The sequence below is a fragment of the Acinonyx jubatus genome, chromosome A2 (genome assembly GCF_027475565.1).
Source record: "Acinonyx jubatus isolate Ajub_Pintada_27869175 chromosome A2, VMU_Ajub_asm_v1.0, whole genome shotgun sequence".
Classification (NCBI taxonomy): Eukaryota; Metazoa; Chordata; class Mammalia; order Carnivora; family Felidae; genus Acinonyx; species Acinonyx jubatus.
In genome coordinates, this window is record NC_069383.1 from 158510825 (window position 1) to 158655003 (window position 144179).

The window sequence follows — 144179 nt, forward strand, 5'->3', positions numbered from 1 at the left end:
AACCCACCAACTGTGAGATCATGACCTGAGCCAAAGTCGGACACTCAACTAACTGACGGAGCCACCCAGGCACCCCTTTGCCTTTTAAGTTAAAAAAATTTTTTTTAATGTTTATTTATTTTTGAGAGAGAGAGGGAAAGAGAAAGAGAGAGAGAGAGAGAGAGAGAAACATGAGCAGGGGAGGGGCAGAGAGAGAGAGACACACACACAGAATCTGAAACAGGCTCCAGGCTCTGAGCTGTCAGCACAGAGCCCGACCTGGGGCTGGAACCCACTAACCTGAGATCATGACCTCAGCAGAAGTGAGATGCTTAACCGACTGAGCCACCCATATATATACATATATATACACACATTTTTAACTTCTATGAATATATAGAAGTTTCTATATGAATATATATATATATATACACTTAAAAAAATTTTTTTTATATTTATTTATTTCTGAGACAGAGACAGAGCATGAGCAGGGGAGGGACAGAGAGAGAGGGAGACACAGAATCAGAAGCAGGCTCCAGGCTCTGAGCTGTCAGCACAGAGCCCGACGCGGAGCTCGAACTCACAAACCGTGAGATCATGACTTGAGCCCTAGTCGGTTGCTCAACTGACTGAGCCACCCAGGCGCCCCATACTTTTTTTTTTTTACAGGGCATAATAAACACCTTTATTACATGACCGAAGATAGGAAGGAGGAAGATTTATTTGCCTTCCCGGGCTTTGATTTTCCTCAGATAGAACTCTAGCTCCTTGCCCTCCAGCACATAGCCATCTGCTTGGCCACACTGGCCTGGTCTTGAAGCGATGCATGCAAGAAGCTTGCCCTGCTGGAACCGCTCCTCCAGAAGACTGCTAATTTGGCATTCTTTTTCCTTTCATCATATTTCTTCTGAATTTTCTTTGATCGTTTTTTGTTTAAAATCTCCTCCTCCTCGGGAGTCAGCTTGGCCCCCTTCTTGTGGCCCAGGGGCAGTGCATAGTGAGACCCGTACCACTGCCGGTACTGTGTGCTATCAATGAGCACGATACGTTTCTTCACCAAGGTCTTGGTGCGGACCAGTTCGTTGTTGGATGCATAGTAGACAATATCCATAATCTTTGTTTGGCGCGTACAACACTCAGAGCCCCAGGAGAAGTTCCCCACGTCCAGCCTCAAGACACCTTACTGCCTCCCCGAATTCGGACTGCAGGTATACGGCGGGGGCCAATCTTAGTGTCGGCAGCAGGACGTCCCAGCTCCTACTTCCGCGTCTCGTGGTAGGGCTTTCTCTTGCCCCTGGTCTTGCGGTGCTTGTGCCAGTTGTCCCGAGAGATGCCCATAGCTCTCGGCGCTGGCTGTGAAAGGGTTAAAGATATTTTTTAATCTTTTAATTTTTTTTTGAGAGAGAGGGAGAGAGAGCATGCATAAGCTGGGGGGGGGGGGAGAGAGAGAGAGAGAGAGAGAGAGAGAGAGAGAGAGAGAGAGAGAGAGAGAGAATCTCAAGCATGCTCCAGGCCCAGGGTGGCATAGAGCCCTATGTGGGGCTTGATCCTGTGACTGGGAGATCATGACCTAAGCCGAAACCAAGAGTCGGATGCCTAACTGACTGAGCCACCCAGGTGCCCCAATTTTTGCATATTTTTGATGAAATCTATTGATTATTTTTCCGCAATTAAAGTGCTAAGTTTTAATATAACACACCCCTGCTCTAGAGTGAGTGCACATGAGCACACGCTCCCATACAAGTTTCGTGTTTTGCTTTAACGTGTGTCTGCTTTTGTTTCACCTTTTTTTTAAATCTATGTAGCCCACCTGCTCTTCCCTGTTCTTGGATGAGTCCACTTGGCAGATGGTATTTGAAAGAGGGAGGCATAGGATCTTCATTAATTAGAAGTACTTGATGGTGTTCAAAAGAGCTACCAGGCCTGCTGTGTTTATAATGATCAGCGTTCCACCTCCGATGGCTCTCCCAGTTTAATATTGATAAGCAATAGCCATAGAAGACAGACAGACCACAGTGATGGTAAGGACAGAATCTCACATTTATCAAGTGTCCACAGAATGTCACAAGAATCACAGTAGAAACATTACGTGCATCATCTCATTTACTTCACTCACCAGGCTTATGGTATAGGGAACACTTACCACTTCCATTGTAGGGGTGTACTATCTGCAGCTATGAGAGATTAACTTTCTCAGGGTCACACAGAGAGTAAGTTGGTAGACCAAATTTCTATTCTAGCAAGTCTGACTCAGATCCTATGTTCTAAACCACAGCTGTATGCTGTCTTTTGGGAGAGTTGTATATCAAAAGTAAAAAGGAATAGGTTGATTTTAAAAAGCTATCATTTATCGACCAAAAAACTATCATTTATTTACTGCACCCGAGCCCTTTGAATCCTCAAAGAAGTTAATATCCATAACCACATATTTAGAATGAAAAATAATAAGACAATAGTTATGTCACATTGATATGAAGCATAAAATTAAGGCTATTTGACTTGAGAATACACATTAAGTAACTAGTATACAGGTCTTTGAATAGTGGAGATTATCAAAGAAAGACATTCAATGTCTTCAGTTATTTTGAATGGTCATAGAAGAAATTGGTTTATGTACATGGCTTCAAATAGAATTAGACCAGTGAATAGGAGATAAAAAGAGATGTCTGCTAAATTTTTAAAAGGATACCTAAGAACATTTAGATTGAAAATGAGCTACCATTTGACTGAGCGAATCTTACCTTTGGAAGAACTAATGGAGGGTGAAGGATGTCCACCTAAAGGTGGTATTAGAAGGGCGCCTGGGTGGCTCAGTCGGTTACTGACTGAGTCGGCATTTGACTTTGGCTCAGGTCATGATCTCAGTTCATGAGTTCAAGCTCTGCGTTGGGCTCTGTGCTGACAGCTCAGAGCCTGGAGCCTGCTTCGGATTCTGTGTCTCCCTCTCACTTTGCCCCTCCCCTGCTCATGCTCTCTTTCTCCTTCAAAAATAAATAAACATTAAAAAATTTTTAAAGATGGTATTATAAAGGTAATGACTGACTGATGTCCCAGTTGGCTAGGCACTAAATATTTCTTTTCACTCCTTCTCTAGGAGACACATCAGACACATGGAAGCAGGAAACCATACCAGAGTATCAGAATTCTTCCTCTGGGGCCTCTCAGATGACCCAGAACTGCAGCCCCTCCTCTTTGGCTTGTTTCTGTTCATGTACCTAGTCACTGTGCTAGGAAACCTCATCATCCTGGCCATCCTCTCTGACTCCAACCTCCACACCCCCATGTACTTCTTCCTCTCTAACCTGTCCTCTGTTGACATCTGTTTCATTTCCACCACTGTCCCGAAGATGCTGGTAAACATCCAGGCACAGAGCAAAGACATCTCCTACCCTGGATGCCTCACTCAGCTGTATTTTTTTATGATTTTTGCTGGAATGGATGGTTTCCTCCTGACCGTGATGGCCTATGACCGGTTTGTGGCCATCTGCCACCCCCTGCACTACACAATCATTATGAACCCACGACTCTGTGGCCTGCTGGTTCTGGTGTGTTGGCTCATCATTTTCTGGGTCTCCCTGATTAATGTCCTACTGGTGAGGCGGCTGACCTTCTGTACAGGTACGGAAATTCCACATTTCTTCTGTGAAATGGTTCAGATTCTCCAGGTAGCCTGCTCTGACACTCGTATCAATAATATCTTCTTGTATGTGTCGACTGCCATACTGGGTGTGTTTCCTCTGACTGGGATCTTCTTTTCCTACTCTCTGATCGTCTCCTCTTTAATGAGAATGTCCTCTGCAGCAGGAAAATATAAAGCATTTTCAACCTGTGGCTCACATCTCTCTGTGGTCTCCTTGTACTATGGGGCAAGCTTGGGGCTCTATCTCAGTCCTGCTGGGATCCATTCTTCCCAGAGAATCCCAATTGCCTCAGTGATGTACACTGTGGTCACCCCCATGCTGAACCCCTTCATCTACAGCCTCAGGAACAAGGATGTGAAGGGGGCCCTGAGAAGACTCCATAGTCGTGGAGCCCTTTGTCCATGATGGGCCAAACCAAGTAGACACTGTGAGCTCCAAAAGGCAAATAATTGTGCATATAAATCTCTTGGTTTTCTTCCTCCCCTAAAAGACATACCTCACTTCTTCTGTTCTCAAAGTCCCCATGACTTTGCCTTCATTTGGTTTTGGTTTTGTATTAGTTTCTCCTCAATAATCTCTTCAGTAATTCCTTTTTTCGTTTGTCTTCCCTGTTTGCAGCCCATAACATTCTATCTTTGGTTAGCTTTCCTACAGTCATTCCTGAGATTTTTAATACTTGATGTGAAGCACTTATAGCAAGTGCCTGCATGGTTTCCTCCCAAAACTGTCTTCTCAAATGCTGACATCCTTCACCTTAATTTGGTTGTAAGTTTGTTTCTCCCTGGAGGAAACAGAATGGAAACCATACAATAGTCATAACCAAAGTGCTTGCCATATCAAGACTGTGCTTGTTGATCTACATCTGTAAATTTATGTATTTGATATTTACTTAAGATATTTTCCCTCTTTTTCAAAAAGATTGAGATTGGGATGGATCCCAACATGGAAACCTGAATATGATCCCATGCTCCTAAGTTTGCTATCTTAGTGTTCCTGAAAACACTGATGCGGATTTTCAACTTTAAGAGTAGGGATCTTGGGGCGCCTGGGTGGCGCAGTCAGTTAAGCGTCCAACTTCAGCCAGGTCATGATCTCGCGGTCCGGGAGTTCAAGCCCTGCGTCAGGCTCTGGGCTGATGGCTCAGAGCCTGGAGCCTGTTTCCGATTCTGTGTCTCCCTCTCTCTCTGCCCCTCCCCCATTCATGCTCTGTCTCTCTCTATCCCAAAAATAAATAAACGTTGAAAAAAAAATAAGAGTAGGGATCTTGATTTGAAACCTCATTTGTTCAGGTTTGTAGGCAACATATTGCATAGGATATCACTGAGATATTGCCTCATATTGGTCTTTCTTCTGCCTTCTTTCCTTCCTTTCTTCTTGTTCTCTGCCCATTTCATGTTCTATTGGACCTTTATTTCCCCATTATTGTGGTTTTAAGATATGCCCCCAAGATCCTAAAACATGTAATAATGATTACAATAGACTAAGACTATTCTGGGGGGAGAGTATTCATAGTAGGTATTATCAGGAGTTGTAGTTACACACTTGTGAATTGTATTCAGAACTCATTCACTTGTTAAAAAGAATTTTGATAGAAATGAGTCTGCAGTGAAGAATGGAGTAGTAGAAGATACCAGCATTTCTCCTTCGTTCCCCGGGATCCTTTTACTTTCTCCACCGCATAACAATGTTATGACTGCCAATGTTCAGCAACAGGTGCATGAGGGTAGAAGTAACAGGGAAGTATGCCCCAGCATGGACAGATCTTGATGGAGAAGTGTGAGGCATACCATCTTCTTTACTCCTTAGCTGTGATAATTCTCATATTTCCATTTTGTGCCAATTTCCAGTACTTTCCCACAGGATGAAAACTCTGCTCACTTGTTGTGGGAGCTGACTTACGGTATGCTTTATTGGATATATTTTGTTCCCTGTATCACTTCTCCTGTCTCTAACCCATGTCCTTGTTCCTTACTTCTCCCAGTAAAGCACTTGCACATGAATCATTGGCTCAGTGTCTGTTTCTGAGGACCCCTAATGAAGTCAGGTGGTGAAGACTGTGAAGGGAATTAAAACAATATCATAGCTGGAATTTTTGGTTTTGGGACAAAACCAAACTGAACAAAAAACAAGTATTGGAGATATATCTATACCTATATCGATATCAATATATATACATACATATATAGTTAGATCTTGAAATTACTGGAAAAAATAATAATTTTTCAATAATATTGGGGTGGCTTCAATTCACTTTGATTCCATTAAGTTTCTAGCAGTGTGTAATTATTGTCTAATTTGTAATTTGTCCCTACAAATTGAGGAGGGGACCAAAGAGGTAAACATGATTGTAATACGGAGTGGTGAGATAATAATGTTGGTGTATAAAAGAACCTATTGAAAAGAAAGGTTAAAGGTTTTCAAGTCATCTTGAGTAATTCCAGAGAAAATATTTAAAAATTTATTTCATGAGGGGTGCCTGGGTGGCTCAGTAGGTTAAGCGTCCAACTTTGGCAAAAGTCATGATCTCATGGCTCATGAGTTCAAGTCCCACGTTAGGCTCTGTGCTGAACATCCTGGGGCCTGGAGTCTGCTTCGGATTCTCTCTCTCTCTCTCTCTCTCTCTCTCTCTCTCCCCCTCCCACCTTGTGCTCTGTCTCTCAAAAAATGAATAAATGTTAAAAAACTTTTTTAATTTATTTAATGAAATTGAGGTATAATTTGCATACCATTAAATTCACCCATTCAAAATGTAAATTCAATAATTTTAGTAAACAGAGAGTTATGCAACCATCACCACAATGCAGTTTTAGAACATTTCTAACACTCCAAAATGTTCCCTTGTCTCCATTTGCAGTTAATGTCCACTCCCACCTAGTCCTAGGCAATGCCTTATCTGCTTCCTGTCTCTATAAACCGGCCTTTTCTAGATATTTTATGTAAATGGAATCATATAATATGTGGTCTTTTGATTCTGGCTTCTTTCACTTGGCGTAACGATTTTTGAGGGTTATCTATGTAGAAAACACATATCAGCATTTTGTTTCTTATGTTTGCAGAATAATACATGTATAAATAAATGTAGCCCTATTTATCCAGAGTTGGTAGACACTTGGATATTCCAGTTTGGGGTTATGATGGGTGAACTTTTGCATGTGTGTCTCTGTGTTGACACGTGTTTTCATTTCTTTGGGGTAGACAACTCATGGTGTAATTATTGAGTCACATGGTAAATTTGCATTTCATTTGTAAGAATCTGCTAAACTGCTTTTTCAAAGTGGCTTCGCTACTTTGCATTCCCCCAAGAAATGAGTGATGATCCACATTTTCCACATCATCACCAACACTTGGGATTCACCAAAAACTTCTTGTGGGAGAATACACTGAGCACTGAGCACCAAATGATCACTAGAAGCTTAACTGGAAGATGGGTTGGGTAGGAAGTAGAGAGGAGAGTGGGAACTAGAGGAGAAAGGAACCACATACACATTAACATGGAGAAATTCAAGACCAAGGTGTTTCAGGAGGGTATATGGAACTGATGACTGCGTTATTGGAAACAAGTCTAGATATGTAGATGGAGGACAGACTATTGAGAGTCTACTTTGATATATTAAGGATTTGAAAGCAATGGAGCACTGGCGCCACGCGTAAACACAGGTGTAGCATGAGGACCTTAGGATTACTCTGAGTGGGAGAAAGTGGAGGCAGAGGGGACAGTTAGGAGATGGTTGAAGTGGTCAAAGGGAGAGATGATGAATGATGAGGCTGTGACCTAGCCAGTGGCAATAAAGTGGGCAGATTTTGGAAGAGAGGTGTATTAATTTCCTCTTGAAGCTGTAACACCTTGCCATTAAGCTGAGTGGCTTAAAATGACACACATTTATTATTTTATGTTTCTGGAGGTCAGAAGTCTAAAATGCATCAGCAGGGCTGCTTTCTCTCTGGAGGTGCTTGAGAAAGTTTGTTCCCTTGCCTTTTCTAAATTCTAGAGACCCCCCCCCCATTTGTGGGAGTTTCAGCAAAATCCCAGAAGAGCCTGAGAATGCAAAGGGGCATTTTGAAAAAGTAGACCTGTGCCCGGGTGGTCAGCTCACTGACCGTGGTCCCAGGTACACACCTGGAAACAGCCATAACCCCATGTGGACTTGGCTACAGCCCCATTTGGCCATGGCACCAGCAAAATCCCTCAGGCCCTGGAAGGAGACACATCCACTCATGCCTCAGGTAGCAGGCCTGCTGACCTCACTCTGAGAGGCAGACCTTGAACAGCCAGCCTATGACCCAGCTCTAGTCTCTCTCAGCTGTGGTCTTCCCATAGAGGAATCCAGAAGGATTGGTGTCCATCTGTGTCCCTGTAGATTTTGAAGCAGCCCACAACCCAGGTCCAGACTCTGAGACATGATGTAGGAAGAATCATGCCCACAGAGGGACCGAGGGGGAGCCCCATCCATCAGTGCCCACTGAAGCAGGCCTACAGGATTCGGTCATGGATGTGGAACCTAAGGCAGCTCTATGACATGGCTGCAGCTCCTCTGAGCTGCGTTGTGGAGCTATTCACACATGGCTAGTGAGAGAGCCATACCTTTCCACACAACTGGGAAAATAGCCAAGCTAATGAGGGACCATAAGGCAAGCTGAGGGTCAAGCACAAGCTAGCACAACACTCCCCCCCACCCCACCAAACCCTGCCCTCCCCCCATCCCGAGGTGGGATGTGCGTGATATTCCACAGGCACTCCTGGCTGCCCAAGAACAAAGGAAAGGAAAGAAGACAAATGGTTAACTGATACAGATCACAGTCAAACAGGACAGGAATCTCCATTAGTTTACAAATGTCTTAGTAAGTTACAAGAAAAAGGCAATCTTATCAATAGCCTCATCTCCAGAAACCTGTGTACTCAGTTTCCTAGAGCCCTGATATCACCCTCCCCTCCAAAGTGATAGGGGGAGCAAAGGCAAGAAGGAGATGACAGGTAAAATTAAATTTCTTTCTAACCAGCCGCCCAGTAACAAATGCTTGAGGCAAATACAGAGTATAACAGTTCTCCAGCAACTTCCTACTGTCTTAATGTTAATGCATTACTAGAGGGAAAACAACCTTAGCTTGACAATACCAAGACCCCTGGCATCTTGTGAGTCCTCTTTAACACGTAAAAGTCCTTCAGGAGGCCCTCCTTTTGCCTTTACCTCCCCCAACTCCACAGTATATAACCTGCCACTCTTCACAACCCCAGTGCAGCTCTTTCTGCCTATGGATCCTGTCCCTGTGCTTTAATAAAACCACTTTTTTTTGCACCAAGATGTCTCAAGAATTCTTTCTCAAAATAGGCTCTGGACCCCCCCACCACTCCAAAACCCCACCACTGCCACCTGTGGACCCTGAAGACCCTGTGCCAGCCCTGACCAAGGTCCTGGAGGCAGTCGTGTCTTCCCAGGACCCAGATAAGGTCCTTTTCCCTATTAATAGGATTTCCAACCACAGGTCCTTCTACAGATCCAGGAGCTGTGGTATCACATGGCTCCAACCCCACTCAACAATGATCCCAGAGGCAAAGCCACCATCCCTGAAACCCAGCAGAAGATCTTTATCTAGTGAAAGCAGCCTCTAAATTAGATGGAAAGAAGTGTTTGCTCTTTCAAACGCACAGACCCTAATACTAATCCCACCTGTCTGCATACACTACCAGCTGACCTGTGAAGAAGGCCAAGCTGAACACCTACTGCGTAACATACAACAAATATTACCTAACATTATATATTTACCATGACATATTAAAACATATAAAGCTACCATAATCAAGAGTGCGTAACGCACATACATAAATATATTAATATATTACTAGTACACAAGAGTTCTTGAAACCAATGTGTCCGACTTCTGGCTCAGGTCATGATTGCACAGTTTGTGAGTTCGAGCCTCGCGTTGGACTCCATGCTGACAGCTAGAGCCTGGAGCCTGCTTCAGATTCTCTCTCTCTCTCTCTCTCTCTCTCTCTCTCTGCCCCTCCCCCATTCATGCTCTGTCTTTCTCTCTCTAAAATAAATAAACATTAAAAAAATTATAATAATTGTTTTTTAAATAAGGATGGAATTCTAGGGGCGCCTTGGTGGCTCAGTCAGTTGAGCGTCCGACTTCGGCTCAGGTCATGATCTCACGGTCCGTGAGTTCGAGCCCCGCGTCGGGCTCTGTGCTGACAGCTCTGAGCCTGGAGGCTGCTTCTGATTCTGTGTCTCCCTCTCTCTCTGCTCCTTCCCCACTCATGCTCTGTCTCTCTCTCTCTCTCCTTCAAAAATAAATAAAAACATTAAAAAAAAATTTAAAAAAAAGGATGGAATTCCAATTCAGTATGCCAAACGGTTTATCGATAAGTCGTCCTAAAACAATTAGCCATGTTCTCTGGAGGAAAAAAATGTGACTGGATCCACTATCACACACTACATGTCAAAATAAATTCCATTCAGATTAGAGATTTAAATGCCGTTAAATATGTTTAAGAAGAAAATTATAAAATCTGAATAAAATCTACCGTTTGAAGAGACTTTTTAAATCCAAGCAGGAAATGCAGATAGTCTTGTAAAAACTGCAGAATTGCGGGTGGATTCAATGGAATTTTTTCTGGCCATTGTTTTGGTGTCTGTTGCATGAGACAACCAAACTTATTTTGACACCAAAAATGATGATTCTCATAGAGGGACATCAAATGACTTCCTAAAATTTACAGATGGAATCAAGGCCAGAAAGAAAAACCATTACTACCTGGCTCCCAGTCCTCTACTTAGAATTCTAGACCACACTGCCTTTCCCACAAAAAAAATCTGCTGACACTGAAATTTGTGAAGAGTGTGTGACTCACCTTGTTGTAGGTCGTGTGAGGATGTCCCTGGAAGGGGACGGCCCTCTCCGCCGGAAGAAACTGAAGGGCAACCAATCACCGAGCGCCAGCACAACCCAACGGAAAGCCCCGAGCAGCTCGCCAGAACGAACTGAAGGTCAACCAATTACCGAGCAACAGCACAACCTGGCGCGAAAGAAAGACCCACCCGAACCTAAACCCGGAACTGCTGCAGCTGAAAAACCCTACCCCACCATACCCGGGGCGACTTCCCTGACTCCTCTCACTCCTTGAGTCACGGAACCTCGCCCGGAACCTTAGTTCCCAATAAAGCCTTAAGCTGCAAAAATTCTTTTTGACTCTAACTCCTATCTTTACCCCGCCCAACGCCTGACACTAACAGGTCGTGATCACTTATGAACTTCGGACAGCAAAAACAGGATCAAAACAAGTTTATTACGGCCGGGCCAGACAGGGAAATACAACAGGTCCCGAAAGTCTGGCCCCGAACAAGCTTTGGGAATGTCTCATAAAGGCTGTATCGACCACTCGGGTTGCAAAGGGTGGCAGTTTGAAAGGGCGGGCACCAATCACACAGTGTTGTAGGTCTTTAAAATATGAGGCGGGCACCAATCACACAGTCCTGAAGAATTTTAAAATATAACTTGTTGACTCTAGCTAGTTGAATGCTGAATCATGTTGTTTACAGTATTAGTCTTCTATCCAGTTCGAACAGAATGCGGTACCTGAGAATGGAGAAGGGTGATTACGCCAAGCAGGTTTACAGAAGCTCAAACAAGCAGTTAAGAGGGAGTTTTATCTCTCAGTAACTCAGCAAATGTGGTTTTAAGCAGAACTAATATTTTGGCAACAGGAGCAGCACTTCTATGAAAGCCCAAAACAAACACTGGTTCAGCATCTCACACTCTGTGGTCCTTCTAAGCTTACATAGGTCATAGTTTACTCTTGGGCTACAGGAGGCTAGCTATGTTTGCCCTTTACAACCTGAATCAGTCAACCAACAAACTCAAGAGCAGAGTCCTATAGAAATTCACACTGCTGAAGATGTTCCAATTGCTGCAGAAGTGCATGCAATTTCTGAAGATTATGATATAGAGACAGAAAACAATTCCTTGATAGTCTCCACAACCAAACTGAAGGGGAGACTCCAGCTAAGCTTTCCAAAATTCTTGGCAAGAGCCAAGCTTTGAATGTGATGGCCCAGCAGAAGTAGCCTTTACTGAGAGCTAATAGCAGTGGCATCTAGAAATGTGAACTTTGTGAGTTCAACAGTAATGAGGGACCATAAGGCAAGCTGAGGGCAAAGTACAGGCTAACAGCACCTCCCCGTCCCCCCCACCACACCCCCCCAGCCAGGTGGGATATGTGTGATGGTCCTCAGACACTCCTGGCTGCCTAAGAGCAAAGGAAAAGGACAGAAAACAAATGGTTAAACTGACAGGGGTCTCCTTCAGTTTACAGATAACTTGGTAAACTGCAAGAAAAAGGCAATCTTATCCATAGCCTAATCTCCAGAAACCTATAGACTCTGTTTCCTGGAGCCCTAATATCACCCTCATCAAGATGTAAGGGGGGTTTAAGTGGTTGCCATGGTGATGTGGGAAACTAAGGCAAATGAAAAATCAAATTCCCGGGGCACCTGGGTGGCTCAGTCGGTTGAGCATCTGACTTCAGCTCAGGTCATGATCTTGCAGTTCGTGAGTTTGAGCCCCACATCAGGCTCTGTGCTGACAGCTCAGAGCCTGGAGCCTGCTTCGGATTCTGTGTCTCCCTCTCTCTACCCCTTCCCCACTCATGCTCTGTCTCTCAAAGATGAATAAACGTTAAAAAAAATTTAAAAAAATTAAATTCCCTTATGGCCAACAGCCCACTGACAAGTCCTTGAAACAGGCAGAGTGACCTCCCTCTAGGAGCTCAGCTGCCTTGATGATGACACTTTGCTAGGGGCAAAAGGGTATCTTGGCTTAACATTATCCTGTCTGCCCCACCCCAACCAGGATCCTGTGAGTCTCTGTAAACACATAAAAATTCCTTTGCAAACTTCCTTTTTCTTTAACCCCCGAGTATATATTGGCAATTATACTCCAAGCATATGGCCCCTGATATACATCTGAAGGCTCTCATGGCTGAGGTTTTACTAACAGTAATAAATGATGTTTTCCTAACAACAGCCAGCCCCTCAAGATCCTGGAAACCTTGCTTCCAAGATACCTTAGAGACTTTCTCTATCCCTGACCCCCTCCCAACCTGAGGATATATAATGAGTTACCCATCACGACCCCAGTACAGCTCTTCATGCCCATGGGTCTTGTGCCTGTGCATTAATAAAATCACTGTTTTGCACCAAAGACATCTTCCAGAAGTCTTTCTTGACTGTCGGCTCCGAACCCCACCATTACTCCCCAAACCCTATCAGCAAATATTTTTCTGATTTAAATCAGCATATGATCCTGAAGCATAAGCATACTGATTCAGATGTGTGTCAAGCATGCAAGGACAGTTTCTCTACCAACGTGCTTCTGATCGAACACGCAAACTGCATGAAGACGAGCCCTACATTTATAGATACTGTGACTATAAAACAGTGATTTTTGAGAATCTCAGCCAGCACACTGCAGACACCCATTTTATTGACCACCTTTATTGGTGTGAGCTGCACAATGTACAGTTCTACTCATGCAGTGACCTCGACCTACATTTCCAGGAGCACAGCTGTGATGAATGGTACTTGTGTCAGTTTCGTGAGCATGAAACAGTCGACCCAGAAGACTTCCACACCCATGTGGTAAGTGGACATAACTAAAGAGTTAATCATAAATATAACCACGGAGAAGATGGACAGCTACAGCCTCTTCAGCAAAATTACCTCTGACAAATGTAAAAACTTCTTTGTATGTCAAGTATGTGGTTTTCGGAGGAGACTTCTTGCAAATGTTAACAGGTGTTGCTACAGAGATACTTAAATTTCTCCTCATGCTTGTGATGACTGGGAAAGGCTTTTCAAGGATGCTAGAATATTGCAAACAGTTGAATTCACATTTATCTGAAGGGGTTAATTTATGTCAATATGGTGAATATTCGACAAGACAAACTGAAGAACTTAATATTCATCTAGATTTCAAGCACTAAGCTGACTTACCTTATAAATGTAGTGACTGCTTCATGGGGTTTAGGAAGTGAGAGAGAATTAAGAAGTCACCTTCAAGTCCATGAGACAACTTAATTACTTTCTTTAACTTCCATAATGTTAATGTAAAATAATAAATTTGAGTTTTATGGGGATGTTTAAAAAAACAAATGTTTGTACAGTAAAAGATGAAACATTAGGGGTGCCTGGGTGGCTCAGTTGGATAAGCATCTGACTCGATTTTGGCTCAGGTCATGATCACACGGTCCTGAGATCAAGCCCCTCATTTGGGCTCCAAACTGGACATGGAGCCTGCTTAAGATGATCTCTCTCTCCCTCTGACCCTCCTCCGCGCTCTCTCTCTCAAATAAAAGATGAAACTTTAACATAGCAACCGAGATGACCAGTTCTATAGATACACAAAACACATTTGATGATGGACATGAAAACGATGTTTCTCTTTTTATTGAAGAATAATTGACATACAATACTGGATTAGTTGCAGGCATACACATAACGCTTTGATATACATACACACCATGAAAGGGTCACCACAGTAAGTGTAGTTAGCATTTGTCAACATACAAAGGTGTTACAGTGTTACATTGACCATATTCCAAATATGGGTACGCTATATCTCTTGTCTTCATTATTTTATTTATAACTCAGACTGTATCTCTTAATCCCCTTCACCCATTTCCTCCATTCCCTCCCATTCCCCTCCACTAAGTCTTGAATAGATGTGACACTCAGTCCTGCACAAAGGCCATCCAATGAAAACCACAGCAAACGTGATTAGGGGAGCAACTTTATAACCATGCCTGAAGAGAAGAATGCCTGGTATCAGTGCGATCTCACAAAAACAGATATGCATATTTGACACAGAAAAAGGAAAGATTTACAGGAACTGTCATAACAATGAAAGCAAGGCGTCAACGACTAGACTTCAGCGTCGTGTCCAACGTAAATGACAATGAGGAAATCAAGGCCTAGAGATGGGATGGACTGAATGCGGTAGACAGACTATGTGATGGACTGTCGGGCTTAACGATAAGGGACGTGCAGGGAGGCCGGCAGGAAACCATTTACTGCCCAGGCTGTGGGGTGAACCCATTGGCGCCCTGCGGGGAACTGGCCTCGCCCCCCGCCCGCCCCCGCCCGTAGCCGCGCCCCCATACCTGGTTCCTGCCCCAGCCGTGTCCTCCGGGCGGGATCCAGGCCTCAGGCCCAGCGCGAAGCCCACGCTCGAGGGAAGCCCAGTTCCGCCGTCTGATGTGGAAGTCCCGCCCCTCGATTCCCGGCAGGAAGCGGAAGTGGCGTCACGCGCTCGCCGGGGTCTCCGGCAGCTTCTTGGCGCAGCGTTGAGCCCGTTGGGCTGGTAGCGATCGGACGTGGGCCGGCCGTGGTGGGGAAGGCGTGAAGGGAGGCAGGACGTGGGAGTCCAAGGCCGGTTTTAGTCGGGGTCGGCGGTGGTCCTGCTTAACGGCCGGGCCGCGCGGCTCGCATCCGCCTAGACCGCCCGACAGGCCGCTGAGGCCGGCGGTTCTGGCGCGGAGCCGCTGTGGTCCTGCTGGGAGGGCGCGTGCGCGGGGTGTTCGTGGCCACTGTGCTCGCCTGTCCTGCAGTGTGCAAGCGGCCTTTGTGACTTTTGTCCCAAAGGAAAAGAGTTTCTGCTGCTGGGAGTGGCCCAGACTCCGCCGCGTTACTCGCAGCCTCAGGGACCCGGCCGGTGAGCGTTCTGGAAAGTTGGTTCAGCGGGGCCTGTGTTTCCTTTCGGGGGGGAAGAGGCAGTTTTATCTGAGAATGTGGCTTTGTCTGCGCTCGTCTTTTCTTCGGGACACACTGTCTTAGGCAGGTGATAAGCTTTTTCGGATGTGTGTAGTGTGCATGTTTCAGTACCTAATTATACACACGTGCTCCACTGGTCTTTGTACTAGAGAAACAGTTTTCACGTCGCTTTTCCTGAGACCCTCCTGAGCCTATCCATTCCCACCAAGTTGCAAGCCAGGGACTTCGGGAGAAAAGAATGGAGGCGTGAATACTCCATTTTCAGAATAACTGGATTTCCCATTAACAGGGCATTTGGACTGTTTTCCATTTAGTGGAAAGACATTTTTCTTTCATAACATCTTAAACCTGAAGGAAATGTAAGCAACTACTGCTATGAATGTGCGTTCAGGTAGGTTCACCCATTTTTGCATTTTGCGTGGTTGCTCTCTCTAGATAAATGTATTTTTCAGTGGACTGTTTGAGAGTAAATAGGAAATAAATTGTAGATGATGCTTGACCTTCAAATACTTAGTAACGCATCTCCTAAATATAAGGACATTGTGCTACTAAAACCATAATACATTGATTCCACCCAAGAAAATGAAAAATGTTATCTAATATCTGCTCTGTAAAAACTAAAGTTTTTCACATTGTTTCAAAATACGTTTTTGGATGTTTCGGGATCTAGGATACAATCAAGGTTTATATGACAAGTTTTTATGTCTCTAAGTCTCTTTAAAGCTAGAGCAGGGGGGTGCCTGGGTGGTTCAGTGGGTTAAGCCTCAGACTCTTGATTTCAACTCAGCTCATGAGATCCAGCCCTTTGTTGGGCTGACAGCATGGAGCCTGCTGGGATTCTCTCTCCCCGTCTGTCTGCCCCTCCCCGGCTGGCGCGTGTGTTCTCTCTTGAAATAAATAAATATTAAAAAAAAAATAAAGCTAGATCAGAGCCATTTTTTCTTCATAATACTGACTTGGAAGAGTCACATGTTCTTTGAAAACTTGTACTTAATGCTATTTGTGATTTTATTTCCATGGTGTGTTTAAATGTTTTCTTTATTTCTTGGAATTTTAGAAAGTGGTAATTGGGTTCAGTATAGAGTTAGTAGACTTTTTGTCTGAAAGGACAGAGGTAGTACATAGCAGGGGTGCAAGAGCAGCTGGCTCTGGGGTTCTAAAATCCCAGGTTCTAAAACAGACCGGGTTCTGTTACTGGCTGCTTACAAAATCAGAGAAGGGAGTATCGTTGAAACACCACAGGAATGTACGTCAGTAAGGCCCATGCCACGAAAATCAGCTACCTAAAGACTAAATTGTAATGTTACCCTGTAATAATTTGTATATTAATCAAAACAGGAAGGACATAGGAGAAGTGAAAGGCTAGTGTGTGTGTGTGTGTGTGTGTGTGTATAGTGTATAGTGTATAGTATACAGTATATATAAATAAACACATGCACATAAATAAACAAATACAACAAGCATAGACAAAACATGTCAACCCAGTATATTTTAGGTTTAGTTTAGGTTTCTGGAATTGGCCTTGAGGTGATTGTCCATCGTTCACTTCTTCAAGGCTAATCCCCTACTTCCAGGCCTTGGGTACGTTGGGTGTTGGCATTAGTCTTTGCAGTTCCCCCAGCAGTGTTTGTATTATTTCTGGATGATTATGTCCAGTGGTGGGGTATTCCAGGATCCTCCTTTTAGATTTTCCTGCCATAATGGTTCTTACGCTACGGGTCAGAGATCAGGGAATTCTGCCAGTTGCCAAGAATGTCTGTATTGCAATTACACATTTAGACGCTGGTGAAAGAAAACCACAGAGTGGTAGCTTGCTGCAGCTGGGTTTAATCTGAGTTCATTGGAGTTAAGACTTTTTAAAAAGTTATCTACCACCAGCCTCCACTTTGACTTGGTGGTGTGCCACAGTGATATATTGGATCCTTAGTACTTAGTGTCATCTTAGAGGTGGTGTGGAATAGTATTTTCTTTTCCCCCGTGTATAGTCATTCTCATGAATGCTTATATGAAGGATCTGTATGAAGATTTTTAGTATGGATTGTGGTGATGGTGCAAAATCCTTTGCTGAAGGGGTTCTAAGTTTGTTCGTCTATGTCTGGAAGTTGGGTAGTGGGCTGTGATTTTCCACTGGGGTGAGTCAAGTCAGAGTTTTGGTTATTAGAGACTTATTCTTACAGACATCAAGTAAAATTCTAGTACACAGGTTGGCATACTGTGGACCCTGGGTCAAATCTGGCCCTCCAGCTATTTTTGTACGTAGAGCTTTATACAAACTTAAATGTATTCATTGGTTCTTTGAAACCACAATGACAGAGTTAAATATAGCACAGGGACTATTTGGCCTGCGTTGCCTAAAATGTACTGTATGGATCTTCAGAGGAAGTTTGTTGACCTCTGCTATACTAGGCTGCCTGTCTGTTTCGTTGCAAGGGACTAATTAGTTTCTGATTAGTTAGCCACCACTAAAGATCTCTGCAGGACAAAGCATTCTGATTTCCTGTTTCATTCTCACTGGTCTTGACAGTTCATGTGCCCACTTTGTCTTTGGTAATTAAGTGTTGCCTACTTGACTTCTGCTACTCTGGGTCCTCATCATTCCTACTGAAATCAGGGAGTCCATCTCAGTGATGGTATATCACCTACAATCATACCTGAAGTATAGAGGAGAATAACCACTTAGGCTTCAAGGGTGAAGGTGCTCCACTTACCCGTTTCTCAATAAAGTTGTGGAAAGAGTGTTCTGTTCCCTCAAGATGGGATGGGGAATGGGGGCTGTGTATCACACATGATAAATCCGTTGCAACATTCCTATCTCCCTAGGATTTGCTCCTTCACATTTTGTTGTGGAGTTCTGCTGGTATGTGAACTCTTTCTGCTGGTATGTGGGTCACCAATGAGTCTGTGGTGCCATCTAAGCTGTTAGAGCTTTCCCCAGATCCATGAGCTAGAATGTATTAAACCCAGACTGTCTAAAAAGCGCACCCATGTCAATGAATTTGGCCCAGTTTATTTGTTGTATTTCAGCCTTCTAGCTTTGGCATGCTTACAACTGTTTCTCCCATAGGGTACCCAGATTTCTTCTCCATATTACTGGAGTTGGAACTATTTTGTTGTGCAAGCTATTTTATCTTGCACTGTGTTGTATTCCTGTTACTGTGGATAGTGAACTGAACTACTTATGTCACCAGGGGCATAGCACGTAGTTTGGGTGGGTCTTGAGGAGGAGCATTTGCTTCCAAGACTTCTAACCCAAGTGAGATTTTTCCTCAATATTTTTAAGCAGAGGAAGGGTCATTTCAGAAACGAAAGGGCAGGATAATTCCCTAATATGGGAGAGTCAGTGTCTTATGGATTCAAGATTGTGAGCTTCCTGTTGGTCCAACTAGATGTCCCCATTCCAGTGTTCAAGTACTCATTCCTCTCTCATCAGTGCCCTAATTTTCACACGAACAACTAGTTGAGACAGCCATTCTAATTGTGGTGTTACTTTTACCTGTGCAATTAAATTTCATGTTTGATTTTCAACAGTGTGAGTTCCGTGGCCACAAGAAATGTGCTTTTTAAGAGCTGTCTTGAAGCTTTCTGGTTCTCAGACCTTGAGTTGAGCTTGTCGTAGTAAATCTGAGCATGTCATTTGGTGTGCAAGTCCAGCCATAAGAATCCTTGTACTCATCACTAGTGAGGTAGCAGCCAAACATAGCATTTACTTGGACTCCCAAGCAAGTGCTTTTGTTTGCCTGTCTTCACAATGAGCTACAGGTGATAGCTTGATTTTCATAACGCAGCTGAATGTCTTTCCCATTGTCAGGGAGCTTAGCTCCTGGCTCCAGAACAAAGACTTGATGAAATCACACACTTGATGAATCTCCACATCTTATCTCTACCAGTGTACCTCCTGCAGTCACTGTCCGTCTCAATTTTGTATAAGTCTGGGTGTATGATCAGGAGACAAAAATCTCTCCTTGATTTCTAGATCTACATGGGAAGAGTTTACAAAGATGTAAAGAGCACTCTATCCTAGAATTGAACAGAATAATAAGGTAAGATTTGTAGGGGTGCCTTCTCCCCAAGACTGAGTCACATCTTATTTGTGAAGGTATCATTGCAGTCCATTGCTTGTGAATAAGTTGGCTGGGTTTCCTGGGGCAGAGGTGGTCAGCAGGCATTGGGCAAGCATTTGGAATGCAGACAAGCCAGGTATCCACAGGAAATAAGTGTTCAATTTGCAGACATTCCTGGCTGGTGGGTAAGTGCTCAGAAGACTGAGATCCCCATACACTTGTATTTCTAGAATAATTAACTGCATTTCCCAACACTTGGGATATATACTTTGTTAGAGACTGTTCTTTAAGTGTAATCTAGATGGAGACACATTAAGTGATGTAAAGTAGCTTAGTAGGTCTTGGTCAACAATCACTGGGTGCCCTCAATGAGCCAGGCCCCGTGACATGTACTGGAAAATAATGTTCTTCAAGCAGATGTAATGCTACCCTTAATATGCAAAGAGCTCTCCAAAAGAATGGAGATGCTGACAGGGGATGCTCCTGTCAGACAGCTTTTTGGGGAGATGAATATATTCTGTATTTTCCTTGTACTGCTCATTACACGAGTAAACATAAGTGTCAGAGCTCATCCTCAGAATACTTAAGATCTACGCATTTCATTGCATAGCACTTATATCTCAGTTAAAAAGAAAAACCAAAAGGAAAAATGTACAGGTGTGGCACGAAAGTAAACACATTTGGGTCTGTTCAGCCCAAAGGACTTCAGTTTGAGACCCCTGGCAGTAAGTGCAATCTGTACGAAGCATTTGAGATGCAGTGTTTGTGGCAGCATGTAATTTCAGGGTTCTGGTCTTTTCATGGATAGAATGAAGTATCTTGGGTTGTGAGGGTTATTTTGGTGTATGGTAATGAAACTGGAACTTCCAGTGTTTGTCATCACTTGGATAGCATTCTGTAGATCAGCATTTGGGCTGCTGTTCTGTGTTTAATTTATTAAAAAATTACTAATTTTTAACGTAGGAGTTATCCTTTGAACTGTATCAGATTAAAAGATAAAGTGAGTAGGAAGCCTTGTTAAGAAAGGAATAAAGGGGCGCCTGTGTGGCTCAGTCAGTTAAGCGTCCAACTTCGGCTCAGGTCGTGATCTCACAGTCTGTGAGTTTGAGCCCCGCGTCAGGCTCTGTGCTGACAGCTCAGTGCCTGGAGTCTTCTTCGGATTCTGTGTCTCCCTCTCTCTCTGCCCCTCCCCTGCTCATGCTCTGTCTCTCTCTGTCTCAAAAATAAGTAAAAACATTTTTAAAAAGTTAAAAAAAAAAGGAATAAAAATGACATAAAAACTTGGTGAAAAACAGAAGTGATAATAGGAAAAAGGAGGTTCTCCAGGAAGACTTCTAAATAGACCAGTGTGAAGCTGTCTGATTTGGCATTGCTCCTTTGCCGGGGTGAGAGGAAGTCCATAAACCTTAACTGAACTGAGCCTCAATTAGGATCCACTGAGGCTGTTGAATACTTGTAATGTCTTCTGAGTTTTATAAAACCTTTCCACCATTATTTTTCTTATCTTTTTGGGTTATTTAGAATAGCTTATGGTTACTTGCCTTGTTTGTCCTTACCTTGCCCAAAAGAAATCCAAAATATTCGTGTATACATTTGTGTTTGTATATAGGATACTCGATTTTCTCACCTGTTTGAATTTTTGCAACAATGATTGGATGAATCCATTTATAATTGAGTATGTTGTCTCTTTGGAATGTTGGGCCATTAAGCCCTGGGACATTTGCTGTATATATCACTGTTTTCTACGTAGTGCCTAGCACAAGACCACAATTTCTTAATTATTTGTGGAAAGAATGAAGGAATAAGCCTATTATGATAACTTAAAAGGAGGTTCAGGGCTCCAAGCCACTCTAAGCTCCATCAAATGAAGCCCAAGGGTGTTAACCAAATAGAACACTTCATTTTTATCCTCTGTGTACTATCCAGCAGTATTCTAGGCCAGTGCTGTCCAATGGAAATACAAATGTGTAGGTCATGTATATGAACAAAGCTTTCCTATACCTGTAATAAAAAAAAAAAAAGGAGATACACTTTATCCCATCTATTCAAAATATTTCAGCATGTAACCCATATAAAAATTGATTTTAAATTATTTTCGTCATACCAAGTAGTGAGAATTCATTGGACATAAAATTTTTGTGACATGTACTTGATATGTGTTTGAATCGTGTAATAAATACAGTGGAGAAAGTAGATGTAAGTTTACCCAACCATATTTAAGTTCTCTAATAAGTGAATCTGCAAATGAGTTTTACATTTAAAATATAAAAATAAATAAAACTTAAAATCCTGTTTTACTGACTGCCTATCAAATACTCAATAGCATATGTAGCTGCTGGCTACCAAAATGGACAATGCAAGTCTAAAATGATGTCTGATTATTATTTGGGAATAAGAACCTCAGGAGATCAAACATTAGAGACAAGCCTATCTACATTAAATTGTGGATCTCTTTTTTACTAATTGGAAGGTGTTGGACAAATGATTAGTGTTCTATCTCTCTAATTTTATCAGCTATTAAGTAGGGCTAATGATACCTATTGTAGAGAATTGTTATGATAATCAAGTGAGCTGATATACATAGAGCTCCTAGTGAGAAAATGTGTCACATATCCTCAGGAAATTGTAATCGATGTTATTGACTTTCATACCATAGATTATACCATTTTTAGTGAATCTCACATATATCATCTGCAGAGAGAGAGGTAATGTATGATGTTTGATTGATGGATTAGTAATGCTTGCTGATTAATGATTGATGTGGAAAAACTCCAATTAACCCTGTGTCAAGAGTAATGAAAATTGCCATATTTACTTAGATTCTTAAGTTGCACTGAAGTGATCTTGGCATCAGATTTCGCATCAGGCAGATTTCACCATCAGTGTCCCAGGATGGCAGCCATTGATTTGACCCATGGTAAGTCATTGTTGATTCTCATTTTCAGAGGATTCTTAAATGTAACCCCTATACAGTATAGGGTCCAGGGATCTGGGCCTAAGCAGTTAGGCTGCTGGTTCATTAGAACTAAAATTTGCCAGAGAATGCTGTTCTCTAAGTCAGCTTCCTGGTGTGTGTGCTTTGGGAGTTGGTGCTGCATAATCCCATTGATGAGTTCTGTTATCTTGGGCAAATAATCAGATTTCCCAGGGATTGGGTTTCCATACCTGTAAAATAAGACTGTGGCCCCTTTCTACATGGGCAGTGTGTCTGGCACATTCTTTTTGTGGCTTCAGGTGTGGCTGGGCTACTCTGGTATTTTATGGCAATAGTGTGTATTTGCATGAGATTTCTTGAGTGTGTAGGGATATATGGGACTCTCAGAATAGGATGGAATGACTTTCAGGTGGGTGATTCTGGGAGCTATGCTTGTGTTGCATTCTAAGAACCTAAGTGTTATTTTTTCCCTGAGATCTTTCTAGAGATCATTTTCCCCTTCATGAGGAAAACACAGAGGCAGAAAGGATGGTGGCTGTCTGGCTGAAAAATTATCATCAGGTAAGAAATAATCACATCAATCAACAGAATGCCGTATTTACATCTACCAGGTGGACACATTCCTTCTAGGCACATCTATGTCCTGAGCTTCCTAAAGCAAATAAAGCCCCATGCAAGGACTGAGTCCCGAATTGAAGCTTCCCTGGAAGTGGAAATTCATTGAAAAGGGATTACAGTGAAAAATAGTCTCAGTATTTCAGTAATCAATCCTGAAGCTCAAGGATTTCAAGTGCAGGCTTCCGCCTTGTTGTGTGCTCTGACATGGTAAGATGTAAGTGTCCTTTTCTTAAAGAATTCAGTCATTTTATGCTGTTTATCGAGAATCTGTAGCGTGCTCAGAAGTCTATTGCAATAGAGGGAAATAAGAAGAGAGCTCCTACTCTGGTTATGCTGAGATAAACTCATGTTTAAAATGTGACATTAAAACCATATGAGTGGAGAGGAGCAGTGAGTGAGTCTAGATCGAGAGAAGAGTACCTAGGACCACAGAACCATGAGATGATAATGAGAAATCTCCTAACCCTGCATCGGTATTGAGTCTCCCATCCTGAAAAAACGTGTTCCTTTGGGGTTTTTTGGTGAACGTTGGTGGGGATGTTTCTTAGGCCAACCCCGGTGTGATGATTTAGATTTCAGTGACCTTTGACGACGTGGCATTGGACTTCACCCAGGAGGAGTGGATATTACTGGACCTCTCTCAGAGAAACCTATACAGAAACGTGATGCTAGAGAACTATCAGAACCTGGTCACAGTAGGTAAGTAAGGCTGCCACCATTCCTGATATGGATCATGTACTTAATGTGTTTCCAGGCTTGGTGATACCTAATCTGAAACAGAATTGGAAATAGGAGATGCATAGTCCCTGCACTAATGGGCTGTAATCTGCAGTGGGTATTCTGGAAATGTGGCCGTAGGGCCCACAGTAACACCATCGCTCTGCTAAGAATTTATATTCTCAGACTCCATTTTTGACATTCTGAATTATAAAGCTGGGGTTGTTGCCCCATCTTCTATGTTCAGTAAGCTATCCTGACGATTGTGATGTGCTCCAATGTTTGAGACCACTGCTCTAGTGATTTCCCCATCAGAAAAGGAAGATCTCCTTTCCTTACCTCCTTTATTTCCTTTGTTTTTTTTTTTTTTATGTTTATTTATTTATTTTGAGAGAGAGAGTAGGGGGAGGGAAGAGAGAAAGGTAGGGAAAAAATTAGGGGGGTGGGGGGGACAGGGAGAGAATCCTAGGCTTTGACAGTGCAGAGCCTGATGGAGGGCTCGAACTCACAAACCACGAGACTGATTTGACCTGAGGCAAAGTCGGATGCTTAATCGACTGAGCCACCCAGGTGCCCCTTCTTTATTTCCTATTTGAATAAATGTCTTATGCTTTTTAAATATATATGTACGTTTGTTTTGGCTTTCAGGGGTCAGAGATAATGATTTTTTGTCACAGAAAGGGAGCATTTGCCTTTTTGGTCCTTTGGAATAATTTCACTGCTTTCATTAGAAATAAGAGTTTTAGGGGCATCCGGGTGACTCAGTTGGTTAAATGTCCAACTCTTGATTTTGGCTCAGGTTGTGATCTCATGGTTCGTGAGTTCAAGCCCCACATCCAGCTCTGTGCTGACGGTGCAGAACCTGCTTGGGATTCATTCTCTCTCTTCCTCTCCCTCTCCCTCTGCTCCCCTCCCCTGCTTGTGCTCTCTCTGTCTCTCAAAGTAAATAAGAAACCATTAAAAAAAAAAGAAATATAGTTTTGGATTCATCAGAAGCCTTGTGATCTCTTGCGTGAGTCTCTCCTATTAATGTACCTTTTCCTGTGGACAGAATATCAACTGTCAAAACCTAAGCTGATCGCTTGGTTGGAACAACAAGAGCTAAGGGCAGTGGAGCAGGGTATTTTGCAAGGTGAGTGTGGTGACAGACATCACTGGTGAATGAGAAGCATGTCACTGGTCAATCTGAGGTATGACATCTTTGCAACTTTAATGTGTAACATTTTTAAGATACATTTTGTCTCAGGGCTGAAGCCATTCGTCTTTGATGTTTTGGGATACCTTCAACTTCCATCAGTCTTCTATTGAAAATTTCTGTGATGTCACAAATGACCTGGTTCTTCTACAGGTTTATCTTTGGCGTGTCCTTGTTGTCCACATGTTTTTCATGTGTCTACTTGATAATATTATGTTACCTGGATAATATTTTGATAGTTTCACATCATATTTGGTTTTCAGAAAGTTGTTTTTTAGTAAGCCACTAAAGTGTGTTCCCACACACTTTTCGTTGTATTTTTCCCATGAACAAACTGATGCAGTCTTTTTTCTTTCTCATTTCACTAATTTTAAAATGAAAATAAAACTGAGTCTTCTTTTAAGATTGTTTAGCCTATGGTTTATTTCTACAGATGTTTGAATCTGTGTCTTTGTTTTACTTCAGAATGGGAGACAGGACTTCAGACTAAAGGGTCAAAATCTCACCAGGATTTTTTTGGAGGAAAAACAGCCAGTGAAATACAAAAAGTAAGACTGATTTGAGATATTTCTTTTCTTTTTTTTTTTTTTAAGTTTATTTATTTATTTTAAGGGAGAGAAAGAGAGCGAGCGGGGGAGGGACAGAGAGAAGGGGAGAGAAAGGGAATCCCAGGCAGGCTGCACACTGTCAGCCTGAGTCAGGGCTTGAACCCACAAACCATGAGATCATGACCTGAGCTGAAATCTGATGCTTAACTGACTGAGCCACCCAGACACCCCTTTTTATGATATTTCTTCTATTCCGCATTCAAAAAAGATTGGTAGTTCTGTTATAAAAACTCAGTGCAGTTTGGAGATATTTGAGACAAATGGCATTGACCAAAGACAAAGCAGTCAGAGATACTCTGAATATGATGATTTAGGGTTTATAATCTAAATCTGTTTTGAAAATTGTTGATTCCTCGATACCACAAGTACACATTCCCCAAGATATAACTTGTCATTGAGTCTTTAAACATTTTCATGAAATTTTACTAGAAGGGTGCCTGGGTGGCTCGGTCGGTTATTAAGCGTCCAGCTTCAGCTCAGGACATGATCTCACGGTTCATGGGTTTGAGCCCTGCGTTGGGCTCTGTGCTGACAGCTCAGAGCGTGGAGCCTGCTTCAGATTCTGTGTCTCCCTCTCTCTGTGCCCCTCCCCTGATTGCACTCTGTCTCTCAAAAATAATAAACATTAAAAAAAAAGTTAGGGGCTCCTGGGTGGCTCAGTCAGTTGAGCGTCCAACTTCAGCTCAGGTCATGATCTTCTGGTTCGTGGGTTTGAGCCCCAAGTTGGGCTCTGTGCTGACAGCTCAGAGCTTGGAGCTTGCTTCAGATTCTGTGTCTCCCTCTCTCTGTGCCCCTCCCCTGCTCACACTCGTGTGCGTGCTCTCAAAAAAAATAAATACATAAACAGATAAATAAATCAATTTTTACTGGAATGATCACGAGAGTAGAATAATGGCATCAGTTTTTGGCAGAGGAATTCCCTGGTTTAACCTGAAAGAAATCAACAGGAACTGTATTTATGTAATAAAAGTGGTAAGAGTCCTTATCATGTTTTTAGCATTATAAGGTTGAAACTTACCATCAGTCTGAAAACGCTGTCATCATCTTTCATCCCTTCATCAACAGGAGAGGACCCACCATGGAGTAGAACTCTCTGACTGTCAGCAAAGTGGGAAAGACTTGAGGAAGCACTTCAACATTAAGACACACGTGAGAACTCAAAATAGAGAGAACGCTTTTGAGTGTAACCCGTATCACAATGGCTTCCTTACTCCGCAAAAGAAAAACTCTACTAGAGAGAAGCTTTCTGAGTTGAATCGGTGTGGTAAAATCTTGCGCCTGACTCCACCTATCATGTATGAGAGAACCAGCCTGGCAGGGAAGTCTTTGGAATGCAGCGACTGTGGGAAAACATTCATTAATCATTCCCATTTTCAGGCGCACATGAGGATTCACGCTGGAGGAGATTTTGATGAATGGAAGCCGTTTATAAGAGCTTCAGTCTTCTCAGCAGGCCATACTGAACATGTGCAGACACACACTCAAGAACCCCATGAATGTAAACAATGTGGGAAATCTTATGCAGATTCCAAGTGCCTCAATAATCACATCATTCGACTTCACACTGGAATAAAACCCTTTGAATGTAGTGAGTGTAGGAAAGCCTTCGCTACATCCTCCCGTCTTTATGTGCATTTGAGACTTCACACCGGAGAGAAACCCTATCGATGTAAAGAATGTGGGAAACACTTCCAGTGGCCCTCGCTCCTTCGTAAACACGTTCGAACTCACAGTGGTGAGAAGCCCTATAAATGTAAGGAATGTGGAAAAGCCGTCAGTCGTTCATCAGTTCTTAATGAACATTTGAGAATTCACACTGGAGAGAAGCCGTATAAATGTAAGGAATGTGGGAAACGTTTCACTTGGCTCTCGGTCCTTCGTAAACATGTTCAAACTCACAGTGGTGAGAAGCCCTATAAATGTAAGGAATGCGGGAAAGCCCTCAGTAGTTCCTCAATTCTTAATGAACATTTGAGAATTCACACTGGAGAGAAGCCGTATAAATGTCAGCAATGTGGGAAAGCCTTCACTAATTCCTCACGACTTAGTGTACATTTGAGAACTCACACTGGAGAGAAACCCTATCAATGTAAGGAATGTGGGAAAGCTTTCGTTTGGCCCTCAGTCCTTAAAAAACATTTACGAACTCACGGTGGAGAGAAGCCCTATGAATGTGGTGAATGTGAGAAAGCCCTTGGTAGTTCCTCGTATCTTCATGAACACTTGAGACCTCACACTGGAGACAGACCCTTTCAATGTGGTGAATGTGGGGAAGCCTTTAGGACTTTCTCCTATTTTCATAGCCATTTGAGAAATCACTCTAGAGAGTAACCCTGTGAATGTAAGCACTGTGGGCAAGCTTTCACTGCTGCTTTCATCTGGATTCAACACTTAAGAATCCACACTGGAGAGAAGCCCTGTTGATGTAAGGAATGTGGGAAAGACCTCACTTGGTCCTCCAGCCTTCACAAGCGTATACAGACTCACAGTAGAGGGAAGCCCTGTGAGTGTACGGGATGTGAGAAAGCCTACACCACTTCCACAACTGCAAATACACATTTGAAGTCCCACTGGAGAGAAGCCTTTTGAGTGTACACACGAAGGGGAGGCGTTCACCGTTTGCTCAAGCTGAACTCCATGCGTAAAAACTGATACCGCAGAGCAACCCCTTAGACATAAAGGAGTGCGAGAAAGCCTTCACGTCATGGTCACAACGTAACACCTAAAAAATGCACCATAGATTATGTACAGAATAATTGTGACCAAATTTGTTACCCAGTTGATTTCAAAAACATGACCACCACACTGGGGGAAAACTGTATGAATATGAGGAATGTGGAAAAGTCTCTAGGTGTCCCACTGAATACATGAAAAAACTCACTAATTAGATGCCCCGTGAAGTTAAGCAATGTGGGAAGGCAACCAGTCTCCTACAGAGCACGCTGGAGGAACACAGTGAAGTGGTTAAATGTAAGAGACGTGGAACTCAGCTTATAGGATGGGTTTATATATCTGTTATGAACATGTGCCACTCTGCCCTGACCATTTTGGGGAAGGGTCTGGCTTCCTGCCCCTGAGAGTTTGCTGGTCTAGTTTCTACACCTTGGTTGCAGCCTGGTCCCAAGTGAGACTACCACCGTTAGACTTAATGCTGTTCAAGCCACCCGGGTTGTCTGGTCGCGTGGACCTTGTCTAATACTGTGAAGACGATGAACATTTGAAGTAGTTAGTTCACTGCTCAGAGAGTCCACCGATGGTGCCTCATGGAGGTGAAGGTGTGGGGGTGGTATATGTCTCTAAATTTCCTGAAAATGCTCTTGGTTCTGTCTCACACCTGATCTTTCTGGGTCAGAAAAGACTTTAGAAATGGTGAGGGTTATACACCCAGATTTCATAGCTCTGCAAAGAGAGCTACACACCCAGTACTGGGTTAGAAAATACTTTCAATCTCAGTGTGCGGAGAGATTGGGAACAGAGCTCCTAGATCACCACAACCCGGAAGAAACCAATTATGTTTGCCTGTGTTTAGAAATAGCTGCAGCTGGCACGTGACTTGCTGGTTAGTTTCTCATCCTTTCATATGTGGGAGATAGAGAACCCTGTGAATATGGCAAGTCCTGATAATCTGAAGTACTTGCTGCCACCACTGGCAGTTCTTCAAATTGACCTTTGGATAGAGACGCAGAATCCACCAGAACCTTGTTTCCGTACTGAGTTGACACATTCATACACTCGTGACCCTTGAGCAGCCTTTAGTTTTGTTGTGGGTGGCCTTGGAGGCCACAGCAGCTTAATGTCATGTTCGTTTGGGTTTAAACCAGTGGAGTACACGCCGAGTCAAATGTAGTGATGATCCTGATCAGAAGTGACCTGGGCACATTTGTCTTAGGTTTATGTTTGGAGGAGGTTGGGATATGAAGTGATTCTCTTGGGTGTAGGTGGGGGTGTAGGCTTCACTGCTTCGTGTGGGTTGCAGTGTAGAATACGCCGGCCTTCGGTGGCATCATTGGATTATTGCAAAACCTACCTGTCCTCGTTCCAACGATCTGATACCCTCATCAGTAACATCTGTGTTTGTCAATAACCACGCTTGCCGACTTTTTGTCTCATTAGGATCCTCTTTTCGTAGTCTGATTGTCTCTTCCTTAATAGGAATGTCTTCTAGATGGGGAAATGTAAAGCACTTTCCACCTGGTGGGTCTCACTGCTGTGACCTCCTTTTCCTATGGGAGAAGCCTGGCAGTGTAGTTCAGTTCTGCTGGAACCATTCTTCCCAGAGAAGCTTGATTGCCTCAGTGATGTACACTGTGGTACCCCCCATGCTGGACCCCTTCATCTACAGCCTGAGGAAAAGGATGTGATGGGGGCCCTGGGAAGTCTTCACCTAAGAGAGATGGGCCCTGATGGGCCACTGGTCTCAGAACCGAGAGGATATTGTGGGCCCCAAATGCAAATGTTGTGGATTTAAATCTTGTGGTTATTTTTCTCTTGTAATAGAAACTTCATTTCCTCTGTTCCCAGAGCACCCATGACGTGCTTGTATTTGTCTTTGTCTTTGTTTCTCAACAACCTCTTTAGTAGTTCCTTTGTTACCTCCCTTCCCTAATTACAGTTCCAAAATTCTTTGGTCAGATTTCCTGTAGCCATTCCTGACATGGCCAACATTAGATGTGAAACACTTCCATCAAGTGCTGGCCTGCTTTCCTCAACTGCCCTCTCAAATGTTGATACTCTTCAAGTGCATTTATTTGGGTGCATTATTCACATGAAGAAGGGGCATGAAAAGGCTACTACAGTTGTAATTAAAGTCCTTGCCATGTCAAAACTGTTCATCCTGTTTTACATGTATAATTTCATGCAATTATGATGTTTCTTACAGAGATGTTCTCATTTACCCCATTTCCCACAAATAGCTTGTGATTGCAATGGATCCTACCATAGAAACAAGGGATGTGATTTTCAACTTCCAGTGTAGGAACGTGATTTGAGTGGTAGTTTGCTTAGGAGTTTCTATGTAGTATGTTGCACAGAAGTCTGAGCTACTGCCTCATTCTTTGCCTTCTGTCGTCCTCCTATCAATCCCTCTTTTCTTATCCATGTTTAATTGCACCTTTATTTTCCATCATTGCTACCTTAAGATATGCCCCAGGACCTCAGGTGGAAACTCCTTTTCTCATTGCATGATTGGCAGCTGGTGGAGGGAAAGAAGAATGAAAAATGAGTGTTTGATGGGTAGAGGTTCCCTTTGGGAATATGAAACCATCTGGAAACAGCGGTAATGGTTGCACAAAACAAAAACAGAAAAAAAAAACCCAATGTATTTGATGTGAACAGAATAGAATTGTACACCTAAGTGTTTAAAATAGTGAATTTTGTTACAGATATTTAAACACAATAAAAAAGTAACAAGAAGAAAAGACTGAGATTCCTTTCTGATAATATCTTTAATTCTGTAATAAGGTAATAGGCAGTTGCTGGGATTTTTTAGAGAAATCTTTTTTTTTTTTAATTAAAAAAGATTTTTTTAAATGTTTATTTTTGAGAGAGAGAGACACAGAGACAGAGCACAAGTTGAGGAGGGGCAGAGAGAGGGAGACACAGAATCCAAAGCACATTCCAGGCTCCAAGCTGTCAGTACAGAGTCCGACACAGGGCTCAAATGCATAAACTACGAGATCGTGACCTGAGCCAAAGTCGGATACTTAACTGACTAAGCCACCCAGGTGCCCCTCGAGAAATCTTTTTTTTTTTTTTTTCCAACATTTATTTATTTTTGGGACAGAGAGAGACAGAGCATGAACGGGGGAGGGGCAGAGAGAGAGGGAGACACAGAATCGGAAACAGGCTCCAGGCTCTGAGCCATCAGCCCAGAGCCTGATGCGGGGCTCGAACTCACGGACCGTGAGATCGTGACCTGGCCGAAGTCGGTCGCTTAACTGACTGCGCCACCCAGGCGCCCCGGAGAAATCTTTTAATACTAGCCCTGAACAGTCTAGAACAGAATCTCAAAAATTCAATATTGACATTCTGGTCTGTTTAATAATTTCTTGTGAGGGCTGCCCTGTGTAGTGTAGACTTTTAAAAGATCCCTGTTGTCTACCCACTAGGTGCCAACACATACGTGTGACAACTAAAAATGAGGACTAGACATTGCCTTTGCATAGGGGGCCAAACCAGCCTGACAACCGCTGGAGAAAAATTCTATGGGTGCTAGAGTCGATAGTGTTAGCTTTTACACTGATGGCAATAAGAGGAAGAAAATTGTGGGGAGGATAAAACATCAGTTTAATCTTGGAAAGGGTAAGTTGAGGAGCCTACAGAACACCTCACTGGTAACAGAATATCAGAGGTCAGATTTACTCGTGTGTCCATTGGTCTGTACTGATGCAGGTATAAATCAAGGACATACTTCTCCAGTTTGAGAGCCTGCTTCTCTCCTCTCCTGCAACACACATACTCACCACCAAATGCAGCAAGGACTGAAAAGTGACCAAATACATTTTGGATACTACTGGCTTAGCCATCTTTTGCTTTGATCTAGTTACGTAATAAGTTAACTTAAGATTTCCTTAAGATTAATGCACTGAAATTCCTGGGACCACAAGATGGCAGAATATGTGGTCCCCACTTGGATCCCCCCACAGCAACAATAGTCAGCCTTCCATGAACAAAAGTGCTTTGTGGAAGTTTTGGAATCCAGGTAGGAGACTACAAAACCCGAGTAGAGTCCACAAACTAGGAGGGTCATTTTGAGAAGGGACACCTATGGCCAGATGGCTGGCTCACTGGCTGTGGTTCCAGCTACACATGTGGAAACAGCCATGTCGTCATGTGGACTTCACTACAGCCCCATTTGGCCTTGTCACCAGCACCATCACTCAGGCCCTGGAAGGAAACACACCCAGCCATGCCTCTCAGGTAACAGGCCTGCTGACCTCACTCTGAGATGCAGACCTTGAGCAAGCCAGCCGGTGACCCACCTGAAGCCTCTCTTTAAAAAAAAAAATTTTTTTTGATGCTTATTTATTTTTGAGAGAGAGAGAGAGAGAGAGACAGAGCACGAGCAGGGGAGGAGCAGAGAGAGAGGGAGACACAGAATCCGAAGCAGGCTCCAGGCTCCAGGCTCCAAGCTGTCAGCACAGAGCCCGACTCGGGGCTTGAACTCACAAACCATGAGATCATGACCGAAGCCGGAAGCTCAACCAACTGAGCCACCCAGGCGCCCCCCACCTGAAGCCTCTCTTAGCTGTGGTCTTCCCCACAGAGGAATCCAGAAGGACATGTGTCCATCTGTGAGCCTGGAGGCAGGCCTACTAACCTTGGTCTGACTGCAGATCTTAAAGCAGCCCACAACCCAGCTCCCGGCACCAGGCCACGATATAGGAGGAGTCCTGCCCATCCTGGGACCCTGGGGGAGACTGGCCCATCAGTGCCCCCTGAGGCAGGCCTGCAGAACCTGGTCATGGCTGTGGGCCCTAAGTAGCCTTGTGAATTGGCTCCAGGCCCTCTCAGCTGTGGTCTGGGGCCATTTGTGCCTGCCTAGTCGCACAACTAGAAATGCTACCACCATCTTTGGACCCTGAAGAGCGTGCTTGTCTTGGTGTTGGCCAAGGTCTTGGAGGGACGACCTTTGACCAGGGTCCAAAAAAGGATGATGGCCCTGACAACGGGACAGTATAGCACAGACTCCAATGCAGACCCAGTAGCAGCCATGTGACTGGTGTCAACCCCACTTGATTATGATTCTGGAGGTAGAACCCATCAGTCCAGGGACCCATACAAGACAGTTTTTACATATGAAACAGTCTATACACTCTTAAAGAGATGTTTGCTCTTTCAGTTATGGAGACACAAATGGCAAGCCCCGTTGCCTGCAGATAGAGCCAACAGACCATTAAGTAGCCTACACGGAGCTGAGAGATGAAGGACTTTCTATAACTATGTGACCCTAGAACGACTGCAAGAGTGATTGATTACTCAAATGTGCAGATCTAACACAAAGAGGCAATGATCCCAAGAATTAGGTAAACATGTTACCACCAATGCAATTAACCCCAAGCTGAACACCTACAGCGGTAAATGCAACAAACATTACCAACCTTTATATATATACCACTAAATATTAAGACTTATATACCATTCAAAACAGTGTGATATGAGCATAAGTAAATGCAATACGAGTGAAGGAGTGTCCAGAGACCAATACAGGAATTCACTGTTTAATCAAGTTGGAATTTCAAATCTATAGGTCAAGAATAGCTTGTAAGTGGTACTGAATCCATCATCTTTTCTAGGGAAAAGAACTACTGGATCCAGTACCCTACCCCACATGTAAAACATATCCTATGAGGATTAAAGACTTTGGTGTTTTGGAGCACCTAGGTGGCTCAGTCAGTTAAGCGTCCGACTTCGGCTCAGGTCATGATCTGGAGGTTCATGAGTTTGAGCTCCTTGTCGGGCTCTGTGCTGACAGCTCAGAGCCTGGTTTGGATTCTGTGTCTCCCTCTCTCTCTGCTCCTCCCCTGCTCATGCTCTCTCTCTCAAAAATAAACATTAAAAATTTTTAATAAAAAAAAAAAGTTTGGTGTTTTTATTTTTTATTTATCTTTTAGTGTTTTTAAATAGATTCTATTTAAGAAGTAAATTACAAAATCTGTATATAATTGAGATTTTTAAGGCAAGTTAGGAAATCCATATATAATTTTTAAAAAATATTTATTTTTTGGGAATGCAAGCTGGTGCAGCTACTCTGGAAAACAGTCTGGAGGTTCCTCAAAAAATTAAAAATAGAACTACCCTATAACTCAGCAATTGCACTACTAGGTATTTATCCAAGGGATACAGGTATGCTGTTTCGAAGGGACACACGCACCCCAATGTTTATAGCAGCAGTATCAACAATAGCCAAAGTATGGAAAGAGCCCAAGTGTCCATCGATGGATGAATGGATAAAGAAGATGTGGTATATATATATACAATGGAGTATTACTCGGCAATCAAAAAGAATGAAATCTTGCCATTTGCAACTACGTGGATGGAACTGGAGGGGATTATGCTAAGCGAAATTAGAGAAAGACAAATGTATGACTTCACTCATATGAGGACTTGAAGGCACAGAACAGATGAACATAAGGGAAGGGAAACAAAAATAATATAAAAACAGGGAGGGGGGCAAAACATAAGAGACTCAAATATGGAGAACAAGCTGAGGGTTACTGGAGCAGTTGTGGAAGGGGGGATGGGCTAAATGGGTAAGGGGCATTAAGGAATCTACTCCTGATATCATTTTTGCACTATATGCTAACTAATTTAGATGTAAATTAAAAAAAATAAAACTAATAAAAAATATTTATTTTCGGGAGAGTGCAAATGGGGGCAGGGTGGCAGAGAGAGGGGGACAGAGGTTCTAAAGCAGGCTCTGTGCTGAGAGGCTGACAGCAGGCTGACAGCCCGATGCAGGGCTCAAACTCACAAACCATGAGATCATGACCCGAGCCAAAGTCGGGTGTTCAACCGACTGAGCCATCCAGGCACCCTCATATACAATTTTTTTTTATTTTTTTAAGTTTATTTTTTAATTTATTTTGAGAGAGAGAGTGTGGAAGGGGCAGAGAGAGATGGAGAGAGAGAATCCCGAGCAGGCTCTGCACCATCAGCACAGAGTCTGATGTGGGGCTTGAACTCACGAACTGTGAGATCATGACCTGAGCCGAAACTGAGTCAGACACTTAACCGACTGAGCCACCCAGGCTCCCCCCTCATATATAAATTTTAAAAGCACTTTTTTGGGGGCACCTGGGTGGCTCAGTCGGTTAAGCGTCCAACTCTTGGTTTCAGCTCAAGTCAGGATCTCATGGTTCCTTGAGTTCGAGACCCACCTCCAGCTCTGTGCTGACAATGCAGAGCCTGCTTGGGATGCTCTGTCTCTCTCCCTCTCTCTCTGCTCCCCCCTGCCCTTGTTCTCTCTTGCTCTCAAAATAAACATTAAAAAAACAACATTCAATGATATTTAAGAAAAATTAAAATAAAACACTTCTTTGCCTATATAAAATTTAATGATTTATGCAATAAACATGAAACATTAATGTAGCAAAATAGGTATCAATTCAATAGATGGGTACAAAACATTTAATGATTCACATGAACAAGTCTGGATGAAATATGTTTTAAATCAGTATTTCAAAAGATCTTTTATTAACTGTACAAAGATAACCCACTCAAAATCACAGCAAATATAACTTTAGAACCATTCCTGAATAAGGGAAGAATGCCCAGTGTTAGTGGTTTTTCACAAAGCAAGAACAAAAATATACATGTGAACAAAATATGAAAGATTTATAAAATTGTCATTACATTGAAAACACAAGGAATCAATGATTAGAGTTTACCATTACGTCCAGTGTAACCAAAAACAAATAAGGGGAGGGGCGCCTCAGCTCAGGTCATGATCCCAAGGGTTGTGAGATGAAGCCGCCCCCCCCCCCCCCCCCCCCCCCCGTCAAACCTGCGTAGGATTCTCTCTCCCCTTTCCCCTCTCCCTGACTCGAGAACTCTCTTGGTCAAAAACAAAAAACAAACCAGACTTCTTAGCTATATAAAAATTAAAAGTTTCTACAGTTATTAATGAAACATTAACTTAACAAGAGACATATCAATTCAATGTATGCATAAAGCACGTTGCATGATGTACATGGACATTTCTTTCACTTTTTATTGATGAACAACTGACATACAATACTGGATTACCTTCAGGCGTCCACGTAGCAATTTGATATATATATCCTATACAATGCACACATCCTAAAATAGTCACCACAGTAAGTCTAGTTACCATCTGTCACCAAAGTTGTTACAATGTTGGATTGGCTTATATTCCCTATTGTGAACATTATATTCAGTGTTCCAGTTATTTTACAACCGGAAGACTGTACATCTTAATCCCCTTCACTTATTTCCTCCATTCCCTCCCACTCCCCTCCACTAAGTCTTGAGTAGATGTACTCTAGTCCTGTTTAAAGAGATCTTTACTAACTGCACAAAGGCCATCCAATGAAAACGACAGCAAACGTGATTAGGGGAGCAACTTTATAACCATGCCTGAAGAGAGGAATACCTGGTATCAGTGCGATCTCACAAAAACAGATATACATATTTGACACAGAAAAAGGAACGATTTACAGGAGCTGTCATAACAATGAAAGCAAGGCATCAACGACTAGACTTTAGCGTCGTGTCCAACGTAAACGACAATGAGAGGAAATCAAGGCCTAGAGACGGGATAGACTGCGGCAGACAGACTATGTGACGGACTCTCGGGCTTAACGACAAGGACAACGACCGTAGAGTCTCCAGGATGTGCAGGGAGGCCGGCAGGAAACCATTTACTGCGCAGGCTGTGGGGTTGAGCCCAGTGGCGCCCTGTCACCGCCCCAGGGAGCTGGGCTCCGCCCCCCACCCCCGGCTCGGTCCCCACCCCGCCCCGCGCAGGGTCCCGCCCCCCGCCCGTAGCCGCGCCCCCATACCTGGTTCCTGCCCCAGCCTTGTCCTCCGGGCGGGATCCAGGCCTCAGGCCCAGCGCGAAGCCCACGCCCGAGGGAAGCCCAGTTCCGCCGTCTGAGGTGGAAGCCCCGCCCCCCGGTTCCCGGCAGGAAGCGGAAGTGGTGTCACGCGCTCGCCGGACTTTCTTCGCCTGCTGCTTCGCGCAGTATTGAGCACGTTGAGCTGCTGGTGGTTGGACGTGGGCCCGCTGTGGTAGGGAAGGCGTGAAGGGAGGCAGGACGTGGGAGTCCAAGGCCGGTTTTAGTCGGGGTCGGCGATGGTCCTGCTTAACGGCCGGGCCGCGCGGCTCGCATCCGCCTAGACCGCCCGACAGGCCGCTGAGGCCGGCGGTTCTGGCGCGGAGCCGCTGTGGTCCTGCTGGGAGGGCGCGTGCGCGGGGTGTTCGTGGCCACTGTGCTCGCCTGTCCTGCAGTGTGCAAGCGGCCTTTGTGACTTTTGTCCCAAAGGAAAAGAGTTTCTGCTGCTGGGAGTGGCCCAGACTCCGCCGCGTTACTCGCAGCCTCAGGGACCCGGCCGGTGAGCGTTCTGGAAAGTTGGTTCAGCGGGGCCTGTGTTTTCCTTTCGGTGGGGAAGGGAAGAGGCTGTTTTATCTGAGAATGTGGCTTTGCGCTCGTCTTTTCTTCGGGACACACTGTCTTAGGCAGGTGATATGCTTTCTCGGCTGTGTGTAGTGTGCATGTTTCAGTACCTAGTTATACGCACGTGCTCCACTGGTCTTTGTACTAAAGAGAAACCGTTTTCACGTCGCTTTTCCTGAGACCCTCCTGAGCCTGTCCATTCCCACCAAGTTGCAAGCCAGGGACTTCGGGAGAAAAGAATGGAGGCGTGAATACTCCATTTTCAGAATAACTGGATTTCCCATTAACAGGGCATTTGGACTAAGTTTTTTCCTGACATTTTTTGCGTAAAATCTTAAACCTAAAGGAAATGTAAGCAACTGTTGCTATGAATGTGCACCGAAGCAGATTCACCCATTTGCGCATTTTGCGTGGTTGCGCTCTTTGGATAAAGAAATGTATTTTTTAGCGGATTGTTTGCGAGTAAATAGGAAATAAATTGTAGACATGATACATGACCTTTAAATACTCGGTAATGCATGTTTTAAGGATGAGGTTTTACTACTGAAATCATAATACAGTGATTCAGCCACGAAAATTAAAAATGTTATGCAATATGTACTGTATAAAAAGTAAAATTTTCCACTTTACCTCAGAATATGTTTTGGATCTCGGATGTATTCAAGGTTTATATATGACAATTGTTTGTCTCTTAGGTTCTTCTAACCTGCGGCAGAGCCATTGTTTCTTCATGATACTGACTTGGAAGCCTCACACGCTCTTTGCGAAACTCAGAGTTTCTGAGATTCCTGATGTTTCCGTGCTGTCTTTATTTAATTTTTTTAAATGTTTTTTTTTTGAGAAAGAGACAGAATGTGAGCGGGGGAGGGGCAGAGAGAGAGAGGGGAAGACATAGAATCTGAAGCAGGCTCCAGGCCCTGCGCTCTCAGCACAAGAGCTCCACCCAGGGTTCAGATCCTGACCTGAGCGGAAGTCCGACGCTTGGAGCCACCCCAGGCGCCCCTATTTATTTATTTTAAATGTTTGTTTATTTTGGGGAGAGGGAGCCTGAGTGGGGAAGGGGCAGTGAGAGAGAGGGACGGAGATTCCCAAGCGGGCTCTGAGCTGACAGCAGAGAGCCCACTGTGGGGCTCAAACTCACAAACAGTGAGACCATGACTTGAGCTGAAGTCTGCCTTTTTATTTTTTTAATTTATTTTTATTTTTAATTTTTTTAATTTTCCATAGAGTGGGCGCGAGTGGGGTAGGTCCAGAGAGATAGGGGAACAGAGGTCCAAAGCGGGCTCCCTGCTGACAGTAGAGAGCCTGATACAGGGCTGGAACTCAGAAACTGGAATCATGACCTGAGCTGACGTCGGACGCTGAACGGACTAAGCCACTCAACACCCCTGTCCTCCCAAATCCCTGCTTAACCCACTGAGTCACCCCAGGTGCCTTGCATGCTGTCTTTATTTTCTGTAATTTCATACACTGATAAGTGAGTCCAGTAACCAGGCTTGCCAACTTTTTGTCTGAAAAGGCCCAGGTAGTAATGTAGCTAAAGTGCTGAAAATACAGGTTCATATAAGAAAAATGCCAGGTAAAGGTTAGTGAGTAACTGCAGGTGGGCTGTGAAGATCAGGTCCATTACTGTCTTGGAGTCCATCATGCAGGGTCTTGTGGCTCAGGCAGTACTTCTTGCCGAAGGGGGAAGTTTAGGTTTCCATCAGGGGATCGTTTGCCCACATGGTCTTTTGTCTGAGTTCAGAGAGAACCTGGAAAGAAGACCCTAATCAGTTAGAAAGTTTGAGGTTAAAGTGGAGGTGGCTGAAGTCCTCTTGCATTGAGTACATTCTGCTTTGCTGGCCATCCGGCCTGGAATTCTTCAGCTCTGCCTTTGTAGTTGCACAAGCAACCATACCCCTTACTAAACAAATGTGTGTGGTTTTGTCTAGTAAAACTTCATTTGCACAGTAAAAAAAATTTTTTTTTAAAAAAGGGGGGGCGCCTGGGTTGCTCAGTCTGTTGAGTGTCTGACTTCGCTCAGGTCATGATGTCACAGCTTGTGAGTTCGAGCCCCACGTCGGGCTCTGTGCTGACAGCTCGGAGCCTGGAGTCTGCTTGGGATTTTGTGTCTCCCTCTCCCTCTGCCCTAACCCACTCGCGTTTTGTCTCTGTCTCTCTAAAAAATAAATAAACATTAAAAAAACAAAACTTCATTTGCAGAAACAGGCCTGTCAGTTCTAGTTTCTGAACTTCAGTTTCAGAGGCTTCAAAATCTGTCACAAACTATTTTGTGGGTGATGTGTACCTAATTATATTGTGTAAGGAGTTTTAAATGTACATCAAGTGTCATTTGATCTCCATCACAGTCCATTTGTAAAGTACTCCTCAAATTTAGTCACAGTCTCATGAAAATATTTTACCTAAAAACTAATGTTACCTTGTAATAGCTTGTATAGTAATCAAAATGGGAAGGATGTAGCAGAAGTGAAAGCCTAGTTTATGCAAATAAATACATGGACATAAACAGATACAAGCATAGACAAAATATGTCAACCCAGTACAGTTTAGGTTTAGTTTAGGTTTCTGGAATTGGTCTCGAGGTGATTGTAGATGTCCATGGTTTATTTCTTCAAAGCCAATCCTCTATTTCCCAGTCCTTGGGCAAACTGGATGTTGGTGTTAGTCTTTGCAGTTCCCTCAGCAGTGTCGGTATTATTCCTGGATGATTATGTCCAGTGGTGGGGAGTTCCAGGATCCTCCTTTTAACTTTTCCTACTATAATGGCCCTTACCCTATGTGTCAGAGATAAGGGAATTCTGCCAGTTGGCAAGAATGTCTATATTGCAGATACATTTAGATGCTATAGCTGGGTTTAATCTGAGTTCATTGGACTTTTTATTTATTTTTATTAAAAAAATTTTTTTTTACTGTTTATTTTTGAGAAGGAGGGGAGACACAGAATCCGAAGCAGGCCCTAGGCTCTGAACTGTCAGCATACAGCCTGATGTGGGGCTTGAACCCACAGACTGAGATACCTGAGCCGAAGTTGGACACTTAACCGACTGAGCCACCCAGGCGCCCCTGGAGTTAAGACTTTTTAAAAAACTACTATGCTACGGGTGCAGAGCCCTACTTGGGGCTTGAACCCACAAAACTGTGAGATCATGACCTGAGCTTCTAAAAGCAAGAATCAGATGCTTAACCATCCAGGTACCCCACTCCTTGATTTGTTGATATACATTGGAAGAGTAACAGAGATACAAACAACTCACAGACCCTACAGGTGATGGAGAGTAATAGGGAAGTTCACATTTGTACAGGGCCCTTCACCCCAAGACTGGGTCAGACCTTATTGTCAGTGATATCATTGCAGTCAACTGTTTGTAAAGAAGTTTGCTGGGTTGCCTGGGGCAGAGGTAGTTGGCACAATGGGCAAGCATTTGAAAACCTCTGGATTACAGTCAAGCCATGACTGGTGAGCAGATGAGTGGAGGGAACCATGGGTGACAACAGGTATAAGAAACAGCACCCGAGTATCCACATTAGGGGTTCTGTGGGGAAGAAGTTTACAGACATGCCCTAGCTGGTGGGTGAGTGCTCAGAAGCATGAGACCCCACACTCATATTAGAGTACTTAACTACATCTCCTGAAACCTGGGATATGTATTTTGTCAGGGACTGTTATTTCAATGTAATCTAGGTAGATGTACTGTGTTTTTTATAAATTAAAAAAATTTTTTTATTAAATGAGCCTCCACACCTACCTTGGGGCTTGAGCTCATGACCCTGTGATCCGGAGTTGTGTGCCCTGTTGACTGAGCCAGCCAGGCGCTCCTAGTTAGATGTGCTTTGAGTGACGTAGGGACTCTGTGGTCTTGGTCTGTCAGTCAGCAATCACTTGGTGCCCTCACTGAGCCAGGGCCTATGTCACATATTGGAAAATAAAGGGCATCTTTGATACCCAAAGAGCTCTCCAAAAGAAAATGGATCTCCATGTCAGACAACATTGTCATAAATCATTACTACACATAGAGTTCTTTATGGTAGGTGATTCAATATCTCTAATGTGATTCAATTTCAAAATTTGTACCCAATAATATTGTTGCACAAGGTATAAACCAATGCTTGACAGAAACATAAGAAGAAGTGGACAAGTCCAAAATTCACTGGGAGATTTAAGAATGTTTTTCCCTTATTTGTAAACGTTTTACAAACTGAGTAACCTATCTAGGAACTGATAGAAAATGAAAGAAATCAGAAACAGATTGTCTGGAATTAGGGTGAGGGAGTGAACTAGAAGGCTGAAGAGGGCTTTTCAGGGAGACGAGTATGTTGTCTGTGTTTTTAGAAGTTCAATATGCTGTCCATTCTCTATTTTTAAGACTGTGATAAGGTGAGTAACTATAGTTGTTAGAGCTCATCCAGAAAATACTTAAGATCTACACTTTTGATTGCATAGCACTTACATCTCCATCAGAAAAGGAAACAAAACCAAATGGAAAAATGTTTGTGCACATGCCACAAAAGTAAACACATTCGTGGGCTTATTCAGCCCAAAGGCCCCATTTTGAGACCCCTAGGAGTAAGTGCAATCTATACTAGCATTTGAGATGCAGTGTTTGTAACAGCTTGTTATTTTCAGGGTTCTGGTCTTTTCACCTGTAGAATAAGAATTCTTGGAAAAAAAGATTTTTGGGTCATGAGGGTTAATTTCATTTATGGTAAAGAAACTGGAACTTCTAGTGTTTACCATCATTTGGATTCAGTTTTGTAGATCAGCATTTGGGCTGCTGTTCTGTGTTTAATTTATTGAAAAGTCATTAATTTTTGTAAGTTCATTTATTTATCACGTGCACACGTGTGGGAGGGGTAGAGAGAGAGAGTGGGGGAGAGACCATCCCAAGGAGGCTCCACAGTGTCAGCGTGGAGCCTGATGGCGTCTCGAGCCAATGAACTGTGAGATCATGACCTGAGCTGAAATCAAGAGTAGGATCCTTAACTGACTGAGCTACCCTGGTGCTCCAAAAGTCATTAGTCTTTAACATAGGAGTTATCGTTTGATCTGTATCAGGTTAAAAGATATTAAAGTGAGAAGGAAGCCTTATGATTTTTTTTAATGTTTTATTTTTGAGAGAGACAGAGAGAGCATAAGTAGGGGAGGGGCAGAGAGAGAGGGAGACATAGAATCTGAAGTAGGCTCCAGCTAATAGCTCAGAGCCTGACGCAGGGCTCGAACTCAAGAGCTGTGAGATCATGATCTGAGCTGAAGTCGGATACTTAGCCGACTGAGCCACCCAGGCAAGAAGGAAGCCTTATTAACAATGGAGTAAATATAAAAACCTGGTGAGAAATGATAATACAAAAAGAAGGTTTTCTGGGAAGACTCATAAAATAGACCAGTGTGAAACACAGACTGATTTGGCATTGCTCCTTTGCCAGGGTAAGGGGAAGTGGGCAAACCTTAACTGAACTAAGCCTCAGTCAAGACCCATTGAAGCTGCTGAATACTTGAAATGTCTTCTGAGTCTTTAAAATCCTTCCATCATTATTTTTCATATATTTTTGGGTCCTGTTTAGAACAGCCTATGGTTTTTTTCTTTTTCTGTCTTTACCTTGCCCAAGAAGCAATCCAAAATATTCATGTATACCTTTGTGCTTGTATATAGGATAGTCTTTGTTTTCTCACCTATTTGAGTTTTTCCTCCATAAGCTCTGATGAATGGATGTATCCATTAATAATTGAGTATCTTGTCCCTTAGGAATGTTGGGTCATTAAATCCTGGGACATTTTTTGTATATTTCACTGTTTTCTACTTAGTGCCTAGCACAGGACCACAATTATCTTAATTGTTTGTGGAAAGAATGAAAGAATAAACCTATTATGATAACTTCAAAAAGGAGGTTCAGGGCTCCAAGCCACTGTAAGCTCCATCAACCAAAGCTCAAGGTATTAACTAAATAAAACACTTCATTTTTCTCTTCTGTATAATGTCCAGCAGTATTCTAGGCTAATGCTAGCCAATGGACATATGACCTGCAGGCCATGTATATGATTAAAGCTTTTCTGTACATGAAATAAACAAAAAGAGATCATACGTAATAATGTACTTTATCCCATCTATTCCAAATATTTCAGCATGTAACCCATATAAGAATTGAAGTTTTTTTTTTTAATTTTTTAAATTTTCTTCAATTTTTTTTTTTTAATGTTTATTCATTTTTGAGAGACAGACAGCACCAGCTGGGGAGGGGCAGAGAGGGAGACACAGAATCTGAAGCAGACTCCAGGCTCTGAGCTGTTGGCACAGAGCCTGCTGCAGGGCTCGAACCCACAAGTAGTGAGATCGTGACCTGAGCTGAAGTTGGACACTGAACTGACTGAGCCACTCAGGCACCGCTAAAATGGAAGTATCTTAAATTCTTTAAGTCATAGTAAAATTTCAAAATTCACTGGACATAAAATTTTCATGACATGTACTTCGTATGTGCATGTAATAAATACAGTTGAGAATGTAGATGTATTTAAGTTTACCTAAACAAAATTTAAAATCCTGTTTTACTAACTGCATATCAGGTACTCAATAGCGTATGTGACTGGTGGCTACTAAACTGGACAGTGCAGGTCTAGATTGACAACTGATCATATTTGTGAATAAGAACCTCAGATCACACATTTGAGACAAGCCTATCTGCATTCAATTCTGGATTTCTTTTTCCTAATTGGAGGGTGGTGGACCAATGATTAGTGTTCTATGAATTTAGCTTTATCAGCTATTAAGTAGGGCTAGTGATATCTATTGAAATGGGTTGTTATGCTAATTAAGTGAGCTGGTATACATAAAGTTAGACAGATATCTGTCACATACTGATTTGCAGTGAATGGTAATTGATATTAGTGACTTTCATGCCATAGATTATACCATTTTCAGTAATTTCCCACATACCACCTTCAGAGAGACAGCTAATGTGTGATGTTTGATGATGGATTGGCAATGCTTGCTGATTAATGATTGGTATGAAAAGGACTGGGGGTATCCCAATGTCAAGAATAATGAAGATTGTCATATTCACCTAGATTCATAAGTTGTACTGAAGTGATCAAATTTCCCAGTAGGTAGACTTCACCGTCACTCTCCCAGGATGGCAACCATTGACTTGACCCATGGTAAGTCATTATTGATTCTCATTTCCAGAGAATTCTAAAGGTCATCCCCACACAACCTGGAGTCCAACAACGTGATCCTAAATTAGTCATACTGCTGTTCTTTTAGAAAGAGCTGAAATATGCCAGAGAATGCTATTATCTAAGTCAGCTTCCTCGTGTGTGTGTTGGGAATTGGTGGTACATAATCTCATTGATGAGTTTTATTATTTTGGGCAAATAAAGAACCAAATGTTTTAGGGGTTAAGTTTCCATACCTGTAAAATAAGACCATGACCTCTTTCCTCATGGGTAGCATGTCTAGCAAGTCCCTTTTCTGGCTCCAGGTGAGGCAGGGCTATTGTATTTTATGGCAGTAGTGTGTGTTTCTGTGAGATTTCTCATGCAGGGATATATGGGGATCTTAAATTAGGATGGAATGATTTTCAGGTGGGTGAGTCTGGGAACTAGGGTCAATTCTGTATTCTGAAGTATCCTTTCCTTTCCCCAAGATCTTCTTTCTAGGAATCCTTTCTCCCATCCTGAGGAAAACACAGAGGTAGAAGGGATGGTGGCTGTCAGGCCGAAAAATTATAATCAGGTAATAAAAAAGCATATCAGTCAACAGAAAGCCATATTTACATCCACCAGGTGAACACATTGTTTCTAGGCACACCTGTGTCCTGAGCTTCCTAAAGCAAATAAACTCCAGACAAGGACTGAGTCCCCAGATGAATTTCCTCTGGAAGTAGAAACTCTCCTATCAAAAAGGGATTACCCTGAAAAAATTCTGGTATTTCGGTAATCAATCCGGAAGCTCATGGATTCCAAATGCAGGCTTCCGCCTTGCTGTGAGCTCTGACATGACAGTATAAGTGTCCTTTTCTCAAAGAATTCAGTTATTCTGTGCTGTTTATGAAGGATCTGTAGCATGCTCAGGAGTGTGTTATAGTAGAGGAAACTGTGAAGACCTACTACTGTGGTTAAGCTGACATAAGGTCTTGTTTATTTTTTAATTTTTTATTAAAAAAAATTTTTTTTAACGTTTTATTTATTTTTGAGACAGAGAGAGACAAAGCATGAACGGGGGAGGGTCAGAGAGAGGGAGACACAGAATCTGAAACAGGCTCCAGGCTCTGAGCCGTCACCACAGAGCCCGACGCGGGGCTCGAACTCACGGACCGCGAGATCATGACCTGAGCTGAAGTCATCCGCTTAACCCACTGAGCCACCCAGGCGCCCCATAAGGTCTTGTTTAAAAGGTGACATTAAGGGGCGCCTGGGTGGCTCAGTCGGTTAAGCGGCTGACTTGGGCTCAGGTCATGATCTCGCGGTCCGTGAGTTCGGGCCCCGCGTCGGGCTCTGTGGTGACGGCTCAGAGCCTGGAGCCTGTTTCAGATTCTGTGTCTCCCTCTCTCTGACCCTCCCCCGTTCATGCTTTGTCTCTCTCTGTCTCAAAAATAAACGTTAAAAGAAAATTTTAAAAAAACTAAAAATAATAAAAAAATAAAAAAAATAAAAGGTGACATTAAAACCATATGAGTGGAGAGGAGCAGTGAGTGAGTCTAGATTGAGAGAAGAGTACCTAGGACCACAGAACCATGGGAGGATAATGAGAAACCTCATAACCCTGCATCGGTATTGAGTCTCCTGTCCTCATTCTCCCATGAATGTTGGCAGAGATGTTTCTTGTCTCAAGCCAATCCCGGTGTGATGGTTTAGATTGCAGTGACCTTTGACGACGCAGTAACCTTTGACGACGTGGCATTGGACTTCACCCAGGAGGAGTGGATATTACTGGACCTTGCTCAGAGAAACCTATACAGAAACGTGATGCTGGAGAACTACCAGAACCTGGTCACAGTAGGTAAGGCTGCCAGCATTCCTTGTAACATCTTTAGGAACAAATTTGTACTATGTATTTTTGGTGTTCCAGCCTTGGTGATGCCTAATCTGAAACATAATTGGAAATAAGAGATGCATAGTCCCTGCACTAATGGGTTGTAATCTTTAATGGGTTTTCCATGAATGTGGCATTAGGGCCAACAGTAACTAACACTATCATTGTTAGGAATGTACGTTGTCAGACCCCGAGTTTTGTTTTTAACATATATTTTTTTAATGTTTATTTATTTTTGAGAGAGAGACACAGCACAAGCTGGGGAGGGGCAGAGAGAGGGACACACAGAATTGGAAGCAGGCTCCAGACTCCGAGCTGTTAGCACAGAACCTGACGTGGGGCTCGAACTCATAGACCACAAGATCATGACCTGAGCTGAAGTTTGGACGCTTAACTGACTGAACCACCCAGACGCCCCAAATCAGACCCTACTTTTGACATTCTGAATTATAAAGCTGGTGCTGTTGCCCTGTCTTCTATGTTCAATAAGCCATCCTGATGATTGTGACACACTCCAGCATTTGAGTACTATAGCTTTAGTGCTTTCCCCATCAAAAGGAAGGTCTCCTTTCCTCACCTCCTTTATTTGCTGTTTGGATAAATGTCTATGTGCCCTGTAAATGTGTACATACCTTTGGGTTAGGCTTTCAGAGTCAGAGATAAGTAATCTTTTGATTTGCTTTTCTAGTCCTTTTGAAATGATTTTACTGTTTTCATCAGAAGCTTTGTCATTTCTTACACAGTCCTCTTCTATTAATGTACCTTTCCCCCTGGACAGGATATCAACAGTCAAAACCCAGCCTAGTAGCTAGGTTGGAACAAGAAGAGTTGAGGACAGTGGAGAAAGGAGTTTTCCCAGGTGAGTGTTGTGACAGATATCGCTGGTGAATGAGAAGAATGTCACTAGTCAGTCTGAAATATGGCATACTCGCAATGTGTAAAATTTAAGATTCATTTTGTCTCATAGTGCTGAAACCATTTGTCTCTGATGTTTTTGCGTATCTTTAACTTCCTTCCCTCTTTTACTTAAGCTTTCTATGATGTCACAAAGTGACCTGTTTCTTCTTTAAGATATCATTTTGGTAAACTTAGTTGTCCAGAGGTTTCCTACTTTTCTACCTTGATAATAGTCTGTTTTTGCTCACTATATTTAATTTTCCAAAAATTATTTTTTAGCAGACCACCAAAGTTTGACCATCTGCACTTAGTGCCAAATTTTCCCATAGACAAACTGCCGAAATCTTTTTTCTTTATTGTTTTATCAACACTTTTTTTAAATGTTTATTTATTTTGAGAGAGAGAGAATCCCAAGCAGGCTCCACCTGTTGGCATGGAGCCTGACATGGGGCTCAATCTCAAAACCGTGAGATCATGACCTGAGCCAAAATCAAGAATCAGATGCTAAACTGACTGATCTACCCATGTGCCCCCTTTTTCACAGTTTTTAATATGAAAGTAAAGAAAACTGAGTCTTATCTTTTTTTTAATTGTTTAACCTATCATTTGTTTCTGCAAATGCTTACATTTGTTTTACTTTAGAATGGCAAACTCAACATCAAAGCAAAGAGTCACCATCTCTCCAGGATTTGGGGGAAGGAAAAACAGCCAGAGAAATTAAAAAAGTAAGGTTGAGTTGTGATATCTCCTATTTTTCCACATTAAAAAAAAGATTGGTAGTTTTGTTTTAAAATCAGTGCAAGTAGGAGGTATTTGAGACAAGTGGTATTCATCCAAGAGAAAGCAATTCAGAGATACTCGATTATGATTTGGGAGGATAATCCAAACCTGTCTTGGAAGTTGTTGCTTCCTAGATACCACAAGTACAAGTTTCCGCATATATAAGATTGAGTCTAAACATTTTCCTGCAATTTTAATGGAATGTTTCTAAGAGCAGAGTAGATGGCATCGGTTTTTGTCAGAGGAATTCCCTCATTTAACTTGAAGGCAGTCAGCAGGAGCTGTGTTTATGTAATGAAAATGGGAAGAATCATCATGTTTTTAGCTTTATAAGTGTGAAATCTGTAATGAATCTGAAAATCCGATCATCAACTTTCATCTGTTTATCAACAGGAAAGGATCCACCAGGGAGCAGAGCTCTCTGAGTATGAGCAAAGTGGGAAAATCTTAAGCCAACACTTACTCCTTAAGACACACATGAGAACGGAAAATAGAGAGAACACTTTTGAGCATACTCAGTATGCCAACAGCTTCCGTCCTCTGCAAAAGGAAAGCTCTACGAGAGAGAAGCTTTCTGAATTGAGTCAGGGTGGTAAAGTCTTCCACCTGACTCCACACAGCATGTATGAGAGAACCAGTCTGGCAGAGAAGCCTTCTGAAAATAGTGGCTGTGGGATGACGTTCATTAGTCATTCCCACTTTCAGACACAGGGGAGAAGTCACGGTGGAGGAGACCTCGATGAATGGATGCTTCCATTTCCAGGGATCTCAGTTCCCTCAGCAGGTCACCCTGTGTATATGCAAAGGCACACGGTTAGAGACCCCTATGAATGTAGGGAGTGTGGGAAGTGTTACGCAAATGTGAAACGTCTCAATAAACACATCAGTCGATTTCACGCTGGAATAAAACCGTTTGTATGTAGCGAATGTGGAAAATCTTTCTACACTTCCTCACACCTTTATATACATTTTATGATTCACACTGGAGAGAAGCCCTATGAATGTAAAGAATGCGGGAAACACTTCCAGTGGCCCTCAATGCTTCGTAATCATGTTCAAACTCACACTGGTGAGAAGCCTTATAAATGTATGATATGTGGGAAAGCCCTCAGTAGTTCCTCATATCTTAATCATCATTTGAGAATTCATACTGGAGAGAAGCCCTTTGAATGTCAGGAATGTGGGAAATGCTTTGCTTGGATTTCAGGCTTTCGTAGACATGTTCAAACTCACAGTGGTGAGAAGCCCTATAAATGTAAGGAATGCGGGAAAGCCCTCAGTAGTTCCTCAATTCTTAAAGCACATTTGAGAATTCACACTGGAGAGAGGCCATATAAATGCAAGGAATGTGGGAAAGCCTTCATTAACTCCTCACGACTTAATGAACATTTGAGAATCCACACTGGAGAGAAACCCTATGAATGCAAGGAATGTGGGAAATCCTTCCACCTTTCTTCAAGCTTAGTTGGACATTTAACAGTTCACACTGGAGCAAAACCCTATCAATGTAAGGAATGTGGAAAAGCTTTTGCTTGGCCCTCATTCCTTAAAAAACATTTACGAACTCACAATGGATAGAAGACCTAGGAAGTGGTGAACGTGGGAAATTCCATTTGAGAACTCACACTAGAGCGAAGCCCTGTGAGTGTATGGAATGTGGGAAAGCCTACACCACTTCCACATCTGTAAATACACATTTGAAGTCCCACTGGAGACAAGTCCTTTGAATGTACACACTGACTGAAGGCCTTCACTGTTTCCTCAAGCCTAACTCAACCTGTAAAAATTGACCCCAGAGAGAAACTGTGAATGTAAAGAATGTGATAAAGCCTTCACATTGTCGTCATGACTTACTAAAACGCCTAAAAATGCACAATGGATAGAAGACTTACATACATGATAAACGTGGGAAAGCCTCAGTTTTTCCAGTTCATTTCAAAAACACGAAAGAAGCCACATTGGAGGGATACCGACTGAATATGAGAAATGTGGGAAAGTCTACAGGTGTCCCATTGAATACATGGAAGAACTCCTTAACTAGATCTTGTATGAAGTTAGCAATGTTGGAAAGCAATCAGGACACCCTACAACCCACGCTGGAACAACAGTGAAGTTGTTCAATGTGTAAGAGACGTGTGGAACTCCGCTAATAGGGTGGTTTTGTAGACCTGTGAACATGTGCCGCTCTACCCCCACTATTTTTGGGAATATTTTGGGTTTCTTTATTCAGCTGTCTGTGCTATGCTAGTTGAGTTTCTACACCAGGTTGCAGTCTAGACCCATGTGAGACTAGCAGTTTTAGATTTAATGCTATTCAAACCACCTGGGTTCTCTAGTTGTATGGACCTTGTCTAATACTGTGAAGATGGTGACCACTTGAATTAGTTCACTGCTCATGGAATCCATCTGTATTCCCTCCTGCTGGCCAAGGTGGGTGACATATGTCTCTAAATTTTCTGGAAATGCTCTTGTCCCTCTCACACTTGATCCCTTTGGGTCAGGAAAGATTTTAGGAATGGTGTGGGTATACATCCTAATTTCATGGTCCTAGAAGGAGAGCAAGACTCCCAGTAGTAGGGAAGGAAATATTGTGTTAATTTTTGGTAGCTTCCCAGTGAGAGGCTGGGAATGGAGAATGTTCTTTGTTCTTACATCACCACATCCTGGAAGAACAATTATGTCATTTGTGTGTGTGTTCAGGAACAACTGCATCTGGCATGTGACTTGGTTAGTTTCTCATCCTTTTGTATGCTATGAAACACAAAACCATGTGATTATGGCAGGTCCTGGTATCCTGATGTACTTGATGCATCACTGGCAGTTCTTGAAAGTGGTCTTTGGATAGAGACACAGACCATCACAACCTAGTTTCAATTTTGTGTGAACACATTCATTACACCTGTGACACTCGAGTAGCCTTTGGTTATGTTGTGGGTGGCCGTGGAGGCTGCAGCTGCTTAATGTCACTTCCTGTGGGGCTTAATGAAACCAGTGTAGAACATTCCGGATCAAGCTTAATGATAAATCCTGATCAGAAGTGACCTGGGCACATTTGTGGTATGTTTGTGTTTGGATGAGATTGGGTTACAGTGTGATTCTCTTGGGTATGGGTGTGGTCTTCACTGCTTTGAGTGGGTTGTGGCATATGATACATTGGCCTTCCTTAGGTGACATCATTAGTCATCTCAAAGCCTACATGTCTTACCTAACAGAACTTGTTCACAGTCAAATGAGACTAAGTCCTTGACTTCACGGTAGAGGTCAGTACTGCAGGTTGGCCTTATCTAACTACTTGGACTAGTAGTAACAGCGTTATTAAGTGCTGCCTGAGATAAGTCAAACAGGTGAGCTCTGAATCTCTGGTATTAGTGGATAACAAAGTTATATATGAAGTGGAAAAAGTGCCAGAAGTCTGTTTATTTTTCATGTTTTCTTAATGAAAAGTTCTTAGTTTTGTGAGTCAGATTTATAATTTTCTCATGTATCCAGATATTTTGTTGTACCTTGTTTATATATATTCTGCGATCTCATATTTTTGTATTTATGTAACCCATCTGAAGTACTTTAGTGTATGGTATGACTCTATGTCTGATTGTCTCTCTTGCTTAGATATCAAAGTTACCTGGACCATTTACTGAAAAGATAATCTTTCTTTTTGTCTCTATAGTGCCACTTCTGTCATTGCTTAGATTTCCATATATTTGTGTGTTTCTAAGTATGATTAATTGATTTTCCAATGTTGAACCAATCTTGTAATTATAGAAAAAACTCAATTTGGATATAATGAATTCTGTGTTTAGCCTGAATTATTTTATTTACTGGCAATTTGAGACGTCTTTTGGTATTTATTTTTGGGTAATAATGGGGTGTAGTAGTCTTTGTCATTGCTCGAAACTTTTTTTTTTCCTTAAGTAATCTCTATGCCAAACTAGGGCTCAAACTCAAGACCCTGAGAGTGAGTTGAATGCTCTACCCACTGAGCAAGCCAGTCAACCCTGAAATTTTTAATGAAAATTGGCCTATTCTTTAGTAAGTGCATATACTTACTTTATGAATCTCTAAGTCATTTTTGCAGATTAGAGTTAGAATATTTTGTGCACTGGACTTTCAACCCATAAGCAATGTCTCCCCCTATATTTGCATGCAAAGACATTTAGTGTATTCTAATCTTAAAAAAAATTTTTTTTGTATTTTTTTGGTCTACATTTCTCTGAAAATCAGTGGTGTTGATCATCTTTTCCTGTGTTGGCCATCTGCCTTTTTTGGAAAAATGTACAGTTGGGGTCCTCTGCTTATTCTTTAATTGGATTTTTTTGATGTTTGTGATTTCTTTTTTTTTTTCTTTTGTTTAAGGATTTTATTTTTAAGTAATCTCTACACCCTACATCGGACTTGAACTCACGACCCTGATATCAAGAGTTGTAATTTCCACTGAGTGAGTCAGCCAGGGGCCCCTAATTGTGTATTTTCTTTGTGTATTTGGGTATTAGTCTATTAACAGATATGTCCTTTGCAATTATCTTCTCCCATTCACTATGTTGTGTTTTTTTGTTTGTTTCCTTTGCTGATCAATAGCTTTCATTTGGGGGTAGTCATCTAGGGATTTTCTTTGTTGTGAGATTCTTTATTACAGGTTCAATCTCCTTGCTCATTATAGGTTTGTAACAGAATTCTTTTTTCCCTTTATTCTTTTTCTATTTTGTCATTTAGTATTGGTAGGTTTTGTGATTTTGGGAATTTTTCCATTTCATCTAGATTATCAGATTTATTGGCATATAGTCTCTCCCAATCCCTTTTCCCCCTTGGAGAATCACAGTAATGCCCCCACTTTCATTTCTGGTTTTAGTAATTTAAGTCTTTTTTTCTTTTTCTATTACTATGTAAATGTTGATTACATTGATCTTTTCAAAAGACTTTTTGTTCCATTGATAGTTTGTATTTTTTCCTCCCGTCTATTCTTTAGTTTTTATTGACTTCCTAATGCTACCTATGTTTTCTCCTTTTCCTGTGGGAGAAGGCTTGTGTTCGACCTCAGTTCTGGTCGATCCATTCTTCCTATAGAAGCTGAATTGCCTCAGTAATGTAGTGTGTTCACCTCCATGCTGAACCCTGAGGAAGAGTGTACAGCCTGAGGAAGAGTGTACAGCCTGAGGAAGAGTGATGTGATTGGGGTGCTTGGTAGGTTTCTCAGCCAAGGAGCCCCTGTCTGTGATGGGCCACTGGCCTTTGAACCAAGAGGACACCAAGAGATGCAAATGCAATTGTTAAGAATTTAAATCTTCTGGTTATTTTTTCCTCTGAAAAGATACATTTCCTCTGTTCCCAAAGCAGCTATGATTTGCTTATAGTTGTCACTGCATTTGTTTTTCCTCAATAACCTTTTCAGTAATTCCTTTGTTCCTTTTCGTCCCTATTTGTAGCACTAAAATTCTGTGCTTGGTCCAATTTTGTATAGCCATTCCTTAGATCTCTAACATTAGATGTGAAGCACATACATCAAGCACTAGCATGGTTTCCTCAAAAATCATCCTCTCTTGGGGCACCTGACTGGTTCAGTCAGTGGTGCATGCGACTCTTGATCTGAGGGTTTTAAGTTCAAGCCCCAGTTGGGTGTGGAGATCACATAAAAAATAAATCTTAAAAAAATTCTGTCAGCCGTTGATCCTTCCTTCACCTTTTCCCCTTAAAATAATGCAAGGGAAAGTTTATTACAGTCAAATAACATGCTTTTCATATCAAGACTGTTGTTTTACACATATAATTTTATGTAATCCTGACATTTCTTAGAGGTATTTTCTGATTTACCCCTTTTTTTAAAGATCCTAATTGGAATGGCCTTTATCCTGGAAATGTGACACTCTCCTAATTGATTATCATACTTTTCCTGGAAACAGTGACATGATTTGAAACTTTCAGTGTAGGAATCTAGATTTAAATGGTAGTTTGCTGAGGTGTTTCTATGTAGTATATGTTACATAGGGTAAGTCTGAGATATTGCCTCACTCTTTCCCTTCTAGCCTCCTTTTTTCATTCCCTTTTATTGTCCTTGTTTTATCACACCTATATTTTCTTTTTTTTTTTAAGTTTATCTTTGAGAGCGAGAGCTTGTGCATGTGTGAGGGGGGAGGGGCAGAGAGAGAGAGAGAGAGAGGGAGAGATAGAGAATTCCAAGCAGGATCTTCACTGTTAGTGCAGAGCTCAATGTGGGGTGCTCAAACTCATGAGTTGTGAGATCATGACCTGAGTCGAAATGAAGAGTTGGATGCATAACAACCGAACCACCCCGGCGCCCCACACCTTCATTTTCCATCACTGTGGTCTTAAGATACACCTGAAGACCTCAGATACAAACTACTTTTATCAGTGTATGACTGGCAATGGGTGGAGGGAGAGAGGAATGAAAAATGAGCATTTAGTGGGTAGAGTTTCAATTTGGGAATATGAAAATGTTTGGGAATGGAGAGTGATAATGGTTGCACAAAATCAATATGCTTCATGCCAAATCAATAGAACTGTACCCCAGAAAGTATTTAAATGTTAAATTTTGTTATGCCTATTTAACCACAATAACAAAGAAAGTGAAATGGCACAAAGTAATGGAGAAAGACCATGAGACTCCTTTCAGATAATATCTTTAATTCCCTTGTAAGAGAATACTGAATTGTTGAGTGTTTTAGTCAGCAGTTTGTACTGGGATACTGAAATCACAATATTGTGGTCTATTTAATAATTTGTTGTTAAGGGGTTTTCCTGTGTGTTGTAGTTTTTTAAGTGCTCCCTCTCATCCACCCACTAGGTGCCAGCACGGAGTTGTAACTAGAAATGTCTCAAGGAATTGCCAGTTGTCACGTAGGGGTCAAAATCAGCCTGAGAACCACTGGAGGAAATCAATTCCATGGTGTTAGCTTTCAGAGTGATGAGAATAACAGGAAGAACGACATGTTGTTGGAGGATAAAACATGAGTAATTTTGGAAATGGTGAGTTGAGGTGACAGTACCTCAAGAGTTCAGTTGTATTGGTCTGGTGTTCGTCAGTCTACACTGGTGGCAGTATAATCAAGTACATACTTCTGTAGGTTAAGAGCCTACTTCCCTCCCACCCCCTAAAACACAGACATACATACAACACTGTATTCAGCAAGGGCTATGAAACTTCAGTAATCACATTTTGAATACTACTGGACTTGCCAGCTTTTGCTTTGATATATTTACGTGCTAAATTAATGTAAGTAGATTTCCTTAAGTTGAGTACATTGTAATCACAGTGACATCAGCCAGACGGCAAAATATGAGGTAGTTCTCCACTTGTATTCTCTGATAGGAACAATAATTCGGCAGGCTTCCATGAACAAAAGTGCCTTTGTTGGATTTTGGGATCCATGTAAGAGACTGTAAAACCTCAGTAGAGCCCAAGAACAAGGAGGGCCATTTTGAGAAGGCAACCTATGCCTTGGTGGCAGGATTGTTGACTGTGGTCCCAGTTAGACCCAGAAAAAGCCATGTTCCTATGTGGATTTAGCTACCGCCCCATATGGCCTTGACAGCAGCATTATCCCTCAGGCTCCAGTAAGAGTCACGTCCACCCATGCCTCCAGTAACAGGCCTGCTGACTTCACTCTGAGATGCAGCCCTTGAACAGCCAGCCTGTGACTCAGCTGTTGTCTTTCCCATGTAGTAATCAAGAAAGACTTGTGTCCATCTGTGTTCCTAGAGGCAGGCCTACTAACCTTGGTCTGACTGCAGATATTGAAGCAGCCCATAACCCAGCTCCAGACACTCTGGCTGTGATCTAGAAGGAATCATCCTCACCTAGGGACCTGGGTGGAGACTTCATCCATCAGTGCCCACTGAGGGAGGCCTGCAGAACTTGGTCATGGATATGGACCCTAAGGCAGCTCTGTGACATGGCTACAGCCTCTCTCAGCTGCATTGTGGGGCCATTAATGCATATTTAGCGAGAGAGCCATACATTTCCACCTGGAAAAATAGCCCTGCCATATGTGAACCCTGAAGAGATACCTTGTCTTAGTGTCAGCTGTACTGGCCAAGGTCTTGAAGTGATGTCCTTTCCTGGCCAGGGACCAGACAGGGTCGATTCACCTGGTAACAGGATTGTGTACCACAGACTCCAGTACAGACCCAGCAGCAGCCATGTGACCTGGTCTCAAACCCACTTGACTATGATTCTACAGGCAAAACCATCCGTCCGGGGACCTATCACAAGACAGTTTTATCTATGAAAGCAGTCTATATGCTCTGAACTATACAGTTGCCTGTAGGCAAGACCAGCAGACCATTAAATAGCTTAAGCTGAGCTGACAGGTGAAGGACTATCTGTCCTGATGTGACCCTGTAAAGAATGGAAGAGTGATTACTCAAATGTGCAGATAAAATGCAAAAAGGCAATGATGACAGGAATTAGGTAATACCACCACAGGAAGTACCCCAAGCTGAGCATCATAACAGTAAATGCAGCAAATTTTACCAACCTTTATATATTTGCCACTAAATATTAACACATTTATAATAGAACTGCATCAAAACACATACATACTGTCAAAACTATATTGTATATGCCAGTCAAAACAGTATATTAGCATAAGCAAATATATTATTAGCACAGAAGTATCTAGAGCCTAAAATAGGAATTTCTTGTTTAATAAAGTTGGTATTTCAAATTCAAAAAATTTGAATTTGAAGCAGGTCAAGAACAGTTTATAAGTGGTACTGTATCATTGTCCATTGTTTCTGGGGGAGAAGTGACTGGATCCAGTCCCACACCCCACATGTTAAACTATATTCCTAAAGAGTTAGGATTAAAGAGTTCAATGTTTTTCGGGCACCTGGGTGACTTAGTTAAGCATCTCTTGATTTCATCTCAGATCATGATCTCACAGTTCATGAAACTGAGACCCCACACAGGGCTCAGCACCGACAACACAGAGCCTGCTTGATTCTCTCCCCCTTTCTGCCGCTGCCCCACTTGCACTCTCTCAAATAAATTTTTTAAAAATAGAGTTCAGTGGTTTTAAACAATACATTTAAGATGAAAATCATAAAATCTGTATATAACCAAGTTTGAATAGACTCTTAAAGGCAAGATAGTAAAGCCAGATATTCTCAAAAACGCTCTTTGCCCACATAAAAATTCAATGTTTTGTGCCGTTAAATGTGAATCTCTAACATAACAAAATAGATAATTCAGTTGATGCAGTTATGTTTAAAAATGGACATGTGTAACTAAATCAGTGTTTTAGAAGATTTTTATTAACTCTACAAAGACAATCTACTCAAAATCAATGCAAACATGATTAATGGAGTAACTTTAGAACCATTCCTGAATAAGGGAAGAATGCCCAGTGTCAGTACTTTTTCACAAAACAAGTACAAAAATAGGTATGTGAACAAAAATATGAAAGATTTATAAAATGTCATTACATTGAAAGCACAAGGAATCCATGATTCGAGTTGACCATTGTGTCCAATGTTAAATAAAACGAAAGAAGGGGAAATAAAGGCCTAAATACAAGGTTGATGGAATAGGGGCAATACACTGGTTTTATTTTTATTTTTAACTTTTTTTTTTAACGTTTATTTATTTTTGAGACAGAGACAGAGCATGAATGGGGGAGGGTCAGAGAGAGGGAGACACAGAATCTCAAACAGGCTCCAGGCTCCGAGCTGTCAGCACAGAGACACGGGGCTTGAACTCACGGACCGCGAGATCATGACCTGAGCCGAAGTCGGACACCTAACCGACCGAGCCAGCCAGGCACCCCATCTGGTTTTAAAATTAGGGGGAGATAAATACTGAAAAAAATGAGATGCTAGACATAAGTCCTTTATTTACTAGTAACTACATGATATTATGGACTAATGTTCCAAATGAAAGAAAAGGATTTAAAGTGTGATTTAAAACAGAACTCTACATATAGTATGCATAAAAGTAGACTAATAAAAGGCTAGAGGAAGATTAACAAGTTGAGAAGCAAGCTGATGTAACTGCACTATAGCACTTAAACAACTTCCGTGAATAGGTAGGAGCGTATGGCCCCAAGTCCCTCTTCTCACCCATATCATGAGGAAACCTCTTGAGGCAGAAATTTCATGACTGCATTGCAGACACTCATGTCTTCACGCACAGCCTGGCCACCATTGTTCTCCCTCCCTGAAAAGCCATGATTATATTAACATGTCATTCCCATTGCCAAAATTCTTGAACGTGTGATATGATTATTCCTTTCTTCCAAGGCCTTAAGTTAGCCTGTCACTATCTCATTGATGTTGGCAGAGAAGCTGAGACATTGACGTCAGAGACAAAGGCCGTAACTCAATCATGGTCTAGCCAGCAGCACAAGCATCAGCATGTCTGAATTGGCTCCCTTTGTCCCCACGTCTGTCTAGGGTTACAGAGGGCCTACATGGATGTTTCCGTACACCCTGGTTGCTAAAGGAAAGGAATACTGAGCTTGTAGAATCTAGCTTATTTGAAGCAGTAAGCAAGCCTGCTCTTTGTCTCAATGGGAGAGATGATCTCATCGTTCAAGTTTCTTCACTGCAAAGGTACATTTAACAAATTGCCTAGGGAGAGTGTTGAGGGACTTGCCTTCTTCCCAGGTATAAAAGTGATGGAGGGCAAGAGAGAAAGGTACACAGGTAATTCCCATTCAGGATTGACTGAAGCTTGATTTGGATGATCATTACAATGGTCTGATTAAGCCTCAAGAAAAGTGTCACCAAGCAGCTGCAGCCCTGATGGCCACCCATGATGTAACCCAGTGTTGCTGGGGATGAATTTGTATCACTAAGGCTGAAACGAATTTGTGTCTGTCCCTTTCCACACCCAACGTTCACACTTAGGAACTGTCAGGGATGGCATCAAGCACAGGAGATTGTCAAGACCAGCTATATTCACACCATTTTTCTGTTTTCACAGCACACGGATAGAATGACAAGCCCAGAGTCAGACCCCCGCTGTGACACCTGTTGCTTGAGCTACATAGATGATATGGTTGCTTTGCCAGATTGTGGTACTGGATAAAGGGGTGGAAGAGCACATTCATTATTCTCACCCTCCTGCTGCACAGCTTGAATAGAAGAGTGTATGGGTCTCCCCAGTTGGTAGGGCGGTGTTCCCAGGGCATGTGTTCATGGTGTCTCACATCACTAGGTGTAATCTCACCTTTTTGCCACTCGTCCTATGCTTCATCCTGAGATTTCATGGGATAGGATCAGGTGAGAGAGGGACACAAGGTCATCCTTCCAAAACTGACAGACACGGTTTACATCCCCTACCCTGGCCAGTGTGAACAGTGTAGATGGACTCCATGAGCACTTTCAATGGTGATGTAGTCCCTGTGTTAGCAATGTCCGATCATGCCAGTCAAGTAAGAGCATTCAGGTGGTAGAAGACAAAGTGTGAATTGTGTAGGCCCGCTTTGGGGCAGGATGCAACCTGGAAGGCGCAGCAACTAGACTGGTCTAGCCATCAGGGCAAGGATACATCATGCCCGCCAAGAAAAGGTCAGGATACAATGATAAATTTTAAAACAGACCTACACAACCACCCACAGGAGATAAAAGGTCTGAATCAGGCTGAGCCTGATGTGGCTTGAACCCACGTACCTTGAGACCATGACCTGAGCTGAAGTCGGACACTTAACCAAATGGGCCACCCAGGTGCCCATTACTGTTTTTAAAACCATAAGCACTTGAAGACTAACATTATGTTTGGTAGACCTGACAGTTATTTAGTACATAAGATTTAAAGTTGCCTTTCTTGGGAAGGGAGGGATTGCTCGTAGCCACATAAAACCCCTGCCTAGTTTTTTTTTTCCTTTTGGACTCTTCATTTTTCCCCATTTTTTTTTTTATTTTTAATGTTTATTTATTTTTGAGAGACAGAGTGTGAGTGGGGGAGGGACACCCAGAATCTGAAGCAGGCTCCAGGCTCTGAGCTGTCCGCACAGAGCCTGATGTGGGACTTGAACTCATGAACCGCAAGATCATGACCTGAGCTGAGTAGGCGCTTAACTGACTAAGCCACCCAGGTGCCCCTCCTTTTTTTTTTCTTTAGGTATTTACCTATAAACTCTCGATGGTCCTGAGTGGCCCTTTGCTATGAGCGGTGGTCTCCTTTTCTAGATGGTCCCTTTCAACCTCAGAGGGACTGGAGTCTATCTCCAAGACAGCAACACAGGGAATTCCCAATTTTATAATAGTTTGACTTTCAAGAAGATGCTCTTACATATTGATAGGCAGTGGCACTCAAGGGAGCCCACGCACACTGACCAGGAGATTTACAAACCGGTTTGAGTTGAGAAACCTCCTGAGGTTTCTTAGGAAACCTCATGGATAAAATCGGTAAGATCCCTCATAGTCCGCCAGGTAGGCAGGGGAACACATCATGACAGAAGCGAAGCAAGAACAACAGAGACATATGTGAGGGCCACTGCTGTCTTTGGCAGAGAAGGCTGCTGAGGACCTCCTGATCTCTTTGTCCCCCATGGGGGATGTAGTGGATGAGGAGACTCCCCCACCCCCCACCTTGGGGTTGCAAGGAACACCACCACATAGTATGGAGGAGAGGTAAGTTGTTTCTGGTTGTCCTTACGAGTTGGTAGGGAGAAAATGTTACCGACTAGGTCTACAGTTTGCATTTATACCAGCGAATCATAACATTTATTATTAGGGAAGACAGATGGGCCCTATAGAAGAACAAAAGGGCAATTTACCAGAAATATAGGATGACAACATTTGTATGCATCTAGTTACAGTGCCTCAAAATAAAAGAGACAGAGTTAAAAAAAAACAACATTACTATCCACAGTGATAGTGACGCATTTTAACATACCTCTCTCAATAAAGGACAAAGAAGGTTTGTAATGACACAAATTTTAAAAACACAGTAAGATTCATCCAACAGATGCACTGACAGTCAATTATACCAAATAATTACAGAAGAGGTGGTGTTTCCAACCACACTTAAAGGATTCATAAAACTTGACTACACATGAAATGTATTAGTTAGGGGCACCTGGGAGGCTCAGTCGGTTAAGTGTCCGACTTTGGCTCAGGTCATGATCTCGTAGTTCATGATCTCATGGGTTCAAGCCCCACACTGGGCTCTGTGCTGACAGCTCATAGCCTGGAACCTGCTTCAGATGATGTGTCTCCCTCTCTCTCTTCCCCTCCCTGCTCACACTCTGTCTCTGTCTCTCTCTCTCAAAATGAAATACACCTTAAGAAAAATTGAAATTTATTAGTTAACTGAAATCCATTTTAACAGAATCTTCCCTCCAGAGTGGTTTAAACCAGTTAGGAATTTATTTTTTCTTGTGTTACAGGAAGTCCAGAAATAGGCAATCCAGGGTTAGTACAGACAAATAATACTGTATATATCCCTGACATATCATCAGTAGCCTCTGACTGTCATCCTCTTGGTCTATCTTCTAGGAAAGAAGAAGAGACAGAATAGAGGGCAAATGGTAGAGAGAAAATTCCAGATGAGACATTCCCATTTCCATGAGCTTTTCTAGAACCCACAAGCAGTGACCTCTATTTCTCACAGGCCAGAACTATGGGCTTATGGGCAAAGTGGCGAAGAAGTTGGGAGATGAATCCTTAAAAAACTGTCCACACTGCCAACTTGAGTACAATTATATAGTTTGTTACTTTAGGAAAAGAAGGGTGGGATAGATCTGGGGATAGCAACTCATTGTATCTGACACATTAGCCCACACAGAAAGTCTCCAACAATTTTCTGTTTGAATCTACGTCATACAGAATCTGTATCATGAAGACCATGCATTTTGTGTATAATGCAATTAAGTTAGAAATCTATCAAAAATAACATATGCATGGAGTCTTCACATTAAAAAATACATTTCTAAATAAACTATAGGTCCAAGACATCTTGATGAGGACTGGAAAACATTTAGTAGTAAATTATGGTGAAAACATTATTTATCAACACTTCCGTGACGTAGATTAAGGGGACTATAGAGCACCCTATAACCTTTAATACTTAACAGTTAACATGGTGTTGCTCTTTTAGGATGAAACACTCGCTGATAAAGACAATCACAGACCCATAACATTTGTAAGATTGGTCCCAGGAAGTCAGGAATTGTGCCTGGAGGCTTTCTACATTGGTCACAACAGGGCTGCTCTCCAGTGTGACTTCTACAATGAGGAATGAAGTGTCAAGGATCAGTAAAGGCTTTCCTGTAGTTATTTCATTCATACTTTCGGCCCAGTGTGTATTCGCTTGTGCATTATAAGGTTAGTGCTGGTGCTGAATGCTTTTCCACACTGAGTACATTTATAGGGCTTCTCTCCTGTGTGAGTTCTCACATGCACCCTCAGGCAAGAGGAATTCCTAAAGGCCTTCCCACATTCTTTACACTCATAGGTTTTCTCTCCAGTGTGAGTTCTCTTGTGCACAATGAGGTAAGAGCCCGTGCTGAAGGATTTTCCACACTGACTACACTCGTAAGGTTTCTCTCCAGTGTGAGATCGTGTATGTTTCTTAAGGGATGACTGATCAATGAAGGCCTTCCCACAGTCACTGCATTCGTAGGGTTTCTCTCCGGTGTGGGTTCTCATGTGCTTCTGAAGGGATGAAGGAACAGTGAAAGCCTTGCCACATTCCTTACAGTCATAGGGTTTCTCTCCAGTGTGAGTCCTTCTGTGCACGTTAAGATGGGAGCTCTGGCTGAAGGACTTTCCGCAGTGATTACACTCATAAGGTTTCTCTCCAGTGTGAGATCTCACATGTTTTTTAAGGGAAGACTGAAAAATGAAGGCTTTCCCACAGTCACTGCATTCATAAGGCTTCTCTCCAGTGTGAGGTCTCACACATTTCTGAAGGGACAAGGGGCCAGCGAACACTTTCCCACGCTCATTACGTTCTGAGCTTTCCTCCACAGTACACAGTTTTTGGTGGGTGCTAAGCAAAGCTCTTTCTCTATAATCACTGCATTCACAGAGCTTCTCTCCAGTAGGTATCTGGTCATATACTGGAAAGGAAGAGTGTATGCTGAGGGACAAAAGACACTGGTTACACTCGTGAGGTTTCTCTCCTGTGACAGTCCTTAAGTGTTTCCTAAGGGAGGACTCTTCATTGAAAGCTTTGCCACAATCCTTAAACTCAAAGGTCTTCTCTCCACTGTGAGTACTTACATGACTCCTAGGAACTGAGGGGTGGCCAAGGTCTTTCCCATTATCCTTATATTTGTGGCATTTCTCTCCCTTGCAATGTCTTGTACACATCAAGTGACAGTTCTTTCTGAAGAATTTTCCACAATGATCAAATTCCAAGGGTTTCTTGCTGGGTTGAGTTGGTACCTGCTGAACAAGGAGTAAGTAAGTAAAGATTTCCTCACTTTCTTTACATTCATGGGAATTCTCTTCCAAGTGGATTTGGCCGTACACAGGAAACACACGATTACGACTGACATTTTTACTATTTTTCAGTGCATGTACGTGAATTTTTTTTGCTCTATTCTTTCAAGTTGTATCAGCTCCAACCCAGGACTCCATCATCCCTAATAAAGGACATCCTAAATACGGCGTTTTGCCAATAATGAGTAAAGACTGAATTAATTATGTATTAAATACTTCACAATGGAATCATATTTAAATAAATGTTTACTTTTTGGCATTCTCTGTGAAACAGCAAATGTTGAGCCAAGTTTAGAGATTCCTCTAATTTTATGAGATTCAGGAATACTTTCCCAAGACAGCTTTATGGTGAGTGAATGCCACCTGCCTCACTGTCTCTCCTCATTTGGAAGCTAGTGCTTTAACTCCATGACATTCACAGACTTCTCCTCCTGTAAAAGACCAGGAATCATTCCTAGTGAATCTTACCGTCTTTATGTCATTGCAAGTTTTTTCTCTAGGAACATTCTGTACAGGAAATGCGTCTTTTGATTTCAGTTGAATATCCAAGCCTGAAATTGAAAATTTTTATAACTATTGGGATAAAAAAATAGGGATAACAGAAGAAAGGACACAGGCGCCCCATGGATGTGTTTTCAATAACACTAAATATAGAGAGGAAATGTGAAACATAAGATGTAACCCATGACCAGAGAAATTATTCTAGGAACGTGGCTCTTTGAGAAGATGCCATTGATAGGAATGAGCAATGGAATGGGAAGTGTTTTACTTAGAAAGGATTCTGGAGGTTTGAGACAATAGGAGAGTGTATTATCTGGAAAGCAAAGTAGGGAGAATGGCACAAAAAGTATGCAAAGAAAAGTAAAATTTACAGAGGAATTAAAACAGTATTTTTCTCAGGGCGCCTGGGTGGCTTAGTTGGTTGACTGTCTGACTGGTACAGGTCATGATCTCACGGTTCATGAGTTTGAGCCCCGAAGCCCTGCTTTGGATCCTCTCTCTCCTTCTCTCTCTGGCCCTCCCCTGCTTATGCTCTCTCAAAAAGAAATATTAAAAAAAAGAAGAAAAAAAACCCAGTTTTTTTTCCTCTGAGACCACACGAAGATATGAATGAGGGGAGAGATGGTCAAGGAGGGAAAGTTCAAATAATGGCCTCAGTGTTGTCAACATAAATCGACACTCCTAAAAGGACCATCCCACATCAGCTATGGCTGCTCCACACAATGACTCCCTTCTGCCTGGGACTCACCTACACAGGCACCTTGGAGCATTCCTCTCTCCTCTGTGCTCAGTGCTTCCTGCCCCACCTCAGTGATCAGACTGTGCTTGCAGAGAGGGTACCCTGCTCGTAGAGAAAGACACGTGAGGTGGGAGGACTGTGAAGGAGACAAGAAGTCTGTCCACAAAAGTGGTTCCAATACTTTGATACTAAAGGATTCTGAAGCCAGGCAAGTACCACTTCAGGAGTGACAAAGGAATCAGATCCAAACTTTTCCACAAGGTCCCCCAAACAAACACCTACATAACGCCCTGTCCACATGGAACAGACCCTTGACATCCAAACCCAAGAACAAATACACACTGCAATTACCTAAATGTTGTAATAATACTGAAAATGAAATCAATGCATTTTTACTGGAAGCCACGAGATTCCCACAAGAGCAGGGGCCACTCATTTCGTGTTGACTGTGTATTGCCGTTCTTTTCACAAAACCCAGAACACAGTGTGTGATGAAGGACTACCTGCTGCATGAAGAAATGGAAAAATGAAGGAAGGAGGCCAGTCTCACCTACAGAGGCCAGGTTCCTGTAGTTCTCCAGCATCACGTCTCTGTATAGGATTTTCTGAGTGGGGTCCAGAAGTGCCCACTCCTCCTGGGAGAAATCCACCGCCACTTCCTCAAAGGTCACTGAATCCTGAAACATTGCACACATTCAGGCTCAGCCAAGGCCCATTTCTAACTATGTAGCAAAAGAATGGTGGGGGAGGCTGCCAGGACCAGGGAAGGAGACCAGCGCACTGCTTGGGAAGTGCAGTTGTGCTCTGAAGGCCTCCTGTTATCCACCCCAAGGCTCAGTTCTTGGAACTCTCCTCTTTTGCTCTCCTTGCCTGGACCACCTCATCCAGACTCAAGCTTTTAGCAGCTTTTCTAACACATAGTTGACCTGATATTTCCACCCAGTAGGTTGTGAGGACCCTTCCAGTCTTAGTCAAGATCCAGTACAGACTGACCATACTGCAGGACGAGACAAATACTTGGAAAATGAATGAATGATTTTCCTAGTGAAAAATCTCTTTTCCTTCATAAGCACCCTGCAGAATATGGAACGAATACTCAACCTGGAGGAATGTCTGGAAAAAAACAAAAAATTTACAACTGTTGTAGTAATAGAAGCCTTTCCAAAGGCATTCTTTCTCTCGTTCTGAGACACCCAAAGAACTGGGAAAGCCTGAGGCCAGCCCGCTGGAAGCTGTGGGTTGTGGGCAAGACACGTATCCTTTGGAAACAGCATTTTTTTCTTTGAAACAGAATAATTTCCTATATACCTGTGACCAGGTGGTCAGCAATCCTGCAGCCATTCTTCCTCTTGTGTGTCTCCCTCGTCACCAGACAGGGTTCTGAGCAAGCCGACCTAGAGAAGACAGAAGCCTCGAAAGTCTAGGCTTGACAGATATTCAACGCTTACAACCTAGAAGCTTCCTCATACTAGCTTCAGAGGGACCACACACCCACACACACAGTACAGTTCACCTTAAGATTTTATCTCCCTATCCAAGAACAACTAGGAATTAGAAATCTAATATGTTCTTTTTCTTTTTAAACTTTTTTCTGGGCCAAACTCCTAAAAATGTCTAGGGCCAACAGGCATTGCAAGGAGCAATGAGCCCCCACTAGTTCCAGAATGCCTCTAAATGTCACTTGCCCATGAAAGAAACCAAGGCTCATTTGAGAAATAGCTGAGTCCAGTGCAGAACGTGAAGTGTTCAAGGTGAGTCTGGAACATCTTTTTTAAGTTATTTTTTTTAATGTTTATTTATCTATTTGAGAGAGAGAGGGAGAGACAGAGTGTGAATGGGGAAGGGGCAGAGAGAGAGACAAAGAATCTGAAGCAGGCTCCAGGCTCTGAGCTGTCAGCATGGAGCCTGATGCAGGGCTCGAACTCACAAACTGCGAGATCATGACCTGAGCTGAAGTCGGACGCTTAACCGACTAAGCCACCCAGCTGCCCCAAGTCTGGAATATCTTATAGCAGAAAGTAAGAATCCCAGCAAAGGCTAATGGAGTTGTGTCAAAAATACACAGGAGAAAACTTAAAGGAGCTCTCCTTGGCTTAAGATGGAATAATTTAGGGGCCCCCGGCTGGCTCAGTCAGAAGAGCGTGTGACTCTTGATCTCAGGGTTGTGAGTTTGAGCCCCATGCTGGGTGTAGAGATTACTCAAAAAAATAAAATCTTAAAAAAGAAAAGAACAATTTAATAAATAATGACTGCAGTCAATTGAAATCATCAAATGTAAAACAAAATCATGAGTTCATAATGATATTTAAAAAAAACCTTAATGGTCAGTATTGGAGAAGGCCAGGATATCAAGTCATAATTCTGAAAATTCATGAGAGGCAAGAATCAAGCATGTGTCTCTCTCTCCTTTATGAACAATAGTTTACGACTGCTAAGTTGCTGTGATGGGGAAGAGTTCTTCTTTATACAAGAATTGTACACACTTTATAAGCTTTGTTTATTATAAAGAAAATGCTAGAGTCAGAAAGTCACCTTTTGCAACCAATAGTAAATTAATGAATCTAAGCAATAACAATCAGTGGTTACTCAATTATTAGGGGAAAAGAGAATGGGGATGTTTACTTATAGTTTTCAATTTTGAAAATATGTTAAAACTAAAAGGAAGAAAGATCTGTGTGAATATGATAGACTTCCACAGATTCTTTGCCATTAAAATTTGTCTTCTCTCCCCCCCACCCTGCCCCGATTTCCTCTGTGCTTCAGCAAGAATGTTATTGAGAAGAATCTATTCGAGAAGAAATATCAGATTCCATGACCCTTTTCTCCTACATACTTCAGAGTGGCCCAGGAACTTGGACATTCTCTAACATAACCGCAGTGATCAAAATCAGGAACATTTAAACATGGATTTAATATTATACACTCTCCATGCAGAATATCACTAACTGGTCCAGTAATATCCTTTATAGCAATACATTTTTTTTGTTGTTCAGTTTATTTAACGTTTATTCATTTTTGAGAGACAGAGAGAGACAGAGTGCAAGCAGGGGTAGGGCAGAGACAGAGAAGGAGACACAGAATCCAAAGCCGGCTTCAGGCTCTGAGCTGTCAGCACAAAGCCCAACGTGGGGCTTGAACTCACGAACCGTGAGCTCATGACCGGAGCCTAGGCCGGACGCTTAATTGATAGCCACCCAGGTGCTCCAGCAATCACCTTTTTAAAAGTGTATTTATTTACTGGGGGGAGGGGCACAGAGAGAGAGAGGGCGACAGAGAATCCAAAGAAATCAAGAGTTGGCCGCTCAACTGACTGAGCCAGCTGGGTGCCCCTCCAGCAATCACTTTTTAAATTTCCCATACGGCATCATGCCCTCAAACCATGGTTCTTTATGCTTCTTTAATCGGGACCCATCCCTCAGCCTTTCTTCATCTTTCAAGATACAAAGAGTCCAGATCTGATGTTTGATGGATTCCACCTCAGTTTTGGCTTTTCTGATGTTTTCTCATGATTAGATTCAGGAAGTTCAGTTTTGTTTTTTGTTGTTTTTTTTAATTTTTGATGTTTATTTATTTTTGAGAGAGACAGAAACAGAATGTGAGTGGGTTGGGGCAGAGAGAGAGGGAGACATGGAATCTGAAACAGGCTCCAGGCTCTGAGCTGTCAGCACAGAGCCTGACGCGGGTCTCGAACTCATGAGCTGTGAGATCATGACCTGAGCTGAAGTCGGACGCTCAACCAACTGAGCCACCCAGGTGCCCCAGGAAGTTCAGTTTTGGATGAAGGACTACCTGACTGATGAGTGTCCTCCTCAGCATGCCACCTTAGGAAGCCTTAGGTGCCAGTCTGTCTCATTATAGGTGAGAACTATGGTCAGTTGGTTAAGGTGGCATGCCACAGGTTTTTCTATGAAGTTACCATTTTCTCCTTTTGTAATTAATGAGGAGTCTTATTAACTAGGGGGATAATTGGAGACTGTATAGATGAGCTGGGAGCCTTTATCAAGGAAGGATCAAGCTGACACTGGAACCACGTGATAAATCTTAACATCACAAAGACGATGTCTGGATAGCAGGTAAGTTCTGATATGATGTAAAAAGAAACAGCACCACCTATAAAGTACTTTTGCCAAAAAACAAAACAAAACAAAACAAAAAAAATCCCTGACAAATCCTTTCATCTAATTAGCCGTTTACAGAAGAAAGAGTCTGAGGGGACATGTTAACATCATGAAGATATAAGATGATATCACAAAGATACAAGCAGCCAAACCCAGTTTGGGGGACAGACAGGAAGGACTTGTAACAGCTCACAGAAGCATGTGGACCTTCCATCTCGATTCCAATAACACCAACTGCAGAAACACACTTTGAGACATTCCGAGGGAACTGAACACAGACTGGGTATTAAATGATACTGGCAAAGAGAAAAGCAGCCCCTGACATCCAGGAGCAGCCCTGGGACCATCAGCGAGGCCTGTGTGTTCTCCTATTGAACATGAACGACGTCACATAACAGCAACAGCAGACACGGCCACTCTGACCACGGCATATGAAGACACAACAGGGCTGTTCTGTAGTCATGTCTGAACACAGAACATTATCTAGGCCTCAGAAATGACTCAGCGTCCCCCCTTTCTGGCCAAAATGAACAACACTGCTTCCTTATCAATTACAGCTTCACCCTGATTTATTTTCCCTCCTTCTTGGTAAGCTTTACTAATAAATTCGATGGCAGAATTGCCCTCACTTCCTGACATCTAATCCGGAACCCTGCACCAAGAGCACCTGCCACGAGCTCACACCCTGGAGGTCTAGCACCCTTAGACTGAGAGGTCCCCCGGTGCACAATGCTGTGCATTCTGCCTTGCTGCAAGGAGTGATAGACCCAACCTGTGCAACTACTTGTAGCCAAAGACCACTGAAAATATCAAGAAATGTTCATTTAGGGAGTGTGATAACGATATTGTGACAATGCTAAAAACTTCTGTTAAACATTTATTTTTATTAATGGATTGCCTCCTTAGTCTCTTGATCTGTAACAGCTCTCCCTTCCTCGTTTAGCCCCAAACCGGGTTAGGTAGTTATATCTTCATGCTGTCCTTTCCTTTTACTTTATTATTATTATTTAAAATTTTTAAAGTTCATTTATTTATTTGGAGAGAGAGAGAGGCAGAAAGAAGCAGAGAGAGAGGGAGTCAGCACTCCCTGCATTGTCAGCACAGAGCCTGACGCAGGGCTTGAAGTCATCAACTGTGAGGTCATGACCTAAACTGAAACCAAGAGTTGGATGCTTAACCAACTACGCCACCCAGGTGCCCCATTATTATTATTATTTCTTTAATGTTTATTTATTTTGAGAGACAGAGACAGCGAGCAAGGGAACATGAGCAGGGGAGGGTCAGAGAGAGGGAGAGAGAAAATCCCAAGCAGGCTCAGGGCTGTCGGGACAGGTCCCGATGCAGGGATTGATCCCACCAACCGTGAGATCATGACCTGAGTTGAAAAGAAGAGCTGGATGCTTAATCAACTAAGCCACCCAGGCGCCCTACATGTCCTTTTCTCTTATTAGAGAGACAACTCAAATTATGGGTAAAATGATATGATGTCTGATATTTGTTCTAACAGGAAAATAAAACTCCGTAATAATATACAAAGGGAGGAACAGACATTATAAGAATGGCAAGCAGTGGTAATCACTGAAGCTGGGTGATGAGTACAGGGAGATTTTATCATAGCACTCTTGACTCCTGAGTATGTTTGAAAGTCCATAATTAAAACTTTTAAGGAAAAGAAAAAAAAAACTTCCATGCAGAAAGGGACATTGAGGATGTGCACCTGTCTAGACCCTGGCATCAGATTCAGTAGCAAAAGCAAATCTTAGGTTTTAGTCCAAATTCATTCTTCGTGTAGTCCAGAAAACACCAAGAATAATTTCATTTCGAGGGCGCCTGGGTGGCTCAGTCAGTTAAGCATCCGACTTCAGCTCAGGTCATGATCTCACAGTTTGTGAGTTTGAGCCCTGTGTCGGGCTTTGTGCTGACAGGGTGGAGCCTGGAGCCCAGAGCTTGCTTTGAGTTCTGTGTTTCCCTCTCTCTCTCTCTGCCCCTCTCTGCTCGTATTCTCTCTCTCTCTCTCTGTCTCAAAAATAAACATTAAACAATTTTTTTAAAAAGCATAATTTCATTTCAAGAGGGTCCTAGGTGGCATTGCCACACTAATTGCAATTAGTATGAGCAAATGGACTTATCTCTGGAAAACTCAACTTCAAGCCACGCCTCAAAAAATTCCCTCACATAAAGTTCTAAGTAAATTGAGAAAGCCACACTTTAAAATGTTATAAATGCAAATACACAATGTACCATGAAAGAAAAGCAGCCAAAAACACAGCAGGAAGTAAAGGCAAAAAATACTACTTCAGATATTCAACTTTTTAGACAGGGAATATAAAAAACTGTTAAATTAAGAGAAACTCAGATGAATATGGAGTAAGATGCTATAAAGATGGTCAAGCAATTTAAGAAAGCTAATATAACTTCTGGAAAGGAAAAATATACTCATGAAGTCAGAAAGAAACTCAATGCAAAGTTCTAACCAGATTAGAACTTTGTTAGCACCGTTTGATAAGAAACTAGCTACAAATTTCCTAGTATTAGTAAATGACACTAACCTTTAGATTCTGAAAGCACAATAAATCCCAAGCTGGATGAATAAAAAGAAATCCACACCTAGATTCATTGTAAATTTTTTCTTCTTCGGTGTTTAATTTTTTGCCCACCATCTTAAGAGCAGCCAGGGGAAAACAAAAATCATCCAAAAAGGAAAAACAAGCGACGACCCAGTTCTGACAGCAATAATGGATGTCACACAAGAGCAGAACAGTACCCTCACTGTGCCAAGAAAAAATAACCATCAACTTAGAATCCTAAATCCAGTTAAAACATCTCCGTTAGTTTAAGAGCGAATTTATGACATCAAGCCTGAATCTAGTCAAGCTTCTAGACTAGCTACTTTTAACAGGAAATATAGGGATCAACAAGTTAAACACAAAGACACGATATCAGCCAAATATATAATGGAGAACATTTTAAGGACAAATGACTTAGTATCTCCACTAAGTCAATGGAATTAAAAAGAAAATAAAAAGGAGAAAGGAGAGGGGGATGAATAAAAACCAAAGTGATATATACTTCAAAAACAATATGGGGGGGAAGAGTTAAGATGGTGGAGAAGTAGGGGAATCCGGGGCTTTCCTTGTCCCTCAATCACACTTGTATTCAGGTCAGATCAATTGGAACACCCAGGAAATCAATCTGCAGACTGGCAGAAGGATCTCCACAGCTGGAGGGAGACAGTATGGCAGGTGTGAGGTGCATGGAAGTGAAATGGGGGAGAGGAAAAATTGGTGCGGTGGAGGGAGGAAACGCTTTCCCTGGAGAGACAAAATAGAGAAAGAGAGAGGGGCTAAGAGAGTGCAGGAAAACCTCTGTGGACCACAGACTGGGGAGCAAGTACTGACAGTCACAGGTTTTTTTTTTTTTTGGCAGTGTTTGGAGCTCACATTCTGAGGTTTTGGAAGTGTGCAACTTTCTTCAGAGTGGAGCTGTGGTGCGTGCTCCTAGGGAGAGGGAGCTGGCCCCCAGAGTGCACAGCATGGGGTAGTGATTTTGGGGCACAGTGGAAAAAACATTTCCTTTCCTGGCATACTTGTAGCATGCTTATCCTCAAGGACAAAAGACCCTGCAGGCGGCAGCAAAAGGCCTTTCTTGCAGGGGACAGGGGCACACCCTGAGGAAATTTAACCTTTGCTGATTTTAATTAATTATTATTTATTATTTTTAAAATGTTTATTTATTTTTAAGAGAGAGAGAGAGAGAGAGGGATGGAGAGAGAGAGGGAGACAGAATCCAAAGCAGGCTCCAGGCTCTGAGCTGTCAGCACAGAGCCTGATGCGGGGCTTGAACTCAGGAACGGCAAGATCATGACCTAGGCCGAAGTCAGTCACTCAACCGACTCAGCCACCCAGATGCCCCTAACCTTTGCTGATTTTAGTGGTGCTACATCATAGATTCTATGCACTGTGCAGGCAGCAGACATGGTACTATTATTCAGGGACAAAGGACTTCAGGCAGAGCGTGGAGAGGTTCTACACCAGAAGAGGGGAGTGGATCCGTGTGGTGCTGGGTCCTTTAAGACTTCGAGTTCTGAATGCCAGTCACACCAAAGAAAAAAAGCAGGAGAGCTGTGGCGCAGGGCAAGCTGACTGCCCTTGCTATTCTGTGAGGGCTGCCTGAACAGCGGAGGCTGTGAGATCCTCTGTTCAGGGATGAGATTGGGGTGGCGCCATTTACCCCCAACACCAGCAGGGTGGGGCTTCGGAGGGCAGGAAAGCGGCCCCCAGTGGAGGTGGGCCCTGCTTACACCAAACTCCATCCCCCTGGGCCCAGCAACTGCTTATTTACTGGGCCAAGACTGACACTGAGCCAACGCAGTGGGACTCGCCTACATCAGACCAGCATGGCCAGCACCCTGCATGCACCAAGTGTACTGATAATCAAGTGCTTCAAAATGACACCTGCAGTTCTGGTGTAAATAGGACCAGGCTTACTTTTTTTCTTTTCTTTCTTTTTTTTTAATGTTTATTTTTGAGAGAGAGAGAGAGAGGCAGAGTGTGTGAGTGGGGGACGGGCAGAGAGACACACACACACACAGAATTCTTTTTAACGTTTGTTTGTTTGTTTATTTACTTATTTTTTGAGACAGAGACAGAGCTTGAACAGGGGAGGGTCAGAGAGAGAGAGGGAGACACAGAATCTGAAACAGGCTCCAGGCTGAGCTGTCAGCACAGAGCCCGATGCGGGGCTCGAACTCACGAGTGTGAGATCATGACCTGAGCCAAAGTCAGACGCTCAACCTACTGAGCCACCCAGGAGGCCCTGGGCTTACTTTTTTTCTTTCTTCTTTTTTTTTCTTTTGGAATCAGGCTCAGGGTTTCTTGTTTGTTTGTTTCATTTCCTTTTCTTTCTTTTTTGGATCAGGCTTGAATTTTGATTTTCTTTCTCCCCTCCTCCCCTCCCCTTTTTCTTTGGAATCAGTCTTACTTGTTTTTGATTCTCTATTTGTTTTTCTTTATTCCCTTTCCTTTTCTCTTGTTGGGATCAGGCTTTCCTCCCCCCCACCCTCCCCGCTTATTCTAACAAAGAATCAAAGCATACCTAGGTAAAGGTCCAAACACTCCCCACTCCAAGCAAGGAGGAGCTCTGCGGAGGAGGACCAATGGGAAAGAGCAGCCAAAATGCAACAACAGAGTGCACACAGCATATACCAGAAACACTTCCTGAAGTGTCAGGCCCTGGGCAGTGTATGACCCCTTTCTAATACAGCATTATTCTCAGGTGCAGGATATATAACAAGCTTTCAAAACACACAAAAGACAGAAACTTAGCAAAAATGACAAGAAGGAGGAATTTTCCCCAAAAGAAAGGTCAAAAGAAACCCCAGCAAGGGACTTGCTATCTGAACAGAAATTTAGAACAACAGTCATGGAGACAACTAGCTGGGCCTGAAAAAAGCACCGAAGACACCAGAGAATTCCTTGCTTCAAGGATCAAAGACCTACAAACTAAAGTCAGGTTGAAATAAAAAAAAATGCTATAACTGAGATGCAAAACCAACTGGATACAGTCGTAACAAGGACTGAAAAAGCAGAGGAGAGAATATATGATATAGGAGATAAAAATGGAAAATAATAAAGCTGAAGAGGGAAAGAAAGCTGTTAGATCGTGAAGGTAGGCTTAGGGAACTTAGTGATTCTATAAAATGGAACAATATCCGTATCACAGAAGTCCCAGAACAGCAGGAAGAGGGGGCAGAAGTTTAATTTGAACAAATTATAACTGAGAACTTCCCTAATCTGGGGAAGGACATAGGCATTCAAGTCCAAGAGGCACAGAGAACTCCCCTCAAAATCAAAAACAAGTCAACACCATGACATATCATAGTGAAACTTACAAAATACAAAGATAAAATGAGAATTCTGAAAGCAGCTAGGGACAAAAAGTCCTTAACCTAGAAGGGTAGACACATAAGCTTAGCAGAAGACTTGTCCACAGAAACTTGGCAGGCCAGAAGGGAGTGGCAGGGAATATTCAATGTGCTGATAGGAAAAATATGCAACCAAGAATCCTTTATGACAGTAAGGCTGTCATTCAGAATAGAAGGAGAGATAAAGAATTTTCCCAAACAAAGGCTAAAGGAGTTTGTGACCACTAAATCAGTAAGAAATTTTAAGGGGGACTCTCTGAGTGGAAGGAAAAAAAAAAAAAAAGACCAAAGCGAAAAAGCTACAAAGGACCAGAGAACATCACCAAAACCACCAACTCTGCAAGCAACACAATGGCACTAAATTCATATCTTTCAATAATCACTTTGAATGTAATGGACTAAATGCTCCAATCAAAAGACACATGGGGTGCCTGGGTGGCTCAGTCGGTTGAGCGTCCGACTTCAGCTCAGGTCACGATCTCGCGGTCCGTGAGTTCGAGCCCCACGTCGGGCTCTGGGCTGATGGCTCAGAGCCTGGAGCCTGCTTCCGATTCTGTGTCTCCCTCTCTCTCTGCCCCTCCCCCGTTCATGCTCTGTCTCTCTCTGTCTCAAAAATAAATAAATGTTAAAAAAAAAAAATTTCAAAAGACACGTGTATCAGAATGGATTTTAAAAAATCCATCTATTTGCTGCCTACAAGAGACTCAGTTTAGACCTAAAGACACCTGCAGATTGAAAGTGAGGGGATGGAGAACCATCTATCATGCTAATGGATGTCAAAGGAAAGCCAGAGTAGCCATACTTACATCAGACAAACTAGATTCTAAAACAAAGACTATAACAAGAGATGAAGAAGGGCATTATATCATAACTAAGGGGTCTATTCGTCAAGAAGATCTAAAACTGTAAATATTTATGCCCCCAAAGTGGGAGAAACCACATATATAAATCAATTGATCACAAACATGAAGAAACTAGTTGATAATAATACAATAATAGTAAGGGACTTCAACACCCCACTTACAACAATGGACAGATCATCTAAGCAGAAAATCAACAAGGAAACTGGCTTTGGATGACACACAGGGCTGGAGAGACTTCATAGATATATTCATAACATTTCATCCTAAAACAGCAGAATACACATTTTTCTCGAGTGCACATGAAACATTCTCCAGAATAGATCACATACTGGATCACAAGTCAGTCCTAAACAGGTACAAAAAGATTGAGATCATACCATTCATATTATTAGATCACAATACTATGAACTTGAAGTCAACCACAAGAAAAAATTTTGAAAGCCCTCAAATACATGGAGGTTCAATAACATCTTACTAAAGAGTGAATGGGTTAACCAGGAAATTCAAGAATAAAAGTACATGGAAACCAATGAAAATGAAAACACGACAATCCAAACCCTTTGGAATGCAGCAAATACAATCCTAAGAAGAAAGTATATTGCAATTCAGGCCTATCTCAAGAAGTGAGAAAGGTCCCAAATATACAATCTAACCTTACACCTGAAGGAGCTAGAAAAAGAACAGCAAATAAAGCCTAAAGCCAGCAGGAGGGAAATTATAAGGATTAGAGCAGAAATAAATAATATAGAAATAGGAAAACGAGATCAACAAAACTGGTTGTTGGTTGGTTCTTTCAAAGAATTGACAAAATCGGGGTACTCAGTCAGTTAAGTGGCGGACCTCGGCTCAGGTCATGATCTCATGGTTTGTGAGTTCAAGCCCCGGGTCCGGCTCTGTGCTGACAGCTCAGAGCCTGGAGCCTGCTTCAGATTCTGTGTCTCCCTCTCTCTCTCTCTGCCTCTCCCCTGCTCGTACTCTCTGTCTCTCTTTCAAAAATAAATAAACATTAAAAAAAATTTAGGGGCACCTAGGTGGCTCAGCCGGTTAAATGTCCAACTTCTGCTCAGGTCATGATCTCACATTTCGTGAGTTCAAGTCCCATATTGGGCTCTGTGCTGACAGCTCAGAGCCTGGAGCCTGCTTCGAATTCTGTGTCTCCCTCTCTCTCTCTGCCCTTCCCTCGCTCATGCTCTGTCTCTCTCTCCTTCAAAAATAAATTAAAAAAATTTTTTTAATTTAAAAATTAAAAAAAAAAAGAATTAACAAAATTGATAAACTCCTAGCCAGACTTCTCAAAATGAGAAAGGACCCAAATTGACAAAATCAGAAGTGAAAGAGGAGAGATCACAAACAACACCACAGAAATACAAACAATTATAAGAGAACACTATGAAAAATTATATGCCAACAAACTGGGCAATCTGGAAGAAATGGACAAATTCCGAGAAACATACAAACTATCAAAACTGAAACAGGAAGAAACAGAAAATTTGAACAGGCCCATAACCAGAAAATAAATGAATTAGTTATCTAAAATCTCCCAACAAACAAGAGTCCTGGGCCAGATGGCTTCCCAGGGGAATTCTATCAGACATTTAAAGCAGAGTTAATACCTATTCTTAAACGGTTCCAAAAACAGAAATGGAAAGAAAGCTTCCAAATTCATTCTATGAAACCAGCATTATCTTGATTCCAAAACCAGACTTAGACCCCACTGAAAAGGAGAATTACAGGCCAATATCCCTGATGATCCTGGGTGCAAAAATTCTTGACAAGATACTAGCAAAATAAATTCAACAGTACATTAAATTAATTATCCACACCATGATCAAGTGGGGTTTATTCCTGGGCTGCAGGACTGATTCAGTATTTGCAAGTCAATCAAAGTGATACACCACATTAATAAAAGAAAGGATAAGAAACATATGATTCTCTCAATAGATGCAGAAAAAGCATTTGACAAAATACAACATCCTTTCTTGATAAAAACCCTCAAGAGAGTAGGGATAGAAGGAACATACCTTAAGATCATAAAGGCAATATATGAAAGACCCACAGTTAATATCATCCTGAATGGGGAAAAACTGAGAGCTTTCCCTCTAAGGTCAGGAACACGACAGGGATATCCACTTTCACCACTGTTGTTCAATATAGTACTGGAAGTCCTAGCCTCAGCAATCAGACAACAAAAAGAAATAAAAGGCATCTAATTGGCAGCCAAGAAGTCAAACTTTCACTCTGCAGATGACATGATACTCTACATGGGAAGCTCGAAAGACTCCACCAAAAGACTGCAAGAGCTGATACATTAATGCACTAAAGTCGCAGACTATAAAATCAGTCTACAGAAATCACCTGCATTTCTATACACCAATAATAGAGCAGCAGAAAGAGAAATCAAGGAATTGATCCCATTTACAATTACATCAAAAACCAAAAGATACTTGGGAATAAACCTAACCAAAGAGGTACAAGAGCTGTATGCTGAAAACTATAGAAAGCTTATGAAAGAAACTGAAGGAAACACAAAGAAATGAAAAAAAAAAAAATTCCATGCTCATGGATTAGAATAACAAATATTGTTAAAATCCCAATACTACCCAAAGCAATCTACACACTCAATGCAATCCCTATCAAAATAACACCAGGATTCTTCACAGAGCTAGAACAAACAATTCTAAAATTTGTACGGAACCACAAAAGACCCCAAATAGCCAAGTAATGATGAAAAAGAAAACCAAAGCTGGAGGCATCATAATTCTGGTCTTCAAGCTGTATTATAAAGCTATAATTATCAAGACAGTATAGTAGTAGCACAAAATGAGACACAGAGATCAAGAACAGAATACAGAACCCAGAAATGGACCCAGAAATGTATGCCCAACTAATCTTTGACAAAGCAGGAAAGAAATATCTAATGGAAAAAAGACAGTCTCTTCAGCAAATGGTGCTGGGAAAACTGGACTGAGACATGCAGAAGAATGAAACTGGACCACGCTCTTACATCATACACAAAAATAAATTCAAAATGGATGAAAGACCTAAATATGAGACAGGAAACCATCAAAATCCTAGGGAGAACATAGGCAGCAACCTCTTTGACTTCAGCTACAGCAACTTCTCACTAGACACGTCTCAGGAGGCAAGGGAAACAAAAGTAAAAATGAACTATTGGGATCTCATCAAGACAAAAAACTTTTGCACAGGGAAAGAAACAATCAACAAAACTAAAAGGCAACCGATGGAACAGAAGAAAATATTTGCAAATGACAAATTGGATAAAGGGTTAGTATCCAAAGTGTATAAAGAATTTAAGAAATTCAACACCCAGAAAACAAATAATCCAGTGAAGAAATGAGCGGAAGACATAAACAGACACTTTTCCAATGAAGAATCCAGATGCTACAACAGACACATGAAGAGATGTTCAACATCAGTCATCATCAGGGAAACACAAATCAAAACCACAATGAGATATCACCTCATACCTGTCAGAATGGCTAAAATTAACAACTCAAGGAGCAACAGATGTTGGAAAGGATTCGGAGAAAGTGGAATCCTTTTGCACTGTTGGTGGGAATGCAAACTGGTGCAGTCACTCTGGAGAACAGTATGGAGGTTCCTCAAAAGATTAAAAATAGAACTACCCTATTGAATTGACCCAGCAATTGCGCTACTAGGTATTTATCCAAGGGATACAGCTATGCTGTTTCGAAGGGGCACATGCACCCCAGTGTTTATACCAGCACTATCAACAATAGCGAAAGGATGGAAAGAGTCCAAATGTCCATCGATGGGTGAATGGATAAAGAAGATGTGGTATCTGTATACAGTGGAATATTACTTAGCAGTCAAAAAAATTTGAAGTCTTTCCATTTACAACAACATAGATGGAACTAGAGTATAATGCTAAGTGAAATCAGTCAGTCAGAGAAAGACAAATATATAATTTCCCTCATATATGGAATTTAAGAAACACAACACATGAACATAGGGGAAAAGGAAGGAAAAAGAAGATAAAAAGAGAGAGGGAAGCAAACCATAAGAGACTCTTAACTACAGAGAACAAACTGAGGGTTCCTGAGGGGAGGTTGGGGATGGCTAATTGGGTGACGGGCATTAAGGAGGGCACTTATGTAAACGTAAGTGATGAATCTACCCCTGAAACCAATACTACACTATATGTTAAGTAACTTGAATTTAAATGAAAAAATGTGGTGGCCCTGATACCATCCTGATTTGAATAAACCGACTGTAAAAAGATATTCTGGATACAATCAGGGAACTTTGGAGTTTGCCAGATGAGAAAACAGATGCATAGTACTGATGAAAGGACATGATTTCTGAAATTTGCTTTAAAAAAAAAATTTAAAATCTCCAGAAATAAGAAAAAGCAGGTGGACAGGTTACCAGCACTGTCCAACATGATTACCTGCCCTAATACAGTAGCCACCAGTCACATACGGCTTTGAGCCCTTGAAATGAGGCTCGTGCGATTTAAGTAATTGATATTTTAACTTAAATAGCCAAAGGGGTGCCCTGCTGGGTCTGTCGGTGGAGCGTGTGACTCTTGATCTTGGGGTTGCAAGTTTGAGCCCCACATTAGGTGTAGAGATTACTCAAAAATAAAATCTCAAAAAAATTAAATAGCCACATGTGTATAGTGTATTATACAGTCAGGTCAAGATGATCCGAGATTGGTAAAATATTGGTAATTGTCACAGGTGAGTGTTGATGACTGGAGGATGCACTATACTATTTTTGTGTGTGCTTCAAAATTCCCATATGAAAAGCTTAAAAATGTAAAAGAAGGTAAAATAAAGGCATTTTAAAAATGTTTATTTACTTGAGAGAGAGACAGAGAGCGAAAGAGCGAGAGAGTGAGAGAATCCCAAGCAGGCTCCACACTGTTAGCAGGGCTCAAACTCACGAAACATGAAATCATGACCTGAGAAGAAATCAAGAGTTGGGCGCTTCACCGACTGAACCACCCAGGCGCCCCAAAGACATTTTTAAGTAAAGACTTGAGAGAGTTTACCCATCAAAAGATCATCACTAAAGTAAATTCTCAGTATCCCATGAAATTGAAATTTGTATACCTAATATGTTAAAGAAGTAGAATGAACAAAAATCAAATGGGTAAAACTAAATGGACCTTGATCATATAAAATGGTAATGATAATATCTAACTTGTGAGATGGGATAGCAGGCTAGAATCCTAATACTGAATAATAAAAATACATAAACTGGGAGGGAGGTGATTGTAGTTGTATGTTCCTTGTATTTTTCCAGGAGGGAATAAAGACGTTAATTAGCCTTATGATTCAACAACTGCAGTACTATGTATTTACCCAAAGGATACAAAATACAGATTTGAAGGGATACATGCACCTCAATGTTTATAACAGCATTATCTACAATAATCAAATTGTGGAAAGAGCCCAAATGTCCATCATAATGGAATACTACTCAGCCATAAAAATGAATGAAATCTTGTCATTTGCAATGACGTGGATAGAGCTAGTATGTATTATGCTAAGTGAAGTAAGTCAGAGAAAGACAAATATCATATGATTTCACTCCTATGTGGATTTTAAGAAACAGATGGACATATGGGAGGGGGGAAAAAGAAAAAAAGAGGGAGGTAAACAAACCATAATAGACTCTTAAATACAGAGAATAAACTGAGGGTTAATGGAGGGAGGTGGATGGGGATGGACTAGACAGGGGATGGGTATTAAGGAGGGTAGTTGTTGTATTGAGCACTGCGTGTTGTATGTAGCTGAGGAATCACTGAATTCTACTCCTGAAACAAATACGCACTGTATGTTAACTAACTAGAATTAAAAGGAAAAATAATAAAACGTTGATTAGCTTTTGACTTTATGCCTGATAAGATAGCTAAGGTGACCACTGAAGGAATGGACTCAGTTGGTTTTAACTCACTGTCGATAAGAAAGAAAGGAATGAGAAAGAAAAAGTCAATTATTCTAAAAGCAAGACAGCTAAGTGGGGAAAAGAAACAAAAAGCAGCAGGTAAAATAAAGAGCACAATGCAAGATGGCAGAAAATATTGATATCAATAGTCACAATGAATGTACCGGTAAATGGTCACTCTACAATTTAAAAGCAAAGACTGACATGTTAGAGAGTAAGATCAATTCCAGCTCTATGCTCTTCCATGAGAAGCATTAACAACCAAAATAACACAGTAGAGCTGAATCTAAAAAATAAAAATGATATACCAGGCAAATAAAACCATAACTGATCCCACACATTTTATTTATTTTTAAATGCTTATTTTGAGAGGGAGGGAGGGAGGGAGAGAGAGCGAGCACGCACAAGGGCATGTATGCATGGGAGTGGGAAGTGGGTAGAGAGAATCCCAAGTAGGCTCCGAGCTCATTTTGGGGCCCGAAGCGGGGCTTGATCTCACAAACCGTGAGATCATGATGTGAGCTGAAATCAAGAGCCAGATGCTTAACTAACTGAGTCATCCAGGCACCCTCACATATTTTTAAACAAAAGGCATTACAAAAGGCAACTATGTTAGCATATAAGGTTCAATTCACTAGGAAGATACAAAAATTCTGAAGTTGTGTACACTCATAGCCTCATGAAAGCTAACAGAATTAAAGGAGAAATAGACAAATCACCATCAGCATGAGAGACTTTAACAAACTACTGTCAGCTATGCAGAAATCAGAGGGGAAAAAAGAGGATATATAAAGAATTGAATAGTAAAATGAACAAGCTTCACCTAAAACACAGACACTTCACTCAATAAATGAAGAATACATGTATTTTTTTCCAAGCACATGTGGAGTTTTTCAAAAACTAGCTCTCTTCCTATACTATACATCTAGTCTTAAGGCTTTCAAAGAATTTATACACAGATACACTCCTTGACCAAAATGAAATTAAGTTATATAACAAAAGACAACTATAATGTTGAGCCACAGGACACTACCATTTCTTTAGGTCAAAAAATGGTGGAAAGTTGGCAGTTTCATATGGTTCAATCTAAAAGAAAAAAGCCATACATTTGGAGTTTAGAGACCATCACTTTTATGAATAACTAATGAATAAAATATATAATTAATAAATTAAATTGGAAGTTAGAATATACATAACACTATGGCTATTGATCAGTTCTAAGTACCAAAACTTGTAAGTAAGCTGCAGCTAATGTAGGCCTTAGGGGAAAAAAGTAAACTTCATATACTTATATTAGAGAAAAAATGAAGTTAAAAATCAATCTAAGTTCCCAGTTGAAGATTTTAGAGAAAAAAAATCCCCAAATAAATGAACTAGAAAACAAAAAATAGAGATTGACCAAGCAAAAAAAATAGCCTGGTTCTTTGAAATTGATAAAACAGGAAAAAGTTATGCAAGATTATTCAAGAAGGGAGGAGGCTCAAAGAAAATTAAGAAAAAAACAACCAGAATTACAGATGCTGCAGAGATTAAAAATGTAAGATACTATGATTAACTTTATGTTGATCAAGGTCAAAAACTCAAGGAAACAGATCAGTTTCTGGAGAAATAACACTTACAAAAAATGACTACAGAAATAAACAAACCGAGTAGTCCTAAAGTTACAAAAAATGAACTAGATGGTGATGGTCGCATCACAATGTGAATGTGATTAACACCCCTGAATTGTACGTTTAAAAATAGTTACAATGGCACATTTTATGTGACATATATATTTATCAATAAAAAAAAAAGCTGGGGTGCCTGGATGGCTCAGTTGATTAAATGACTGACTCTTGATTTCGGCTCAGGTCACAATCTCATGGTTCATGAAATCAAGCCCTGATTCAGGCTCTGTGCTGACAATGCAGAGCCTGCTTAGGATTCTCTCTCTCTCTCTCTCTCTCTCTCTCTCTCTCTCTGCCCCTCTCCCACTGGTGCACATATGTACTCTCTCGTTCTCTCTCTCAAAATTAAAAAAAAAAAAAAATGCAGAAAACCCCAAAATACTCTGGAGCTGTTGACCTTCTCAGAGAGATTCCAGGTCTCCTCAGCCCCAATTACTGCCAGGATAGATTCCTTTCACAAAACAAAACAAAAACAAAACAAAACAAAAATAAAGAACTAGGTGTTTAAATTTCCCCACAAAGAAAGCACCAGACATGGGTTGTATAAGTCAGTTCTGCCATTCAAAGAAGAGAGAAAAATCCAAACTGACTCAAAATTTTCCAGGGATTAGACAAACTTATAAAGACTTTGGTTACTTAAACTATACTTCAGTGTGTTTGCCACATATTTGTGTATTACTAAACATTAGTAGAAATAATAATTTATTGAATTTATAAGGAAGCGTTACATATTTGGAAGGTTTTATTTATGAATTTTGCCATCATGCAAAACTCCAGAATTGTGTATGGTCCAAAACATCATGTTTACATTCTGATTATTCTAATACCTTACACAATTAGCACAGGGGAGAAATGAGGAGATGGATGTGCCACTTTTATAACAAGTTTACAAAATGGTTTGACTTATGAAAGGGATTACCTTGTTTAAGGGTATAAAGGGAAGAAGAAAGTTCTTTGTGACTGGTAGAATATTGACATCAGATGTGACACAGCCACGATAAGAAACAAAATAACAGGCAAGTCTCATTAATAAACACAAATATAAATAACCTAAAGTTCAAACCAAATGCATCCGTAAATGAGGACATTAATACATCAGAACCAAGCCGAGTTTATCCAGGAATACCACAGAGGCTTATTAGAGAATCAATTAATATAGGAGCGCCTGAATGCTTAGTCAGTTAAGGGTCTCACTTTTGATTTCAGCTCAGGTCATACCCTCACAATTTGTGAGCCCAGCATGGAGCTCTGTGCTGACAATGTGGAGCCTGCTTGAGATTCTCTCTCTCTCTCTGTCTCTCTCTCTCTGACCCTCCCCTGGCCACACTCTCTCAAAATAAACTTAAAAAAGAAAATCAATTATTAAAATTTATTTTATTAATATATCAAAGGATAAAACAGTGTGATCATCTCAATGACACAGTAAAAGTGTTTTTTAATACTCAACATCTCACATAACCAACCAAAAATAATCTTAACCAACTCTATTAAAAAACACAACTCAAGTAAAAAAAAAATGGGCAAAAGATCTGAATGCAAATTTGTCTGAAGAAAATACAAATGGCCATTAAGCATATATGAAAACATGCCTATCATTAGCCACTACAGAAATGCAAATCAAAACCACAAAGAAATGGGGCACCTGTGTGGCTCAGTAGTTAAGTGGCAGACTTCAGTTCAGGTCATGATCTCATGGTTCATGATCTCTTGGTGAGTTCAGAACCCACACTGGGCTCTCTGCTGCCAGTGCAAAGACTGCTCAGGATCCTGTCTCCTCACCGCCCCCCTGGTCTCTCTCAAAAATAAACATTTAAAAATAAATATATTTCTAAAAAGTTAAAAAAAAAAAGACACAAGTGAATGCCACTTGAGACCCATTTTGATAGTTATAAAAGGACAAATAACAATTAGTGATGATATGGAAAAATCAGAACTCATACTTGCTAATGGGTTAAGTATAGTGGTATAAGCCACTTTAGAAAACAGTCTGCAGTTTTTCAAAACATTAAATATACAGTTATCATATGAACCAGCCATTCTACTTCCAGTTATATATTCAAGAGAAATGAAAAGTCCACACAGACACTTATACATGAATGTTCACAGGAGCATTATTTATAATATCCAAAAAGTGGAAATAACCCAAATGTGCATCAAATGATGAGTAGATAAAATGTGATATAGCCATATAATGGAATATTACTTAGCCACAAAAAGAAATTAAATACTGATATAAACTACAACATAGATGAACCTTGAAAACATTATGGTACGTGTAAGAAGACAGGGGCAAAAGACCACATATTGTGTGATTCCATTTATATGAAATATCCAGAATGGACAAATCTATAAAGTCAAAAAAAGATTAGTGGCCACCTGAGTCTGGAAGGGAGGGAGGAATGGAGAGTGAATTCTAATGGGTTTGCTTTTTTGGGGAGTAACACAGAAGTACTAAGTTAAATTCTGATGCTTGCATAATTACTAAAATCCACTGACTTGTATATTTTTAATGGATGAGTTCCATGCGAATTACATGTCAATTAATCTATTATAAAAAACAATCTTAGTAAACACAGAAAAGAAGAAATAGAAAGGAATGTCTTTAACCAGAAAATGTTACCAAAAATGTAGAGCAAGCATCTTACTATTAAGGCCTTTACTTTGAGACATGGAATAAGACCAAGGTGACTCCTGCAATCAGGTTTGGAAGTCTTGGCCAGTGTCTTGTAACGGGGAGGGCTGGGAAGAGATTTGGGGGTGGGATGGGGAGACAAGGATAGGGAGACATTACAGCTTGGAAGATTACAGAGGAAAAATACACCTGCCACTATTCATAGATGATAGGACCATTATGTAAACATTTAAAAGAATCTACAGGTAGGGGCGCCTGGGTGGCTCAGTTGGTTAAGCCACCGACTTCGGCTCTGGTCATGATCTCGCAAGTTTGTGAGTTCTCGCAGCTTGTGAGTTCGAGCCCGGCCTCTGGCTCTGTGCTGACAGCTCAGGGCCTGCAGCCTACTTCAGAGTCTATGCCTACCCCTCCTCTGCTCCCGCTCTGTCTCTCTGTGTCTCAAGAATAAATGAACGTTAAAAAAAATTTTTTTTAAATCAAAAGAATCTACAAATGAATTATTTGAAAACCAAAAGAGGTCTGCAGCTTGTTGGATACAAAATAAACACACTGAAGGTTCAAAACAGAACAAGCCCCACCGACCGGGCGGTTGGCAAGATCTAAGAATATTGCACACGACCCTGGTCCAGAAATGGGAAGAAACATGCACAAGTCCATAGAGGGAACAACTCAATTGTCCATAGGGGACTACAGTGCATCCGCATAATAACAACTCTAAGCCGACGTGGCTTCGAGTGAACTGATGAGTATTTCAGGATGATGTTAACGCAGGAAAGTGAGTTACAGGAAAGGCCATTTTCTTGTGGAAAAGCAAACTCGGGAGAGAATTTTAAAGAGGTGTACAGGGCATAATTTTAAGACCTTGCTGACCCTCCTGAGCGCATCTCCTGATCGCATCTCCTGATCTGCCTCCTCCCGGGGCCCGACGTCCCGGGTGGCCGGAACGCGAGGACCCACGCATGAAGAGGGTCTGGACCCTGAGACAAAAGGCCGGGACGGCTGGAGGCCCTCGGCGTGGACACGCGCGAAACCGTCGGGAGGTGCCGCGGTCCAGGAGCGGCTGGCGCTGGGAACCGTGCCCTTGACCCCTCCCCAACCCCACACAACTCTCTTGGACTCGCTGACACCTGGGCTACAGCTGGAAGGCTGCCAAGGAATGAAAAACGTGTCCTCAGCTTCCGCAGTAACACCGGAAGAACACCGCCCCGGCCGCTTTTCCGCTTCCGGTCTCCAGCTGCCCTGCCCTGGGGCCCTGCAATAGGCGGACGCACTGGGTGGGGGGTGGCAGGGCTGGGGGGCGTGGTCGAAGCAGAAGCTGTGGGGTAGGCCGAATGCAGGAAAGCAGCTTTTGACTTAAAAAGAGGACACTTGAAGGCAACTTGAAGAGTGGAGCAACTTGCTCTTGATCACAGAGATAAAACAAGAACTCGAACCTTCTTTGACGCCATACGATCTCCCCAAGAGGAAAAAGTAGGAGTGCCCCAAGACTTTGAAAAAGGGATTTAGCAGCTGCAAAGGAAAATGAGTCTAAACCTCATTTCTAAACCACTATGGAGTTTCTTATGAGGCCACTGCCCCTATCTTCCTAACCAAAATAAATCCCCACTGAAGTCAAAAGTCCCCATCAAGGTCAGAGACCTTTTTGTCTAGATTCAATCTGAACAATTATACAGTGGTATTTTAAAACAAAAAGCAAAAATTAAAAACCAAAAAGGTGGGGGGCGGGGGCGCCTGGATGGCTCAGTTGGTTAAGCCTTGGGCTCTTGATTTTGGCCCAGGTCATGTTCGTGAGATCAAGCCCCACCTCGGACTCTGCATTAACACCATGAAGCCTGCTTGGAATGCGGTCTCCATCGCTCTCCGCCTCCCCCCCACTTCTCAAAAATAAACATTTAAAAGCATGTATCTTAAAACTAGACTTAAAATAACGCTGTAAACTTTGGGTCTCAATCAGTGCTTTACAACCCCAAGAAATGGTATTTTATCAGGGGTGCGAGGACTGAGGATTGATTTAAATCTGCACAATCAGAGACTATGATCCAAAAGTGAAAATCCCGGGGCACTGGGTGGCTCACTTGGTTGAGCATCTTCAGCTGAGGTCATGATCTCGGGGTTCATGAATTCAAACCCCACATAGGGTTCACTGTAGTCAGGCCCATTTCAGATCCTCTGTCACCCACTTTCTGGCCCTCTCATGCTTGTGCTCTTTCAAAAATAATAAACACTTAAAAGTAAAAAAATCCCAATCTGGTGGTAGAGAAAAGGATACATTTTTAAGGTGCTTTGGGGTTATTACTACATTTAGACACTCCAAACTCAGGATTTATAAAAACCTCCATAGCCCCTTGTTGAGCCTTTTCTTGACACCCCCATGAATAAAACATCTGCCTGGACACAGAAGGATTTAAGAATAATTAAGAGGACTATTGTTAATATTATTTAATGGTGGTACCTAGAAGTGGAGATCTGTGGTTAAAAGAAATCTCAATACCTCCTGGTGGGCTGTGCTTCTCGGGCAGACCAGCTCCAGAAAATACCTGCCAGTAAACTGAAGGCCCTTTAAGTGCCAGGGACTCTATTACTAATATTAAGTTTACAGATCAGAACCATGTTTTTAAAATGGCAAGTTTTCTGGAGCCTGGCAGGCTCAGTCTGTGGAGCATGTGACTCAATCTCAAAGTTGTAAAGTCAAGCACCTCGGTGGGTATAGAGATTATTTAAACTTCAAAAGTTTTTAAATCTTTTAAAAAATGGAAAATTTTCAACCTACATTCCACCCCCCCCCCCCAAAAAAAAAAAAGATTTTGAAGAGGCTAGGTTCTTTTCTTCACTACATAATGAGCATAGTGAGACACGGTACTGTTAGGTGAACTATGAGGATGCTCACACACATTTACTGATCACTGATTCTTGGCTTTGTTCTGTGGACAGAATATTTTGTGACAGAAGTAAAGAATATTTTGTGACAGAAGTAAAATGCCCTAGCCCTCATGAGCTACCCGCCAACACACAGCTTTGGCCAATAACTCTATCCTGACCATCTGTGTTTATGCACTGCACTGGAAACCCAGGACCTCTCATTTCTAGAGGTCGTGACAAAGGTGCACCTGCAGATGCAGAGGTCAGGCTGTTTATTCATAAAAATACAGCTAGATAAGAGTTCACTAATGAAATCGGATTCCTTGATTTAACTTTTTCTGAAGGGGGGCGGGGAGGAAGGAAATTCCAGAGAACCAAATGGTGCAGAAATTCAGACAGTTAAATGTCTCTTCTCACTGCCTGCTCTGCTCCCTTCTGCTACAGTGGACAATCCTGGACCCTCACCTCCATGTTCTTCTACTCAAAAGACTACCAAGGGCTGACCCCACCTCCCATGGATGCAAACATTTGGGGCAGGGGAGTGGGTGTGGGTGTTGCACCGATTTTTATGTCAAAGGTAAGTGAAGGGAACCCACACAAGATGCCTTCAAAGTGCCAAGCAGAACCTGGGGACATGAATGGGGTTGGCATAAAACTACTGCACCAGATGTGAATTTCCCATTTGTATGAATCTCATTTGAGAACTAATGACATAGGCTTCTCTTACTGGGAACCTTATGGGCTTTGACAGTCCAGTTAGGTTTGGGGTAAGCAGTGTAGAAATGCTGGAGATTTCCTCACAAGCATTTGTAAAAGTCATGTTAGAATAACTACATTTATACCAACCCACCATAGGCTCCTACAAATCCAGGAACACTTTGCCATGCATTTGCCTAGAATCTTTGATCTCTTAAAAAAAAAAAAAAAAAAAAAAAAAAAGACCTCAAACTGAAAACAAGCCTTCAATCTCAATGGGTAACTCTTCTTTGATTAGAAACCTCTGTATTTCCAATCTGTGTATTATTACTGACCAAATTTTCAGATCAAAAAAAAAAAAATTTCTACTTTAGAATTTTCTTAAAAAAATTTTTTTTTCAACGTTTATTTATTTTTGAGAGAGACAGAATGCGATTGGGTTAGAGGCAGAGAGAGAGGGAGACACAGAATCTGAAGCAGACTCCAAGCTCTGAGCTGTCAGCACAGAGCCCGACGTGGGGCTCGAACTCACGAGCTGTGAGATCATGTCCTGAAGTCGGACGCTCAACTGAGCCACCCAGGCGCCCCAGAATTTTCATTTAAAAAACAAAAATACCTCAGTGGCTCAGTCGGTTAAGCATCCAACTTTGGCTCAGGTCATGATCTTGCAGTTCCTGGGTTCGAGCCCTGCATTGGGCTCTCTGCTGTCAGTGCTGCCCTCCCCTGCTCTCTCTCTCAAATAAATAAACAAACATTAAAAAAAAAAAAAGTCCCTCTCACCACTAATACCAAGATCATTGTACCACATATGGGGTAAGAACGGAGACGTATTTCAATACAAATTTCCAGAAACTAAACCTGAGGGATTTCAGGATTCCAAAACTAAAACTTCTGGCTTCATTAAATGCTCATGTATACTTTAAAATTATCTACCTTCCCTTGTCAAATGCTATGTTTTTTTTATAATAGACACATGTACTCTTGATGACAGTAACAAATTTTTCATTTTCTTGAGATTCCTGAAAATCAGCACATATAACTGGGATAACCTGAAATTAAATCATCTGTACTGTTACTAGTGCCAAAACAAAGGAGAAAATATACATCCCTTTTATTTCTCCTGGAGTTTTTGTGGCTCTAAATCTGAACAACTACTAAGAAGCAAAAAGGTCAGTCTTGTTCTGATATGATTTTACTCTGACTTAATAGGTCTCTGCGACCAACCACTGGGGGGAGTTTTCAGGTTTATCTTGGGATCTAGTGAGTAAGTGGCTTAATAATAATAATAATAATAATGATATTATTTAATAATAATAAAATCATGTCCTTAATTATTGTCATACTCATATTCTGAAATATTTGATGTCTAACAAGACTGTATAGGGACGTGTGGGTGGCTCAGTTGGTTGAGGGTCCGACTCTTGGTTTAGGCTCAGGTCATGATCTCACAGTTTCATAGAGATGGAGACCCACATCGGGCTCTGTGCTGACAGAGGGGAGCCTGCTTGGGATTCTCTCCTCCTTGCTCTCTGCCTCTCCCCCACTCACATTGTCTCTCTCTCTCAAAATAAATAAACTTAGAAAAACAACAAAAAGACTGTACATGATGTGAAATCAAATGGATGAAATTTGCTGTGTAATTTCCACAGTAAGAGAGGGGAAATAAACGGGAGGAGTAAAATAGGGAGATAAAAATTATTAAAACTATTAAAAAAACTCATAAAAATTATTCATTCACAGCTGCAAAACCACGGGCTTGTCTTCATTCCTGTCAAGACCCAGCCTACGACTGTCTACTGTCCTAACTATTCACTTTCGTCAAAATGCATGTTTCACATTCTTTACAATCAGTTGTTGGCCACATCTTGAAAGCAAGGGCAGATTCAGTTCTGCTGGCAGTTCTGGGTCAGCTGCAACATCAACAACGGGTTTCTGTGTGGAGATACCTGCGTTCTAATTGTGAGTTCTCTGCCCAGAGGAACACAATAATTCTGAAAATCTGTCCACTTGTAATACAGAACCTGGAGGAACACAATTTGGCTATTGTTAATTCTGGATGGGGCCACAAAGCCTGGAGTCAGTGACTAGGGTTCCTGTTAGCTCTAAAAACTGCATGGTTTAAAGTGAAACACTGAACTAGAGTCCAACAGAAATGATAGAGGATACTTCATGTCATATAAATCACATAAAACCGAATAAGAACAGAGGCTCCCTCAGAGAGCTGTGATGAAGTGACTCAATCCATGGAAAGCTTTCAGGGCATACAGTAAGTGCAAAATAACTGTGAGCTCTCACCAGCCCTTTTAAGTCAAGGCTGTTAGAAATCTGTTTCTGTGGCATTTAGTAACAAAAGCATCTGACGTATTAATGACCTCATTTAACAAACGGAAATGGGACTTAGGAGAGGCTAAGGAAGTACCCCAAACACACAGCTCAAAAGCAACAAGGGAGAGGACCCACACTCCGGCTCTAGTCAGGCTCCAGACTGAGCCTGTAACACACATACTCTACCTGGGCAAAAAGAAAGCCAATTTCTGAAGCACACTGGAACCCTGGGATTTTCCCAGTTAATAGTTTAGACCACTGAAGAGACTAACAATGAAGAAGAGAGTTAAGGCTGTTATAGTTATTTCTGCAGTATAACAAACCACTCCAAACATGATCATACATAAGAGCGGTTCTCAAAATGTGGTTGCCAGCCTGCTGAGGGACCCCAGACACTTTCAGTCTGTGAGGCCAAGACTATTGTTAAAATAGTTCTATTATTTACCTTTTCATCGTGTTGACATTTGTATTGATGATATAAAAGCAATGGTGGGTAAAAGTGCTGGCACCTTAGCAGAAATCAAGGCAGTGGCGGCAAGTGCCACATTGTATTCCTTATTGCCACATATTCATGAGAAATAAAAAATCCAGTTTTCCTTAAAAATGTCCTTGAGGCAACAGAAAATTTAGAAAATCTATACCTGGGACCATGATGTTGGCTGTTTCTTAACATTTACAAACCTTTCTGCTATGATCAATAATTGTATTAGTGTATGATGCTTGATGCTGGATAATAAAATAGGCCAACATTTGAAAAATATGCATAACGTAGTGAACTATTTCCCATATGACTAACACATGATGGCACAAGGTCGCACATGGGTAAAATATCAATTCAAAATATGAGAAAAATCAATGGACTTTAATGTAACAGAATAGGAAGAATTCACTGACAGAACTTCATACTTCACAGTGCAACTAATCTTTAAGAAACACATTAGTTGAGTTCTGGTGAAGTATCAAATATCCAAAATTATCTGAAAATACTTCTTTTTTCCAATTATATAGCTCACTGAAACCGAATTTTCTATATATACTTCATCCGAAACAACTTATGGGAAAAAACTGAATTCAGAAGCAGGTACGAGACTCCAGTTGTCATTAAGCTAGGCAAAATGATTTATAAAATTTTTTTGTAAAACTTGTCACTCATCTGGTAAGGAAGAAAAAATACTTAAAGACACCTGTTAAAGATGGTAAAGTGGACTTTTTTCAGCCATTAAGACAGGTATAGGGACCACTGCAACAAGACTTTGCAGTGAGGGGGAAGGGGAGTGATTGGGCTTAAGTCTGAATACAGCATGGGTAAGTTGGAACTTACAGCCAAGGAACAGGATATACAGGTCAGTGGGTGGAAAATTATTGAGAAAAGATCAGGGGTAAGGGGGATTCTGGCTGAACTGACCTAACAGAATCTTTGCTGAAGACAGGCCAGGGTGATTAGAAACCACCTGAAGGATGGTGGAGGATGAGGAACCCAACTAGGTATCAAGAATGCTCATTAATGGAGAATGGGAAACTCTTGCTGAGTTAGCATGGTTCTTGCTATAATTGGATTTTACAAGGAAGTGCACAGATGGACCCAGGAGAAGGTTCAGGACCCTCACTGAAGTTTGGACAAGAAGAGACTCTCACTTCTCACATTTGTTATCATTTTGAAAAAGTTATTCATAAATGTTAGGTACACTATGAAATTAGTTACAAAAATTTAAAACATGTCTTATTTTCTAATATGTCAAATACTCATAGATACAATGCCCATAAAATGAAGATGCTCAATTTTAGAGTATAAAGGAGTCCTGAAGTCAAAAAGTTTGAAAAGTGCTGGTGTGGAACCACCACCATTCTGTTATTTTCACAGATCATAGGTCAGGAATTTGGACAAGATGCAGTGGGAATGAATGAATGGCTTGTCTCTGCCCTACAATGACCAGGGCCTTCCTTACCTGGGAAGACTCACACAGCTCAAGCCAAGGGCTGGAGTCATCTGGGGACTCATACATGCATCTGGTGCCTTCCCTGAAATGGCTAGAAGGCTGAGAGCAGCTGGACTGCTGAGAGAAGCATCTCCATGTAGCCCCTCCATGTTACAGCATAACTCCTTCTTGTTTCCAAGGGAAGAATACTAACTGGGAGTATCCCAAAAGAGAACATGCGAAGATAACCAGGAGGGAATTGCATGGCCCCTTATGGCCTAGACTGGGAAATTATATGGCATCATTTATATTGTACTCCTCTAGGTAAAAGTCAAGGGAAGGCAACAATGTCAAAGAATTTGTGGGCCATGTTTTAAAACCATCAATCTGCCACAAATTTTTTATGTACCTCCACACATACAATAGTCATTGCCTATTAAAACCATGCCAAAATCTTGTGCCTATAGTATCAGACTCAAGTTCTATGTCCAGAACCTTAACGTCCAAGTCAGGGCCAATCTGGAAAAGGCTATTTTAAAAGGTTTGGCTTGAGTATGTTATTCTCAGTTTGAAGATTTGTGAAGTAAAGAGACAAGCTATTTACTCCCCACACACGCAACATATAATTGTGAGAGAAAGAAAGGATAATCAGAAGAGATATTCATATTAAGAAATGGGTGGGAGGCACCTGGCTAACTCAGTTGGAAGAGCACATGACTCTTGATCTTGGGGTCGGGAGTTTGAGCCCCACTAGGTGAAGAGAAGACTGAAAAAAATAATAAACTTAAAAAAAATAATAAAATGCTGGCTGCTTATCATAGAAAGAAAGGGGGTGGGTCGGTGGGAAGAATGGAAGACCCACTGCAGCCAATGGTCCATAGCAATTCTGAAGGTCAAACAGGAACATCTTGCCTATTCCTTAAGGGGCACTACTGAGCCACAGGAATGATTGATTCTTTGCGGAGTTCTGCTACCTGAATCATAGTTGCTTTCCCGTAGGACCATATTTTTAACTGAGTAGTTTTAGAGACCTATTTCATCTTGCTCCCTGCCCACAGTTTGGGGGTTCAAGATCTCTATTCACTTTAAGACTTTTTTTTTAAAACAAGTTTTAGGTTCAGTGAAACTGGGCAAGGTACACAGATTTCCCATATACCCCTGCCCCCACACATGCATAACCTCTACCATTACTAACATCTCATACCTGAGTGGTTAATTTGTTACAACTGATGAGCCAACATTGACATGTCATAACCAGGCACAGTCCCCTGGGGTTCACTTTTGGTGTGCATTCTATGGTTTCGACAAATATAGAATGACATATTCACCACTATAGCATCATACAAGGTATTTTCACTGCCTTCAAAGGTGCTTTGCCCATTCATACCCCCAGCCACCTCCCTCCACTCTTGACAACCAATGATCTCCAAGTTTGCCTTTTCCAGGATGTCATAGAGTTGGAATCATAAAGGATATAACCTTTCCAGATTGGCTTCTTTCATTTAGTAATGTGTATGAAAGGTGCGTCCAGGTCTTTACAAATCCTGATAGTTCATTCCTTTCAAATGCTGGATATTCCATTGTCTGGATGCACCAGTTTGTTATTTACCTACTGAAGATATTCATTTGCCTACTGAAGTTTGGGCAATTAGGAATAGAACTGCTATAAACATCCATGACCAAACAAAACAAAAAAACCCAACACCATGCATGTGCTGGTTTCTGAACAGACAAGTTTTCAACTTCTGTGGAGAAATACCAAGGACCCTAGATACTGGATCATTTGGTAAGAGTATGTTTAGTTTTATAAGAAACCACCAAACTATTCCAAACTGGCTGTACGATTTTGTATTCCCACCAGCAAAGCATTTGGCTCTGTTAGTGTTCCAGATTTTGGCCATTCTCACAGACGTGTCGTGGGATCTCCTTTTAACTTGTATTTTTCTGGTGACATATGGTGTGGAGCCTCTTTTCATAAATGCTTATTTGCCATCTGTACATCTTCTGTGGAGAAGTGTCTGTTAAGGTCTTTGACCAATTATTAATAGGCTATTTTCTCACTGTTGTTTTAATATTCTTTGTGTACTTTGGATAACAGTCCTTTACCCAAATACGTCTTTTGCAAATATTTTCTCCCAACCTGTGCGTCTTCTCACTTGCTTGACAATGTCTTTCACAGAGCATATTAAATTTTAATAAAGTCCAGTTTATCAATTATTTTTTATGGATCATGCCTTTGGTGTTTTATTTATTTATTTATTTTGGTGTTATATTTTAAAAGGATTGCCACACCCAAGGACATCCAGGTTTTCTCCTATGTTATCTTCTAGGAGTTCATAGTTTTGTGTTTTCTACTTAGGTCTATAATGCATCTTGAATTAATCTTTATAAATATAGACTGTAAAGATTCATGGTTTTGCATGTGGATTTCTGGTTGTTCCAGCACCATATGTTGGAAAGAATTATCTTTACTCCATTCCACTGCCTTTGCTCCTCTGTCAGAGATCAGTTGACTATTTATGTGGCCTATTTGAGCTCTCTGTTCTGTTCCATTGATCTATTCTTTTATCAATACCACAGTTTTAATTAATGTAGATTTATAGTAAATCTAGTTTTTTAATCTTAAGTAATCTCTACACCCAACGTGGGGCTCAAACTCATGACCCCAAGATCACATTCTTCTTAGTGAGGCAGCCAGCTGCCCCAAGGTTTATAGTAAGTCTTGAAGGCAGGCAGTTTCAGTCCTCCAACTTTGTTCTTCTCTTTCAATGCTGTGTTAGCTATTCTGGGTCTTTTGCTTTTTCATATAAACATCAGAATCAGCTTGTCAATACCCACAAAATAAGTTGCTGGAATTTTGTCTGGATTGAACCCATTAGTGAGATTGGGAAGAACTAACACCTTGACAATTACTGAGTATATCCATGAACATTAAATATCTCTCCATTCATTCAGTTCTTTGATTTTGTTCATCAGAATTTTGCAGTATTCCTCTAGATCTAGAGAGATCTAGTACATATTTTGTTGTGTGAACAGTATTGTGTTTGCAATTTCAAATTCTATTTGTTCATTGTTAGTGTACAGGAAAACAACTGATGGTTTCATGGATATGTGCATGCATTAAAACTTAAACTGTACACTTAAAATATGTGCAATCTGTTGCATGGCAATTATACCTCAATAAACCTGTTAAGAAAACCAAACTTAATAATAACCAAAGACTCTAACAAGAAAAAAGATATTGAACACACACTTCATCAACAATAAATGGATGATAAGTACATGAAAAGATGTTCAACATCATTAGTCTTTAAAACTGTGGGTCTACTTTGAAAAAAAGACACACACACAGAAAGGCAACTCATTTAAATAAAAATGCTTTTCTTGGTTTTCTTTTCAAGTATCAATTTTCTTATATGCAGTAAGTGAAAATTTGTACTCTATACTTTACCAAAATTTTTATACTTTTAGATTTTGTTTAAAAACCCTTTGTAGCAAAGGCTTTTCATTTTAAAAACCCTTTTAGGATTTCAATTTTTATAAAAATATATGTAAAAGTATTGCTTTTACATTCATAATCTAACATGACTTACTACATGTAAAATAAAATTAACAAAGCCTTTTTCCACATTCCCTACATTTATAATTTACCATTCCTGTCCAGTGTGAGTTGTGTTTCCTAATAACAAAGATCAAAGACATTCCTATATCTCTTTCAGTCATAGGATCTCTTCAAATCCTATGTGTGCTTTCAAATGTGTGCACACATTTTCAAACCAAATGTGTGCTTTCATATTTCCCCCAAATGAAGGATAAAACTAAAAAACAAAAAACAAAACAAAAAAACAAAACAAAAAAAAACCCCTACCCTTCTTACATTTATAAGATTTTTCACAACTGTGAAATCATAGCTGAACAGTAAAATACAAGACAGAGCTAAAGGCTTCCTACATTCCTCATAATAAGGTTACCTTTATAATGAATTAGTACAAGTTAAAAAGAGAAAGTATTTAAGGCTTTCCCACATTCTCTGCAAGCATAAGCTTCTCTCAAGTGTGAATTCTTATGCGTTTAGTAAGGCATGAAGTACTAAACGTTTCCCCACATTCCTCATCTATATATGGCTTTTCCCCACTGTGAGTTCTTAAATGTCAAATAAGATATGTGGGTTGAGTAAAGGCTTTCCCACATTCCTTACATTCAAAAGGTCGTTCACCAGTGTGAGTTCTCACATGTACTGTAAGGCCTGATGAAATAGTGAAGACTCTCCCACATTTTTTACATTCATATGGCTTCTCTCCAGTATGTGTTCTTTCATGTTGACTAACGTATGAGGAGTATCTAAGTGATTTCCCACATTCCTCACATTCAAAATGTCTTTCTACACTGTGAATTTTTAAATGCTGAATAAGAAAGGAGGATCAAATAAAGGCTTTCCCACACTGCTTACAATCATAGGGTTTCATTTCAGGGTGAGTTTGCATGGGATTTTCAAAGCAAGATGAGTTACTAAAGGCTTTCTTTCCCACATTCCTTACATTGATAAGGCTTCTCACCAGTGTGAGTTCTTATATGTACAGTAAAGTGTGATGACCTAACAAACGCTTCTCCACATTCCTCACATTGATAAGGCTTCTCTCCAGTGTAAGTTCCTCTGTGTTTAAGACCTGAAGAATCAGTGAAGGTTTTCTCACATTTACTACACTTGTGGTTTTTCTCCGGTGTGATTTCGCATGTGAGTATTCAGTTCTGATAAACAAGTAAACTCTTTACTACACTCTTTGCAAACATAATGTTACTCTCTAGTATAAAATTGTACATGTTTAGCAAGATCTAGGGAACAAGAAAAAGCTTTGTCAAATTTCTTACATTCCACAGGCATTAATTCACTTTGAGTTCTTAAATGTTGAATAAGATATGAAGATCAACTAAAGGTTTTCCCACATTCTTTAGATTTATAGGACATTTTTTCTATTGCGAATCTGCACATGTACAAAAAGGCTTGTAGAATGATAAATAGCTTTCCCACATTTCTTAAAGGCATATGGCCTCTCTCCACTACGAATTCTTACATATTCTCTAAGGTGTGAGGAAGAAGGAATTCCTTTCTGACAGTGCATTTATAAGGTTTCTTTGGAGTACAAGGTTTCTTGTGAACCAGATGTGCATTTTGGCTTAAGGTGTTTCACACTGATTACAGTTAGGAGGGTTCTCTCCATTATCAGTTTTGTTGTATGGATAAAGGCAGAGTTCTTTGTAAAGGCTTTTACACACTGATCACACAAGTTTTCTTTCTATTGTGAGCTCTCTTGTAAGTCTTAAAGCAGCAGTGTTCACTCAAGGTTTCTTCCCAATGGTTAAACAATTCCTCTCCAATGTGTTTCTCTCCTGTTGATGAACAGATTGGTGAGGTCTTATAAAAGTTTTCCAGCTTTATTACATTCAGAGATCCTCTCCTCTGCCTTGAATTGTTATGCTATAGAGGAAACCAATCAGTATGACTAAAGTTTTTTGTTTTCTCTTCCATTTTCACTGTATGCAACACATGGTTCCAGACCTAAGTGCTTTCAAGCAGAATGAAGAGACCATTCTGCTAAAAAGTTCTTTTGTAGTCTTTTTTTTTCCTTTTGTAGTCTTTACTTTCACAGGGATTCTTATAGCATTTAGCTGATAACTGATCAAGATGAAATTACTTTTCAAAAACTTTATCTGAATTCTATATATGAAATATTGAGCTAACAATGTATGAATGTATTTTGGGGAGTGTTTAAAGTACTTGTCAAATTCATAATGCTCAGAGACTCTATGAGAAACAGTTTAATTTAGGATGAATAACACTAGTCCCAAGTGGCTATTATGGTTTTGTGCTGCTTTTCTATCTTATGGAATTTCCAAACTTCCACTGTTGTGGAAGGCAAGGAATTACACACTGTGAATTTTACCATTTCTACCCATTGGGTGTTTTCCCCTGCAAAATATTCTGCTGAAGTGCTGACCATTTGGTATTAAGACAAATCTCCCAATCTGAAATAAGATTAAAAAAAAAAATTAAGGTCTTGGAGGAATAAATGATGGAAAGAAGTTGTTAAAAGTAAAGACCAATGCCTATTTATTTTCAAAGACTGACTTAATATAGATTACAAAATAAAAAAGACATGAACACATAGAGATTGAAAAGTCTGACTATATTAAGAGTTTGGCAATGAAAAAGGGTGCTGGTCAAACTGGTAGGTGACTCTCTAAGAAATGATTCTATACATGTCGAGACTGATGGTGAACAGAGAGCAACATAACCAGGAAAACAAAGTTGAAAGAAAATGAATGAAGAACTAAATGCAGAATTTAAAGAAGAAATAGACCTACTGTCAGGTCAAAAGGAAGTTTCAGAAAGTAGATGAAAAGTTAAAGAGAAGTCTGAAGGACCCAAGGAACCTCAGAAACCAAAGGCACCAGCATTCTCAGGAAAAATCCATCTTCAAAAGCTTCCTGTTTAACATTTCCAAATGGACTGCAGCTCTCATGGATTCCTGCTGTTTTTCATAAAGAATCACATCTCCCTTTTCCCTTACTTTGCAGAACTTCTCCCACTATCCTCAGCTTTCCTTCTTGTTCCACCTGAAAGATCAGAACAGGTCTGCATAGCTAGCACCTGGCTCTCAGAAGAAGACACTTGATGTAAGAAGAACATGCAAGGGATGACAAATAGTTCCACAAACCAGGATCAAGATTCTGCTCTGCAGGGACACCAGATACGGTCAGGTAGAACTTGAGAAACAAAATGTTTGTGCTAACTTTATCAAACCAATAAACGTTCTTTTTTTTTTCAAACCAATAAACTTCCAAATGAAACTAAAATACAAGCACACACTTCCTCATTGCTCACCAAAAAAGGTGCCAATCTTTCCCCTAAAACCCAGGCTCAAACTTGTATACAAGTTTTTTAAGTCCTAAGCCTTTCAATCCATACAGACAATAAGGCCAGTACAATGAACAGATCTTCGTTTTCAAGAGGAAGTCACTTCAAGGTAAGGTCAGTGAGAGCAGAAACAACATCTGCTCTTTTTACCACTGCATTGCCAGTAGTCAGCACAGACACTAGGACACAGTTAAGCAAGGGGCGCCTGGCTGGCTGAGTCGGTACAGCATGCAACCCTTGATCTCAGGGTCTTGAGTTTAAGCCCCACAATGGGCATGGAGCCTACCTTTAAAAAAAAAAAAAAAAGGAAAGATTTCTTCCAGAAAAAGCTAAATGAAGAAATGGTACCAGCCTTACCTACTGCAACCAGATTCCTGTGGTTCTCCAGCATCACATCTCTGTACAGGTTTCTCTGAGTTGGATCCAGCAAAGTCCACTCCTCCTGGGTGAATTCCACAGCCACATCCTCAAGGATCACCAGATCCTAAACCATCACAAACATTCTGGCATCAAGCAACTGCCATCTAAACCAATGTTCACTGGAGAAAGAGAATGGGAGACCCAAAGCTTAGACAGGTTTCCATGTTCTCCCATCATCTCTTCCAGGGCTTGATGGTCCTCATGCCCATTCTCCTCTCTACCTGGACATATTCACTGGTGAGCTCATCCAGTCATGTAGCTTTAAGAGCACCTCATTCACCTGACTGCAGGTATCTCACCACAGCTACAGTGTACTCTTTTCTAATCTTATTTTTCTCTAATGACAGGATTTACCGTGGTCTGAGTACATTACAGACACAACAAATGCTGGCAATGAATGAATCATTCCTCCAGGGACAGCACAAATTCTGAAAAACACATGTCCACTCCCTCATAGAGTATCAAAGCAAGACAAGAGCACACAATCAACATGAATGAGAGTTGGACTGAATTAGTAGATACTGCGGTAACAGTATCATCTCCTTATGTCATCTGTCAACCACATAAAATATCCTGAAACCTGAGGAAATTTAGCTGGGTATTCAGTCCCTATGCAGGCCCTATATGCACAAAGAAACTCTGTGTTCTATTAGAAAAAAACAGGTCTATCTGGCAGGAAGAACATGTACTTTTATAAAAGAATAAACTTCCTACTTACCTGAGAATAATTTGTCAGACACCTAGTCACTGTCCTTTCTCCCTCTGATTTCTCCTCATGAAGACAGAAAAAATCTTGAAAAAGATGACCTTAGGAAGAAGAAATAAAACCTGAGAACCCAGGCTACCCAAAGTTTCTACTCACAAGCCTAGAAGCCACTCCAGAGTTGACACACATGCTAAGCAGCCTGCCTCATCTGAAACCAGAAGGAGGGTTTGGGCTTTGGGAGGAAGAGTTTAATATTCCCATTTTATAGACAATGAAATTTAAAGTTTAGACAGGTAAAGATGTTGTTTTCTTTTCTAAGTTTACTTATTTATTTTGAGACAGAGAGAGACAGAGACAGAGAGCAGAAGTGGGGCAGGGGCAGAGAGAGGGAGAGAGAGAGAATCCCAACGTGGGGCTTGAACTCATGAACCGTGAGATTATGACCTGAGCTGAAGTTGGACCACCCAGGTGCCCCAAAGTTGTTGTTTTCTTTGGCCAACAATAATGAATCTCACGTAAAAAAAAAAAAGCATCTCATGTTGATTAAGCAGAACATCTCCCACATCCTTATCCCTCCTTCCCAAATCTAAGGATTCAGACATCAGGATGTTCTTACCTACTTAAGCCCTCTCTTAGCACAGAAACAGGACTGCTTAGACCTTGACAAGACAGGCCGTTCACAGGCCAGTTTAAACCAGTCCCTGACAGGAGCATCAACAAGGACTCACCACAGGAGAAAAGATCAATGGCTGGCATCCTGTGGGTGTGACAGTAAAATCTGACTGAACCCTTCTCGTTCCCAGAGTCCCTCAAGATGGTGTCTGAATTTAGCGGAGAGGTCAATCTCAATTCCTCTTCATTAAGTACCAGTGGATTCTCGCCACATACCATCAATCTTTAAGTAACAGGCGTCACTCAGCTATCATGAAGCATTATTCATTAGTCAGCTCTCTGCAAAAGATAAAGCCGTATTACATAAAAGCCGTTAGAAACTATAGAGTAGTATACTACAGAAATATACATAACAATCGCCACTTACGGAGTACCTATTCTGTGCCACAAGCAGTGGTAGCTCAAAGGATTATCAACATAGTTACTATAACTGCCATTTAACAGCCGAGGCAACCTACATTGAGACAGGAGTAGTCACTGACCCAAGATCACCAATTAGGAAGAGCCAGAGTCTGAATACAGGTTACTCTACCTCAAAAGCCTGAACTCCTGAGGTTACTGTTACTCTCTAACATACCTGGATGACCGTGACAAGGTGATGTGCAAGAAATGATTAACCCAGGTCTGGGTTGCTCAAATCCTGCACTTTCCTGAGAAAGGCCTGTCTTCAGACCTACTCTAGGCTGGGCTTGTGGGAGACGTCCATGGACTATCCTGCCTGGTAAGAATGTTTTTGTACGCCTGAGGCCTTGGGTCACACAATACCAGTCTGGGTGAATTCCAGATAGTTTATGCTAACAACGTGATTTATGGTAAACATGTTTTTATACGCCTGAGGCTTTGGGCAATGTTCTAACAGTTTGAACTCAGGCTGGAGCCTAAGTGGCTGAAGTCAGTCATGAAGGTGGTGTAGGCCTACAGGACTGACCCACGATAAAACCTTAGGACACCAGAGCTCAGGTGCTATAGACTGAATGTTTGCACCTCCCTGCATCTTCATATATTGAAACCTAGTCCCCAGTGTGACAGTTTGTGGAGGTGAAGACTCTGAGAGGTAATTATGGGATTAGTGCCTTTGTGAGAGACCCCAAAGAGCTACCTTGCCCCTTCTGCCATGTGATGACACAGTGAGAAGATTGTCTTCATTAATCAGTAAGTAGGCCCTAACCTGACACCACATCTGCTGGAATCTTGATCTTGAGTTTTCCCAGCCTTCAGAACTGTGAGAAACTTCTGTTGTTGACAAGCCACCCAATCTATATTTTTGTTACCACAGCCCAACTGAACAGCCTACTGTATCAGGTGAGCTTCCTTGGTAATTTATTATTACTAGGAATATTAAGCAATGCCCATTTGACTGCACTGGGAAAAGACACCTGGATGCTTGTGCCTGGTTTGTCCTGGAATTAATCCTGTGTCTTACTTATCCCTTTGCTGATTCTAATCTGTATCGTTTGGTTGTAATAAACCATAACGGGTTTAACAGCAGGAGTCTTGTGCATCCTACTGCATTGCAGAGCGTAAGGGTGTTCTTGAGGATCCCCAGCACAAATGGTTTATTTAATTCAGACATCTTTGAGTTCATCCAGCTGGCAAAACCACCTAGCCCCAGTTGCCTTCAAATCCTTACATCAGCCTATGCCTTCATTCATTATGCAAGTATCTTGAAGGTCCTTCTCTTTGCAACATAACAGTAGGCAATGCGAGAGAGCAGTGAACAGAAAATGCCCCATACCTTAGATTTTTTATCACTTTCTAAGGGCCAAGCAGATAATAAACACATAAATTTGTATTCTATCAGCTGGTGATAAGTGCTAGGGAAAAAATGTGAACAGATCAGGAATATTATCCTCTGCCTCCCCCAACACATACACATACACCCAAGGATTTTTCTTATCAAACTTAGGACTAGCTCTGGGAAAGATAAAGACAGAACAGGAAAACAATCATTTTTCAGAAAACTCTTGAAAACTAACATCTGACTTGCCTAAAAAGTGAGATTCAACTTTTGATCTAAAGCACTAGCATAATTCAAACAAACAAAATAAACAAAATAAACTCAGAATACATTTCAAATACTGCTCTACTTCAATGGGGAATCAGCTTAGAAACCCCTCACATAAAAGATGTGACCCTCTCCCCTAGGTCTTACAGGTATAAGATGGATGGAGTAGGTGGAGTGCTAAATCAGACTTTGCCCAAAGTTTATTTATTTATTTATTTTTTGAAAAAACCTCACCTTTTTTTCCCATTAAATTTTGCCTTTTTTATTCCTTCTTTACTTATGCTTTATGTTCATTTCGTTGGTCCTTTCAAACATTTAGAAATTATAGTTGAGTTCCTTTTTCAAACATTTTGAATTATACAAACAAGTTCAGAATTATAAGTGTACAGTACACTATCATGAATTTCTTGACCCGAAGCACTCATATGCCTCATCTAAATTACTCCTTTCTCCTCTCCAAATGGAAGCACTATTCTGCCTTATAAAACTGTAATTCTGCCTGTTTTTGAACTTCATATCAAATCATATGGTGTGCATTAATTTGTGTCTAGCATTTGCCATTCAGTGTCCTAGGACTATCTGTGCACTTCCTTGTAAAATCTAGTTTTAGCAAGAACCCTAATTAAGTCAGTTTAATTACATGATCACCCTCAATATCTGATCAAGTTCCTAATCCTCTACCATTTCCCAGGTGATGTCTGATCACTCCTTTATTTATTATTTATTTTTAATGTTTATTTATATGACAGAGAGAGAGACAGACAGACACACAGACAGCGCAGGTGTGAACGCACGCACGCAAGAGGAAGGGCAGGGAGAGGCAGTTAAAATCTGAAGCAGGCTCCAGGCTCCCAGCTGTCAGCACACAGTCTGACCGGGGTGAGATCATGACCTGAGCTGAAGTCAGATGCTTAACCAACTGATTCACCCAGGTCCCCTGTCTTTTGTTTTTGAGTTTATTTATTTTGAGACAAAGACAGCATGGGTGGAGGACTGGCAGGGGGGTGCGGGGAGAGAATGAATCTCAAGCAGGTTCCACGCTGCTAGCGCAGAGCCCGATGCAGGGCTTGAACCCATGAAACTGTGAGGTTTGACCTGAGCCAAAATCAAGGGTCAGATACTTAACCAACTGAGCCACCCAGGCACCTGCTGATCTGTCTTCAGTAAGAACCCTGTTAGGTCATTTTAGCCAGAATCCCCCTTACCTCAGATGTTTCCTCTTAGTAATTTTCTATTCATTAACCTGGCTATAGATTCCGGTCCCTGGCTATAGATTTCCACTTACGCGGTACTCAGTTGGAGTAGAGCCCGAGCTCTCACCCACGCTGTAAATTCCCATTGCAGTGATTCCTACACCTATCTCAATGCCCCAAGAAAAGTTTGCCTTACCATCTTTAACAAATGTCACTGAATATTTTTTCTTGAACACCTTGCCTAAATCTCGCCTCTTCATAATACCCAGTGCCCTAAAACATTCCATATTAGACAGATGCTCTAACATAATGAATGATAAATTAAAATTCAATCTTTAGCAGTCATGGATTGGCTTATTAAAATGTAATCCCATGGACCCCCCAGGTAAAATAGTTAATAGGACCAATGTAATTTAAAAGAGGGTCTTCAAGGGGGGAAACTCATGATATAAAACCTAATTAATAAAGGGGTGATTATTTGCAACAACTTTTCCATTTGACAGCCCAATTTTGCCTCTTCTTAAACCTGGAGAAAATAAAAGGTGCCTTATGATGTATTACGAGAACTGTAACACTGTGGTTCCATCCAATTAGGGCCCCCGTACCCAACATTCAATATTATTAAAAATCCTGGCTCCATCCAATCAACAACCAGTAAATATTTTGCTCTTACAGACTGGGCTAACATGTTTCTGCTGTTCAGTGCCTATTTAAATAGCCTCTCAGCTGCAATTTGCCTTCTCCTCTGAAGTGTATCAAATTGATCACCTAACCATGCAGAGAAAAGACTCAGAGTACATGCAAATATTTGAGCAGAGTACTCTGAACTTTATATCCTTAATATAAACTATAAGGACAAAAAGAAATGCAAATAAATTTAATAGTTTACTGAGTAAATCTACAGTTGATAGTAACATTGGTATTACACTTTTTGAAACCACTATACACATACTGTAGCATAAACAATATATTAATGCTAGTGTTTATTATAACAGAAAAGAGGTACAAGTATAAAATAAGAGAAAGCAAACAAAAAAAATCCCATATTAAACTTTTACTGGAAATATGAGTACAAACTTATGAGTAAGGAAACATGTACTTTAGATACCCACTGAAAGGCCTAGACAAGATTATACCCAAGTAGCACCCAGCCCATATATCACACCAACCTTGGTGTCTAAAAGGAAACAGGCTTTTTGGAGAAATCATTGGTTACAGGTTTGTAACAAGAAAGTACAAAGTGAACTGGGGCTTTGTTTTACACTTAAAGACTAATAGGGTTGTGTTTAAAGACTAATAGGATTCATGTTGAAGGGACACTGATTCAAAAGGCAAATGTGGGACAGCTGGAGCATCAAAATAAATGACAGGAATTGATTATAACATAGTGAATGAAAGAAAAGCCCAAGAATATGTTGTGATACTCCAAAAAGAAAAAAAAAGTATAGAGGGCAGGGGAAGTGGGGAAGGAAAGCTGCTCAGCTAAATGGAGAAGGATTGACACAATTAGCAAAAACATCACTTTGTAACCCCCCCCCCCCCCAACGCCCACCATGTAAAAATAGGTTGAGGCAAAGATTGACAAGTGATGTTGAAACCCTTAGATGAAAGGCTGTTGGGGAACAGAATATCCCTCTGTTGCCAAGTATTACCCAAGGATTACCAAAAAAAAAAAAAAAAAAAAAAAAAAAGTGTGCCTATATGAGACAGAAGGGCACCTTGACTAAATGCTTCTCATCCCTCATAATGGGACGTGCTTCCTGAATGGAATACAATAAAAAGTACACAGAAACGTTCCAGTGTCTAAACTTGCGTCTAACCCAGGAGCCACTGGGGGGTTCTCTGTGGCTACCATGAACATGTAACGTGGCTAGTGTGACTGAGAAGCTACATTCTCAACTTTATTTACTTTTAAGTAATTAGATTTTAGAAATAAAATTGATTCAGTTACTTAAAAAAAAAACAAAAACCACTTTTCAGTATGTTCCAACAATCTCGGTTTGGAGACCTTTTTCAACAGTAGAACAGTAAAAGCTAAATACAGATCAAGAATTCCCAATGAAAATTCAGCATCCACACGGAGATCCGGCATACATGCCAGATTCCAGCAACTTATTACAAAAGAAACATAAAATTTCTCATTAAGAATTCCCTATTAGCTGCATTTGTCATTAATTCCACTAATTTGAAACTGATAGCTGGATAAATTGGGTTAAATAAAACATATTAGAAATGATTTCCCAGGTACATTTAAAGTTTTTACTTGGCTATTAAGAATTATAAAAAATTACATCTGTACCTCACGTTATATTTCGAGGAGACAGTACGGCTCTAGACCCAACGACCACTTTACAAGGAACAGTCAAGTTAATTAGATAATTAAATAAAACCATAAGAGAACAACATCGTATCTGAATGCCAACATTTTACGATACAACTTTCCTGGAACCTTCAAGAACCAAAATTAATTTCAGTTTTAAATGCAGGCAACTGTTTTAGGGACGAGAGAGCTAAAGCAAAATGCAATGTGCATTTTGCAATCTTGTTCGGGTTCTGGCTCCAAAAACCCCGACAACTGTAATAGATACTTTCGGAAAACTGGAGAAAGTCTACTTTCTTGGACGGACAGTGGAGTTTTGATGTTAGAAGACTGTCCTGATTCTCAGAGGATGCACGCTTACGATTAAAAGGTGAAGCGAATGTCTGCAATTTACCATTAAATGGCTCATCGTTAAGAATACACAGGACTAGAGACAAAATCTTAACAAATTAGCGAACGTGGATGAAGGTTCCACGGATGTTCGTTATAGTGGCGCTGCAGATTTTAAGGAAGATTTTCTACACGGACACCCGAAAGAAAAACCTACCTGTCAAAACTTCACCCTACTTAGGGTGAATTCAATTCCAGCTAACGGCAACCGGCCCGCCGCGTCTTTGCTCTCTAACTGCTACAGTCGAAGCTTCGGGCATTTGCAAGGCTCTGCCGCGCTGAGTTTTCTAACTTAACGCGAATTCACTCACTCAAGGCGTTTAACGTCGATAACTGACAACGCCAAGAGCACCGCGTGCCCGCCAGGATGCGACACAACCGCCACGCTGGGGGGGCGGGGACGTCGGGGCCGGAGTCGCCGCGACCAGGAAAGGCCTGGCTCCCACGCCTCCCCCGGGGCTGCTCCCCGCCTCGGGGGCCCAGCCGGCCCAGGCTCTCGGAGGAAGGGGCTTTTGACTCCGCGCCTCTCTCTTGGGCTCCCCCCTTCCTACGTATCCACGCAGAGGCCGGGCGGCGACAAGCAGACACTCCCTCCGACGCGGGAGTGGCGCGCGGCCAAGATGGCCGCCGCCCCGCGCACGCGCTTTTCCGGTCTCCGCAAACGGCGCGAGGGGCGGGGCCTCGGAAGCTGGGCGGGCCGCGCCGACGCCTCTTCTCGCGCCCGCTAGCTGAGAGAGGCAGTTTTCCTCCTGCCGGGAGGCGGGGAGCCGCTCGGAAGGAGCCGGAGCGGAAGGTGGGGTTGTGGTCCTGGGCCGGCGCGGTGCTCTTACCCGTCTTACCTGGATGACAGTTGCTTTCAAATTTTGGTGCATACGTGAACCGTCTTCTTCATTGCACAACTGTGCCTGCACGTTCCCCGCGGAGATCATGAATACAATCGCTACATAGCTGCACTTGACCTTTTCCTAGGGCACTATGCGTGATTCATTTTTTCAATGTAGTTCAGCCTCCTGTTTGTGAAGGGAGCTGCAAACTACACTGGAGACAAGAGGGAGAAACGCTACAGCGTCTCAGTCTGAAGTCTCTGACACTACACTGGAGGTGAAGAGGTGACCTAAGTTTAAATGAAATGGCTTGTCTAGATGTGCGGCTGAAGCTACATGTCTTCTTTACTGGGTTAGGAGAGCAACTGTTATGCCTAATGAGCCTCTGATTTCCATTACGATTTTGAGTTAAAAAGTTTTAAGAGCTTGGCCATCCCTTTCCGGTACCAACTAAAAGGAAACGGCTTATCATTTGGGAGACCCAGAGTGGGAGAGTTCTCCCTATTATTAGCCTTGAGTTGGCCTTAAGGCTAACGCTACAGTGACCTCCCATGGCAGAGCTTCAGAGGTGTCATTAGTCATTTCCTAGAAGGAGGCAGATAAATCATTAAGTTGGCAATGGACGGTCTACAATAAGTCTTAGGAATCCTCTATCTTTTAGTGAAAGGGGAGGGAATTTTGAATGGCTGTAATTTTTCTTGGTTTCAGGGATTTGCTTCCCAGGGATATGTCATGGACTAGGTAGTGAACCTGCTGGTCTGACAGAATTGTAATTTATTCTCAGAAACTTTGTCTTGTGGGAAAAGGAACCTTACTAAAATGCAGTCAGGAGGCCAGAGGGGGAACTCTCACAGGGTACCACTCCTTAATCACAGTAAGAATGATCAATTATAGGCTCCCCCCAAAGAAGAACTGCAATAGGAAATTACAGCCCCCAACAGATGTACATCTCCTACAAGAAATAGACTACCCCAGCAATTTAGCCAATGAGAAACCATCATCAACCTGAACTCTTCCTTTTCTCCAATGGACCCGTTGGAAACAACCCCTCCCAACTTTCTCCTGCTCCATAAAATAATGTTCCTCCTCTTTGTTGGACTAGCCTATGGTTTTTGCTGTAGGTTGCTTGTCCCAAATTACAATTCTCTGCTATTCCCAAAAAAACCTTCGTACACTGTCCCCAGCTCCTCCCTTTTCTCCTACTTGGGAGATCAGAAAGAGTGTGTGTAGCCAACACACTGGTCAGAGAAAAATGCATACAATGAGATAAGACCATCAAGGACAACAAACGTTTTTAAAATGCAGTAAAATATACATAAAATTAACCACTTTAGCCATCTTTAAGTGTACAACTCAGTGGCATTCAGTACATTTAGAAAGTTGTCTGACGATCCCCACTGTCCATCTCCAAAAATTTTTCACCATCCCAAACACTCTGTAGGAAAACAAATCTTTATAAGATCTGGCCAATGTTTTGGCCTCCAGGATTTCTGGAAACAGGAAAATGTGAGTTTAACTGCAGCAAAATGAGGATGCCAATCCATAAACTTTCTCTCTGTGCCTCAAGATAACCTCTGAAATGAAGACATTTAGACACTTCAAAGAACCTCCAGGGAGAAGCAGTTCCCTTGATATTGAACTTGAATTAACAGCACAAAATTAACTTTCTGAACACTATATGATTCCCTTTGGCCTCATCCTATTATTATTGGCTTATTTTGTACATTTCCCACAGGTGATGACAATGTTCTAAACACTCTAGCGTGAGTGGTAATGAACAACTGTGTTACCCTGGACCTCCTGCTGGCCAGCTGAAGCAGGATATGTTTCGCCGCTGACACATCTTGCTGCACCCGGCTTACTGATTTAATTGGCTTGGGTCTGCATGGGGAGCCTAGCTGAAGCCATGTCCCCCTCATTACCCTGCCGGGAGTCATGGTCCTGGTCAGTCTTGTCTGAAGTTCCCTAAAAGAACAGAATCAATTTGGTATAAGCCCCTATGGCTACAGTTAATTACAATATCTGTGTTAGTCTCCTCTTGCTACTGTAACAAGTTACCAGAAACTTACCAGCTTAAAACAAAACAAATGTCTGGTCTTGTAATTGTGAAGGTCAGGCACCTGAAATGGGTCTCACTGGGTTACATTCAGGGTATCCACAGGCTGTGTTTTTTCTGGAGGTTGTAGGGAATTCATTTCCTTGCCTTTCCAGCATCCAGAGGCTGTCTCCATTCCCTGGCTTGTGGCCATACATCACTCTGATCACTGCTTCCATTCTCACATCTCTTCCTCTGCCTCTGACCCTACTGCCTCCCACTTTTGCTTAGAAAGGTCCCTGTGATCACACTCAGCCCACCTTAATAACCTGGGGTGCCCCCCCCCATCTCAAGAACCTTAATTTAGCCACACCTGCATAGTCCCCGTTGGCATACAAAGGAATATATTCACAGGTTCTGGGGATTAGGGCATGGACATCTTTGGCAGGGGCATTATTCTGTCTATCGCACAAAGCATCTACAAAGAATTCTTGGCTAGATACATGAAAAATCAGGGGCCAGAGTTGTAGAGAAATGGCTCTGCCACAGTGCCCTTGAGACTTTGTATCTATCCACATAGGCCATGCAAGCAAAGGGCCTGACTGTGGCAAATGTGAATGTTGGCAGAACGCCCTGCGATCTTCCCAGAACATGAGGGATGGGAGGCCTGGAAGTAAGGAGCTACTATGAGGCCACCTCCCACTTACCTCCCCTGGGAAACTGTCAGAGGACAGTTTCTCATTGCCTCTTAGGTTCTGAGGAGGTAAGGGAGTTTTTTGCCCTGCCCCATTCAGAACGGAAGTGCAGAACGTAAAACTGCTTGGTCGCAGTCTAGGTTGGGCTCTTCAGCTATGGGGAAGCGGCACAAAGAGTACAGGTTAAAGTTGATGGTCTTTGTGTCCGCCAGTAGAGGAACCTCCCCATCCTGCCCCCGGGGAGTATGCCAAAATGATGTTATCTGTGTAGTCTGAAGGCATGAGTTCTACTTCCCGGGTACTTGCCTGTCTCTCCTGTGAAACTTTTACACAACAGAACATTTTAGCCAAATGTAGAACTTCAAATCAAATGTCATCCATCTAGGTGGTGATATCTGGGAGGGGTGCTCTAATGAAGGGAATAATCATGTTTAACTCTAGTCTACTGTCAGCCTCATTGATGCTTAGTGGCTCTAAGCACAGGCCGACCAGGGAATTAAAAGGTGAAATGGCAGGAATCTGTACCCTTTCAGCGCCTTTGCTTGGCCAGTAATTACTGCAGCATATTGACCACCAACCTCCACTGGTTAACTGGTTCTTAACAGCTGGTGCCCACCAACAGCAAAAAGCTTTAGGCTCATTTCATGAGGGTGGCTCAGCAGGTCCCATCCTAATCATGGGAAAAGGTGATTGTCTGGAACACCCAGGACAGAATCTTGTAGCCAAAGTGCCCGATTTTAACAGTTAAGCTGGTTCCTGCCCCTTTTGTTAATCCTCCTCCCAAGGTATTCACTTCCTGGGGCTGGGGAAAGGGTTAGGCCCTTAAGAAGAGAGATGATGCGTATTACTTCCTCCAAGAGTCAACCCTTTTTTTTTTTTTTTTTTTTTTTTTTTTTGCCTTCCCCTTTTGCCTTTTGGTCTTTTACAAGTTTTTGGATGGTCACTGGCAAAGTGGAGGATAAAATGTCTTTGTTCTTACAGTGGTGACACTCCATTTTTTTTCTAGCAGAGTATGTCAGTCATTTTTTTTCCCCCCCAGGATCCTTCACTCTGTCCTGTCTCATCTCCCCCAGGAGCTTGGGCTCTTTCCTCCTCTGGGTGGTATGAAGTTGTGGTAAGCAGGACGCAACAGCCATCTCGTGGTTCAGAACATTTTTTCAGTAAAACAGCCACCTTCTTTGGGCTCCTGGGAAAGGCAAGGATATAAACTTCTTTGACTTTAGTTACTTTAATGTTTTGGCTGGCTGGGCCCAAGAGTTGGGGGTCTCAATGGCCCTCTGGGGCGGGGCTGGAATGCGATCCTGGACAGTAGATCTGAGTGGGACTACAGCTAAAGCTTGCTGGCTGTGGACAAAGGCACCTCCCCCAACTGTGCTTAGGAGACCTGCCATCCCTGCCTTATGGGCTTATGAACCTGTTGTAGCAATTCCTAGGGACTTGTCTAGTCTCAGAGTATCCCAAAACGCCAGTTGGCCATGGGGACCTCCTCTCGCTACAGCCCATGATGGGGTCAGAGGCAGCCCACCCTTGGTCCAGACTGAGGCACTTCTCCCCTTTTCCTGCTTGGGCCCGGAAGTCTTACAGGGTCCAGAGCTGCTTAGTGGGGGACCAAGCAGGCAGGCTTACCTCTCTCCCCAAGCTGCTGCACCTGACCCCAAAAGTCAGTTCCAATGATGTTCACTCAAATACCTATGAGATAGGGAAGCTGAAGGGACTCCATTTTATTTATTTATATTTCTAAATGTTTAAAAATGTTTTTATTTATTTTTGAGAGGGAGAGCACGAGTGGGGGAGGGGCAGAGAGAGAGGGAGACACAGAATCCAAAGCAGGCTCCAGGCACTGAGCCATCAGCACAGAGCCTGACACGGGGCTGGAACTCATGAATCATGAGATCATGACCTGAGCTAAGTTGGACACTTAACTGACTGGAGCCCCAGGACTCCATTTGAGAATGACCTCATCTCTGCTGTTTTTCTGCTTGGCCCCATTTACTCATGTTCAATATTTTGCCTCTGAATAAGACAAAAAAGCTATGTTCCCATTCAGGGGGAAGGCAAGAGAGTTAATCATTCGTTGAGTTTCATCCTAGGCCCCAAATACCTGATAACACCTAAGAAGAGCCAGATCCCAAACATGTTCCAGGACATTAGCTTTGAACAAGCCTTGGTTGATAATGGCATCAATACCCCTACCTTTAGTAATTTGTGGAGTCTATTGCTCACCTGACACTTGCCTTTGATTGGACCCTACCCTGGATTCCTGAAGAAAAATGTACTCTAGGCCCTTTTCCAATATAAATCCCTAACCCCAATTCTCTTTTCCTTTCCTAGTCTCCCAGACACTCGGTCTGCCATTCTCCATCACCGATGCTATTATTCAAGAAACTCTGTTTTTACTTTCTCTGGCTTGCATTTGATTTCAATCCTGTGAGAAGCCAAAGGCCCCCTTCACTGGTCCTGTGGTACCCTCCTCTGGGTCCCTGGGCCCACCCTGCCTGCATCTTGTTGAGGCTACCACTTGTTGAGGCTAATGAGACATAGTGGGAGATCCCAAAAAATAATACAGAGCAAGGGGTGCCTGGGTGGCTTAGTCGGTTAAGCAACCAGCTCTTGATTTCATCTTAGGTCATGATCTCACAGTTCAAGTGTTCAAGCCTTGCATTGGGCTCTGTGCTGTCTACTTGGAGCCCACATAGGACTCCCTCTCCCTAGCTCTCTGCCACTCCCCTGCTCGCTTGCTCTCTCAAAATAAACTTCAAAAAATAACAAAACACGCAGAGCAAAACAGCACAGAACAACACCATGTCAAACTGACACACAGGTATTTTAGAGTTTCAACCGCTTGAAACTGTCCAGTATAGTTTTGTCAATCGATTGTCCTGTTGACTGGTGGTCCCTATTATCTATTTCCTGATTACCTCAGCCGCATCCTGATCACCTGTAGGGAATTTGAGAGATTTGAGGACTGATCTGGGGAGAAGACAGGACCACAAGAGGTAGAAAATCCAATGACCTTTACTGGGTTGACAAAGATTTACCATCCATTGATCTCCACCGTACCTCTTGCCTATAAATTCTCATTTACCCATAAGATACTTGGATTTGAACCTGCTTTTATACTAAGGTCTCTTTTCCCCTGTTGTGATAGTGCTGAATAAAATTGGTTTTACCACTTTAAGTCCACCACTGTTTTTCCTTCAACAGGGTGGCTCTTGGACAGGGTTGTGTGACAGGGGAAGTCCCAACATGAGACCATCCAAAGGCTTATGGCACAGAAGCCACCATCCAGAAGGGGAGGAGGGCAAGGGAACCCCTGGGGGAAAAGGGCATCTGGGAGTGGTCTTACTGTCTAGGTGACTTTGCTCAGCACAATGGAGGAGTCAGAGAGCTCTGAAAGGCCACAGCAGCTTGGTGTTTTACTAGGCTCTATGTCTTATCAGTGTTCAGTAGATGCTGGGTGACATTTTCACAGTATCCAAAGCAGGGAGGCTCTGAAAGGCTAAAAATATGCTTGTTGGGCTATTTTAAAAGTTGGATATGCAAAAGTTTGAGTTTGGCCCCAGAGGGCTTTTGAGTTAATGGGTCACAGCCTGTAGTGAAGAAATAAACAACCCAAAGGCCAATACACAGAGTGGCTTATTAGCATAACAGACCTTTATCTCACACTACACACTAAAATGAATTCCTTGAGGAGTAAACATTGAGAAGTTTTAAAAATAATAAAATGTGGAAGAAAATTAGGAAAATAACTTTTATACTCTAGAGTTTAGGAAGATTTAAAAGCAAGCTAGGAGGGGCACCTAGTGGGCCAGTTGGTTAAGCCTCTGACTCTTGATCTCAGCTCAGGTCTTGATCTCAGGGTTGTGAGTTCAAGGCCCCCCTGCTTAAAAAAAAAAAAAAAAAAAAAAAAAAAGCAACCTAGGAAACCCAGAAAATATTCTTTAAAAAGTACAGGCTTGGGCGCCTGAGTGGCTCAGTAGGTTAAGCGCCAGATTCCTGATTTTGGCTCAGGTCATGATCTCACAGTTCATGAGTTTGAGCCCTACATCAGGCTCTGCACTGTCAGAGTGGAGCCTGCTTGGGATTCTCACTTTCTCTCTGCCCTCTCCCGCTTCATGAGGTTTTTTGGGGGTGATAGTGGGGCTTGTGGGGTCCAGGTTTGATGACCAAGAAAGAAATTTTGAAGACGTTTTTGGTGCAAAAAGGTGATTTTATTGAAGCACGGGGACAGGACCCATGGGCAGGAAGAGCTGCCCAGGGACCATGAGGAGAGACTGGTTATATACTATGGGGTTGGGAGAGGTAAAGTCCAGGGTAAGTTTTCAGTGAGATTTTCATATGCTAAAGAAGACTCACAGAATAGTGGAGGCCCAGCCATTGTCAAGCTAGGGTTGTTTTTCCCTCTAGCAAAGCATTAGCATTAAGACCATAAGGAGTTCCTGTAGAAACATTTTAATCTGCCAGCCTCAAGTATTTGTCAATGGGCTGGAGGTTATAGGGAAATTTATTTCTATCTGCCATTTCCTTCTGCCTTTGTTTACCACTTTACTATGGAGGAGCGATGGAGACTTAGGTCCTGCAGGACTATGATCTCTATCAGATAACCATTTGTTTTTCCTTTTCCTTTGTTCTTGGGCAGCTAGGAGTGTCGGAGGAATATCACACATATCCTACCTGGGGTGTTTGCAGCCTGTCAGCTTGCCTTATGCTCCCTCCTTACTGCTCATTCTCTCTCTCTCTCAAAATTAAATAAACATTAAAAAAAAAAAAAGTACAGACTCGGGGCGCCTGAGTGGCTCAGTCAGTTAAACATCGGACTTTGGCTCTGGTCATGATCTCATGGTTGTGGGTTTGAGCCCCAAGTCAGGGCTCAGAGCCTGGAGCCTGCTTCAGATTCTGGGTCTCCCTCTCTCCCTGCCCCTCCCCACTTGTACTCTGTCTCTCTCAAAAAATAAATAAACATTAAAAAAAAAAGTATAGACTCAAAAGTATAGACTATTGGGTTATGTAAAATTAAATATTGTATACAGATATGACATCATAAAGTTAAAGAAGCAAAGTTATCAGTTAATAGATGCAAGAACACTTGATTACATTGATCAAAAACTGATAATACATCTTCATAAACCAGATTTTAAGAGGTACTTCATTAACTTCATAAAGAACACAATCTGAGTTTTTTGTGTCTCATGTCCATGAAGTACAGCCAGACCAATACTAAACCATCCTGCACACCTAGAAAACTGATCTGAGGATTAACACAACAATCTGCACAACCTGAACCACAGAATCCAGCAGGGATACAGATGGTTCCTGGCTTAAGATGTTAGATTTAAAATTTTTTGACTTTATGATGGTGTGAAAGTAATATGCATTCAGTAGAAACCATACTTTGAATTTTTAATTTTGATCACATCCCAGGCTACTGATAGGTGGTATGATACTCTCTTTTGATGCTGGGCGGGGGTAGCCAGCTGCAACCCCAGTCAGCCATGAGATCATGAGAATAAACCACCAGTACACTTAAAACCATTCTATGTCCATATACCCTTTCTGTTTTTCAAGTTCAGTACACTGCTTAATAAATTGCATGAGATACTTAACACTTTATAAAAGATAAAATAAGCTTTGTGTTAGATAATTTTGCCCAACTGTAGGCTAATGTAGGTGTTCTAGGCATGCTCCAAGTAGGCTAGGCTAAGCTATGATGTTAGCTAGGTTAGGTGTATTAAATGCATTGTAGACTTAATGGTATTTTCTACCTGGGATGGGTTTGTCAGGGCATAGCCCCATTGTAAAGTCAAGGGAAACTGTAAATATACTTCCTTTAATAGATTCAGGACTATGTAGCTCTTCAACTTCTTTTCACAGCTTCAGTTTGTTTTAAGTTTCAAAATTTGTCAATTTTATGTAAAATCTATTTTAAATAGAATGATGGATGAATGAATACATCTCGATGTATAAGTGTGTAAAAACAAAACAAAACAAAAACAAACACAATCTACAGCAAATAGCTTACCTAGCATCCTTGATAATCATTACCGACCAAGACAAGAATGCTTGATTTCTTTCTGACTTTACAAGTTTGAGAGGTCCTGCACAAAGAAACGAGGTAGTATTAGAACAAGAAAAAAACAGGACAGAAAATTGTATTTATACGGAAAATCAAATAACGTAATGACAACTATTAGAGGAGAGCCAGGTTTCCAGGTAACTGGACTTGCATAAACAATTATCAATAGCCTTTCTCTACAAGAGCAGTAATCAATAAAACAATGAAAGGGAAAACTAAAGACCTAAGAAAGGACTGAATTAATGGAAGGGAGATCTTAGGAAGTGGTATAGGCTTAAAGTTATAACTATCGTGTCCTGTGCATAACAAAGTGGAGAAGGGTATAAATTCAAAAAAACGCAATTGAGCATCCAGTTGTCTGGCTTCGGAGCCTGAATGGGAGCCCCTAACCCTATCCCCGCAGCCCCGCCCCCTAGACCTCAGCTCCCCAAGAATTGCCAACCAAGTCTCGCCCTTCCACCTGGTCTCACCGTAAACCGTGCCCTTCGGAATAGTCAACTAAGCCACGCCCCTAGGCGTTGTCTCGACCCAGCTCCGCCCCACAGTCCTAATCAACCAAACGTCGCCACGGACCTGATGCCCCCCCAGTCCCGTCCAATTCCAAATCCTGCGCTGATTCGCCCCCAGGGCTCAACCGCCTCTCTCCCCAGAAGAAAACTAGCAATTCTCTTCCACTCGCGGCCAGAAAGAGACGCCTCCCGCCCGACCACCCCCCTCGTAATCTTACGGCTCAGCTACCGAGGCTCCGCCCCTTACGCTGTGCGAGGCCCAGAAACCGGAAGCAGAAGTGGACTCATGCGCCTGCGCGAGCTGGCGGCCATCTCTCTTCGGTCCCCGTCTCGAGTCTGAGGTAGTTAATTACCTCCGTTCGTGTCCTTCTCGGCTGCCCCTGGCCAGCGCCAGGTCCGACCCGCTGGAGGCGGAGAGGTCGGCATTTACAGGACGGCCTCTCGGCCGTGCCTCCTATCCCCGCTGGAACCCAGCGGCAGGCCGCCGTTCGTCCCGAACTCACTGAATCCGGAGCTCTGGGCTGCGTCCAGCAGCCTGGGTGAGTCGGCTGTAGGTTAGAGTTAGAGAACCACCTTCGTATTTAATCGGCCTTCCAAAGCATCTTTTGGTGTCTTCTCAGAGTGTAAAAGCATCCCTGCCATTCGGGTTACGGGGACGAGCGCCTCCACCTCGTCTGTACGTTGGTCTGGATTTCAGCGTGTTCGGTGAGCACGGGGTGGTGACATTTGCTTCAACTCCGTTCCCATCTCTCCCCTCCTGGGGCAGGAGATATTTGATCGGAGAACTTTACCTTGCCTGTGGGCATCCATTTGATACATTATATCCAGGTACATAAATGTGAACTGATTACTTACTATCCCTGTTACCCCTCCCTCGTGGAATGCAGCTATAAATTTTAATCATTTATTTGTAGATTGTTTTGAATTTCATACCGAGAGTGCGGTCTTGTGCCATTCTCAGCATTTTCTCTTTTATTCTTGTACCTTGCATTCCTCTTTCTTTCTTTCTTTCTTTCTTTCTTTCTTTCTCTCTTTCTTTCTTTTTCTTTCTTTCTTTCTTTTTAATGTTTATTTGTTTGAGGGAGAAAGCACGAACAGGTGAGGGGCAGAGAGAGAGAGAGACAGAGAGAATATCCCAAGCAGACTCTTTGCTCTCAACGTAGGGGCCGGATCTGGATCTCCCCATCCCTGAGATCATGACCTCAGCGGAAATCTAGAGCCAGTGGCTTAACCGACTGAGCCACCCAGGCGCCCCTTCCTTTTATTTCTTTAGGGTATTTGCTAGGACTTCCACTACGGTAGACAGACAGTACTAGAATAGTGTATAATTTGCATCCTTGCCTTGTTCCTGATCCCAGAGTTATTCTATCATTTCAGCAGTTAAATAGGATGTTTGCTGTAGATGTTTGTAGATAATAATTACTTTTTCCAACTAAAGCTGTTCTCTAATTTTGGTGGGTTAAATTATCACCAATGGATATTCATAGAGATCAGTCACTATTTTGTATCTAAGAGGAATAGTCATGGTTTTCTGTTAATGTGATGATTATATTAATTGAAGATTCAGTTTTTAACCACTATTCATTTCTTGACTGCACTAATATTTTTATATTACCTTGCATTCATATGTATGAATGAGATCTTGCCTATTTTATTTTGAGTTGTACTTTTCTGGTCTTGGAAACATTCAGGAAAATCATATTTTCCACCCCTGCAATGGAATTAGGAACCCTTTACTTATTTGGTGAACTTGCCTGTGAAACAATTTGTAATTTATATTTCCTTTGTGGGCATGTTTTAAACTACTGTTTTGTTTAATTAAGAGCTGGTTGTAATCAAGTTTTGTATTTATTTTAGAATGTTGCCAGAAAGGGGCGCCTGGGTGGCTCAGTCGGTTAGGTGACCAACCTCGGCTCAGGTCATGATCTCCCAGTTGGTGAGTTCGAGCCCTGTTCGAGCCCTGCGTCGCGGGCTCTGTGCTGACAGCTTGGAGCCTGGAGCCTACTTCAGATTCTGTGTCTCCCCATCTCTCTACCCCTCCCCTGCTCATGCTCTGTATCTCTGTCTCTCGTTAATAAATAAACATTAAAAAAAAAAAAAAAAGAATGTCGCTAGAAAGTTATACTTCTTTTAGAAATTCATTCATGTCTGTACATTTTCATATATGTTTCCTTAATATTTTGGTTATATTCTCCCTGCAACATCTGTGGTTGTGACCCATTCATAATTCTATTAAAATTGCTAAAGGTATGTTGATTTCATTAGTTTTCAAAGGGCACATTTTTAGTTTTTATTCTTTTTGTTAAAAAAATTTTTTTTAGCATTTATTTATTTTTGAGAGACAGAGAGTGAGTGGGGGAGGGGCAGAGAGAGAGGGAGACACAGAATCTGAAGCAGTCTCCAGGCTCCGAGTTGTCAGCACAGAGTCTGACATGGGGCTTGAGCTCACGGACCCTGAGATCATGACCTGAGCTGAAGTTGGACACTTAACTGACTGAGCCACCCAGGCGCCCCTCTTTTTATTAATTTTAAAAAATATCATTAGTTTTGTCTTATTTTCATTTTTCTGAACGTTTGTGCTGTTCTTTTTCCAACCTTTAAATTAATCGTTAGCCCACCATTACTGATTTTTTTTCGTCTGGAGTTGATGATATTTATAAATATATAAATCATACCAGCTGTGGATTTCCAGTGTTCTCTGAAACACTTCTTTTTTTTTTTTTTTAATGTTTATTTATTTAGAGAGAGCGAGCATGAGCGAGAGGGGCAGAAAGGGAGAAAGAGAATCCTAAGCCTGCTCCACGCTTAGCGTCGAGCCTGCATGTGAGGCTTGATCTCACAACTGTGAGATCATGACCTGAGCCAAAATTAAGAGTTGCAAGCTTAACCCACTGAGCCACCCAGGTGCACCTGAAACACTTCTTTTAATTTTCTACTTCTTCCCTGCCACAAAAGTAGTCCTGTCTCACTAAAGGTAAATAGGTGTGTGCCTCTCTATCCCTATACTGTGCTGGCTACCTTACTATGTATCACGTACCACTACCTGATATGTTTCTCTGTTTATTCCCCTCCTTTAAAAGATTATAACATCCCTGTGCTTCAGGACTTTTCTGTTCTGTTTAGTGCTATATCCCCTGTGACTGTATGTAGTGGGATCAGGGTAAATATTACCTAAGTAAATATGAAATAAAGAAGCAAGAGGTAAGGGCCTTACGGGAAGTGTCCTTGCTCAAGACAGGAGGCTTAGTCAAGAGAAGGAGCTCACGAAGATAAAACATTTCAGTAGAATACTTCGTTTGTGTACTCTCTAGAGTGCACAGCAGGGTTCCAGGCCAGACTCTGGTAATGTTAGTAATAACAGCCTCATTAACAACTAAATTGTAAGGTCTGTGTTCAGAAATACGCCCATTGGGATTTTAGGCTCTGAAGGAAAATAGGCCTGCATTCACACGCCTGTATATGTAGTATATACGCCCTTTCTGACTGAGTAGCATTGAGTATGTGGTTAATCGATGCTAAGATTTCTCAACTCTAAACTAGTTGTAATATGTGGTTTGCAGAGCTTCTCTGAGAGGAAAGCTCTTGGCAAAGTCATTCTCACATCATGGTCGCTCAAATGGCACGTTACTAATGTAGTAAAGGATGTTGCGGTTTTTACTAGATTTAAAACATACTGCTGGATCCACTGCACGGACAAAACGGTTGCGTTTTTGTTATTTTAAGTTTGCGTAACAGCTGCAGAGAACGCCGTCGGAGATGACCTATTTTGCTAACTTGAGGTGTTCTTGCCCTGCTGCTGCGGTCCTCTGTACAGGCAAACTTTAGCAAGAGAGTCAAGCATGGCAGTCTTCACTGCCTCCGACACGTGGAATTGAGTCGGTTGATGCTCTTTCTCAAAAACCAAGTTTCAGAGACCCTGCAGCCCCTGGAGGGAGGATTCGGTGGTCAGAGGCTGGGAAAAGAAATGTCGGGAGTGGAGCCCCCAGAAGTTGGATATATAAGTGCTGTTTTGGATTTGACACAGTGTGTATTTTTATGGTTGAAGGCATCGTGTCATAGGTTTTGCTTTTCATTATCATGGGAAAATTGACAGCTAAACTTTTAAAAATTTCAGTTAACTTACAAAATGGGACGTTTAACCTTTTTTTTTTTTTAATGATCAACACGGACCACAGCAATGGTTTCTAGCTCTAAAGAGTTTCTAGCTCTAGAGGAGATAAGATTACTTCACCTTCTTAGCAGATCAGTGTGTGTTTGGTTGGGTGTCTTGGGGCTGTGTGCGTGTGTGTTTGTTTTGAGGGGCGTGGTCCCTCATAATGGACCTGCCGTAGCATCTCGCCTCGTGAGTTGTGGGGAGATCTGGATTCTCGTGTCTTCTTTCTCTTGCTTCAGCTCTAACTTCTCAGTACTCTGGCTTTCTTCATGAAGGGAGCATGAAAGAAGAAAGAGCTGCTGAGTTGCAGAAAAATATGACACAGGTAAGTTGGGGCTAATAATTCGCCAAAAGAATTTTCCATTCCGCTAGGTCATTGACCTCCTAATTGTGTGGAGCAGTGGTCAGCAGTCTGCTTCTCTGTTGGGCCACATAGTAAGTATTTTAGGCTCTGAAGGCTATAGAGTCTCTATTGCAATTGAACTGCCAATTTAGCCTAGAGCAGCCCCAGACGGTACTTAAACAAATGTTTTATTGTGGTCCAGTAAAACTTTATTTACACAAGCAAATAGTAGGCTGGATTTAGCCCATGTGCTATAGTTTGCTGACCCCTGGCCTAGAGGACAAGAAAATATGGCTAGCTGTGGGCCTGACATGAAAGTTGTATTTCTGCAGTCCCCTGGGTCTCAGGTTAGTGAAAAAAAGAAGGGCTCTCTGTTCCTCGGTGTGTTTTTATGCATTTAAACCTCATTGCGATATGACCCAGTGTTTCATGTTGTGCTCAGTGCTATGGTGGGAAAGAAGGAAGCAGGTGAAATTGTTTCTGTAACAAGTAACTGCTGGTGTCAATGTGGAATTTATTTCATTTCTAGAGCATTTCTCTCATTTCAGCCATATGCTCTGGACTGTTCTGGATTATTATAAGACTGGAATTGGTCACCATCAAACTGTGGAAAAGATAAATTTAACATTTAGAAGTGTAGTTAGATGCGTGAGACAGGATTGGATCAGTTAGGAAGAGAGTTACGGGGAGAGCAAAAGATCTGATGACTGCATTCTGGGGTAGATGTCAGGAGACCATAGTATCTTCAGAACTTACTATGAGTTAGTTAGTTCTCAGTTCCCCAGTATTATCAACCTCATCAGTTCTGCATATATGGGGAGAGTTGGTACCTTCCTGAAGAGAATATGTGTGGTGTGTTTTAGGACTCAGTGGTCTTTGAGGATGTGGCTGTGGACTTTACCCAGGAGGAGTGGGCTCTGCTGGATCTTGCTCAGAGGAACCTCTACCGAGATGTGATGCTGGAAAACTTCCAGAACCTGGCCTCATTAGGTAAGAGTGGCAACATTCCTTCATTTAGTTGTTGAGAAAACAATTTTACTAATTGACCTTGTTCTAGGATTTGGACTGAGGAATTAGAATATAGTGGTAAATACGACAGACACTCACTGACTCCAAGGAACTTACTGTGTCTAGTGGTTTCTTCATGAAAATAAACATCTGTGTAGTGAACTGTCTTTTTCTTGTGGTTAAAAGCGTTGATGCTTATTACGTGTTGAAAGTGTGGGCATAGACTTCGGGCATCCCTTTGGGTCTTGGGGAGGTTTGTGGTTTCGGTCCTTAGGATAATTTTATTGATGTCAGTGTTCTTTACTCAGAGACTACCAGGAACATACCTGTAAACAAGTGGGGTTTATTACTCAGTGACCTGGGGAGCTGTGGTATGTCTCAGAAAGGTGTTAAAAAGTACATATTATAGGGTTTGTGCTTTGGTTGAGTGATTTGGGGATGGGCCTGTGGAAGCTGGCTGTATTAGTTTCCTAGGCCTTTCATAACAAAGTACCACAAACTGTGGCTAAAAACAGCAGAGACTTATTTCATATTTCTGGAGACTGGAAATATAAGGCCAGACTCCTTTTGGAGGCTCTATGGGAAAATTTCTCCCGTCTCTTCCCAGCTTCTGGTGGTTGCCAGCAATCCTGGGTGTTTCTTGGTACACAGCATATCATTCTTTTTTTTTTTTTTTTTAAGATTTTCTTTTTAAATAATCTCTCCACCCAATGTGGGGCTCGGACCCACAACCCCACGATCAAAAGTTGCATGCTCCACCAACTGAGCCAGCCAGGTGCCCCATGCAGCTCTCTCATTCTAATCTTTGCCTTTTTTAAAAGAAAATGTTTATTAATTTTTAAGAGAGAGAGCAGGAGCTGGGGAGGTGCAGAGGGAAAGAGGGAAATAGGGTCCAAAGCAGGCTTTGTGCTGACAGCAGAGAGCCCGATGTGGGGCTCGAACTCATGAACTGTGAGATCATGACCTGAGCCAAAGTCGGACATTCAATCCACTGAGCAACCCAGGCGCCCCTCTAATCTTTGCCTTTATCTTCACATGGCCTTTTTCCCTTTTTATGTTAATCCTTATAAGGACACTAGTCAATGGATTGAAGACCCACTTCAATCCAGTGTAACTTCATCTTTACTTGATTATATCTACAAAGACCCTATTTCCAAAGTAACATTCTGAGGTTTCAAGTGAACATGACTTTTTTTTTAAATTTTAGACAGAACGCACGCTAGGGGGGGAGAGGAAGGGGGGGAGAGGGAGAGGGAGAGAAAATTTTAAGCAGGCTCCATGCTCAGCGAGGAGCCTGACGAGAGGCCTGATCCCATGACCCTGGCTGGGATCATGACCTGAGCTGAAATCAAGAGTCACTTAACCGACTGAGCCACCCAGGTGTCCCTGACATTTTGTTTTAAGACACTTGTTTTTAGAGCAGTTGTAGATTCACAGCAGAATGGAGCAGTAGATGCAGAGATTTCTCATATATGCCCTGCCCCTGTACAGGTACAGTGTGTCTTCTGCTATCAACATCTACCAGAGTGGTACATTTGTTACAACTGACAAACCTGAATTGACACATCATCATCACCCTGCATCCATAGTTTACATTAGGATTCACTCTTGGTGTTATACATTATGTGGTTTGGACAAATACGTAATGGTATATATATCAATCATTATAGTATCATACAGAGTGGTTTAACTGCCTTAAAATTCTCTTTGCTTTGTCAGTTCATCTCTTCTTCCCCTCTAACCTGTGGCAGCCACTGATCTTTTTACTGTATTCATAGTTTTGGCTTTTCCAGAATGTCATGTAGTTGGAATCATATGGACCAAATCGTATCGGTTTTCCCGTGGCTTCTTTCACTTAGTAATATGCATTTATGATTCTTCCATGTCTTTTTGTGGCTTGATAGTTCATTTCTTTTTGGTTCTGAATGATATTTCATTGTCTGGATGTACCACAGTTTTAGTTATCCATTCACCCACTGAATGACATCTTTTTTTTTTAATTTTTTTTTTTTTTAACGTTTATTCATCTTTGAGAAACAGAGAGAGACAGAGCATGAGTGGGGAAAGGGCAGAGAGAGGGAGACACAGAATCCGAAGCAGGCTCCAGGCTCCAAGCTGTCAGCACAGAGCCCGACACGGGGCTCGAACTCACAAACTGCGAGATCATGATCTGAGCCGAAGTCGGATGCTCAACCGACTGAGCCACCCAGGAGCCCCATGAAGGACATCTTAATTGTTTCGATGCTTGGGCAGTTTTGAATAAAGCTGCGGTAAACCTGTGTGTGCAGGTTTTTGTGTGGACATGTTTTCATCTCCTTTGGGTAAATTCCAAGAAGTGTGATTGCCCTATCATACTATCTTCCAAAGTGGGTGTCCCTATTTGCATTCCCTCCAGCAACAAATGAGAGTTCCTTGCCAGCGTTTGTTGGTGTCAGTGTTCTGGATATTAGCTGTTCTCATAAGCGTGTGGTAGTATCTCATTGTTTCAATTTGTGTTTTCCTGATGACATTTTGAACTATATTTTCGTATGTTTATTTGTCATCTGTATCTCTTCTTTGGTGAGGTGTCTGTTGAGGTCTTTGGCCCGCTTTTTACTCAGGTTGTTTGTTTTCTTATTGTTGAATTTTAAGAGTTCTTTGTTAATGGGGGTGCCTGGCTGGCTTAGTCAGTAGAGCATGTGGCTCTTGATCTCGGGGTTGTGAGTTTGAGTCCCACATGGGTGTAGAGATTACTTAAATAAATAAACTTTAAAAAAATTATTTATTTTGGATAACAGTCCTTTATCAGATGTGTCTTTTCTAGATGTTTTCTCCCAGTCTGTGGCTTATCTTTTCATTCTCTTGCCAGTATCTTTTGCAGAGCAATACTTTTTTAATTTTAATGTAGTCCAGCTTGTGAATTTCTCTTATGGGTCATGCCTTTGGTATTGTATCTAAGAAGTCATCTCCAGACCCTAGGTCATCTAGATTTTCTCCTATGTTTTCTTCCAGGTATTTCATAGTTTTGCACTTTACATTTAGGTCTTTGATCCATGTGATCCCTTTTTGAGTTGATTTTTGTGAAAAGTGTAAAAGTCTGTGTCTAGGTTAATTTTTTTCCATGTTGGGGTCTAGTTGTTTCAGTCTTTGTTGAAAAGACTATCTTCTCTATTACCTTTGCTCCTTTGTCAAAGATCAGCTGACTGTGTTTATGTAGGTCTATTTCTGGGCTCTCTGTTCTGTTTCATTGATCTGTTTGGACATAAATTTTCAAGGGACACTGTTCAGTCCACAGGTGGTCACTTTAGATTGGATGCTGACAAAAAGAGGTAGAAATTTTATTACGGAGTAGTGTGTGTGTATTGCGGGGGGAGGGGGGGGTCACCCTTAGATTAAATTACATAGTGGCCTTGTTTTGCTTAATTTTATCGTGGTCTCAGCATAACCTTGTTTAAGATTGGTATTCTGTGAGATTTTTATATTCAACAGGAGAACAAAGGGTCCTGAGTATCAGACCGGCTTCTAATATTGAAGTTTAGATATGATTGTCACATTGGTTCTAGAAATCAGAGGCTGTGTCATTGTCTGTGTCACTGTCAACCCCCCCTACCGTGCCCCCACTTGAAAAACTTTTTTGACGTCTTGTTGAAATTAAATTTACCTTGCCCATAATTAAAGTATCAGAAGAGCAAAATTTTGACTGTCATGGAAATGTTCATGGTTTGTCATTGTTTTCCGTCATGATAAGCCTTTCTGCATTACTAGGGTATCCACTCCACACGCCGTATCTGATCTCCCAGTGGAAACAAGAGGAGGACCTGGAAACAGTGGAAAGAGGACCTATCCAGGGGGAGCACCAGGAAGGCAAGAATCCTTGGGAGAAACTATCCTGGTTGGGGGGATATTACGTTTGGAAAAATCTAATAAAAGCAGAGCAAAATTTTGTTTTGTTTGAGGGGTCTGATCTTCCAGATTCCTTGTTTTGATTTTTTTATCAGTATTCTCACAGTATCCTTGTTCTTGGAAAGATCTGTATTTCCTCTTGTAAGTTAGTATTTGGTCATGTGCACTTTATCCGGTTCCTTTGTGTTTTGTTCTCCTAATAATTCCCTATTTGTGTCACTATCAGTCCTAGTCTTCATAGAATTATTTCTTATTTGCATACCATTTTGACCATTGTGCATATTATTACCAAAGTCCTGAAACAGCCACACTTCCAGAAGTCCTTTGCTTATAGGTGCCTTTACTTTTTTGTTTCAGGTTTTGAGACTCAACTTAAAACTAGAGAATCAGTTACTCCACAAGATACTTATGGACAAAAAATATCCAATGAACAGAAGATAGTTAGATTCAAAAGGAATGATTCTTCGTCATCCATTTTACACAAAAACGGGGAATACCGGGGTATTTATTATCAGAACAAAAACCGTGAGAGACATTTGAGGTAAGTAAGAAAAAGTAGTGCCTGAGGAGAGGATCTTAAAATGTCATAAAACTTAAAAAAACATGTATATAGAACTTGGTCAAAAATTGTGAATTCATAAAGAATCTTTCCAAGATTTTTTTTTTTTGAAAATTACATTGAGATCTTCACTATTTGACACATAGTTCAGTTGTAAGCAATTATCAGAAAAATTATATAAGTCAAAACAACTCATTGATAATATTGGCTATGGTAGAGCCCTCTGGGAGAACTTTGAACTTGTAATTTGATGGGGCAGAAAATGTACATAATTCCTGAAAATGGTAAAAATTTATTTACCACTAATAATGTGCTTTTTATTTTTAAAAGAAGCCCCGTGGTGGAGAACATCAATGAACACAGTGAAGAAAATTGGCGTGGACAAACCTTCAGCCAAATCTCACATCTGAATATACTGAAGAGAACTACTGAAGTAAAGTCCTATGAATGCCGTGAGTGTAAAACGGCCTTCACAGATCATCTATCCCTTAAAAATCACATCAGGTCTCACGCCGGAAGCAAACCCTATCAGTGTAAAGAATGTGGGAAAGCTTTTCATTTTCTTGCTTGTTTTAAGAAGCATGTGAAAACTCCCACTGAAGGGAAACCCTATGAATGTAAGGAGTGTATGAAAGCCTTCGCTTGTTCTTCATTCTTTAGGGCACATATGAAGATTCACACTGGAAAGACGAACTATGAATGTAAAGAATGTGGAAAGACCTTTAGCTGTTCTTCATCCCTCACGGAACACAAAAGGATTCATAGTGGAGATAAGCCTTATGAATGTCGGGAATGTGGGAAGGCCTTTAGTTGTTCCTCCTCACTCTCCAAACACAAGAGGATTCATAGTGGAGATAAGCCATATGAATGTAAGGAATGTGGGAAGGCCTTTAGTTCTTCCTCTCACCTTATAATACACATAAGAATTCATACTGGAGAGAAGCCTTACGAATGTAAAGAGTGTGGGAAGGCCTTCAGTGAGTCCTCAAAACTCACTGTCCACGTCAGAACACACACAGGAGACAAACCATATAAATGTAAGGAATGTGGGAAAGCCTACAATTGTCCCTCCTCCTTAAGTATCCACATGAGAAAACACACTGGAGAGAAACCCTATGAATGTCTGGAATGTGGAAAAGCCTTCTATCTTCCCACTTCCCTGAATACACACGTGAAAAATCAAAGTAGAGAGAAACCCTATGAATGTAAGGAATGTGGAAAAGCCTTCAGTTGTCCCTCATCCTTCAGAGCACACGTGAGAGATCACACTGGAAAGATACAATATGAATGTAAGGAATGTGGGAAGGCCTTTAGCCGTTCTTCATCCCTCACGGAACATTTAAGAACTCACAGTGGAGAGAAGCCTTATGAATGTAAGGAATGTGGGAAAGCCTTTATTAGTTCCTCCCACCTTACAGTACATATAAGAACTCACACTGGAGAGAAACCTTATGAATGTAAGAAATGTGGAAAAGCCTTCATTTATCCCTCAGCCCTTAGGATCCACATGAGAACACACACTGGGGAGAAGCCCTATGAATGTAAGGAATGTGGAAAAGCCTTTCGCCATTCTTCATACCTTACTGTCCATGCAAGAATGCACACTGGAGAGAAGCCCTTTGAATGTCTGGAGTGTGGGAAAGCCTTCAGTTGTCCCTCATCCTTTCGAAGACATGTAAGAAGCCACACTGGAGAGAAACCCTATGAATGTAAGGAATGTGGGAAAGCCTTTGTGTGCCCTGCCTATTTTCGAAGACATGTGAAAACTCACAGCAGAGAAAATACATAAATGTCAGAAATATGGGAGTATCTTCAAGGCATTTTCACATCCTCCGTCTAACATTGCGGAGATACCCTATGAATGTAAGAAAGCAGGAAGTTGTTGCTTATCTGTTTGAAGACTCGAGAACTCACAGCTGAGAGAAACCTGTGTATGTAAACCTGTGGTAATACCTTCAATGAACATCACTGTGGATAAGGAAGCTTAACTAGAAGTGCAGATCAGTGACTCACCTTGAAAGTGGACTGCTGGCTCATTGATTTTCACTTTCTGTTTTCTGGTGTGAATATTTGAAGTGATAAGTTTTCCTCTAATACTTTTTCAGCTCTAACCATGCTTAAATTGTGAGGTACTTTTATTTGGGCTGAGACGTAAATGTTCTTCATAACAAAATCTTTTGGACCCATAAGGGGATTTTTGAGGTGTTTTTCATAGGCAGGCAGGAGTGGTTTTTTTTTTTTTTTTAATTAGTTTCTAATTAATGCTCATTGTTCTCCAAGTATACGAACATTATGGTATCAACACTTTGGTATTTGTGATTTCTTTTGTAATTTTTTTCTTGTAATTGGTAGTTTCATTTTGATCCAGCATGGTAGATACTGGAAATTGCCTACTCGGTATTTTTTTCTTTTCTCTTTTTTCTTTTTTCATACTTATTTATTTTGGGGAGAGCGCAAGTAGGGGAGGGGCACAGAGAAGGAGAATAGAGTATCTGAAGCGGGCTTTGTGCTGACCGGCTGACAGCAGTGAGCCCGATGTGGGGCTTGAACCCACAACCCTTGAGATGATGATCTGAGCTGAAGTCAGATGTTTAACGGACTGAGCCACTCAGGTGCTCCTTTTCTTTTTCTTTCTTTCTTTCTTTTTTTTTTTTTTAAACTAAGAACTTCTAGTTTTTGATGTTACCGGTTTTTACTATTAAAAGCTTTTCCTGTCTAATACGCAATTTCAGCAGAAATTAATAAGTGCGAAGTTCTCCAAAGAAGAGTCGCCTCTGATACCTTGTTTTTGTATGTTGTTCTTTGTCCTTACTCAAGGCTGGGAGTTGGACCCAGTGTTTTGAGTTTAAAAAGAGACCTTGTGAGAAGAAAGCTAGAAGTAAAGTTGGTTGAGCTGGCTTGTATGTGTTGGCCATGGTTGGGACTTCATTTCTCAAAATCATTTCCTTCATCCAGTTCCAGGTTAGAGTTGTTGAAAGTAGTTTGCATGAAATGGGAAGGCAGAAGAAGCCATTATTCTTCATTTAGTGGAGCCATCCAATGAAGACAGATGCATAGGGGCCAGGTGGGCTTCAGTTTCTGGCTCATTTTCCTGATTACTGGACCCACCAATCAATTCTAGCTTGAAACAGAACATTATATGTTTTCACTTCAGTAACCTCAGAGACAGCAGCTCTGTAGACCTCTCCATAAGTTCCTCCATCATGGTCATACACAGCTTCTTAGATTTTCTGGCAAGTTCCAGCACTGTCATTTTGCTGATATTATAGTCCCTCTGGCACATCACCTGAATATGTAGAATTGGCGCCATTTTGGAGCAGGATTGTTATCTGTGGTCCAATCCATCACGTCACTTTGCTCAAGGGGAAAGACAGCTATGTAAATCCCCTGGGACCTCAAGTGAGAAGCGCTGTGGACGGCAGGGAAGATTAGTTATAATTGTAAGCATCAGACAGGGTGTCATCCTATTTTACTGGAGGAAGATGTATATTTGACACCTTCAAACATTTTTCTGCTTTTTTGAGAAAGAGGAGTTCTCTAGTTTATGCTTCTTCAGGTACATTTAGCTATACTTCTCCCTTCTGTTACATTTCCACTTTATTTCTGAAAGTATACCTATGGCACTTTCCCTTTATCATTTTCTGCTCTTTTAGTAAAGCATATATATACCAATATGCATGAAGTGTGCTACTCCTAAGTGTATAACTTGATGAAATTTTTCTTATGTACACACCCTGATAATCAGAACATTTCCAGGATTCCAGAAAGTTTATTTATCTGCCTTGTCAATAATTGTTCCACAAAGGAAACCACAATTTTGACTTTTCATTCAATTTATTAGGTTTGCTTATTCTTGATTTTCTTGATCTTTAAGTGCTTAAATACAATATGTACAATTACGTGTTTGGTTTCTTAGTGTGGTGTCTGGTTTACGTTTTAATTGCTCCTTTCACAGACTTAACACTCATTTCTCTTGATATACGTTTTGTATGTAGGAATGAGATCACTGGGTAGACTTTATCTTTAGTTTCGATAGTTACTGCAGTTTTTCAAAAAGGTAGATTACACCTATCATCCTAAAAGCAATGTGTGGAAATTGTGATTATTCCATTTAGCTGGCCAAACTTTCTAATTTCAGCCATCCAGCAGAGGATATGGTAACATCCTGCTTTGGTTTTAGTTTGCAGTTACCTGATATGTAAGGATGAGAAGTACGTTTTACGTGCTTGTTGGATACCTTTTATGAGGGCATCCTGTTGAAGCATTTCACCCATGCTTGGTTCCTTTTTTATTTCAAGGGTTTCTAGGTGTTTATCCTTTATTGTATGTATGTGTATCTCTATATCTAAGTACATATACATACGTATATAAAACCTTTATATATGTGTGTGTGTATATGTTACGTATATTACATATACATATATTACAAATAACATTTCCCAGTCTCTGGCCTCTCTTTTCACTTCTCATTTTTGTAAGCTATAAAGAGTTTATTATCTTGATGAATTCTGTCTGTGTGTCTTGACTGTGCATTTTTGGGTTAGCTATTCTTCCAGGCAGGCTATTTCTCTCTGCTGTAGGTCCCAGAAGATCCAGGCTCTTTCTTTCCATGTTGAAGTCTCAGGGAGGAAAGAATCGATGGCCTTTTTGAATAACTCCAATATGTTGATTATAATAGAATCTGACTGGCTCACTTGCTAATTGTTATCGAGTCACAGTGCAGTGTCCCGATTTGTTTAAGGCAGGCTCCCATGCTCATCCAGAAACCATAGTAGAGTCTGCACTGAATCAGAGTCCTGACAATTGTCATGTATACAGAGAGGGGAGGAGGCAGCAGTGGACAAGTGCGGATATGGGAATAGAGGTAATCTTGTCTGCTAGCATGTTGTGCTTACTGTGGTCTTAGCAATAGTGGGGAACTGAAGTCTGGTAACTCAACAAGGGCTAAGTAATTGTAGAAATCCTTTCATAAAGGTTAGATGCCATCTGTTAACATATCTTTAGATTGCTAAAGATGGCTTCTCAATCTCTATGTTGCTTTGTAGTATGTAGGGAAATCTGGGAGTGAGACAATTTTTTTATTCTTCATTTGTTTCTATATTTTTAGAATTTCCTTATCAATTTTCACAAATATGCTGAGAGTATGCTTGGAATTGGCATTGACTTGATGCAATAACCTGAATGAAATTGACATCTTTATGATACTGAGTCTTCCAATTGAACATAATATAATCATCCATTTACCAAGGTTGTCTGTAATTTCTCTTAACAGTATTTCATGGTTTAATTGTAGAGGTCTTGAATATTTTTAATTTATTTCTAGGTATGTGGTATGTTTTGCTTTCTAAATATTTTTATTTATTTCCTTTTTTATTTTTCAGCTAGCGCGAATTACAATTTCTTTTTGTACTTTGATCTTTTTATCCAATGACATTCATAAATTAAATTATTATTTGAAATATTATTCAAATAGTTTGTGGATTATTTTGGATTTTCTGTGTATACAATCCTGTCAGTTACGAAAGAAAGTCTTACTTGATTCTCCCCCTCCTTTTTCTTTTTTTAAGTAGGCTCCACGCCCAGTGTGGAGCCCAACGCAGGGATTCAACTCATGACCTTGAGATCAAGAGTTGGATGCTTAACTGACTGAGCCATCCAGGCACCCCAAAACGTCTTAACTTGGTTTCTAAACTTTGTGGGTTTTTTTCTTTTCACCTCAACTGCTTTATAATGATGAATAGAAATGATGAATATGAGTATCTTTGTCCTGTTCCTGATCTTAGGGGGAAATGTGCCATATTTCAGAAGTATAATAATAACTATAGTTTTCATAGATTAATTTTATTAATTTATTATTTTTTTTAAATTTACATTCATTAGTTATGGGATAAGGCAACAATGATTTCAGTAGAATCCTTAATGCCCCTTACCCATTTAGCCCATACCCCCTCCCACAACCCCTCCAATAACCCTCAGTTTGTTCTCCATATTTAAGAGTCTCTTATGTTTTGTCCCCCTCTCTGTTTCTATATGATTTTTGCTTCCCTTCTCTTATGTCCATCTGTTTTGTATCATAAAGTTCTCATATGAGTGAAGTCATATGATACTTGTTTTTCTCTAATTTTGCTTACCATAATACCTTCTAGTTTCATCCACATAGTTGCAAATGGCAAGATTTCATTCTTTTTGATTGCTGAGTAATACTCCATTGTCTATATATATACCACATCTTCATCCATTCATCTGTCGATGGACATTTGGGCTCTTTTCATACTTTGGTTATTGTTGATAGTGCTGCTATAAACATTGGGGTGCATGTGTCCCTTCAAAACAGCATATCTGTGTCCCTTGGATGAATACCTATTCGTGCAGTGGCTGGGTCAAAGGGTAGTTCTATTTTTAATTTTTTGAGGAAATTCCATACTGTTTTCCAGATTGGCTGCACCAGTTTGCATTCCCACCAGCAGTGCAAAAGAGATCATCTTTCTCTGCATCTCGCCAACAACTTTTGTTGCCTGAGTTGTTAATGTTAGCCATTCTGACAGGTGTGAGGTGGTATCTCATTGTGATTTTGATTTCTATTTTCCTGATGATGAGTCATGTTGACCATTTTTTCATGTGTCAGTTGGCCATGGATGACAAGGCCAAGGATGTCTTCTTTGGAGAAGTGTCTATTCATGTCTTTTGCCCATTTCTTCACTGGATTAGTTGTTTTTTGGGTGTTGAGTTTGAGAAGTTCTTAATAGATTTTGGATACTAACCCTTTATCTGATATGTCATTTGCAAATATCTTCTCCCATTCCGTCGGTTGCCTTTTAGTTTTGCTGATGTTTCCTTCACTGTGCAGAAGCTTTTTATTTTGATGAGGTCCCAATAGTTCATTTTTGCTTTTGTTTCCTTTGCATCTGGAGACATGTTGAGTAAGAAGTTGCTGCAGCCAAGGTCAAAGAGGTTTTTGCCTGCTTTCTCTTTGAGATTTTGATGGCTTCCTGTCTTATGTTTAGGTCTTTCATCCATTTTGAGTTTATTTTTGTGTATGGTGTAAGAAAGTCGTCCAAGTTCATTCTTCTGCATGTTGCTGTCCAGTTTTCCCAGCGCCACTTGCTGAAGGGACTGTCTTTATTCCATTGGATATTCTTTCCTGCTACATCAAAGATTAGTTGGCCATACATTTGTGGGTCCATTTCTGGGTTTTCTGTTCTGTTCCATTGAGTGTTTTTGTGCCAGTACCATAGTTTCTTGATGATTACAGCTTTGTAATACAGCTTGAAGTCCGGGATTGTGATGCCTTCTGCTTTGGTTTTTTTTTTTTTTTTTTTTTTTTTCAAGATTGCTGTGGCTATTCAGGGTCTTTGCTGGTTCCACACACATTTTAGGATTGTTTGTTCTAGCTCTGTGAAGAATGCTGGTGTTATTTTGATAGGTATTGCATTAAATATGCATATTGCTTTGGGTGGTATTGACATTTTAACAATATTTGTTCTTCCTATCCAGGAGCATGGAATATTTTTCCATTTTTTGTGTCTTCTTCAATTTCTGTCATAACCTTTCTATGGTTTTCAGTGTATAGATTTTTTACCTCTTTGGTTAGATTTATTCCTACATATTTTATGGTTTTTGGTGCAATGGTAAATGGGATCGATTCCTTGCTTTCTCTTTCTGTTGCTTCATTATTGGTGTATAGGAATGCAACCAATTTCTGTGCGTTGATTTTATATCCTGAGACTGTACTGAATTCATGGATCAGTTCTAGCAGTTTTTTTTTTGTGGAATCTTTTGGGTTTCCATATAAAGTATCATGTCATCTGCGAAGAGTGAAAGTTTGACCTCCTCCTGGCTGATTTGGATGCCTTTTACTTTTTTGTGTTGTCTGATTGCTGAGGCTAAGATTTCCAATACTATGTGGAATAACAGTGGCGAGAATGGACATCCCTGTCTTGTTCCTGACCTTAGGGGGAAAGCTCTCAGTTTTTCCCCATTGAGGATGATATTAGCAGTTGTTCTCTCATATATGGCTTTTATGATCTCGAGGTATGATCCTTCTATCCCTACTTTCTTGAGGGTTTTTATCAAGAAAGAATGCTGTATTTGGTCAAATGCTTTCTCTGCATCTATTGAGAGGATCATGTGGTTCTTGTCCTTTGTTTTATTGATATGATGAATCACGTTGATTGTTTTGTGGATATTGAACCAGTCCTGCAACCCAGATATAAATCCCACTTGGTTGTGGTAAATCATTTTTTTAATATAGGATCTGGTTGGTTAATATCTTGTTGAGAAATTTTGAATCTATGTTCATCAGGGAAATTGGTCTATAGTTCTTTTTTTAGTGGAATCTTTGGTTTTGGAATCAAGGTAATGCTGGCTTCATAGAATGAGTTTGGAAGTTTTCCTTCCATGTCTATTTCTTGGTACAGCTTCAAGAGAAGAAGTGTTAACTCTTGCTTGAATGTTTGGTAGAATTCCTCTGGAAAGCCATCTGGCCCTGGACTCTTGTTTTTTGGAAGATTTTTGATTACTAATTTGATTTCTTTACTGTTTATGGGTCAATTCAAATTTTCTATTTCTTCTTGTTTCAGTTTTGGTAGTTTATCGGTTTCTAGGAATTTGTCAGTTTCTTCTAGATTGCCCATTTTATTGGCGTATAGTTGCTCATAATATTCTATTATTGTTTATTATTATTATCTGCAGTGTTGGTTGTGATCTCTCCTCTTTCATTCTTGATTTTATTTATTTGGGTCCTTTCCCTACTTTTTTTTTTTTTGCTCAAACTTGCTAGGGGGTTATCAATTTTTTTAATTCTTTCAAAGAACCAGCTTCTGGTTTCATTGATCTGTTGTACTGTTTTTTTTGTTTTGTTTTGTTTTTTGTTTTGGTTTCAATAGCATTGATTTCTGCTCTAGTCTTTATTATTTCCTGTCATCTGCTGGTTTGGGGTTTTATTTGCTGTTCGTTTTCCAGCTCTTCAGGGTGTAAGGTTAGGTTGTATATTGAGACCTTTCTTCTTTCTTTAGGAAGGCCTGGATTGCTATATACTTCCCTCTTATGACTGCCTTTGTTGCATCCCAGAGGTTTTGGGCTGTGGTGTTATCATTTTCATTGGCTTCCATGTACTTTTTAATTTCCTCTTTAATTTCTTGTTTAGCCCATTCATTCTTTACTAGGATGTTCTTTAGTCTACAAGTGTTTGTTTTTCCAAATTTTTTCTTGTGGCTGATTTTGAGTTTCATAGCTTTGTGGTCTGAAGATATGCACAGTGTGATCTCGATCCTTTTGTACTTGTTGAGGGCTTGTTTGTGTCCCAGTATGCGATCTATTCTGGAGAACGTTCCATGTACACTGCAGAAGAATGTATATTCCCTTGCTTTAGGATAAAATGTTCTGAATATATCTGTTAAGTCCATCTGGTCCAGTGTGTCATTCAAAGCCATTGTTTCCTGTTGATTTTCTGTTTAGATATCTGTCCATTGCTGTAAGTGAGGTGTTGAAGTCCCTACTATTATGGTATTATCATCAATGAGTTTGTTTATGTTTGTGATTGATATATATATTTGGGCGCTTCACATTTAGAGCATAAATATTTACAATTGTTAGGTCTTCTTAGTGGATAGTCCCCTTAATTATGATATAATACCCTTCTTCATCTCTTGTTAAAGCCCTTATTTTAAAGTCCAGATTGTCTGATATAAATATGGCTACTCCAGCTTTCTTTTGGTGACATTAGCATGATAGATGGTTCTTCATCCCCTTTCAATCTGAAGGTGTCTTTAGGTCTAAAATGGGTGTCTTGTAAACAGCATATAGATGGATCTTGTTTTCTTATCCATTCTGTTACCCTGTGTGTTTTTTTTTTTTTTAATTTTTTTTTCAACGTTTATTTATTTTTGGGACAGAGAGAGACAGAGCATGAACGGGGGAGGGGCAGAGAGAGAGGGAGACACAGAATCGGAAACAGGCTCCAGGCTCTGAGCCATCAGCCCAGAGCCCGACGCGGGGCTCGAACTCCCGGACCGCGAGATCGTGACCTGGCTAAAGTCGGACGCTTAACGGACTGCGCCACCCAGGCGCCCCACCCTGTGTGTTTTGATTGGAGCATTTAGTCCATTGATGTTTAGAATGAGTACTAAAGATAGAGTTTATTACCATTATGTTTCTTGTAGAGTTGGAGTTTCTGGTGTTCTCTGGTCCTTTTTAGTCTTTTTTGCTTTTGGTCCTTTTTTTTTTTTTTTTTTTTTCCCATCGTTTCTCCCCTCTTTCCATCTTCTCTCCCCCTTAAAATTTCTTGCAGTGCTGGTTTAGTGGTCACAAACCCCTTTAATTTTTGTTTGGGAAATTTTTAATCTCTTTTATTTTGAATGACTGCATTGCTGGATGAAGAATTCTTGGCTGCATATTTTTCCGATTCAGCACATTGAATATATCCTGCTTCTCTTTTCTGGCCTGCCAGTTTTCTGTGGATAGGTCTGCTGCAAACCTGAACTGTCTTCCCTTGTAGGTTAGAGACTGTTTTTCCCTTGCTGCTTTCATGATTCTTTCCTTGCCTGAGTATTTTGTTTGACTATCATATACCTAGCTGATGGTCAGTTTTTGTTGAATCTAATGGGACTCTTCTGTGCTTTCTGGAATTTGATGTCTGTCTTTCCCTGGGTTAGGAAAGTTTTCTGCATGATTTTCTCACATAACCCTCTACCCCTTTTACTGTCTCTTCATCTTCTGGGACCCCTGTGATTCTGATGTTATTCCTTTTTAATGAGTCACTGATTTCTGTCATTCTTTAATTGTGTTCTTTCGCCTTGTCTCTTTTTTTTTTTTTTGCTTCATTATTCTCCATAAGTTTGTTTTCTGTATGGCTGATTTGCTGCTCTGACTCCTCTATCCTTGCCACCATGGCATCCATTGGAAAGTGCAGCTCAGTTACAGCATTTTTTATTTCATCCTGGCTAGCTTTTACTTCTTTTATCTCTGCAGAGAGGCATTCTAATCTATTTTCGGCCCCAGCTAGTATTCTTACTATTATGATTCTAAGTTCTGGTTTGGACATCTTGGCTTGTACCTGTGTTGGTTAAGTCCCTGGGTCTTGTTTCTTCCTGCTCTTTCTTTTGGGGGTAAATTCCTCTACTTCGTCATTTAGAATGGTGAAAAGAAGTTAATAAGATAAAAATTTAAAAACACACACACACACAAGTCAAATAAATGTTGCTAGATCCTAGATGTGTTTTGGTCTGGTTGTTGAAAGGAGCTTGATAGATTAGAGAAAAAGGGGATGGGGGAGGGAAAACCTGAAAATTTGAAAAAAAATGAATTGAATAAAATAGGATAAAGTGAAATGATGGAAGTAAAATAGATTTTGAAAAATTTACAAAAATGTAAAAAATATAGTAGAAAAAGTTAAAAGTATTTTTTAATAAAAATTGAAAATAAAATTTTTCTGTTTCTGTATTAAAGAAAAAGAAATGAAAAAGAAGAAAAAAAATTGAATAGGTGACCAGCAAACAGATAGAAATACAATTTAAATTACATCATTTTCCCCTAACATCAAACTATGAAGCAATTTACAGTATGTAAACTAAGCGGGCAGAGAGACTTGTGGTGTTTCTGAAGAGCGAGGTTGGCCCGGTTGGGCGGGGTTTAGTGTAAAGGCTCTGTTCTCCACTAGGTGGCGCTGCTTAATTTACTAGGGTCCATTGTTGTGGTGCCTGTAGGTGTGTATGCACATGCGCGAGCGGGGTGAAAATGGCGTCATCCAGCTAGTCAGGCTAGTATCAGAACTCTGTTCTCCCCGACTAGCAATCGTGTACCTGTCCTTTGTCTCTGGCTTCCGTCCACTCCCTGCTTTTACACTGTCCGTGAGCAAGCCATCAGGTTGCCAGGTGGTACCTCCCTACTGAGTTTTATCCCAGACGCGGCTGTGTTTCCTGACCCCTTACTTAGGAAGGAATGCGGCTCCCCCTCCCCCCCACTCAGACCTTCAGGGGGAGGGTCTCACCGAACAATGGCGGGTGCTAGCAGCACCCAGGAACATTCGAGGGACTGTGCTGCCGCCGATGCTCAGAGACTGTGGCTGGGTGCCCACCCGCCCCAGAAAAAGTTCCCGTTTCAGGGATTATGGGAAATCGCAGCACGCGTCTGTCACCAGGCTTCCCCCTTAACGACCTTGTTCCAGCACCAGCAAATGTTGTTCTCTGGTCTGCTGGCACCTTTGCCTTGTGGGGGCCACACAGCCTCTACCAGCTGTCCTCCCAGCAGGGGAACCGCCTCTCCCCGTGTGGCCCGAAGCCCCCCGGACTCCACTCTGCTCCTGGGGACTCGCCCTTCCCACCAGAGCACCCCCAGGTATGGAACTGGAGAGTTTCAGACTCTGTGCTCCCTGTTTGTAGAGTTTTAGTGAAATTTAAACCCTCTCCTTTCTCCTTTCTCCCTTTTTAGTTCAGCCCCTGCGGCTGTTTCCACTTTTCCACTTTCTCTCCAGCTGCTTTGCGGGGAGGGGTGCTTTTCCCGTACTCTCCCCACATCTGTGTCCTCTCTGCATAAGCAAAAACAGCTCCCTGCTTTCTGTGGCTTCTCTCTCCCCCAGTTCACCTCTCCGTGCCACATACCTGCTGAGTTCTGTGGTTCAGATTGTGTGGATTGTTGTGTTAATCCTCAAATCAGTTTTCTAGGTGTGCAGGATGGTTCAGTGTTGATCTGGCTGCATTTCATGGACGTGAGATGCAAAAAAAGCTTCCATGCTGTTCTGCCATCTTGGCTCCTCCTCTGACCATAAGAGCATCTGACTCTTGGTCTCAGGGTCATGAGTTCAAGCCCCACGTTGGGTGTAGAGATTACTTAAACAAAAATGTTAAAAAAAAAATAGAGAATGTCTTTCAAAAAATAATAATGAAGGCGATTTCATTTTATCCCCAATTTGTCGAGTATTTTTTTATTGTTGTGAGTGAATATTGATATTTATCCAGTGCCTTTTCTGCATGAATCATGGTCTTAACAACAACAACAAAAATCCTTCAGTTTATTAATATGGTGAATTAACTACATTCCTTGATTTTCAGATGGTAAAATAACATGTGTATCTGGAATAAGCCACACTTGGACGTGGTATATATTAGCCAATTAGCCTTTTCACTTTGCTAGAATTAGTTATGTCTGGTAATTAGAGGCTTATCTTGTAGTTTCTTTTAATATACTTGTCTGTGTTTTATATCAGATTTATATCGCCTCTTAAAAGGAGCTAGAAACTGTTCTGAAACACTTTGTGTAAAATTGGACCTGTTAGGCCTTTTATGTTTGGAATAATTCACCAGTGAATCTTTTGGGTTTTCTTCACAAAAGTTTTTTTAAGATAGTTTCACTGATGAATTACACCAAATTATTTATATATGACAAAAGATTATTCAGGTTTTTTATTTGTTTTTGTGTTAGTTTTGCTAAATTGTATCTGTCCATTCCATAACTTTTCAAACATGTTGACATAAATTTGTTGATAATAGCCTTTAATTCCTTTTTAATGTCTGAAAGCTGTAATTCTATCCCCTTTTCATTTCTGATGGTGGTAATATGTGTGTTTTCTTCCTTTTTCTTCATTCTGTTAGGGATTTAGATATATTTTCAAAGAAACTTCAGATTTATTAACTTTTTCAAAGAAAGGAGAACTTTACTCTTCTTTCTGATTCTTTAATTTCTGGTTTTATTCCCTTCTATTATATTTGGGTTTAATTTAATTCTAGTTTTATGAGATAGATACTTGTATCAGGGCCTGTCTTCTGCTATGCCCAGTCTACTTATAAGCCTATCCAGTCAGAACTTTCTACCATTAACATTATCAGTAGCAATATGTTTGAGATATGTGCAGAAAAATACTGTTTATGTGTCTGTTATCCTAAGGTCCTGGGTCTTCCTTGGTGGAATGGAAAGAAAACTGGACTGGGGAATGCAGACACCTAATTCCTAGTATTCAATTTTCGACCCTACCTCTATGACTTTTAAAAAGCCACTTAAGCTTTTTCATCCTGAGTTTGGGATATGTGTGTATAAATTCTTTTTTACTGAAATAATTATAGATTCAAAGTAAAAAAAAAATATGTATGGGGAAATCCCATGTATCCCTCACTCAGTTTTCCCCAGTAGAAATCCAAGAGCTTATTCAGATTTCACCAATATGAATGGAGTGTGTGTGTGTGTGTGTGTTTCTTTGCAGTTTGAGCACTTGTGTAGATGAATGGACCTACTACCACAGTCAAGATACAGAACTGTTTCATCAGCACAAAAGAACTCCTTTAAACTACTTTGTATTCAGACCCAAACCTCTACATCACTAGCCTCAACAAGTACAATATGTTCTCCATCTGTGTAATGTTGTTTTTTCAAGAATATTATATAAATGAAATCATACAGTATGTAACCTTCTGGAGATAGACTTTTTTTCACTCAGCATAATCCCCTTGAGATCCATCCAAGTTGTGTGGAGCTGTGTCCTTTTTTATTGCTAACAGTGTGTTTGCTTTTCATCAAATTAAGTTCTCCTCTTCCTAGTTTACAGAGATTTTTTTTTTTTTTAAATCATGAATATAGGTTTTGGATTTTGTCAGATGCCTTTTCTGCATCAACTGATATCCTAGCCTAGTCGATACAGTAGATCACACTGATTTTCATTTTTATTATTGTTTTTTAACGTTTATTTATTTTTGAGACAGAGAGAGACAGAGCATGAACGGGGGAGGGTCAGAGAGAGGGAGACACAGAATCTGAAACAGGCTCCAGGCTCTGAGCTGTCAGCACAGAGCCTGACGCGGGGCTCGAACTCACTGGCCGCGAGATCATGACCTGAGCTGAAGTCGGCTGCTCAACCGACTGAGCCACCCAGGCGCCCCCACACTGATTTTCAAATAATGGACCAGTCTTGCACATCTGGACTACATCTCCAGTCATGGTGATTGGTGGATTCAGTTTACTAATAGTTGCTTTTCTGTTACTTTCTCAATTATGAAATCTATTTTAAGGCTAATATATTAAATCTGTAAGGTGTTAAAAATAGGCAAGGAACAAGAAACAAGTTTTTGTGTTTAGTCTAAGGCAGATATATTATCAACATTGGCCATAAACCAAAGCCATTCAGCAACATAAGAGATACAGATAGAAAGTACTGGTTGAGTGGCTTGGATGGGGCAGGGATCACATCCATTCTGTTGGATCAGAAACACTTCCTTCACTGCCCCCACGTTTTTAGACTCTGGAAGAGTTTAAAGGACTAAGATTTGTTTCAGAGATGACTTGAAGAGAAGGGGCTGCCCTGGTTTTATGAAAAGAGAAGAGGTAAAAGGAAGTATTTAACCTTTAATGAGCTTTTATTCTGTGTCATTCACTGTTTTAACTTCCATGTATTAACTTATTTGATCACAAAGATTTTATGAGTTGGGTACTTATTATCAACATAATATACATGGTGAAATAGAGTTACAAATGAGCTCATCAATTGCCTGGAATTACATGGTATGTGGTGGAACTATGTCTGAATCCAGAACCCATGATTTTTTTTTTCC

At 41.4% G+C, this 144179-nt stretch overlaps 6 protein-coding genes and 2 pseudogenes across 7 annotated transcripts; 5 read left to right on the forward strand and 3 right to left on the reverse strand.

The window, feature by feature from the left end:
• Positions 1-682: 682 nt before the first annotated feature.
• Positions 683-1317, reverse strand: LOC106979032 (40S ribosomal protein S8-like; annotated as a pseudogene).
• A 1769-nt stretch (positions 1318-3086) lies between these two features.
• Positions 3087-4025, forward strand: LOC106978996 (olfactory receptor 7D4-like). The gene has a single exon (XM_015076756.3). The coding sequence runs from the start codon at positions 3090-3092 to the stop codon at positions 4023-4025; it is 936 nt and encodes a 311-aa protein (XP_014932242.1). The 5' UTR covers positions 3087-3089.
• Positions 4026-10974: 6949 nt separating this feature from the next.
• Positions 10975-13819, forward strand: LOC106978997 (zinc finger protein 639-like; annotated as a pseudogene).
• A 1021-nt stretch (positions 13820-14840) lies between these two features.
• Positions 14841-31006, forward strand: LOC106979028 (zinc finger protein 426-like). 2 transcript variants are annotated; one of them, XM_053219935.1, is made up of 8 exons: positions 14841-15779; positions 19362-19428; positions 22269-22366; positions 22860-22945; positions 23575-23701; positions 24771-24851; positions 25380-25462; positions 26520-26658. In XM_053219935.1, the coding sequence occupies exons 1-8, from the start codon at positions 15764-15766 to the stop codon at positions 26607-26609; spliced, it is 648 nt and encodes a 215-aa protein (XP_053075910.1). In that variant the 5' UTR covers positions 14841-15763; the 3' UTR covers positions 26610-26658. The 2 variants fall into 2 exon arrangements, with proteins under 2 accessions (XP_053075910.1, XP_014932273.3); XM_015076787.3 differs by having other exon boundaries at positions 14905-15779; positions 26588-31006.
• Positions 31007-33079: 2073 nt separating this feature from the next.
• On the forward strand, positions 33080-53464 carry LOC106978998 (zinc finger protein 121-like). The gene is made up of 8 exons (XM_053220305.1): positions 33080-33196; positions 37061-37273; positions 37383-37597; positions 45311-45386; positions 46508-46652; positions 47464-47544; positions 48225-48307; positions 48756-53464. The coding sequence occupies exons 1-8, from the start codon at positions 33080-33082 to the stop codon at positions 49938-49940; spliced, it is 2115 nt and encodes a 704-aa protein (XP_053076280.1). The 3' UTR covers positions 49941-53464.
• Positions 53465-61603: 8139 nt separating this feature from the next.
• On the reverse strand, positions 61604-102759 carry LOC106979037 (zinc finger protein 177). Its single transcript, XM_027050140.2, has 8 exons — positions 102714-102759; positions 101998-102086; positions 101217-101398; positions 66316-66401; positions 65558-65684; positions 65017-65109; positions 64236-64318; positions 61604-63713 (listed from the first exon to the last, which is right to left on the reverse strand). The coding sequence occupies exons 4-8, from the start codon at positions 66346-66348 to the stop codon at positions 62604-62606; spliced, it is 1446 nt and encodes a 481-aa protein (XP_026905941.1). The 5' UTR covers positions 66349-66401; positions 101217-101398; positions 101998-102086; positions 102714-102759; the 3' UTR covers positions 61604-62603.
• ZNF559 (zinc finger protein 559) lies at positions 96193-102876 on the reverse strand. The gene is given in 13 exon segments (XM_053220306.1): positions 96193-98463; positions 98465-98651; positions 98653-98916; positions 98918-99059; positions 99062-99124; positions 99127-99180; positions 99183-99227; positions 99230-99419; positions 99584-99746; positions 99895-99967; positions 101217-101343; positions 101998-102086; positions 102714-102876. Coding segments are annotated over 13 exon segments (2031 nt in total). The 3' UTR covers positions 96193-97992.
• Positions 102877-118693: 15817 nt separating this feature from the next.
• Positions 118694-134110, forward strand: LOC106979027 (zinc finger protein 699). Its single transcript, XM_027050129.2, has 6 exons — positions 118694-119529; positions 123094-123179; positions 124061-124187; positions 127950-128048; positions 128445-128628; positions 128977-134110. Exons 2-6 carry the CDS (start codon positions 123135-123137, stop codon positions 130433-130435), a joined length of 1914 nt encoding a protein of 637 aa, XP_026905930.1. The 5' UTR covers positions 118694-119529; positions 123094-123134; the 3' UTR covers positions 130436-134110.
• The last annotated feature ends 10069 nt before the right edge of the window (positions 134111-144179 follow it).

Bases quoted from the DNA above. Each gene is read 5' to 3' on its own strand.
- LOC106978998 (XM_053220305.1), top strand. From the start codon at position 33,080: ATGCTACCACCATCTTTGGACCCTGAAGAGCGTGCTTGTCTTGGTGTT. The intron at 37,274-37,382 runs GTAGGGAAGGCG...GCATCCGCCTAG, and splicing joins TTGGACGTGGGCCCGCTGTG to ACCGCCCGACAGGCCGCTGA. The intron at 48,308-48,755 runs GTAAGGTTGAGT...GTTTATCAACAG, and splicing joins CAGCCAGAGAAATTAAAAAA to GAAAGGATCCACCAGGGAGC.
- LOC106979037 (XM_027050140.2), bottom strand. From the start codon at position 66,348: ATGGCTGCAGGATTGCTGACCACCTGGTCACAG. The intron at 65,685-66,315 runs GTATATAGGAAA...GCAATGTTTCAG, and splicing joins TGCTGACCACCTGGTCACAG to GATTCAGTGACCTTTGAGGA. The intron at 65,110-65,557 runs GTGAGACTGGCC...CTCTACGAGCAG, and splicing joins CAGGAACCTGGCCTCTGTAG to GGTACCCTCTCTGCAAGCAC.
- LOC106978996 (XM_015076756.3), top strand. From the start codon at position 3,090: ATGGAAGCAGGAAACCATACCAGAGTATCAGAATTCTTCCTCTGGGGC.
- LOC106979027 (XM_027050129.2), top strand. From the start codon at position 123,135: ATGAAAGAAGAAAGAGCTGCTGAGTTGCAGAAAAATATGACACAG. The intron at 123,180-124,060 runs GTAAGTTGGGGC...GGTGTGTTTTAG, and splicing joins TGCAGAAAAATATGACACAG to GACTCAGTGGTCTTTGAGGA. The intron at 124,188-127,949 runs GTAAGAGTGGCA...CTGCATTACTAG, and splicing joins CCAGAACCTGGCCTCATTAG to GGTATCCACTCCACACGCCG.
- LOC106979028 (XM_015076787.3), top strand. The intron at 22,367-22,859 runs GTAAGTCATTGT...TTTTTCCCTGAG, and splicing joins AGCCATTGATTTGACCCATG to ATCTTTCTAGAGATCATTTT. The intron at 23,702-24,770 runs GTAAGTAAGGCT...TCCTGTGGACAG, and splicing joins TCAGAACCTGGTCACAGTAG to AATATCAACTGTCAAAACCT.